At 36.9% G+C, this 121896-nt stretch overlaps 5 protein-coding genes and 1 long non-coding RNA gene across 9 annotated transcripts; 3 read left to right on the top strand and 3 right to left on the bottom strand.

Moving 5' to 3' along the window:
* Window positions 1-1446: 1446 nt before the first annotated feature.
* Window positions 1447-3727, bottom strand: LOC130648092 (uncharacterized). The gene is made up of 5 exons (XM_057454113.1): window positions 3632-3727; window positions 2795-3589; window positions 2381-2659; window positions 1810-2336; window positions 1447-1735 (listed from the first exon to the last, which is right to left on the bottom strand). The coding sequence occupies exons 1-5, from the start codon at window positions 3725-3727 to the stop codon at window positions 1447-1449; spliced, it is 1986 nt and encodes a 661-aa protein (XP_057310096.1).
* A 9565-nt stretch (window positions 3728-13292) lies between these two features.
* LOC130648091 (uncharacterized) lies at window positions 13293-14570 on the top strand. Its single transcript, XM_057454112.1, has one exon. It carries the CDS (start codon window positions 13293-13295, stop codon window positions 14568-14570), a length of 1278 nt encoding a protein of 425 aa, XP_057310095.1.
* Window positions 14571-20462: 5892 nt separating this feature from the next.
* LOC130647188 (germinal-center associated nuclear protein-like) lies at window positions 20463-82205 on the top strand. Of its 4 annotated transcripts, none has more exons than XM_057452952.1 (37): window positions 20471-20898; window positions 35139-35449; window positions 37071-37200; window positions 37371-37438; window positions 37902-37967; window positions 41712-41930; window positions 42692-42753; window positions 50264-50396; window positions 51028-51104; window positions 51177-51290; window positions 52074-52122; window positions 52212-52325; window positions 52692-52838; window positions 53345-53500; window positions 59622-59690; window positions 59777-60001; window positions 60377-60460; window positions 60973-61094; window positions 61649-61753; window positions 61859-62062; window positions 62817-62975; window positions 63055-63120; window positions 64130-64325; window positions 64471-64542; window positions 65659-65751; window positions 66553-66777; window positions 66933-67020; window positions 77813-77886; window positions 78339-78438; window positions 78611-78703; window positions 78981-79062; window positions 79139-79369; window positions 80035-80123; window positions 81341-81479; window positions 81662-81740; window positions 81818-81936; window positions 82075-82205. In XM_057452952.1, the coding sequence occupies exons 1-37, from the start codon at window positions 20550-20552 to the stop codon at window positions 82127-82129; spliced, it is 4764 nt and encodes a 1587-aa protein (XP_057308935.1). In that variant the 5' UTR covers window positions 20471-20549; the 3' UTR covers window positions 82130-82205. The 4 variants fall into 4 exon arrangements, with proteins under 4 accessions (XP_057308936.1, XP_057308937.1, XP_057308935.1 ...); XM_057452955.1 differs by lacking the exon at window positions 20471-20898 and adding an exon at window positions 26521-27392; XM_057452953.1 differs by lacking the exon at window positions 81818-81936 and having other exon boundaries at window positions 20463-20898.
* Window positions 82206-88542: 6337 nt separating this feature from the next.
* Window positions 88543-91456, bottom strand: LOC130647437 (uncharacterized). The gene is made up of 3 exons (XR_008982855.1): window positions 90901-91456; window positions 90725-90786; window positions 88543-89233 (listed from the first exon to the last, which is right to left on the bottom strand). It is a non-coding gene; the product is annotated as an uncharacterized LOC130647437 (long non-coding RNA).
* Window positions 91457-94011: 2555 nt separating this feature from the next.
* Window positions 94012-94866, bottom strand: LOC130648090 (uncharacterized). The gene has a single exon (XM_057454111.1). The coding sequence runs from the start codon at window positions 94864-94866 to the stop codon at window positions 94012-94014; it is 855 nt and encodes a 284-aa protein (XP_057310094.1).
* A 3972-nt stretch (window positions 94867-98838) lies between these two features.
* LOC130648089 (uncharacterized) lies at window positions 98839-99862 on the top strand. Its single transcript, XM_057454110.1, has 2 exons — window positions 98839-99326; window positions 99391-99862. Exons 1-2 carry the CDS (start codon window positions 98839-98841, stop codon window positions 99860-99862), a joined length of 960 nt encoding a protein of 319 aa, XP_057310093.1.
* Window positions 99863-121896: the final 22034 nt, after the last annotated feature.

Here is a 121896-nt window from a genome sequence, read left to right as displayed (position 1 = left end):
AATTCTCCCAGGTATAGCCCTCATTAAATTGGACCTTAATTAATCCTGTAGGAGAATTATTAACTCATATAGGGGTTGCATGTAAATGCGGCGTTTTCCATTGCCTTTTGATACCCTACTAAGATCAAGACAGGGGATGCGTGTTTTTGCAAATTGCCCTTTACCCTTTCACTTGAACTGGTTCAATGGTAGGGTTTTTAGACATTTATGGCACTCATTGGTCTCCTCTTCCATATTTTCTATCTCCCCTATAGGAGATAGAAACTTTACCATGTGATCTATTTCGGAGCTATGAGGGACTTCTTGTACCACCCCTGCTTGATCGCATATTCATCGAGCAGTATCGCTGCACTCATATACCCGGGTAATTTCAAACTATCCTCCAAATACATTTTAGCCCCAGGCCTGTAAACCCCAAGGCTTTTTTCCCACCCATAGCTATGAGAATTGTGTATGAGACGAGCCTGACAGACTCCCATAGGGCATCGATTATCATGGTTTCCTTCGGCCCAATGTTTTCATCATGTTTGTTTGTTGCCATTTTATTAGTATCATTTTTTTAGCAAAATTTATTGCATGCTGGGGATAGGCTGGGTATTGCTTTGGGCTCCGGATTAGCCGCGGGCTTGTTGGATACATTTTTACACCCTGCCAAACATATACCATACGCCTACCCCTACGGCAATCACAGCTATCGCTCCAACTCCATAGATGTGGACACTGCCCATTGACTTGCTGGAACCTGCCGCAGGTTCCTTATCATCCTGCGAAGGTTCTTTGCCCACGTTCTTCTTTAAGTCGGCCTTGTTCTTCCGGTTCCATTCCGCAAGTCTCTTACCAGCAGCAACACGACCCTCGTTCTTCTTGGTTATGACCCTCTCCTCTTGTTTTTGTTCCTCTTCACTCATTTTATTATAAGCCCCAAGACTTGTAATAAATTACTTCTTTTTTACATCAAGATATGGGATAGGCTCTGGTCCTCAAGGATCTTCATGGTCTCTTTTATCCCCTTGAGTATGGCTTCGGGGGTGTTTAAATCCATCTCGAAGTATCTTAAGAACTCCCTAAACGTCATGGGTTCTTTCTTTGGCGGGGCTATTCCAAGCTTTCTCTCCCTCATCAGCGCCCTAGCCTGTGCCCTTGAGCAACCCTTCCCGGGTGCTTTTTGTGTACCTCAACATTTTTTTCCACGGCCTCGGGTTGCTGTTGATTGATGATAATACTACACGCGCTGCTCATCTTTGTTATCTTTGGTTTCCTCAGCGTTCTATTTCTTTTTGTTCATATGCCGAGCCGTATGACCCACCACAAGCAGTGGGGCTAGGCACCTTCCAATGCTACAGTATACGATTATTCCCAGATCGGTCATGGAGTCCCGAATAATAGGATCATCCTCAATATCTCTCATTAACTCTTCAACACTGTCTGTATCCACAAAATTCCCTATCATGCTGGCATATAGGCTGTTAACATGGGTGGATAGGGCTTTCGCAGTCTTCTCACCCTTCTCCTGGAGTGCTGTACATACTCTGTATGTACCTTATTGATAGCCTCCTCCGGGGCCTTATCAACAAAGCCTGTACATTTTTTGGGCAAAAGATGCCCTTTACCTTTACGAAGAGACCCTTTTAAAATTTGGCGTTTATCAATGGGCTTTTCGATATTTTCATATTCTGCAGAGGCATTGTCAAAGACTTGTGCAATGTCCGACATTCCTTTTATTATACGTCGATATCTAAAAAATATGTAGGCAATTAGGGCATATGGAAGTAGTATGGCTATAATCAGACATACCATCATTTTTATTGCCCTGTAGACGCTAGGCGGTAATGACCTCTGGCAAGTGTTGTAATCTGGTCCTGTTGTATGAGCCGTTTGTCGTCTGCCCTGTTTAGTGCCAACATCAATACTTCTTTGGTATATACCCTATGGCCCTTGTTTTGGATCAAGATCTGGCTTTTGTAGATATCAATGCCCTCTTCCAGACATCGTTGATAGTCATCAAAGGTTATCGACTTCTTGGTGACACATCTCTTAACGCCCTTCGCTTTTCGATCACCGCCTTTCTTGGTAAGGCTCTTATACGCGTATGCTTTGGCCCTCAACGTAATGAACTCGGTCATGATTTTGCCACCCAGCTCATCCTTCATCAGGCCCACCACCTTCTTGTTTTTCCCCATAGGAAGGGGCCTTCCATCATCTGCATTATACGCACTTGTATCGAAGCGTGCTTCAACATCGTTGGCTATATCCTTGTAAAAGTCGTGGGTTCGAATGTGGTATACGAACAAGTCCGTGTCCATGTAACAGAGTTGGAGCTTGCTACCGTATTTGGGCTGCATGTAACCATGCTTGACATGTCCAGAATGGCCTGGCCTACATTCACCGGCTTATTCATCTTGACCTCGGTCTTGCCCATTTCAACACCTAGAAGGTGCTTGCTAAACCAATTTACACCCTTGAAATTTGGTTTCATCACAAGCTTCGTGTACTTGTCTTCATTGGTGACCAGCTGGATGTTGCAGTGGTTCCGGATATTTTCCATCGTGTTTCCAAATACACTTAAATTCATGAGTTTATAAAAGTCCTTCTCGAACTCGTTTATGGCAGCCATTCTAAACCCTGTGTTGTGATCGATGTACCCCTTCAACCATGCCTTCTGGTTAAACCGGATCACCCTATGCACCTTCTTGAGCTCAAGACCATGTTTTATAGTCGGGTGAAGAGCTCTGATGTGCACCACATATCGAAGTTTATCACTCAGATTCGGGACCAGATTCTAAACCTTATATACCATCTTGCGTTCGGGTAGGAGCGGCAACTCGTTGTGTTCATCATGTAGCTCCCTTGGGTAGTCTATATCTACCTCTAAGATGTACCCATGCCTATTATACTCAACGAGCTTCCCGATCCGCCTTTCAGTGAATGCCTCGACATTTGATATCCATTTGAAGCCGTCCGTGGGCAAGTCTTGACGCATCGCGCATCCATATAGGTTGTTTGCATCCAGATATTGCAGGTAGGAGGACTCCTCATTAGGATTATGCTGATCTCCCATATACTTGTTATTTGCTTTGGCATAACGATGCACAGCCTGGACTATACCTCCACGGATACCTTTTTCGAACATCAATAGCCTGTCGGGATCTGTGAGAAGCTCTAGCTTTATACCCGTAAATTTCAGTGCTGCATTCCATGCCAAGCCAGGTGCGCTGTAGAAGTGTGCAGGGTCAAGGCTGTAGTTGTCCAGGCAGACGCCTCGAAAGGTTTCAAAGACGTCGGCCAATAGCAGGACGTCTATGGTCAGGTATATGTCATGGTAGTCCCACATGGTGACGTTATCGCCCTCTGGGGTAATGTCATCCCATACCTCCTTTGCGTATTCATGGTCCCTGTCGCTAATGCCCTTCATATTTAATTTGCTGTGGAATGCCTCCTTTGGTGGTAGCTCCAACTCTTCGAATTTTTGCCAATTGTCCATATACTCATACGGGTACACGCCTTTTCTCAGCATTAGCCTGAAGACATCATCATTGTCGATGAACTTTGCCATGGATGGTACATTTGCCTTTACCCGGTCCCGATTAAGCTATCTGCACACTGTTGACATTTAATACCCGCGGCATTGTACCAATGGGGTTACTTGCCAACTTATCCAATGATGAGGCCATAAACCGATAAACCTGATTTCGATTGTCTTGTACATCTCACCATCGCCATATCCCATACCTTGATTTTCACGTTGAAGCTGATGTACTTCTCTGTGTTTTCGGCAATACAGCCAATATCCTGAGTATTTTATTTTTCACCCAATTCCCGTATGAAAAGATGGGCGTCAAACTCCGATAGGTTATGGAATATCACAGGGATGTGGCTAGGTATCTTGTATTGGAGATTACAGCTGTTATGCGCTACACCCCTATATAACCCGGTATAATGGCAATGGTCCCTGACCTTATGGTTCTTGCCGTCATCGAAGGGCTTTAAACAGATATGACATTTCGATGCCTCATCATGTTCCCTTCTTAGGACCTCTGTTAGGGGCAACATGTCCTGCTGTGGGTAGGTATAGTATAGTCTTTTGATTAACAAAGCGGATGACGCAATCCTTGCCGCGGTACACCGTTAGGAGATCTGGTACATCCCCATAGGCAAAGGTACTATATGTGCACCAGCCAGATGGTACGTGTTTGCTAAAAGTCTTGGTCTCTCTGGCATCCTCCTCTACCGGGATTAGTAGGCTAGGGCACCTTGAATTGTTTCTGGCCATCTCTGTAGTATAGCCATTTTTCGGCCTCCGTTGGCATTGTAATTTTAACAGCCCCGTGATCGATGAAGTACCTGTAATGCTTGTCTTTGACTCGATTGTGGGGAATGCCTGGAGGCAGTTTGGGCAAAAGTGCATTTTTGCAGTATTTTTTGAGGTATCACTACCTAGGAGCCGTGAGAGGCCTTTGAAAGCCGTATAGTGAGTCTTTTTATCATCTGTAAGGAGGAGTAGATTCACCTGCTTCTTACGTTTTTTGTGCACCGATCGACGTAGGATGTTGATCCTCTCTCCATCTATATAGAGGACGTTTACCGCAATCTCCTTGTTGTTATCCTCAAATTTGCTTATGCTTTTGGTACTTGTAGGGAACTCTATACCCTCCCAATTATAGTGGCCTACATAGGGATTAAACTGAGAAACTTTATTTGGGTTGTTCCCTATCTCCTTATGATGTAAGGATGCTATTATACTCCACTTAAAACAATCCTCGTCTTCATTCAATGGGTTAATAATGGCCTTCTTGGAGGCTATCCATTTAGGTGCCTATATATATGATGAACCCCTTGTTAGTTTCAATTTATGGAAGTCTACGTCAAGGTGTAGGATTCGACCTATCGAAAAGCCACTTTTGGGGAATGCTGGATTTTCAACATGTGTTTTAACCTGGGCAAACATCGTATCCAGCATGTCATCTACGTTGCTACCCCGGAATACTGACGCCATCCTACTATGGAAAGCCTTATTTGCCTCCTCATAGTCTTTGGTTCCCTCTATTGGCTTCCTCCAATGTATCCATAGTGACAGCTGTATCTTTGCTGACCCCATATCCTTTACCTGCGCCTCAACTAGGGTTCGCACATTGGGTCGAACCATCCCTATATACCCGTCGACGTCCGCTCCTCCTATACTGGGAATGCGGAAACTTCGGAAGGTCCTATGGCGAGCATGCTTATGTTCCTGAGGCGTGAAGTCGTTTCCCGGCTGTTCATGTAGATAAGCTTCCTCGGCCTCCTGTTCTACCTTATCATGGAGCGTAGGCCTTGTGTTGGTTGCCCTGCCATATAATCCCATAACCGTACGTTTAAGGGTCGCATATGCACCCCTGACCCCCTTTTTTATAGGGTTTGGGACGGCATCAACCAGCCAGTTGTACCATTCCCGCATCTTGGTCTCAACAATCGATCGATTTTTCGACAGCTCCTGTTTCTCAAAGACGTCCATCTCAGATGGAGGCAATACCCAGTTATGCCATTCCCTTTTTTACCCCCTATAGCTGGACGGGTCTTGGCCATCTCCTGTCTCTCGAAGACTTCCATATCCTCCGATGTTTTAGGTCTGACCGATTTCTGTGATATATTCTTCAACAAGGCAACCAATTCAGCTTTGCGTAACCTATGATACCCTTTTAATCCATGACTTTTTGCAATATCACGTAATTGTTTGGCCGTATGTGATTCCATTCTCTCTTTATTATATAGAATTTTTTCATTGTCAGAAGATTTCATAATGGTCAAAAACTAACACAGTATTTTCCTGAAGGGAAATTCCTTATCTTTACTGCGTATGCGTTAATTTTTGATGAATTTCAGGGAAATTAGGGAAATTCCCTGAGATATATGCGTTGATTTTAGGGAATTGTGTTATAATCCTGATGACGACATTACGGTGAATACTGGGTCTTATGTAGATTAATATGGGATGGGTGTTGGATGGTGTCGGATTACTAGGGACTGCGTTGTGACTTTGCTGGGGGTTGCCGTGACGTCTTGTGGGCGTTCGCGTGCGCCTGTGCCAGTCGCAGGTAGGATTTCCGTGACGTAGGGCTTACTTCGGCTAGAATTACAAGAATTTTTTGTTAATGAACATTATTTGCAAGATTACACTCAATTTTTTTTTTAATAACTGATGAAGATTTAAGGAGAAAAAACATCTCAATTTTCACCAATTAACTATATTTTATCAATCTATCAAGTCATGTTTACAAAAAATAATTCGTGATAGATGATATACATTGCGATCGTTTCTAGGTATAGGTCCACCGAGTCTTTATCCAGAAGCGTTTTTCAAACAAAGGGTTTCAAAATTGTCAAAAATTCAAATAAAGGACCATGGTCATGCAGAAAAAAAAAGAGTGGTGGTACCGTACGTTTGTACAACTTGTAAAATATATCTTAGCACATTTGGCCGGCATGGGTAGAAAACTCATTCTGTTGAACATAGGAGTGTTTTCCCACGTCGATCCATACATGGTGTCGAAGGTTTTATCCTACGGAAGTGAAAAAGTCAAGTGTTTATTTAAAAAAAGTGTATTCTGCAAACATTGCATTGGATATCAGTAAAATTTTCCATTTGTTTGTATTCCTGCACGAACTGCATCACACAAACTACAAATATTATCATTAAAGATCTAGCCATCGCTTTTCCTGATCACATCGCCATTCGTCCAAACATTTTCGAAATATGTCTGACAGCGTAGACCACGGTCCCATCCTGATTGAAAAGTTGCAGAATGTTTGTACTTAGTTGTCCTAGACCTTAAGCCACCTGGCCCAAGTTTTTAACGATCGAGATTCGAGACAAGATTCGAACTTTGAGAGACCGCTTTCGTTACCGAGCATTTAAATTTAACTTCAAGGTTATTCCCATTCCTGGCATTAAAAACCATGGTCCTGATGCCATGTTCAGACTACCCGTATCAGTTTAATCTCCAAAATCTGCTTAAGTAGCAACATTGACGACACTCTAACTGCTGCGATTTAAGTCTTCCAACTGTCGTAAATGCTCGAAGTACTGCCAACCTTCTCGACCTTGTACCCGATGTTATTCGAGAAGTTTGGTCAATACGTTTTAACTTATGTTTCAACAATAGAGGCGTCTTTGTAGCTGAAAAACGCTTATTCCAGTTTTACTGAGGAAAGAAATTTTGGAGCAGCTACATATTGGTCACCCTGTATCGTTGGCGGGCATTGAATTTCATGGTAGATAAGATGAAATTCAGTGCAATGAGATAGCACCTTCTTAAAGAGGCAAGAATAGCCATTCCTGTACGTCGTTGCCGATATATTCCACTTGGTTATCTCTAAATACTTAGTATACGCTAACCGATTCTATGGCTGGACAGAAGTCGCAGTATCGGAACAGGCATATAGCACCACGACTTGCAACATCTTACGACCTTTCCTTGCTTATTCAATTCTCACTATGTTACCGATTTCCTCAAACGATTGAGCGTAAAAATACGACATTCGTCATCGTACTACTCCTAAAATAACGGTAGAGCAGGTCAACAAGAACGCTAAAAAAAATAATTACGGTTCGATTTATTTTATTTTTTTACACAATTTATAACCTTCTTCTCAGGACCATGTATTCTTTTCGTTGTGAAGCAATCATTGGAGTCAGGTTATCAAAAGTACAGTAATCGTCGCACGGTATAAAGCACTCCTTCCCAGGCTATTTTTATTTGGCCAGTAAGAAACAGAACTTGGGAATGAGGTTAGCATTGCACATAACACTTTTCAGAGAAACGTCCCGGGAAGCACTGTCATTTTCAGAGGGATACGACTTGCAACCAATTAGCGTGTCGTTCAAAACAATTAAAAATGAAATTTTACATGTGCCAATGGCCACAAAAAACGGTAAGTAACGGTTGACACTTCTCTTTGAATGTCTTACATCTTGCTTATTTATAGGAAAAAGAATGCTGAAATTATTTATTAAGCACCCAGGATATTCAACATGAATTCGCAGTAAATGTATTTTATTAAAAAAAAATAAGCCTTAACCTTAAAATTGGGAGGCCATGCCATAAATGATTCCAATAATTACATTAAAATATAATTAAAATATTTCTAAATTTGGTCTAACCATAGAGGTTACAATATCACCAAACAACGCTGAATTCTAGTCTTCGTCCCAAATTGACGTTACTATGGCCACAAAAAAACAAAAGACGTTTGTTCAGTTGCCAGACGAAGAGCAGGAGGTGAGTGTACACGTTAGACAAATACAGCATTTCACGCGAAAGTTACCACCAGCCATCACAACTGAACCACTCTCTTTTACGCACACACTACATTAAAGGTTGCCAACAAGTTTTGGGTGATTAGTTTGACGTCTTGTTAACATCTGGAAATGCTCCAGGAATTTAAGCAACGAAACATCGTTTATCAAAAGCATGACGATACGTCAAAGTGAATTTATAACTAAGAAATACTCTTAGCAGATAAACAATCAATAATATTTACATGCAGCTTCAACTGGGTCATGTAAAGCTGTTCCACATATTTTTTTAAGCGCTGGTGTAATTAAATGTTAAGAAAACTACATTTATTTAACCGGTAGCATGCTGTGGGACCGGTTGTGCATGTGTGTTGAAAACAAAAAGATTTCAACACACATGCAGCAAAAATCACGCACCAAGTGTTTTAGGTGTGCTACATTAGTCAGCCTTTTATAAAATTTGAGAATTAGAACCAAAATGAAATTTTTGCTTGTCCGCCAGATCAAATTTCCCACGGATTTTTTTTTTTTACTTTATAAATTTAAAAAAAAAAAATGATTCTGTCAAAACATAGTTATATTTTTGTCCAATTCAAACGGAAATTAAAACGTAGCCAGTGGGTAGTGACAACGAACTTTAGCTTTTTTTACATCCGTATCCTCCTGGCTAACTTTTTATAAAAGTTTTAGGGACTTGGTCATAGACCACTACAGTCTTCTTCTTGCTCCTGCCAATTTTACTACTCTAGCTGCACCTGAGGATATACAATCACATATTTCTAGATTCCACATTATAACAGCTATAGTTCTGTATTTAATTTTACGAAAAAATGTAAATTCTTTAACGGCGAAATAATAATAATAAAGAAAGCAGTCCCTTAACGTAAAACGCCAATAATATCATATCCATTTAAAAGATGCTCCAAACATAATAATTGCAATGTCTTGTCCATTTTGAAAAACGAAACCCTTTTAACAGTTTAACTCGCCGTTCACTTTTTGAAATAATTTTAACTTCTTAGTTCTACTCCAGATATGGATGTTAAATATCCATTTAAAGAACTGTCGACATTTAGCAAAAGTGCTGAGGCTGCAGTCTACACCCATGATATCTGCGTGTAGAAAGCGGCTGGGTCCAGGGCCTTCTTCTTCGTGCCGTCCCGATATCAAAAAATCGAAAAGAGGTCCTGGGGACGCGTTTGCGTAAGGAAATATGACTGATATTTTTTCACAAAAGAGTAGGTTACTTTTTTTCTCTACTAGAACAAATAAGTTTGGACCGAACAGCTGTAATAAAAGTAAGCTAAAAACTCCAATTAGTTGGCTTTGTACCCACCTACCCTCGTCTTTCGTAACCCCCTCCTCCGTTATTTCCCGATTTTCCGTTTGCCGAAGCGAAAAACTGGTGAGTAAAATCGAGCAATCAGAAAACGGATATTGGCTAATTTCAAGCATATTTTACAGACTCAACCCAAATACATAGTAGTAATAATAGTAGTAATAGTAGTAATTAATTAGTAGTAATTTTTATGTAGGTATGTTGTTCTCATTATGTATGATTGTATTTGTCTACAAACTGATTGTAATAAGTTCTTTTTCTTAACTTTTTTTTATAGTTTATACCAAGTCCTGATAATAATCAAGCTGTAAGTGTTTAGGTCTTCCCGCTTTGCTTTTGAGCTGTAAAGCTTGTAGCTTGCTACCTTTTCGCACACTACATTAATTTGAGCATTTTGACGCGCAAAACGTGTTGTATTTATCGCTACATTAATAAGAAAATTTTATAATGCCAAATTATCAGCTTGAATTGGTATTTTAGGTGGTATTCTTTTTATGCAGTATAAGAAGAGTGAATTGTAGATGGCTAAAGGTTAGGTAAAGCTAGCCGTACCTATTAAGCCGTACTTAAGCCGTACCTTAGCAGCACGTAACTACACTTTTCTTTTTAAGGTGAGGTAATGTATTTTAATGAAAACAACTGAGCTAATCGTAGTGGTAAATTTGTTGTGTCACTGAATTTCTGTTTCTGAATCGTCAATGAACCTGCAAAATAAGAAAAATGTTACAGAAATATCTTGCTCTTATAAACACCAAACGGGGGAGAGAGCGGGAAGGTGATTCCCAAATCGAGAAATTAAGTACGGCTAGCAATAACAAGGTGGTTAGTACGGTCGGTAAACTTCAATGCCACTATAAAGTAAAGTAAAATAAAGGGGATAGGTACGGAAAAGAGAGAAAAAATATGAAAATTATAGGTCAACATTATATATCCTATCATATAAAAACAACTTCAAATGCTAAAATATGTTTAATAATAACGAAATTAAGTTAGGTACGGCTTGTTAGATTGCCGCCATATTTGTTTTTGTTTGCTAGACTCTCGGTGCCGTTTAACTAGAACGGCATTAGGACTAAAGATGGTAGAGTTAAAAGTGTAAAAGAAGAAACACGTGTTTGTTGATTATATATAGAAGAAAAACCATTTTCGTATTTGTTTATTGATGGGGATGAACGAAAATTTGAGATATGGGAAACAAAGATTTTAGGTTACATGAGAGTCAAGGAACTTAAAGACACTTTAGTTGGAACTAGTAGTATCGAAATTGATCCAGATAAAAATGAACTTGCATTTGCTGAACTTATACAATTTTTAGATGAACGTTCTTTGTCAATGGTCATTCGTGAAGCAAAAGATGATGGAAGAAAGGCGTTCAAAATACTAAGAGAATTTTATTCAGGAAGTAGAAAACCGAGAATGATTACCCTATACAACTAACTTACAACATTGTGGAAAAGTGACAATGAATCAGTAACTGATTATATGATGAGGGCAGAAAAAGCTGCAGCCACATTGAAAACAGCTGGTGAGAATGTCAGTGATGCTTTGTTAATTGCAATGGTACTCAAGGGACTCCCCGATCAGTACAAGGCTTTTGTTGCTATTATAACACAATCCGAAACTGTAGACACATTTCACAAATTCAAGCAAGCTCTGAGAAACTGCCCGATCTACAAAACCAGAAGCTAATAAAAATGAAGCTATTATGAAAGCACGAAATGAATGTTTATCTAAACAACTCATTTGTTACAGTTGTGGAGTTGCTGGACATAAAGCGAGTGAATGTCGGCGACAATGGTGTACCGTTTGTAGATCCTCATCGCACTCGAACCGTAACTGCTGAAAACAAAACCGTGACCAGGCCAAGTCGATGAGTCATAATAATCAGAGTCATTCTTTTGCATTCAAGATTATAGATGACTTCAGTATGAAAATTAATGGTAGTGAGACACTACTCGTGGACTGTGGAGCAACAACCCATATAGTGAATTCTGAAGAAAATATGATTGAAATAGCAAATCAAACAATGTTGCATTGAAAAGAGGAACGTATGTCACATACTTACGTACAGAAAGTGGAGAACTAGTTAAAGTTAACCTTAAAACCTTTAAACTTAAAACGCATTGTATGTACCAACTTACCCTCAAAATATTTTTTCTGTTCAAGCCGCAACCCGTAAAGGTGCTGTTGTCAACTTCTCCAATGATCATGCTAATCTCATTGCCCCAGATGGAACAATCTTTCCAATCGAACAACGCCAACGACTATACTATCTGTACAAAAATAATGTGAGCCAAAAACGCATAGAAGATTTGAGAACATGGCACAGAATATTAGGACACTGTAATATTGATGATGTGATAAAATTAGAATCTGTAGTTCAAGGAATGCACATCAGTGAACGAGAAAAATTTGACTGTGAGGTATGTACACTAGCAAAGCAGACCAACACTCGTAATCGTCAGCCAGACATCCGTGCCACGACTCCTTTCGAACTTGTACACACCGACCTAGCCGGACCAATAGAACCAGCGTCACTGAATGGCTTCAGATATGCTCTTGTTTTCAATGATGATTTCACAGGATGTATGTTTACTTATTTTTTAAAACAGAAATCTGATGCGTCCCGTGCATTAGAAAAATTTTTAGCAGACATAGCGCCCTACAGCAAAGTGAAAACCTTTAATTTTGACGAAGAAATTTTTCCATTTGGTGATGTAAAACGAATGCGATCGGATGGGGGTGGGGAATACATATCACAGGACTTTAAAACTATCCTGACAAAACACTGTATCAAACACGAAACCTCGGCTCCACATTCTCCTCATCAAAATGGGACTGCAGAGCGCAGCTGGCGCACCCTTTTTGAAATGGGAAGAGCATTGTTACTTGAAGCTAGCTTACCTAAACATTTATGGACATATGCTGTTATGGCTGCTACACATATTCGAAATCGTTGTTTTGTAGACCGCATCAGAGAAACACCATATGGTCTTATCACAGGACTAAAACCTGACATCTCAAGATTACATGTTTTTGGTACAATATGTTATGCATACGTCCATAATCAAAAGAAACTGGACCCAAGAAGCCGTAAAGGAATTTTTGTCGGGTATGACAAAGAGAGTCCAGCCTATCTAGTTTACTATTCCGACAGTAGGACTGTATCAAGACATAGACTTGTGAAATTTACGGAAAAATTTCATGTCGAAGAGCCGAACACAGCCATCAGCAACGACTTATTTTCAAATGAAGCCAATACTAAACCGGCTACAAAAAGTAGTTCAGAACAAAATGAGAACCCAGAGAGAAATCCGGAGGCTCGATACCCAACTAGGCAACGCAAAGCTCCACCACGATATGCTGATTATGTAGTGATTTTGCAGACACCGATTATGATTGTTGTTATCTGAATGTTCCAAACACATACAATGACGCAATTCAACAAGATGATGCAGATCAATGGATAAGCGCGATGGAAGAAGAAATCAACTCTTTGAAGCTCAACGATACGTTCACCGAAACACCACTACCCAAAAATAAGCAAGCAGTGGGGGGAAATGGGTGTACACCATCAAAGGAAATTCAAGCAACCCAATTTACACAGCGCGTTATGTAGCAAAAGGATTCAGTCAAAAAGAAGGAATAGATTACTCAGAAACCTTTTCACCAACTGCTAGAATGGAATCTATCTGTACTTTACTACAGGTAGCTGTTCAAGAAGATTGGAACATTCATCAAATGGACGTTAAAGGAGCATATTTACACGCTCCAATAGAATGTCAAGTTTATGTTCAACCAGCTCCTGGGTATGAAACAGCCAATAATGTTTGGAAGTTAAATAAATCTCTTTATGGGCTCAAACAAAGTGGACGCAATTGGCACCAATTGCTGCATGATTTTTTATGTGATATTGGTTTTGTCCAATCTCATGCCGATCCATGTGTGTTTGTTCGTAGACAATGTGGTTATACCATTAGGTTACTTGTTTGGGTGGATGACATTATTATTACATCAAGTAAGGACGAACTGCTCAACACTGTCAAGATCCAGTTGAAGAATCGATTTAATATGAAAGATCTTGGAACACTCTCATCGTTTCTTGGAATTGATTTTGAGAGGGGGATTGACTACGTCACCATGTCACAGTCCCGTTACCTTAAAAATGTCCTTATCCGATTCAGTCTCAATGATTGTAAACCGAGGAATACCCCATGCGAACAAAACCCTGCCGCATATATATTAGATGAGACCAGTGATACTGAGAAGACCGATAACGACACCAAACTATATCGTCTTATGGTGGGAAGCATTGTATATGCCATGACTTGCTCCCGACCAGATTTGAGTTATGTTGTAACTAAGCTGTCTCAACACTTGTCAAAGCCTGAAAATTCAGACTGGATTATGGTAAAACATGTATTTCGATATATAAAGAATACTGTGAGTTATACATTCACTTTTCGTAAACTAAACCATGAAGAATTTCGTCTCTATGCATTTTGTGATGCTGATTGGGCTTCTTCTTTGGATAACGGAAGAAGTATTACCGGTTATTGTATCAGCATCAATCCGAGTGGGCCACCTATCAGTTGGAGGTCAAAAAAACAAGCGTCTGTGGCACTTTCAACGTGCGAAGCTGAATTTATGGCCCTCTCACTAACAGCTCAGGAGACCGCCTACCTAACACGACTTATCAAAGATTTAACAAATTTTGACCTCAAGCCGCCTGTGATTAAAAATGACAACCAAGGTACCTTAGCGTTATTGAAAAACCCCGTAAAGCACATGAAGGCCAAACATATCGATATCCGATACCATTATATCAGAGAATGTTTTCAACAGAATCAGATAGCTGTAGAATATATACCTTCAAGTGAAAACAAAGCGGATATATTTACAAAACCCCAAAAGAAACATTTGTTGACAATGTTCAAACAATATTTATTTGGAGAGTAATTTTTAATGAGAACTTTACGTCAAGTGGGGGTGTTAGATTGCCGCCATATTTGTTTTTGTTTGCTAGACTTTCGGTGCCGTTTAACTAGAACGGCATTAGGACTAAAGATGGTAGAGTTAAAAGTGTAAAAAAAAAAACACGTGTTTGTTGATTTTATATAGAAGAAAAACCATTTTCGTATTTGTTTATTTTATTACCCCCAAGTGGCTGAAATGGCTGAAATGTTCACACGGCTAGCATTGATCAAAATTAAAGCACGGCTGCACATCTATTTAAAGTAAAATAAATTGTATAGCTGAAAATATAAAAAATATTACATAAGAAACAAAATGTTTTAACAAATACGAACACGATAATACATGATTATATTTTAATAAATATCAGTGTCAGATTGATTGCTTACATTCTCTAACGTTTCCATTTCTAGGACCAAATCTGTAACAGATCTATCTGACCTTGATGCAATATATCGAAACGCTAACAACTGTAAAAGAAAGATATCGATAAAATCAAATATTGTAAAGAGTAATTTAGCGATTGCAGGGATAGATACAGACCAGTTATATTTAAAGTCAGTATGTGTGACTCTTAGCCCAATTGCCAAACAATTCAAAAAATACTGGGTAAGAACTTGGCCAGTGCCTCCTTACTTGACGCTGCTAACGATATTCTCTGCATGTTACTTCGATATTATCGACTTCTGATGATAGTGGCGATGCTTTTACTGAAGGTTTCGTCATTGATTGTTGCACAACAGTGAGAACGTATAAAAGACGCTTCAGAACAAATAATATCCAAAACATGCTTGGATAAATTTTCAGAAAGTTGATATGAAATATCATTTTGAAAATCTCCTTCACAAAATATTTTTCGTCTGATGCAACATGGCACGAAAAATGCAAGCTGGGATGGCTGTCCAGCGTGATTAGCTTTAAATATGAGAAAAGGGACTCTAAAAAGGCTTTAATTTTCCGTAAACAACCATCTGTATTCTCCAAATCGATTGCAATCAAACATTCAGCTACAAAAAGCAATTGCCGAAACTTGTATGGATAAGTCGGGAGATTTCTCTTGTTAGGAAGACCGAATATTACATCGCAACAAATGGCATGTGTTTGATGAGATAGAGATGTTTCATTTCCCGATTTTTTCAATTTAACAATGAAAAATGTAGCTTTTAGATAGATGTCTGTCCTTTGTAAATAAAGAACGTTTGCAAAATGAACGAGTCTGGGTGGTAAAATGAATGAACTAGAAGAAGCATGCCAAGAAGTGCACTTCATCTGAGCATAAAATATTTTTTAGGTGTTGAAAATAGTTTAAAAAATAACATTGAGAGTAATGTATATTTTGCTCTCGTAATAGAAAAAGATAGTGTCTGACGAATGAAGTGATAGTGAAAATCATAACACAACGCAATATTTTTTTTGTAAAGAACGACCAAGGCTCGGATTCTCTTGGTTATTAATTTTCATCTTATTTGTTTTTACTGTCTTAACACTAACAGTTTAATTTAGTCAATTTTTAGAACACAAATCACATCAATTGATCATTTGAAAAGTTCTGTTAAGAAAAATTTCTTTAGGATTGTTGCGTTTTTGGAAAAAATCAGTAAAATTTTACCCCTGAGTATAGTTCTCCGTATTTGTCAAGAATTTTTTCCCCGTATTGTTCTTAAAAAAAAAATGTTTTTATAAAAAGCATAGGCTGAATTAAATCGGGACACAGTTACCACAATTAAAGTAAAAAATATAAACCTTATTTTAGTAGCTAGCCGCACCTAACTCAATTTCGTTTTTATTGATAATGTTTTACTTCATACAGATAACTGTTTTTTGAGTGCAATCTATGTTGTCTTATAATTTCACATTTTTCCTATCTTTTCGTTACCCATACCCAGAATATTTATTGTCAAAGTAGTCTTACGGTCGCCACCACGACAGTGCATCAAAACATCTTTAAAGACAACAGGTGTTTCATTTAATTTGCTAGATTTAAAAACAAAACTTAAAATGATTACGCCCAATAAAGTGTACTGGAAGTAATTTTGTGATAGCTAAACAAAACAAAACATTTTTAAAGTTCTACTTTGTTTACCTACTTTCGCATATTGTTAAAGGGAGGTATAAAAGGTATAAAAATGTTGTTGGACCTATATTACAGAGCTCAAAAAGTTGGTTAACGAGTCTTTTTAATTTTTTTTAAAAGCTTCTGTTCTTTAGATATTCACATTTAAAGAATTCCAGACTTAATTATGTTGCATAAATTATGATGTCATATTTAAGTAATAGCAAATTTTGACATTTTCTGTCATCAATAATTTTAGACCAGTTAAAAGATGTGCATTCAAACTTTATCAATACATCAATTGCCAAAATTACACTTGTTTGCTTGTCCTGTAATATATGTCCAACATCAATTTATACTTTAGATTTCCTTTAAATTCTTGAAAATTATATTTTTCATCATGATATTTTTCATCACTCGAACAGGAAGTGAGTAAATCTTCACAAGTCATGTTAAGCTATGTATGCTGTAGGACGTCACAAAGGAAAAAGATATGCACAAACCAAGTGAGATTTTGTTTGATAATGGTGGCGACTATTAATGTAATTACTGTTTTTGAAGGGCAAAATTATTTTGAGCATATAAGTGTGTTATGCATTATCCAATACTGCTTTTAAATTTCATTATGTTAGTAAATATAGAAAACATGTTTAAAATGCAGGTTGTAAACCCAATAAAAATATAGAGTTGCAGCAAATAGTTGAAAGTACTTGTAATATCAGGGGCGGCGCCACAATTTCCAAAGTGTGGGGGCTTAGGCATAGTGGTAGATTTTGAGATTTTAGTGACCATCAACGAGCGAAGCGAGTCGCCGAAACAACTTGGGTTCAGGGCGAGGCCTCTAGAAGCCAACGCATTTTTAGAGTCCTAAAACACGTAAAAACGGCTATACCTTACGTCACTGCATAAAAAATCGCATTATTTAGTGATATAGCCTGCATGTTCTCTGGTTGGATGACATCAATTTTCATGCAGTGATAGAGAAACTTATTTGCATAAAATAAAAAAATTATTACTTAGCAAGAAAGTGGCGCCGCCCCGGAATATTAATGTTTCTAATTATAAAAACATGTGCTTATCTTTGCAATAGGTCAGACAAACTTATGTTGTTTTTTGTTCTCTATAAAACATTTCAATCATTTCAGTGTGTTATGCCCGTAACATGGATGTATTGAAAAAATTTTTGGTTGGAAGTTTGCATGTTTAGACAAGAATGTAATCTAACTTTACATGCGACACGTGAATAAAAACAAATTAAACTTTATACGAAGTTGTCATTATTATTTTGGAAATTTTAGATGTTAAAAAACAATGATAAAGTTTGAAAGCATGTTTTTATTTGCAAAGAATGTAAATTAATTTTAAATCTATATTATAATGTTCGTATACGTCTGTCCGTCCGTCCGTCTGTCTGTCACGCAAAATGGTAGCTTAGCTGCGACGGGCGAACCCGTGGATTTTTCCACGGGCTAACGACTATGTTTTGTGTATTCTTACAATTCTTTCAAAAATGTTTGAAAGTCGTTGCACCGTTAAAACAACCTGCTAAACTCACGCGATAAAATTTGAAGAGTTCCTGAAAGTTCAGATTTTATTTTTATTATTTTCCGTGCCCGTTTTCACCTGATCTGTTTTTACGTTGTTTTACTACACAACTTTAGAATTCAGTCCTAATTGTTCTCACTTTTGAAATTTTATCAGTGGTTTGAAAAAAAATTGAAAGAAATTTTAGATTTTGGTTTGTTCTTATTTTGCTACAAAATTCAGACTTTAGTTGTTAGTTTTAAAAACAAATTTTGTTCCAGTTTATTGGCAATATATAAGGGTCGTGTCTTTACACAATTGTTCTTGCAAAAAAACGTATCATATAAGCGTGTCATATTTCCTAAAAACTTCTGAAAAATATACCGGAGCAGGTGATTTGAATCGCTCAATCAGTTGTTGTAATCTTTTGTTTTTCCGAATGTGTTACTGCTTCTCGAAATAAATTTCTAGTGTAGCAAAACTGTATTCCGTGAAAAAAAAAATTACGCTGGTGAATCAATACGCTTTTACAAAACTGTGTGTCAAATGATTCTATGTTTTTGCCCGTCCTGACTACAGCAAGGGTTACCAGCTTCAAGGCCTATATCCCTGCAAACATTCCTGCCTTTGATTCTTGAGGAACAAATTTTGCTTGCAACATGCGACAACGCTTCGCAACCTTTTTTTTAATTTCTAGTCTTTAATTTCTAATAATATTTGCTGGATGTAGTAAATTAAATACCTGGTCTGCGATTTAGCAGAATTTCCCGGTAAATGCAATAGGCTTGACACCATTGATTAATGAATTGCTTGAGTTTCATTGAAATGTAAAATCTGTAGCGTTTGCAGATGATTTAACAGGTGCAGGAGAGCTGATATAATTAAGGTTATGGTGGGACAAACTTAATCTAAATGGTCCAAAATATGGGTATTACCCTAAACCAATCAAGTCTTATCTGATTGTTAAAGAATCGGTTTTAGATAAAGTCAAGAATATATTTGAAGGAAGTAAAATTGAGATTACAACAGTTGGGGCTGCTTTAGGAGATGTAGGTTAAAAGGAAAATTATGTTAAAATGATTGTATCTTCTTGGATAACTCAACTAAAACTACTATCAAAAATTGCAGAAATTCACCCCAAGCAGCATATTCTGCTTATCAATGGCTTCCAGCACAAATTTAACTACACGCTGCGGACGATAGAGAACGTAGAAAACTATCTTGAACCAATTGAAGAGGTGTTGAGCACAGAGTTTATTCCAACAATCACTGGTGGACATGTCTTTTCGGCTTCTGAACGCAAGCTTTTATCCCTACCCTTAAGATTCGGAGGATTGGGAAAAAACATTTTAACTGAAATCTCCACAGCGGTGTATAATGACTCCAGAAAAGTTACTGCTAAACTCACTGCAAATGTCATCAACCAGTGCAGCAATTTTGTAACCAACAAGGACAATGTACGAAAAATAAAATCAGCAATTCGAATGCGCAAGGACATGTTTCACAAAACAAAGCTTAAAAACTTACAAGCTGCATTGAGTGAGGCTCAACTTAGATCCAACGAGTTGGGTTGTGAATCTGGTAGTTGTGCCTGTCAGTTAGCGAGTCAAATTATGTCTTGAATAAAGAACAATTTTGGGCCAACATTCGCTCTTAAGGTATGGTTGGGCAATTCCTGGTTGCCTGCAATGTGTGCGTGTGGTTTCACAATTTCACAATTCAACATTCAATGTCTAAAAAGGGTGGTTTTGTCAGCTTACGCCAAAATGAAGTACGGAATATCACTGCACAGTTATTAAAGGCAGTTTGTAATGATGTAGGAGTGGAACCTACACTACTGGAAATGAGTGGGGAATCGTTATCAGCTAAATCAGCTAAATGTAATAACGAAGTTCGTTTAGACGTCTCTGCTCGCAGAGACGTCTTTTCCAAAATCCTCTCGCGAGAGGATTTTGGAAAAGGGGCCAAATAGCATTTTTCGACGTAAGGGCGTCTAACCAAAGCGCCAAGAGATACTCTAACCAAAATCTTAAGCAATGTTATGCCAACAAAGAGAGAGAGAAAAAACGTCAATATAATAAACGCATAATGCAAGTAAAGGAAGTTATACGCCTTTGGTATTCACAGTTACTGGTGGGATGGGACATGAAAGGTATTCTTTTCCCGATTGCAAGGTATTCTTTTCCCGATTGGCGCAGATGATATCTCGTAAACGTAATTTACAGCAATCTGTCGTAACGAGTTGGATTCGAAAAAAAAATAATCTCGCTTTAACACGCAATATGTCGATCCGGCAAAATAACTCGATACCGTACATGTTTTAAACTCAAAACAGCCTACTCAAATACGTCCTAATTTATTTTATCTTCAACTTTTGGCGTGGTAAAATGAGTTTCCATCAAGCAAATTCTGGGAACCAATATATCGCAGACGTTTATTCTTCCCAAGCTGCGTCTATTGATAATGTTACTAAAAAAAACCCATTTCTTTCAACAAAGCTATTACCAAAAAAACAATTTCTACCTGCATCAGTTTCAACATCCACACAATTCCTGCCAACAACAGCGTCATCCTATCACCAAGGAGTTGGAGTTTTAACAAAATCTCAAGGCGAGAACCATGCCAAGAAAAGTTTTGAAAACGACCTCATTAATCCTTTTCTCTTGCAATCCTGTAATTTAAAGTTGGATTCTCCTTCTGAACCTGTCAAGACGGCATCATCCTGTGCTTCATTAGGTATATATATATATATATATATATATAGCTAGCTAGGTACCTACTACTTATAGCTAGGTATCCATCCTTATTATGTGGTGATCTAAACAAATAGGGCTTGCATCAATTATGGCAAGTCTTCTCACTACATAACTTTAATGTCATCCCTAAAGCTTGGTTCTCACTATGGGCTAACGATGAGCTAACCATAGTATAGTGCGCAAAATGTGTTAGCCAATTTCAATTTTTGAGCTGCGGGTACCTGATGTATTCGTTTTACTTTCACACAGCTGTGCATCGTCAGCTCTTTTGTGGCCAAATCTAATGCGAGAAAGAATGAAAAAGAAAGATAGAAAGAAAGTCTTAGACGACGTAGCCTGGAAAGAAAGGAATTAACAAAAAAATTACGAAAAAGGAAACGATTTTGGGTCAGAAAAGCAGGAAAAATCTTTCACCCTTAACGCCAACTCCTCTTCCTCTTTTTCAAACGTCATTTTTTTAATTTTGTCGGCCATTTTAGTTTTAAAATAACCTTTCACAACGAAAGATACTACTATTTATAAAAACATAAATCGCTTTGAGCATGATTTATGTCGGCTTCCTTTGAAGATTGCTGAAAGTGAGCTTATCTCACTGTTAGCCGAAAAAAAATATCAAAAAATTTTGATCTTAAAAAATCGGCTAACGATGAGCTAACGATGAGTTCAGCTGTGAGCTAAGCAGGTACTTTTATGTTTACACTATGGGCTAAGGTCTTAACGCGTCATGCGCACTATGGTTAGCTGACCGTTAACCCACAGTGAGAACCAAGCTTAAAGGAACTTACTAGTGTGTATTTTCAGGCATAAAAAGAAATGGCTAGAACATCCTAAAATATCCACAATTACCTTAAAAGCTGCCTTGCCTTCACCTACCCAAAAGTCTGCAGTGTTTAGCATAATTTTAGCCTACAGAAGTGTGACCTTCCCTGTAATATTTTAAGTTATGGCTAGTATCACTGGCCTAAGAATTCCTATATTTGTAATTCAACCTGGCAGAAAGTGACATTTTGCACTTTTGAAAACAAGTCTGACAATTTATGGCCAGGAGACGAGATAAGTGAAGTTTTCAATGGACCATACATACCTAAACCGTAATTAAAACTGTAATTAAGGCAGTTTTGTGTTTGATTAAAATTAGATCCCGATTCTCATAGTTACGGTATCTGTTTATCTTCTATTTTATCATTAAAATGCTTTGAATACTTGCCTCAGATGTAGCTAATGGCTGCTTCAAACATCACCAGGTTTATATATATATTTTTCATTGCTCAAAAGCACTCAATAAAAAATTTAATAAAATATTTTCCAGACTGTCTATTTCATGAAAGCAAGGTTTGTTCTGTATATTCGATGAATGATTAGAAAAATAACTAGATGGAGCAGGTGCTGGGGGAGGTCACTATTTTTCACTGCATCGAATGTCGCAAAATAGATTTTTTCCACTCCTTTAAAGTGATTCCTCCCCTGGTGAGAAAAGTACTAACCAAATTTTCTCCTCCAATAATAGTAATGTGGCACTGAAACCTTTCTTTCCACAACTAAATTCCCTCTCATCTGACTTAGCTGACCAATCTTTTAATGCTGGTGGAGTTAATTGTAAGTACTATAAATTTCATAAATTTTCCTCTTGTAATTCTTATCAAAAAGATTCTTTTTTCAACTGAATATATTGCCTTGTTATCCTTACATTATAATGAACTTAAGCTCCTTGACAGTCAACTTGGGCTTGATTTCAAGGTCATAGTTACTGAGCCTAAGTTTTTTCCCCAAATCATTTCTAGTACCTGCTCCCTACCCAATTATTTTATTGAGCATGTACCCACTTATTCTGGAAAAGTAGTTCCCTTTTATATATCTCCTCGTCATTGAGGATACTTGCATTCAAAAGTAAAGTACTTGAATTTGTCTTTGTGAAATAACTCAAAGTGGGGAGAAGAATGTGGTTTTTAGATGCATCTATAGACACCCTTGTATGTCTGTCAAGGAATTCAACATGCTATATCTCTCCCCCTGTTAGAGACTGTATGCAAAGAAAAGAAAATTTTGGTTCTTTTTAGGGATTTTAATAATAACCTTTTAAAATATGAATCTGATAGCAGTGTTAATTTCTTTTTTTGATATTATAGTTCTTTCTTTATGATCCCCCATATAACTTATCCTACAATAATAACAAATTCATCCAGTATATACCCTTTTGACAAAATTTTTTCAAACTCTTCAAACCTTGACACCATCTCTGGTAGTAATGGTACCGCAATCTCTAATTACCTTCCTTAGTTTTTGATATTCAAGAGAATCCTGTTTCTCCCCCAATTCATGTAATAACATGGTCAGGGATTGGAAAAAATTTGACCAAGAACGCTTCAAAGGTAAAAAAGAATGTTTTATTTTAATTACTTCAGCAATAATCAGAAAACATTTGCAAGGTTTGGAAAGGCATTAACTCTATATTTCTGTCAAGTCTGCAAACATTTCTCATTCTACCTTTCTTAACATGAATAGTAATAATATCTCTTATCCTCGTGTGGTCTCTAATATTTTTAATGACTATATTTCCTCTAAAGCTGACTCAATTCAATCTAAAATTCTTCCTTCACATAAACATTTTTCACAATTTTTTTTAGATAGAAATCCTGTTTACTTATCAACTCCTCTTTTTCCTCTGATGTTTTTCCATCTCAACTGAAAATTGCAAAAGGTTTTTCCTGTACACAAAAGAGGATCCAAACTTAATTGCACTAACTACAGAGCAATCTCCTTGTTATCGAATATTAGGAAAATTTATACAGACATGTGTATCAGTTTCTAACCCAGCACAAAATTCTGTATTCTCATCAGTTTGGATTCCGTAATAAACACTCCACTGCACAAACTTTTCAAAACATTTGCCAAAACATGGATGCTGTAGATACTGACCAGTTTGTTTGTGGTATTTTTATTGATCTAAAGAAGGCTTTTGATACTGTTGATTGTGAATTTTTTTTAAAAAAGCGTTTTCATTATGGTATGCGTGGAATTTCCCTTAAGGTTACTGTAACAATTTTTTTTTAGGTTTTTTGCAAAAAATTCATGACATATATATAGAAAAAAAATTCTCTTTCCAATGACATATTTTATAGTCTATGAAAATATTTGGAACATCCCTTTTTTCTGGAAAAAGCCTTCTTAGAGGTGTTATATCCTTCACACCTTTGAAAAAATATGTGCAAAATGAGTTGAGCATATTTTTTGTAAACATTATGCATAAAATGGAACTCCAGTATAAAAATATGCATAATAATATTTCTTTAGATTGTTTACTTTCACTATCGAATTAAAAAAACTCAAAGTTAAGGAATATGCATATGAGCTGTCTCTTGTAAATCTGACTTCTGTCTATTAATGATTCTGAGCGAGTGCACGCATATTCAGCATAAAGAAAGAGTTTGCACTTCTATCATCTTTCTGCATACTCAGTTCACACATTTTTATAACACCTATGAAAATCTTTAAAAACAAATATCTTGTTAGAAAATTTTCGCATACATGCCTTTACGTTTGTGGTCTCTTTTTCCGAAATTTCATTGAAATTTTCGGTAATGAAAAGCTGAATAAATTATGCACAAAAGATTCCCAGATTTTTTTGTATAAATTACTGATTAGCGAATTATGACGTCAGAAAGAAAAAAATATGCATTTTTTTGAATGATTATATATAATTACAAATAATTTCATAACGAAGTTATTAGAAAAAAAAAAACGGGGAAACTTTTTAAATTTAATTTATGCTGAATATAATGGTGCAAAAACGAGAAGTCTGCAACCACGCGTTCGAAAAAAGAAGCCATTTTAAAACGTACGGTGAAAAAAAATTGGTGTGTGTTTATTTCATTATATTTTCTTTTTGGAAAATTACCATCTCACGAAAATAACACCATCAAAAAAAGTCTTTCATCAAGCATTCAGAAACAAAAAAACATAAAAAAATAAAAAAAAATAAATAAAAAAGTATTGATAAATTATAAGGGTTTTTCTGAGACTACTTATCAAATGAGTTTTTTCCTTTACAGTAACCTTAACTTGTCACGTTCTTATCTTGGTAATATACAACCAAACTGTTGGCTATTACCGATAAATGGATTCCATTCTGGGTACAAATTTATTAAGCGTGGTGTCCCTCAAGGATCTGTGCTAGGCCCCCTTTTGTTTCTTATTATGAAATACTTCCCGGTTCATTACTTTGCTGATAATACCAACTTGGTTTGCTTTGATAAATCAAGAAAATCCCTTTCAAAGAGTACCAACATTCACCTTAAATTACTTTCACAATGGCTCAGTGCCAACAAAATATAGTTGAATGCAAGTAAAACAGAATACGTATTGTTTAAGCACAAACTTACCTTTAAACTTTTCATCAATGGCAAAAAAATTTCCACAGTGCTCGTATTAAATACCTTAGCATCCTTTTGACTATGATCTAAGTTAGAAATCTCAGATCAATAATGTTGCTGTCAAACTCAAGAGGGCTAATGGAGCAATTAGCTAAACTCTGCCACTTGATCTCTCAACATATCCTTAAGCTAGTCTATATGCAGATTTTGGCAGTTGCTTGCAATATTGCAGTGAAATCTGGGGCAAACCTGGTAATTGTTTTATAACCCGCATATTCATTCTGCAGCATTCACTATCGGACTCATGTCTTTTCAACAACATAATGCCCCCTCAAAATCTCTATTCAATAAACTTGGTATTCTGAAATTCTGTGACTTAATTCACCTTAAAAATGTGATACTTCTTTACAATTTGCTTTTATCATAAGTTTATATCTACCTAAAGTATATATAACATAACATAACTATAACACAACATCTCTCCAGCTATAAATATTAAGCTAGTTACTATATCAAAAATTGTGGATATAATGGATGCAACACAGCAATATATAATAGCTAAGCAAACAAACTTAACAAATTAGAGTAACAGAGTCACAGAGGTATATAAACACATGGCCTAAGTAGCATAGAGCACATCGGACATGCATATCAAGCCTTACTAAACAGTCCTGTTAAAACTACAGATCTAAACGATTATAGGTGCTGTTCTTATTCAGTTCGACCTTCTTCAGTTGGGCAGGTTCTGCAGCGAAGGCAACGTCCTGTGGTATACAACAGCATCTGTTATGACGGAAGGTATATCAATGTCTGTTTTAACAGATTTATTCATTATGACCGATTCAGTTGACCGATTCTTTTAGTATCAGTGCTTACATTGGTCTATGGAAGTTTATTTATTGGTGCGACATCGCAAAATGACATGTTGACTCTCTTCCATTAGATGTTGGATGTGAGCATATTGTGGGTTGGCTTCTATCAATTGCACTTCGTCGACTAATGGCTCAAACTTTGAATTTCTTCTGAAGAGTTAGAGAAAAACTGGTCCTGGACATGAGAGCCAGAAAGGAAGTGACATTGATATGAAAACATACGCTCATGAGGTGTCACATTTGTGGTGGTTGAAATTAATGATCGAACTGAATGGAGCGCATCAGGTAAACGGTGTTCCCAACATGAGATTGGTAAATTTTTGGACTTTAAAGTTAAAGTAACAGTTTTCCGAATGATTCCATTGTACCTTTCACATTGATCATTTCCCTGAGAGTTATATAGAGTAGTTCTGTTGGTGGGAACACCTTTTTCATGAAGAAACTGTTTTAGTTCTTTACTCATGAATGATGGATCTCGGTCAGAATGAATGTAAGGCGGCATTGAGAATAATATACACAGACATTTCAGACTGTTGGTGTTGTCATGTCGATACACGAAAATGCAAAAGGGAATCTTCAGAACTCAGGATGTATTTATTTTGCGAAGAACTTAGTAGTGGTCCCCTAAAATCTATATTGAGATGTTTAAATGGCTACGTGGGTTTTATAAGATGCACTTTTGTTGGTCGGAAATGTTGTGGCTTGCACTCACAACATATTCATAACAGCTATTAGTGATACACTTAACATCAACATCTGAGTAGGGGAGATTCTTGCTGCGAACGAATGCACACATTCTGGTAACTCCAGATGACATAACCAATCATGTAAGTCAGTTAAAATACTGGTATTGATAGTAGAGCAATACACAAATGTAAATGAATCTGGAATGTTATTTTCTTCTTCAGGTCGGTAGTGAATATCAAAGCTGTAGCAACCAAGCTCCAAACGCCAACGATTAATGTTGTCATTTTTGAAACAACGTTTTTTGTCAAACATGCAAGCAACACATTTTTGATTGGTTGTCAAAGTGAAATGGTGGCCAGATAGGTAGCGTTTCCAATGGCGAACAGATTCTAAAATTGCACAAGTCTTTCTCAACTGCTGGATACTTCAGTTCGGAGCCATGCATTGTTCTGAGAAAGAGCTATATTAGAAGCATCAGTTTCTAATTCGAAAGAAACGGATTCATCTACTGAGCATACTACAAAATTTGCAATATCAAGTTACAGGTTGGTAAAGGCAGTTTCAGCTTCTTTGTCTAATGGAAAAACTGTCGACCTCACCAATGGTTGTGAGTAGTATAAAACAAACTAATGATCCTATTCAGCAAACTTCATGTTAGTTGGTAGTGGGAGCTCTCCCAAAGGTTTCAAACTTTCTGGATCAGGTTTTACTTCACTGTTTTGAATTACATACCCCAGGATATTTAACGATTGAGTACAGAAAGCAGATTTATCTTCATTGAGAGTTAAATTTCCTTTACATGCTACTGCCAATAAACGATTTAGGTTAATATCATGGCCCTCTTTAGTCATGAAACATAGAGTAACATTGTCTACGTAAGCAAAGGTAGCCTGTAGTTCCTCTTCAGTGATAAAATCGTCAATCTTGTGCTGGAAACACGCAACTCCATTTGTAGCTCCAGAAGGCATTCTAGTAAACTGAAATAGTGCCTAGTCTGCTTTGAATGATGTATATGGCTTGTCAGCTTCACTGATTTGTATTTCGTGGTATGCTGAGCTAAGGAAAATAGTATTGAGAAATCTTGTTAACTGTTTCATCGATGCGCGTTAGCAGGTAAGCATCAAGCTCAGTAAATTTATTGATTGTTTGTGAATAATCAATGACTAAACGTTTCTTATGGTTTGAATTTTTAGTAACAATGACTTGAGCTCTCCACAGAGGGTTACTTGGCTCGATTATACCTTCTGCTAACAGTCGCTTTACTTCCTCACCAATGAATTTCCTATCATTGTTACTGTACTTTCTTGATTTAGTAGCTATCGGCTTAAGGTGACTGGTAAGATTGGCAAACAATGAAGATAGCAGAGTTTCCATTGCCATTAAACTAGAAAATTCCATTTCAGTAGTTTCACCATGATTAAATATAACTTGCTTGTGTTGTTTTTGAAAATCAAGTCCTAGAATCATATCAACACTCAAGTCTACTATAAGAATACTAAGTTTTTGATTGGTGTAGTGCTTATCATTCACAGCAGGATCTACAACACAAAATCCTTTGATACCACTAGATAAAGAAGTGGTGGCCATTGAGACTTGGCTGGTTTCTTCGGTAACTGGTAAAGAGTATTTTTTGGCAAACGCAGGATGAATAAAACTCTCTAGACTCCCACTGTCTATTAGAGCATGAGCTGCGAATCTGTTAACAAGAATATCACAAATTGAGCTCTGTAATCCCTTTGCAGTATTAGTCACAGCAGCTAGAGTAGGAAAAGCAGAAGCAATATTTTTTTCCAGATTATTATTATTGTCATTGTTATTGTTATTGTTATTGTTATTGTTATTGTTATTGTTATTGTTATTGTTATTGTTATTGTTATTGTTATTGTTATTGTTATTATTATTATTATTATTATTATTATTATTATTATTATTATTATTATTATTATTATTATTACTATTATTATTATTGAGATTATTTACCCAGGATAGCCTCTTCAGTTCCTATTGGTACTGCTATCAACGAGGGTCCTGCGAAGGGGTCCTAGTGCATTTAAAGCTCCCATTTGAGCTACGAAACTCGTGTAAGCACATCAATCGCTCAACTAGACAACAGCCTAAGATATCAATCCCATTCTCATGCGGAACGCTAAGCAGAAAGGATCGATTTACACTTCTATAGTCTCTGGCATGATTTGGTCGGGTTTGAACCCAAGACTTTTCGCAGTGGAATCGAACGCTCTACCAGAAGACTACCAGTCGGTAGCCTTCTGGTAGAGCGTGTGTAATGTGTGAATCTAATTTAGAAATAGCCTATACAATTAGTTGTCTTGTCTAACATACTTTGACCAAGATTGCAGGGGGTTGCCAGAAACATCTGATCCCATGGACAAGCAAAGTTATCATTTTAAAAATTAGAGTGTATGTAATCAATTAATCATCACATGTAAAGGCTCAGCAAACTTGTCTCTAGTGTTGTTATTTTTTCATTGACAGGACCTTCAATAGTTTAAATATTTTTTTATTTATTTGAAAATATTTATACAGGATGAGGACTTCAGTAATTTGCAAATATATACATAAATACAAAAAAACTGCTATCAATGTCCGTCCTGTCTGAGAATAAAAATGGAAAAAAGCAGTAAAAACAGTAAAAACGATAAAAACAAACAAAAAATTGATCAAATAGAAATGCAACAGTATGCAGACAAGGTGTGAAGTGACTTAATGTGAGAGCTAAATAAGACATAGGCATAGTTCAAAACATTAATCCCACTTAGCCAAACTTGAAGCAGACTGGACGGCATAAAAGATTTTGTAATAAAATATGCCTTTATATTTTGTAATGTAGTATGCCTTTATAAACTTATTCTATTATTCAGGTTGCTTGCCCAGTCTAAATTATTTTAACCTTGGGATTTATTGTGAGTCTTTGCGTGAGCAAGGGCGATCAATTTCACCTTATTAATAGGCCTGGTTCTCGACCAATCAGAGCATGTGGCATTCGGATTGCACAACACATAGCGCTTTACCAAGCGCTGCATATTCTTGAACTTTATTATTTCTAAGAAACAGGAAATAAGAATCCAGAAAGTGTAGAGTCTCTGGACCTTTTCTGGTGATATCTTGTGCAAAAGAATTTGAGAAAGTCATTTCCAATCTCAATTTTGTCAACACCTGGGCCCCATATTCTTGTTGATAACATCTCGCGCTGTATCAAGAAACCAATCCGTATGCTTGCAACGTGCCCCTAGCTGATATATCTGTGCTGCGTTATAAATTGGGGGACTTCAAAAACAGATAAGGAATTATATTCTGCTAGTTTTCTAAAACCATGCACTCTTTAATTTTAATAGATGTTTTCCATGAGAAATGATTATGATTTAATGTTGTAGTATCCCCAACAACATTTTACGCATCTCGTGGCTAAGTTTGTCATTTCTTGAACATGATAATTTATTAGGGATGTTTCGGGAGATCCTTCTCCCATCATTGGGTGAAGTAAAATGATGTTGAGCATCTATTTATATAATTGCAGAAGATCAAAATTCATAAAAATTAACCAATCAGGCACAAGCTGTTAATTACAGTTAATTCTGGTAATTAACATTTTTTAACCTAGATGGAGATAACTACTTCTTCTGTAGGACTGGTAACCAAATCTCAGGAAGTTGATACGAGATGTTGTTTATGTGTTTGTCACATTCTACACTGTTGATAGTTTCTTTTATCTTCCTAGCAGCTGTTGTTCTGGTTTCTCTGCCAATTATTTTCTTCTCATCCCAATAAACTGATAACTCCTGCTCCAGCTGCAGTCCACAATTTCGTTTTTTTAACATCTCCGTTTCCCACTATGCGCATGTGTTTTCGAACTCGTTGCTTGAATTTCCTTTTTTGTTTGGCCTATACATACTGCATTACAATTTTTAGACGGGATTTCGAAAGCAACATTGCTTTGTTCTTCCAGGTTAATTTTGTCTTGGTTAAGACAAAGTGCTTTGTAGGGTGTCTTTAGAGTTGAAATACATTTGATTTTGTGTTGCCTTAAAATTTGAAGAAGGATCTTGCTGGTACCTGGTATAAAGGGCTGGAATGCTGATGTAATAAATTCCTTAGATGTTTCCCTGTTGTCTCGGTTGCATCATATGTTCATTTTATTCCACTTGCTTGATGACTTTTTGACTGTATCCATTTGCGATTAATGCATTCTTTACATGTCGATTTTCTTCTTTCCTCTCCTATTTGTCACTGACTACACTGTTGGCAAGATTCAGTAATGAAGATATGACACTATCTTTGCAAGATTTTCGATGGTTTGATTCGCAGTTAAAGTACTTGTTAGTGTGTGTTGGTTTACGATAAACTGAAACTGAAATGGTACCATCTTGCGTTTGAACGAAGTGTCAAGGAAAGCGATGCTTTCATCTTGTTTAAGCTCCACAGTGAATTTAATTTGTTGATGGAGGCCATTGATTTGTTAACTCTTTTAGATGGGATCTTTTGATTATGGCAAATACGTCGAATCTTTTCCAAACCTTTAGACGAGTGTCTGATGTGACTGATGCTGTTGTCTCACCTGCTTGCATGTATAGTTCTGCAACTACTGATGATGAAGGCCTCCCATGGCAACTCTGTCTGTTTGAGGGTAGAAGTTCTTATTAAACAGGTCCCATGTTTTTGTTAAAACAAGTTAACCAAACGCACAAAATCCTGGAATCTTTGGTTTTTCACCAAATGCAACATTGTTTTCAATAAAGTCTTTTTGGGAACATTTGTGTAGAGTGATGTGACATCAAATGATACCATACATTCTTTTTCTGTTATCTGATGTATTTCGAGAATTCTTTTGAGTTCTTGCTATGGGGACTGGCTGTAAATTTGCTAAGAATAGACGAAACAAATTTTAGTAGTTTGTATATATAAGTGTTCCAGTACAAGAGACTATTGGTCGAATTAGATTTCCCTGTTTATAAATTTTTGGTAGTCCGTAAAATTGCGGTGTTGGTCCATTACAAGGTTTTAGTTGGTAATACTGCTTATCATCAATGTATATTCTTTTCTTTTTAACTCTATTAAGATGGCTTCTTGGCTGCTTGTTTGATGATTTTTGTAGGATCTTTGTTGAAAAGTTTGTTAGGCCCGATGTTGATGTCTTTGTTGCACTTGTTGATGTTGTCAGGTGTATTCATGATGTTGTTCTTCCCTTGTGAGATGGCAGGATTATGATATCTTTGTCATTCTTTAGATTCTTCAGTGACAGTCTTTCATATCTTTGTACATTGTCCTTTGGTGGTTTGCTTTTTTGTAGCGTGAGGCTTACTTTAGCTCCCACTGTGTATGCCTCTCCTTTTGGTGGATCTTTAATTGCCTTTTCCACTTTAGCAACTATTTCTTTCTTTGTGATTGAAGCTGGTGTCATACAGACATTCATTCCTTTTGATAGAACCTTGCCTTATATGTTTGCAATGAAATTTTGTACATTACTTTGTATAGGAGCTATTATAAATTTTATTACAGAGTTATTAAACACTATAATTGTTTGCCTAAATTCTTCCTGTAGTTCTTTGATTTCACAGAACTGCTTAGTGGGCTCTTTCTATGGAAGTCTGAATTTTGTGGGAAAAGTCAACAAGACACGATGAAAGTTATTATTAGCAGGACATCTAAGTACACAAGGGTCAGAAAGTTTTGAGGTCAGAAAGTTTGAAAAATTTTCAAAATTTTTCATTCGCGAAAGTTAACTCCGCAGAATTTTTTAAAATTTGTCATCTGCAGAAGTTATTTCTGTAAAATTTTTCACTTTTTTTCGCTTTTTGAATTTTTTAGGTGATATATTTCGAAACATTAGATTATAATAGCAATATCTATTTCTATAGGTACTAGGTAAAGTTTATAGGTATTATTATTAATTTTTAAACACTTTAAAATTATTGCGGTCATCTTCTGAACCCCCACCTTTTTGTTGACGAATCGTTGTCATCTCTATTGACGTAAACTCTGAAGTAAGGTGAGTGTGAAGAACTGGATTTTAATTTGACTACAGCAGTATTGGTGCAATGCCATTAAGCGTTTCAATTGCTGTTAATGCTGTAATCCCAAGCTTATTTCTTCTTTAATGCCATACATAGGCCATCCACTGCTGATGATCTTTTTCCTTTTGCTGATGTCATATTATTGTAAGTCAACAGTCCACCCTGTATGTAGTGGTTTAATTAAAGACAAGCGTAAGCATGAGGCCTTATCCAATTTCAAACTGATTTGTTCAGTGTATGAATCATTCAACTTAATCATTAAACTGTGGGTTGACGCTAACGGGTAGAAATATTATGTAATTATTATATTTTGGTCCAGCAATCATTCATTCTTCTACTATATACAACTTTTTTAGCAATTTTAAATGTTCATAAGTTAAGTTAAGTACATATACCCCTTTGACTAATTGTTCCATCGAACATCTTTTTGAGTGAGTGCTGTGAAAGCTGTGTATAGACATTTTTGTTAACAGCAACTTAATATTAATATTTTCGTTGGATGTTGGTATAATGTTCCTTATAAAGCAAAAGTGCTCGAAAATTTATTTGGCTGTTTTATGTGTTTCCCTTTTAACATTTGCTGATTGTAATATATTACCTGGTCTGCGATTTTTTCAAAAAAATAACTCAATATACCAATTTTTCCGGTATATAACCCACACATCCTATAACCCGCAGCTCAGCTTTTTTAGGGGGTTATAAACTGGATGCTATTAGATAGCTCGCACCTTTGTATAACCCGCATTGTGTTAAGAAAAAAATTCAGCACATTTTTACTTACCCTAATCATTTTGTAAACATGTGCGTGTGTTTTTTTTTGATGCTGGAGACATGTGGGGGACGTTTAAACCTGTGAACCCCAAACACGAGAACCAAGTGTCTGAACTAGCGATTCTCTCAGTCTTAACCTCCTTGTCTCCGATTGCTGAAATAATAATGAATTAAAGTTAATTTCTCAAGTACTTAATCAAACAATGCTGTTTTCTTTTTATTTGTAGACATTAGTTTCAGCCAATTAGTTTCATCCAATAATAACTCTTGCTTCCTGCGATTAAACAAGCAAACAAAAACCACGCTATCAGGTTATAAACCTAAAGTAAAATGTCTGTTTTTTATGTATATTTAAGTTTTTTGGCATCAAAATAAACAACATAGTAATAACAGCGATGTAGGGAATGTTCTTTTCTAATGTTTAAAGAATTTTGTTATCTATCTATATCTCAGCAATCACAGTGTGCATAATAAAATGAATGGCGGCAATGAGGAGGAGTTGCGTGTGTTTTAATAATTGTATTTTATATTTATTTTTGACATTTCAGTGGCCACCTCTAGCTTGAAGGTAGCGAAGATAAAAAAAGAAAATTATTATCTATACCTTAATGTTAACATTTTTCAATATTTTTAGCAGGAATTAATAATCAAGTCTTGGGCACTAGGTTGTGAAATACGTGTCAATGAATCCTAAAAATGATACCTGTTATATTGCTCTATTACCAGAAGCAAATTATTTCAATGTGCTCAATGTGATTGCAAAGATATAAATAGATTAGAATTACATTCAACACAAGAAAAATGATCTCCAGAATTGTATTTCAGAGAGAGCTCGTAATATTAGCACTGGCAATCAATAGAAAGTTAAAGCAATTTCACTGTGTGAAAAAAATTAAATCCCGTAGTTGAAGTAAGAGTATGTAGGTATAGGATCACGCATGCAGTTATATTATTGTACGCATTTTATCCTGTTGGTACTATTTTCTTCATTGAATGTATAAATTTTAAATTTCACATGACAGAAAATATAAAACTTATCACATAACCACCACATTATAACCTGCACCAACGGTGGAAGTCGTAAAACTCAACTTATAACCCGTGGGTTATATTCCGGAGAATATGGTAGTACATATTTTCAACTCACTAAATAGGCAACTTGCAAATCACAACTCACCCATTTTATGACTGCAAGATTTCCTAGACTCGCTTCCCTACACTTTAGAAATTTTCTTTTACTAAGAATATCAAATTTGTATCATACAACAATTTCAATGTAAAATACATTAAGAAACAGCTTTTGAAAATAAGTGGCCACACCTTCCTTACATAATATTAAACCATTTTTACCATTCATTTCACTATTTAATTTTTAAAAGTAAAAAAATAAACACAGAATTAGTGTTTTTTTAAAAAACACTAATTCTGTGTTACACTAGCCTTAAAGATCAATCTTGTTTTTTATTTTGATATTATAGTAATTTTTTTTAGGGCAAAAAGATGATTCATCACAAATGCCTTGCATAATTGAAGTCAGGAATATACCAAAAAAGTTTTTGGCTGAAGAATTTTTACACTCTCACTTTTCAAAGTTTGGAATAATTGTTAGAGTTGATATAAAAGTGCAAACCAACACTGCTTGCATAACTTTTTTAAACCGTGAAGGTGCTAAATCTGCTATGCAGAGTGGAAACCTATTGGAAGATGGAAATTCTGTTGAAGTTAATTTTGTAGGGTCTAAGTTAAACAAGCTACTGGAAAGGGATGCTGTTATGAAATTTTGTACGGAAAATAAAACCAAGGTGAGAAAACAACAATAGTTTTTTTATTGTATGTTGAGAAGTGAACACAACTCACTTTTTCCTACACATAACAAAACCTGACAGTTTGACAGCTCTCAACTGTCTTAAATGTTGGTGGCAAGCATGTTCCACTTAAATTTAAAATTAATTTTGATCTGTAGCTCATTTTTTTTATTCCCCTGGTCACTTGGTACAACCTTCAGGAAAAGATAAACTTTGCATTCTTAAAATATTCAGAAAAATATTTAATTGAATTGTCTGTTCTTATATTTTGGTGATCCTTGTAAAATGATTAAAGTAATAATTAATTTTACTAAAGTGCTTCTGTCACAAAAGATTCATTTGCTTCCAGTTGATCATTCACAGAAGTTAATTTGATTAAGTTGTAGTGGATTATTATTTTTGTTGTTTTTTTCTTTAGTATATAAACTTTTTAATTTTTGATTGACATACAGTGGCAATTGTTATATGCTATCAAAAAAGTTTCATGGTTGTATTGATAATAAAAATTTGTAAATTATGTGGAAATCCATAAGATTGTATATTGTAAAACTAATTTGTTAAATGGTTTGGTGCAATACATTGGGTATATTTGGTATTCAATACATTGGGCATATTTGGTATTTAAAGACCAGACAATCTTAACCTTAGATATAATCTACATCACCTGTATAACAATACGATGTATCTGTGACTAAAAGTACCGTAACAGGCCAAATTCGTCCTGTAAAAGAACATGTTTTTTTCTGCGAAAGAACCGAAAAAAATAGTCTTATTTTTAATAACCTATTTTAAACATTGTCATTACAAAGATAGTATCGTTAAAACTAGTGAAGCCATTGTTTCCATAATCAAGTGGATTTTTCCACAGCTGGTCTATTGTAAAAGTCTGTCTCAGGTTGAAAATACAGAACCAGGCAAAAAATTCCACTTTCATAAAGGATGTTTTCTTTCGTAAAGAATGTGAAAGCTTGAAAATGTTTAATCCAGGTATTTAAACAATATGTCATTACAAATATTTCCTTAATACTATTATTAATCTAAACCGACCGTTTTGTCAGGCAGTTCTATGGCAGATTCCTGATTTATTACACATGTTCTTTACGAAGGAGTGTGTATTGGTTTTGTTCTTTATATGTGTGCAAAAGAAGTATCCAATTTTAGTAAAGGTGGGTTTAACTTGAACATAAATGGTTGAAGCAATCAATGTCAGTCTACAAAAAGTAGAAAACAGTAAAAACATGCCTTAATACTTTACTTTTTTCAACAACTGGCAATGCAACAAACGAAAAAAAATTAAAAAAAAAAATATTTCAAGTTTATAAACAGTGCTTTATGAAGTCAATTTTTAATTTAGTTCTTTTTTTTTTTCAAAATTAGTTTTGGCTAGTTGTAACCCCTTATAAAGTAAAAGTGTAACCGAAACAATGTTGAAAAATTGTTATTGCAGCAATTAACTTGCTGCTGATATGTTCAAAATTGCTGTTACAAATTAAAAACATTGTAAGACAGTGCCAGTTTTATTGCTGTTTTTTTCCCCAAAAATTTTCATAGATATATACAATATAAAGGCAGAATGCAGTATAAAAACACTATGATGCAATATCTTCTTGTTTTTTAGAGACGGAATAGCTTTGATAAATTTAAAACGTTATTGGCAAATTTGGTGCAAGATTTACAATTAGTTGTTTGTTATGATTCAAAATCAAAATTTGATGTTTTGGATCAAATTGATAAAGCACTCCGGAAAGGTATATAAGTTTATTAGGCAATTTGTATTTTGACAGTCAGTCCACTATTATTTGTCAAATTAAGTAGACTGGACAAATAATTTCTAAAAATAAAGACAATACAAACCAGAAAACAATTTAATTTATGGTAATAAAAAAATGCAGTGATTTCTCTTGTGTATTTATTTAAGGTCTTAAACGTGACAGAGAAGAATACAAAGCACTTTATGGAATATGCATGGATATGTGTCCTGAGAAGGTAGAGCGTTGTTTAAGGATTAATTATTAATTACAGAAATATGGAAATAGGTCTATGGTGTATAAAATGGCAAGCAAAGTACTGGGTATAAATTATTTAAGAGTATAGCATTTTGTCTTCAGTATAATGGAAGATTTAGTAGAATGGAAGATTTGTGAAATTTATCAAAGATAAAAAATTTTATCTTTGATAAATTTTTAATATCTGATTTTTTCGTTAGCTTGAGTTTTTCATTTCGTTACATGGATTGGTTATTAATTTTCTTAGTATGGTATGCAATTTTTTCTATTTAATCTATTTATCCCAGACATACAAGATAAAAGTTAGGAAAAGTCATGTATGCTAGTAAGTCTTAAGGTAGCGAAAAATAGGTAAATTTTAGAAAGGAAGAGAAATTACGTTACCCATATTGTAATGCTTGAGTTACTTGTTTGCTAAAGGAAGTGTGTGTTATGTATTCTAGGAAAGATACATGCGAGAAGATAGAAATCAAATCAGCTACTATGAGCAAAAAAATCAAGAAGATAATGTGAGTGCATTTATTATATGAATTTTCTTTGTTTTTCTTGCATGGACTCAAACTTTGTTCTCGATTTTCAAAGTTGTGATTCCTGAAACGTGAAAAACTGTCAAAATTACTACTTGTGTTAACACAGGGTGACCACTCCTCCTTAAATTCCTTAAATAACCTTAGAAAAAGAAAATCTCCTTCAAAGTACTTAAATATACTTAGAAAATTAAAATTTTAGCTATTCTCCTTAATTTCTCCTTTTTTCTTAATTTTTCTGATCGTAACTTTTTTGGAAATGTGTTCATGGATTGTTCATCACCAGTGAAATAAGACATTTCTCTGTTACCTGAAATCCTATATTTTCTCTCTTTCAAGGCATAATTTATATGTATATTTGTATTATATGCATAATTTTCTTATCATAGAACATAGTATGTAACATTAAAGAAAGAGAACTAAAATTGGTTTTCTCCTTAATTTTCCTTATTTTTTTTATTCTTATTTACAGCAAAATATCCTTAAAAATGTCAATTTTTCTCCTTATTTCTCCTTAATATCCTTACTTCTGTTTTCATTTTATTAGTGGTCACCCTGCAACAGTGTTTAAAATTCCCTTCATGTCCCAATATTTTTTTTCACTGATTGTAGAGTGTGTTAGATCCAAACTTAAAATCCTCATTTTTTCTAAGTAACCCAACCAACTTAATTTTATCTCGATAATATCCCAGGTTAGTTCGTTGGTTTTTAGGTAGCGTGCCATCTTAAAATCAATATAGAAAGTGTTGGGGAACGTGGGACAGGGTCCCCTAGTTTCGAAAGCGAAAATTTTTGAGTGGCCGTTTATTTTGAAAGATTCCTTGAAATTTGAAAAGATTCCATGGGAAGACGAACAAGTATAACTGCCTTTTCTGAACTTTTCGGAACTGAAAAATTTTTGCAAACTTTTCTGTATACATGTTTGCCCATCTTAGCGAATTTTCTCAAAATGTTTCTGGCAAAACTTATAAAGTGAATTTTAATCCAGGGTGAGCACTTAGTACAAGTAAATAATGCCATACATCCAAATAGGTTTAATACCATTTCAAAAAAAAAAAATTAGTGTAACTTCTGTTAAATAGAAACACAGGTAACAACAGGAATTACCCCTAGGCCATCTTTAGAAATAACAAAAGCGCTCCATTGCTGTGCCTTAGATGTTGCCTCACTGAATCAGAAATTTACGGGAAAGTAACCAGATAAATTACCGGCCAACCCAGTCAAATTTAATTCTCCAAACTCAATTGTTTTTATTTAAATATTATAGCCATGCAGCAAATTATGAGGTTATGACGCACATGCCAGATGTTGAAATTATACATACTATAGCTATACTATAAGAGATTATAAGAACTTATAACCATATTTTAAACATATTTTAAGAAATTATATTGATATTATAAGGTATATTTCAGTGATATTATACAAGTGTATCAGGTTCTTAACAATATTTATAATAATTAGTACGGCCACAAGTAAAAAAAATCCATGTAATAGGCTTCTAAAAAAAGATTTACGTCAGCAATAAGGGTTGAAAGCGTTCATATTTCGCTTTTTTTGGTAAATTAGGTAATTTCGGAAAGCTTTCACAGATATAAGAATGTGATTGCCAACCTCTCACGAAACAGTCCGCATAATAACGCTATGAATACTTAGCATGCTTCTTAGCTCATTTAAACTCTTTCTGTTTTTCAAACTGGTGTTACACATGACCTAACCATTCTCCTATCATTTCTTTTTAAACGGTCAAGATCTTCCTGCTTAGCTGACCATGTCTCAATACCGTACAAACATAACGCTCCTTATATAGGCCTCATGCAACCTACCTTTCACCTCACTTGACAAGACTCTGCTAGTCAATGAAGGAAGTAAATTTAATCGTTTTCAAAGCTGAACATATCATGAAATTAACACTTTTTCAAACACCCCTTTTACTACCCAACATATCACCTAAGTAACAGGTTCTAAACTATTTCTAATGAGCTATCTATAACAAGGCTTAACTTAAAAATAGATCTGATGTCACTATTAAGACTTCATAGACTTTTGATACAGCCTCCTGTTAAAGCCAGCTAACTAGCAATAGCTATCCTTTTTATTTCTATCCTTTTAAAGTTTTTATTTAGTTTGTTATACCATCTATTTTTCATGTTGAGTTGTAGCTATAGCTGACTCTGACTAAAAAGTTGAAGTAGCCATATGCAGTTTGACTTAAATAAAATCTTATATAATAATACGAAGTGTTTGTGACGGTCATAGTGGATATCGTCATTTTCTTTTGATGTCGCCAAAATTTTCTTTGAAGTCGCCGAAAAGAGTATGTCTCAAATGTTAAATTTTATGATGTTACGGTGCAACATCAATAACGCTACTTTAACGTCAATATCCTATATCAAATTAATGAAGCCATTAAAGTGCATTTAAAACTTTAAGGCCAAATAACTTGGAAACGAGGTGGTGATGTCAATGATTTTTCACCGCGTGGGTAACTAGGAGCCACCTTGGACCAATTTGGGTAATCTTCCCAAACCTGGGTCCCTAAATCCGTTTCAGAATGGACGGGTTGATGACGTCATCAAAAATCATTTAAACCACCATATCTCTGTAACCGTTTGTCAAAAGTACATGATCCTATACATTTTCTTGATCAGCGTTTCAAGACCTATACGATGAAGGCAAGAGGTATATAAATTTCTAAAAAAGCATTTTGTGTGTTTTTGCGGGTCTTTGCTGACGCCGGCAAAATTTTTAAACCCTTATATCTCATTAACGGTGTTCATCAAAAGCACATGATCATATACATTCTCTTCATCAGCGTGTCAAGCCCTACACAATAGAGACAACGAATAAAGTGAATTTCGTCATTTTGTTTTTGCTTATGCACTGCTGATATCAGCAAAAGTCTAAAATAACCAATTTTTACATTGTCCTCCTGCCTAAGTGGATTTCTCTACATGCCTTATCGACTAGTTCTTAATTAATAATGCCTATGCAAAATGCAGTTATTCTACAAAAGAAAATTGTTTAGTGATTGTGTTAGCGAACCGGGTAACAACAGGCTTTTTCTTGTGTTTTTATGTAAACTGAAGTTGCGATAAAGTCTTTTTGGAAAAACGTATTACGCCTATATGGATGTGTGACACGGTGTACCTGTACTAAGCACCCAACTCAGTGTTAATGATGAGCTGGCTGTTTTCAGTGTTCCTAATAAACCGAACTTAGGATAAAGTTTTTTTTAGAAAAAGATATTACAACTATATAGATGTGTGACATTGTTTACCTGTACTAAGCCCCGAGCAGCATTTAATTTGAAACTTTAACCAGAAACATTCTCTAAAAAATAAAAACGATTGGCCAACTGTTTTTTTATTATGACTGGGTAATAACATTACCCTGAAAACACCATCATGCTATGTGCACGTTACTGGATTTAGGACATGTCTGTACTAAAGTGCTCTACTTCAATGTGTGACACAGTTCGCGGCTCTTCTTTCTCGCATAAGGGCGTTACAGCTCCACAGGTCGTTCATTGGTAGATCGCGCAGTTTATTCTAGCTTAACGTAATAAAAGAGAAAAATTATAATCTATAAGCACAATTGATATATAAAGTTCAGAATATTCATGAAATTTTGTTATATATCAGTTTCTTTTTATATAAAAAACATGTAATTAACTTTGTCTGCTATTTGTTAATATTAAAATTAGAGTTCGTTTTACATTAATAGGTAGCTTTTAATTCCAATAAGATAGACCACAACAGAGCAATTAAAGAATATAGTCGTTCATCTGCTGATCAAGAAGAGCCATTGCCCCATGAATTACGTCCAGCATTCATTTTAAAACAGACAATGAATTTTCTAATTCAAAATTTCATTAAAGAAGAGTTTACACAGAGGCAAGATTGGTTTGATTTCATATGGAATCGTTCAAGAGCCATAAGAAAGGCAAGTATTATTATTGTTTGATTGGTTTACTTAAGTGTAAAAATATCAATTACTGAATTAAGTTTGCTTATGTTTAACATTTTGCTACTTTAAGTACACTGTTTTAACCACCTTTGACTTACCACTGATTATTTGTAATTTTACAGTATTGCAATTTGACTAGGGAGCAAATATTACTGATTTTGATTTACCTCTATTGAAACACAATTATACCAACCTTTAATGCAGAGAAATTGGGAACAGGTAAATTTTAATCTCTATTTCAAAGCAAACATTTTTATAGGTGCAGGGATTTAAATCTGATTATTATGTTATTTTGTTTAAAAGAAAGCATTTTTTATTTTTCTAACAAATATTACTGCATGACTAATTTTTCCTCTCACATTAAGCAACTTTTACCCCACTACAGCACCATGTGGCAAACTAAACTTTTGGTGTGACCATCCATGTGTTTTTTGTGTCATTGTTAAAAGTAATTTTTTATTTTGTTTAAAAATGGTATCAGGAGGCAAAATCATTTAACACTTTCTTAACATTTTTATGTTTGTTTGCTATGCCAGATTATGTGGGGATTAAACCAGGTTTTTCTGTTAATCAAAATTTGATCAATATAGGTGTCATAATGTTAGGATTTTGAGGTCATTGTCAATTTCTGCATTGGTTGTTTGTTCCTTCTGCAGATTTTAAACATATATGATAAAAGAATTAATCGTGGATAAACCATGGTGTGATTATTGATTCTGAACATGTTTGTATTGCAGGACATCACACAACAGAATCTTCATTGCTTGAACAGCATTGAAGTAATTGAAAAATGTGCCAGGTATGGTTTCTTGCTTCATAATCGAGGTCTATACCGAACAGATTTATTGTGTAAAATTCTTGATTAGAATTAAACACAACAACAAATTATGATTTTAACTATATTTCAATATTCAACATCATTAGAGTGAATAAAATCATAACAGGGCAAGTATTAGAAACAAACTAAGCTCCTTGAAGGCCATTAATCTTGTGTTCAATTCAGATGATAATTGTTTGATATTAAGTGCCTCTTTAATTAACAAAATATTCCAATTGAGACTTTCATCTATGGCACAGACATTGTTCCACAATAAATTTATATGCGAATGGCCTAAATTGTCAGAACTTTCATCTGCATGAATGTTGACAAAGAGATCATCCTGGCAGTTACTGATGTCAATAATGTGTTTAACTCTATTGCAGTGTTATTATGCTTTCGAATTGCACTAATTTTATCATGCCAAGCGTGTTTCATTACATGTTTATGTAAGGTTCTTTTGGTTTTGCCAATGTAACTCACTTGACAGCCAAGAAAATTTGTAAACAATTGAGGACAATTCTGGGATTTTATCTTTAATATTTGTCTAAAACTCAATCTTTGTCGTGTCATTTGGGTGTTTAAAACAAAGAAATACATCTTTTTTACAGCAACATTTTAGCTTTTTCATACATGCTTTTGCAAGTTGAAACTTTTATCGCTAAGATACGGGTATCCAAACCAAATAGTGGTAACTTGTCATTTTCCTGACGCTCTTCCATAGATGGTTTCTTATTCAAAAGATGTATGATAGAGCTACTAATACATTTTGGAAAACCATTCCATGAATCAAATTGCTTAATTTTAGTAACACCAGCGGACAATTTAGACAGAGCACATATGCGTACAGCTTGATTGACAAGGCTATGTGACCAAGCGGTACGATATTGCCATGGCACATAACTCGTGAAATGAGTATATAGACCAGTGTTCATGTCTTTTCTAAAAATAGAGATACCATCAGGACGTAGTTCTAAATCTAAAAAATGTGGAACAACGTCTATAAAACAATCAACAGTGAAATTTAACCCAATGTCAAATTTATTCAATTTGTCCTGTATTACCAAATGTCCTCAGGTAACAATGTTCGTGCCATAGATAAAAGTCTCAATTGGAACATTTTGTCAATAAAAGAGGCACTTAATGTCAAACAATCATCACCTAAATTAAACACGGGATGAATGTCCTCTAAGGAGCTTAATTTGTTTTAAATAACTTGCCCTGTTATAATTTTATTCACTCTGATGATATCGTTGAATATCGAAATATTGGTTAATATTATAATTTGTTGTTGTATTTAATTCTAATCAAGAATTTTACGCAATTAATCTGTTCGGTCTTAGTTTTATTCTTTTCTTGCTTTATAATTTAACAAAAAATTAATGAAACTTACTTTGCATGCAACAATACACACTGGTCACCTTCCGAGACAGCTACCTCTCTAATTAATACACACAACTTTAAATGCTTTTAATATTTAAGTAGAATATCCATTGTTTATACACACTTAACATATGCCATATGAAAACCAGTTGATTTACTAATAAGAAAATTATTTTGATGTATTGGAATAGTAATATACTGCTCAAGGCAGCCAATGATGCAGGATTTGTACTGTGGCTGGTGTACAAAGATTCTCAAACACTGTATTTCTATTATTTCTATTGGTACTTGTTTTTGCTCAGGTTTAAAATCTCTTCACTGCCCAACATATCACTTAAAACGGAAATTTGCGACACTTACATACACACTGAATGTCAGCTCTTAACCTTCCTGCAATACCACTTCACTTCTTATGTACTTAATGTTTACAAGGCTGACAGTAAATTAAGTTTCTAACATTCTTTTACCTGCAAACTCTGCAAGGCCACTTCTCAGCTACATGGTCACACTTAGACTTTGCCACATTTACTCTCAATCTTTTCTGCTTCTTAAACTTTCTACTCCTTTTGCAATGAATCCACTATGAGAACCAAAATATCTGCATATAATAACTTCCCTGTTCTCAACTCCATCGACTTCATCAATGCTTTTAAGACTAAAACAAACAACAAACGATTAAGTACAGAACTGCCAAATCCATCACTAAGTGAATTGGTAATCTCGACACAACTTCTGCCATTGCTGTACATGCACTGTACCATCTTAACTAGCCACTTATCTACACCTAATTTTCTTATAGCTCATCAAATAACTTTTTGCACTCAATCATTTTCAATTACTTTCATTACTTGATTGATTAACTTTAACCCTCTATAATTACCTCTAGGGCATCACTGTTGCCCTTGAAACAATTGACTATTACACTTGACTCGGGATAACAATCCTTCATAATCTTTTTGGCAAGACTTGGAATAAGTTCCACTTCAGTGTATCCAGACACTCTTACCATCTCTGCAACAACACCAGATACTTCTGTACCCCTGCCAATCTTTTTCTTCCTTATACCCTCCACTACCTACATCTTGATCTACATAGCTAATGCCTTAACCACTTTATCATCAGAAAAAATATTCTCATCCCAAACAAACTCAATGTCAAGCAACTTCTGTTGTTGTTGGTAATTTATTTATTGTCAGTTAAAATATGTACAAAAAATACAATAGCTCTTTTTTACTCAGTACCTCTTTCCCAGAGTCGTTAAGATGTAAGCTGTCTTTCCGTAAGTGTTGTTCAGAAATTAGTTCGTTATTTACATATATATAATTGTAGATATATTGTAGATATATAAAGGTGCATTGTTTTCCAAAATTTTATTTATATTATCAATTCTCTCTTTATTCACACGTCTACAACATACCAAACCAGATAAAAACACCTTTTCTACACCAAATTCATTACACTTTTCAACCAAATTAATTAAACTATGGGCTTCCTCGGAAATACCAGCATTATTTGAATTCAACACATCGTTAATCCCACCATGAATCACGACAATATCAGAATGTTCATCTATAAAAGTTGGAATGGCGTGGTGGCCCAGATTTTTGACATTCGAACCTGGAAAACACCTTGTTCTTACATCATTCATTATTAGATTGTTACTCATTTCCTTTGTTCTTATTCCCTTTGGAATGCTATCACATATAATACGTACCTTTTTTTTCTTGGCAAAATGTCTGTCATTATTAGAAGTTGGACGGTATGTGTATTGTTCTCTTTCTGGGTGTTGGTTGATAACCAGATTAGGTCTTTTCGGCGACAAAACATTAAAAGGATAAACAGGGTGTGATCTAGATTCTACGTTTGTGGTATGTATTTTATTTGTATGGTTTTCAATGATGTTTTACCCTCATGGGACAAATAATTAAACCTATTTTTACTAATTAAATCATAATTTTAATGGTTCCCTTGTTGAAACCGCGATGGCCCATTGGTAACTGTTCGCCAATCATCTTTTTTACTAATTACATCATAATTTTGATGGTTCCCTTGTTGAAACCGCAATGCCCATTGGTAACTGTTCACGAATCATCTTTTTTGTCAACTACTTTTAACACATTCGCTTGATTAAAGCTACTTTCGCAAAGTTTAACCACAACATTCCTATACGCTCGAACTTCCTCCTTCAAAAACGCTTTTTCCTCTTTAAATTGTACAGCTAGATCGTCAGTAGCACTTTTTCGTATTTTTTCGATTTGATACTGAAGATACTCTTTCAGCTCTGTTATTTACATGGTCAAACTCTGGAAAGTGTCAAAGTTACAAAAACTTCTTACTTCCTTTCTCAACAAAGAATTTTTGTTCCGGTGATAGTTTTTCAATATTTTCCCCTAGTTCAACATTTTCACCTACATTCTCAATATCAACATCGACACCTTTGTCTTTGCACAAACGGTGACTATTGCCACTACCTTTATTTACAACATAAATTACTTTTTTATCGATCAAACTTTCAAGAACCAATTTGATTGTATCCGTCTCTATTTCTGGTGTATAGGTTACAATTGTGTCAGTGTTCGCTCTTTGATTTCCGCCAGCGAAGGCGGAATCTTTAAAATCGCCTGAGGAGATAGAGAGATAGAGAGATAGAGACAGCGCAGCTAGGCTGGACGCCCGAAACTTATCCAGGCTAAAGATTTTTTCTGAGAACGAGGCTAAAATGAGTTTTAAGGCAATAAGAATCCTAACTGTGCAACAGATTGTTTTATTATCCAATGAACAATACTTTATTAAAGTTTATATGCTATCGAAAGTTAAAGCTTGTGCAGTGTGGCATAATGAAGATTGTCTTATAATGCGCCATCTTTGATGTTACGTCATTTCTTTCTGCACAATTTTTCAAGCACGTAGACTAAAGCTATATTCAGCAGAACTAATTAATTATTCATGAATTTTATTTTTTATTTATTGAATTGTATTTTAACATTGCAGGTTAGTTAAGGCAGGATTCACTTGTATAATATCATTAAATATATTCTATAATACAGTTATAATTTTTCTACAATATACTTATAATTTGTTAAAATATCGTTATAATTTCATTTGATTTCATAACATCGTTGCCACAACAACGCTAGCAGATAATAGATCTATTGTCACACAAACAAAAGGCATTCGAAACCAGATCACCAACAATATTGTTAAAATCAAACTCGTTTGATTTTATTCAAATATTATAGCCATGCAGCAAATTATGAGGTTATGACGCACATGTCAGGTGTTGAAATTATACATATTATAGCTATATTATAAGAAATTATAAGAAATTATAACTCTATTTTAAACATATTTTAAGAAATTATATTGATATTATGAGTGATATTTCAGTGATATTGTACAAGTGTATCAGGCCCTTTACAATAATAATTGAGAATACTCAATGATTTATTTATCCCCTAATTCTCCTTTTTCAAGATCAACTAAAAATTTTAAAATCTTTTAGGATAATGGCGGAAATCTTCAAGCCCCTGGGCTTCTTGTTTTCTCTTCAAATGGATTTCTTTTATAGATTCTGTTATTTTCCTTTCCACATCCAAGATACAAGTATAAGCTTTATAAACTCAAAGTTTTACGAACAATTAAAAAAACCAAAAACTTTTAAATAACAACTCTCAAAACACGTCTTATCACAACCTTAGCAATTAGGTATGCAAAAAATGTTCCAAGATAGCTTTGTCTCCAACTCTTGACACCTTCATTGTTACGAATACACTTCTCACCTACAACATCTTAATTAGTCTTCATTTGCCTTGCTACCTCTTTAGGCTGGTCTTCTCTTGTTAACACATCAGCATATTTTTTTTTTTACTTCTGACTTTCCCATATATACTAATGTATAGCACTGTGCTTAGCTTCTAAGTAGATATTTTAACTACCACCTGACTTCAACTCTTTTTAAAGTTTTCTCTTTTCATTTGTACACTTGCCAACCTCACTATTCCACCACTAGGTCTAGCTGTGTACATGTAGTACACCCAGAGGTATCATTAGAAGCTTCTAGAAGACAAGTCTTTAAAATAGTCTGAGTACTTTCAATAGTTTTACTGTAAAATTGATTAATGCAAATTAAGACAATTAAGTGCAAAAGTGTTGCCAAATGTAATACTTTTGCACTTAATTGTCTTGCTACAATCTCTTTTTCCAGCTTCTTTTTGACCAAGTCTGTAATTTCCCTTGGTTTTTTTAACACTTTTCAAGGCAATGTTCCCAATTAGCAACCTATGCTGGGAACACATATAATTTTCACATTCTTCACCACCTTGTCTGACTTTCTACCCAGGAATAAATATATCTGTGCTTGATATACCTATATGTTTATCAGTCTACGTTTTCTTACTGATTGCTTTGTTGCGAACCACCATGTATGGCACCATTCCAAACTCAAGCAATCTCTCACCTTCCTTTGTTTCTGCTTACAAATCTGTAACCTCATAATCTCTCTAACCTTCAGATGACTTTCTAACATGACCATTAAAGTCACTACCAACCATGACAAGTTCATTGTCCCCAAACCTCAATATGGCTGCTTTAAACTTATCATAAAACTTATTCTTGCATCCTCATTCAGTCCACACTGTGGAGCATAAGTTGACACAAAAAGTGACGATTTTATTTCGTATCAAAAACTTAATCATTATAATACAGCTATTATCATGCATGACATCTATTACTTTGCCTACCACTTCTCTGCAACAAATATGCTAACTTCTTTATATCCATCACTATCACCAATCTTAAAAAGCTTATATCTTTCCCTCCTGAAAATAGTAATAAATTACCTTGAGTGTATTCAATTCGAGCCATCAATAAATAAATCAAATACTCAACACAACAATTTCAATACCATAAATTAGCAATAACCAACACAAATAATCAATAACAAAACAGCAATGAACACAATTTTTCTTCTGCTTGAGTGCCATGCACAACCCAATTAGAAGCTCCTTCACAGCTATTATTAGTTTCTTTCTTTCTGTCTGACTTCGCCAACCCTCCGTTTAAACAATTGTGAATATAATATCCAGGTGCTTGAATGTTCTATAATGTGACAATATAAAGTTACTGAATCAATATTGCCAATTTTTGAAATTTTTTTACTTACATTGTGTGCAAAATGGAGCACTTGTCTCAAAATTCTTATTTCGCAAGATGGCCTGGTTGTACAATTTCCATCTATCTAGGGCAGGTGATGCTCCCTTGTTTGTGAGTGTATCACTCAACTGCTTTAATATTTTTCGATCCTTTTGATGTTGATCTTATTGACTTTAATGTTGACTCTAATGGCATTTATCTCAACACTCATACAAAGGTCAGTTACCAGTGTTGACGTCCCAGTGACTTTAAAAAGTGACCAACTCTTCGTCAGACTTCATACGAATTCTCTGGCAATATTTTGTCGATGAGTTTTGGGACCATATAGGTGACATCAGTATCTTCAGTAAACACTAGCGTTTTAGTTGCTAGAGTTTATCTTGAAACATGTTTTAATTTGTTTGAACACCAGACAGATGCACATCTTTTAGATTTATCAGTCAAAAATATGATTAACCTTCTTGGCTGTGTCTATTTTCAAACTGTTAAACTACCCTCCATGTAGACTACTTTTCCTTCTTAGATTTCCAGTCCCATTTACGCAGTTTTTTTGACCACAGCTATTAATAAATAGTTCTGGCATTGTTTCAGATGGATGCCCTTCCTAACTGTTCACAGAACGAACTGACTGTTCACAGAACTAACTGAGTGTTTTTTAAACTAAGGTATAACAGAGGTTGTTCGACTTTCATTTTGTCTGCTAAAGGAACTCCCTACCCTGAACCATTCACCCAACACTCACCCTTTCCTACAAATTAAACTAACAACAAAAAATGAATAAAATGGTGTGATTTTTTGGTATACTCTATTCACTGTTGTATCAGCCTTAAAAGCTATGAATTTTGATATTTGGGAGAAAATTAACTTTGGAATGCCAGATTATTCTTGACTATATATTGTTTTTAAGAATAAAATATAGTAGTTTGTGACACATTAGAAAAAATTATTTTTTTCCTAGATTTCATATCATGTGTTCTCATCACCTCTGCGAACATGACATGCATGTGTTTGATGCAAAGATAAATTTGGAAAACCTGACAAAGTGTTTGCAGACATTGAAACATATGTATGAAGATACATCCAAAGAAAAGGTTTGCATCACATGCAAAATGAGTTTAAATTTTTCAAACATGTCTCATACAACAAGTCTTTTATTTAAACATGGTAGTCTTTCAAGTATTTCTCATACAACAGGTCTTTTTTTTAAACGCAGTAATCTGTAATTAATAAATGTTCACATTTTATATTTTATCAAAATGTTTTGATATTTGCAAATTCTTAAATTCTAGGTTTTCCTAGTTACAAACTGTTTATCAGCAAAGCAGTTGTTAAGGATAGGCCACAAATTAAGAAACATGTTGAGTAAGTCAGCCTATCTGGACTGAAGCAACTTTTAGCAGTGGTAGAACACCACATTTTCTTTAAAGAATTTTTTGAGTGTGTTGTACGAGAGCAGGGAAGTCATCAGACTTTCATATTAGCATAGTTAATGGCTATTATGTTGGAAGTGTTAACTGCATCATAGAAATAACAAGATTATGAAGATGTCAATGTAAGATGAAAGTCATAGGCCAGATAATCATGACGAATATGACAAAGAGGAGCAGCTAAGAATTCACAATGCTGTGTAATTAAAAGAAGTTTCATTGTTTTGATCACAAGGAAAGGCAATTAAAAAATTTGTATAGTTTATGCTATTACTATATTTGGATTTTATTATAGAGCATGCCATGCAAAAATGAGGCGGAATTCCGTTGTTACCAAATTTTGTTAAACTTGAATAACGGGGATATACTAAGGTAAAGGCAGTATTGATCTTTTTTTGTTACTATGGGTGTCAAGATTGTGATTTATTACTGTGTTTTTTTTAGGGAAGTTATGGCGTTCAGTCAAAATGTTCGAGATTCATATCCAGTGCAATTTGCACTGCAAGTTTTCTCTTCAGTTCAGGAGAACAACTATATAAAGTTCTTCAAATTGCTACGGTAAACAATTAGTTCTTCTCACACTACTTATTTTTAGTCACAGGCGATAGTGAAGTGACCTATGGATTAGTCTGTTTGTCTGTTTGTCACTTTTCTCTAGATCTGATTATTAGTTTTTTCAGATTTTTTAACAAATTTATCTATCAATAAATGCTAGAAAGTTGCAAATAAAACATAATGTTGACATTTTGGAAAAAAATAACGTTTGGTCTACAAAGTTTTTTATTGGAATTTCTCAACGATTTATTATTACATTTTTCTATAATTGGTGTTAGTGTTAGTACAAGTCATTATCTACAAATTTCATTTGGTCCTGTATGCAGGCTAAGTTAATGAATCTAAAACCTTTTAAAATTAGCTACTTATTTTTTTCTTCCTTATTGCATATTTATAAACGAGTATATTTGATGACTCAGCTGAAAAAGGGATACTGTCACCTTAAATGGTCTGCAATCTAAGTACAGATAATTGTCTACAAACTTCACTTGGTCTAACATGCGACAAAACTTCACATTTTCTTAAAATTTATTTGTTGCTTTTGTATAGATAAACTATAACCGGAGAAATTATGATTATTTACAAAAATTTCTGCATGCTGCTGTTTTATTGTTTATGCTCATGTTTGATATTCGCGTATGACCAATAAGATGTAAACTTAATTGTGTGCTTGATGCTTCGTTCAACAGCCACCAGAAGTAATTAATTCTAAGGCGTTGTTGTGTTAAAAAATTTAGTGGACACATCTGATTTCACTCTTGATAATTATTCTTGTTTCTCTTGTAGACAAACAAGCTATTTGAATGCATGTTTGATGCATCCATACTTCATACAAGTAAGAATCATGTCTTTGCACATGATATGTTTGTTCAATGTCAGGGTTTTCTGCAAATTTTTAATTTTATTACTATGTTGTTTTTGTAGATAAGATCAATTGCTTTGAAACTAGTGGCACGTGCATTTAGTGTACCCAAACAGGATATTGGGTATCCCCTCGAAAAAATAAAAGACATTTTGTTATTTGATGATGTCAAAAATGTAAGTTTTTTATTTGAGACTGCTATAATGTTTAAATCTCTTGTGTTGTCACTGTGAAGGGTTTATTTTTAATACCTTACTTTAGAAACTAGTTGTTATGTAATCAAAACTAATTTTATGAGTAGTGTTATCCATCTGTGCAGATATTTTGTTTATAATCTAGTTAAAATTTACTATAATTCCAGCAATTTTCATAAACTAATTCTTGACTAACCTACTGCTATCTACACAACTCAAGTTACGTATTCGGTTATGAAAAAGCTTGAAAACCAACCTCCTATCAAAATTTTCTTTTTGAAAGCTTTCGTTAAGAGTACATAACTTTTTGTATTTAAAAATTATGAAATAGTTTGACTTTGCATTTAGGCAGTTGACTTTTGTAGTCATTATGCTTTTGCAACGGACAATGCAAATGTTTATCTCAATCGAATATCGTTTATGACACCAGATGATAGCTTTCCACGTAAAAAATCTGTTGTAATATCAAACAAGTGCATGACGTCTTTGGCTGAGGTATGTGAAATGTGAATGTTTGACTTACTAATTCTGTTTTTTAATTCTAAATCCTTATTGTGTAGTCTGAGAAGTTGCTTTTTCTTAGCAGTTTAGGTATATATTTTGCTCTTACTTATAAAATGCATTTTGATGTTTGCACTATAACAACATATATGTTTAACTCATTCGTGCTTGCAAATAGAGAACTGATTAACCTTTTTTCCATTAATTTTTTTGTTTTTATAGTTTCATTTTGATAATGTGTTACTTCTCCTATCTTTTAGTTAGGTTTAATTGCCCAGAAAATATTTATTAAGAAAATATGCCGAAGTGCTACCATGGCAACTATTTTTTCAAGAATAGTAAAATCATGTAGGATTTTTGCGTCTAAAAAAATTAAGTTATTTTACAACTTTTAAAGGACTTGTTAGTATGCTGTTACATTATTTATTTGAATCACTCCGTCCCCTCTCAGCCCCAAATAGCCGAGCAAGTAGTACCAAATAGCTGTTTTTATCATGCAGGTTGTCATGGGTAGTGCTTTGCTCCCTCTACCTAGTTATACGCCAACAAATAGTTTCTCGTTGACTGGTCACTACATTGGAGTTTATCACAAGCTTGATTATGCTTCTGATATGATTGACGTACTAGATATGGAAGATGAAACAATTCTTACTAAGGTACTTACGACTGTAAACTGTAGTCACCTTTTAATAATCTTTCACACACAGTAGCCAGCACTTCTTTCTCAGTGAGACATACTTTAGTTTAGTGAAATGTTTTATATACTGTCTGTTCATCATTTAAATCGTAACAAATGTTTGTTATTGTTGTGTGGTGTGTTTGTATTGATATTTCTTGTCACCTTTGCTGTTCTACTAGAATGTCATCCAAACATGTCACCTAGAATTTTATGCAGTGATTTCTGGTCACAATTATTTTTTTTGCGTTAGCTGACTACGTTATATAAGTTGCCATCTTGTTTGAAAAAGTAACTGCTTATAGTCCAAGAGCTTATGACGAAATCGATCAACCCATAAGGTACAACCTGATGTATCAAGAGTAATTAACTGGAAATGCAAAAAATGTTTGTAAGCTTCGTTGTGTTGGCGGCGTTTGTCTGCCCAAGCCACTTGAATGGTCGCAAATTGGGCATGTTTTTGACCCATCTGGTACCTGCATCAAATCTTGCTAAAAATATTCTTATGAGCTAAGTATTCGAAATTTAGAAACACCCCAAAATTCAAGGGTAAAGTATAGGTCAGAACCCCTGTAAAAGGCCTAAAAAGGCAAAAGTTTATGATTGTGAAATAATGCGAGAATTCTAAAAATGTAAGAACTTATCATAATTTTCGGTCTTAAAGCATGTTCAGATCCCCCACCTGTGTAAATGTTACCTCACCAGGTACAAGGCACAAAAACCACCCAAAATAAATTATCAAAATTAAGATTTCAAATAGAAAATAACTTACTAATATACTTGGGTCAAAGTACAGGAAAGGCCTTAAAATACCTCAAAAAGTACATGCACAAAAATTTGTAGGTAAGTACCACTTATATAAGTATAATATAAGTTTGCAAACACAACAATAACTTATATAACTTTGCGAACACAACAATAACTTTTATAACTTTGCGAACACAACAATAACTTTTATAACTTTGCAAACTTAACAATAACTTATAAAACTTTGCAAACACAACAATAACTTATATAACTTTGCAAACACAACAATAACTATATAACTTTGCAAACACAACAATAACTTAAATAACTTTGCAAACACAACAATAACTTAAATAATTTTGCAAACACAACAATAACTTATATAACTTTGCAAACACAACAATAACTTATATAACTTTGCAAACACAACAATAACTTATATAACTTTGCAAATACAACAATAACTTAAATAACTATGTGAAAAACAACTAATAATTAAAACATCAGTGTCAGTTCTGCGTATTACTACATTATTTGCTGGTGATATTGATCTGAGTTGATTAATCATTCGCCAATCTGCCTCTTCGTGTAAACAGTATAAAAGCGTTTTTTAACATCTTGCCATCATGTACTTTTTAAGAATAGCAAATATTACCTCCATTTTCGAAAACAGTTTTTTCTTTAAGTACAGAAACAAGGTTGTTTTCCTCCTAACTTTAAACAAGATGCACTAGAGATTCTTTGCACTGGTTATTTCTTAAGGCTTGCACCCAGCTTCGAGGGCGCTTTTGTCCTGGTTTTAAAATTCTTATCCAGCATTCGTTTGTCTCTTTCACAATTTTCAATTGATGGAGATACTGTTTTATCAAAAACGAAATGCACATTTTTTTAGAAGTAATAGGGGATTTAAAATAGTATTATTGACGTAGGAAGCATTTATGGTAACAACTTCAGATTTCAAGTGTTTCATGATCAAAGCTTTTGTAGTTTTCTGCATTGATCCATCTACATGACTCAGCGATAGTAGTACTGGAGTAAGAGGAAACTTTAAAACCTTCGCCATATGAACTTTTTTTGTAGAGACAGATGGAGAATAGAACCAAAAATGTCTCGTACCATACTGTGACTACCTTTGGATTCTTATGAATCCCATCTTCTGTTGCAAATGTTTTTAACTTTTTTCTTATGATGTTTCTTTAAACCACTTTGGATTAGTTACACATTCCCTTAAAAGTTTCTTGCACAAATCAAAACCAGATTTCATTACATTTAAAAGAAAATCTGGAGTATCCTCTGCTGCACATTTTCCAGTGCCAATGCTGCATAATTTGTCTTTTCGGAGAATGGATTCATTGGATATAGTGTTTTTTAACGTCCAGTTCCTGTGCATTTACTTGCTGCATCAGCATTAATGGTTAGCTTAAGAGATAATAATAGGTTGTACAGAAAATGATTTCTCAGTTCTCTGCAAGGAAAACCAACCTTTCCTGAAATCTTCGTAGACAGTTGGATGTGTTTATTTTACTTTCAGTAAGTTATCGTGATACATTACGAGCCATCGTGCGTAATTTGGATGGTTAAAAACAAAGAAAATATCTCCAGTTATAGATAAACAATACGTATATAGTCCAAATTTTCCAATTTTACGCGTAATAATGATGAAACATGTTGATATAAATGATTCAATATTGTACTGTTTTCCCATGAGCACCTTCCTTGGTCTTTTCAAGGTATTGTTCCTACCCTTTTTATTTTGCTTGATAACATCCAATTCTAATTGAATAATACTGGTAACATCTTCAACATTTGACAGCGGTGCCATATACGACTTGAAATGTAATATCTCAAGGACTACACGGATTAGTTGTAAACCAGTTATAAAACTTTAAGAGAACCTTTGCCAAAATGTTGTTCTCCGTTAAGACATACGGACCTCCAGATTCTTCTATAAATTTATCAATTGCATGGAAAATTGCAATGAACAGATTATCGAATCTGCGTGATTCTTCTACTTGAATCTGCACTGCAACTTTTGAAATTGCAAGGTCGTAAGTTACAGCAATGCTGTCTTTATTTCCTTCTGAAGCTATGCGTTGAGCTTTCCTTTTTGTTTCAAGAACCACTGAGCTTGATGTGGGAGATTGTGTAAGTTGACGAATATACCATACTTTTGAACATTTTAATCATGTCAAAGATGTAATGAAGCAATTCAACCAATCCACATGGGTAAGCTATGTTATTTACAAGTAGATCAACCATCCAAAGGACATCTATAAGCCAAGATTGTTTGTATGAGTTGGTATATACAATCTTCTTTCATCGTTTCTTAGTAGGAATGTAGCTTTTTTCATCTTTGGTTTCTTCCAATAAGGCTCAATTTCCAAATCAACAGCTTTGAAAGTTCTTTTATTTTAATGAAGGCATTAATTCTTTGCTTTTTAGATCTCTTTTACTTTTTTCTCTATAATTTAGGTCACTGATATCATATTTTCTTTGTATTTGATAAGCCATTCCTACAGTGTCATGCAATGTGTTCTTTCCACTCATAGTTTCTATAAACCTAGGCTCGTCTTTCATATGACAAGGCATAGTATTTTCATCTTTGTTTACTTCAAACGTGAGTTTCGTCTCCAGTTCTTCGATTGTATGATAGGTCGCACAATGACCTAGACGATTTAATAATTCAATTATTTTTCTACTTCCTGAAATACTTTTCATAGCAAGGCCTAGTGTAAGATGTTTTGGAGGTTTTTGCCGTCCAAAAGTAACAGCGAAGACACTATCTTGGCTGATAGACTTAATTCTTCGTAATTTTGAAGGTAAATTTGATCGTCGGATATCTGGTCCTCCATTAAGGGTAGAAATTTTGAAATGACTTCTGGCACATTAATCTCTCCTTTCTAAAAAATTGCTGTTAATTGTCTTTTTCAGCATTACAAGGTGGCCACGGTCCTGAAATTTCTTAAAAATCCTGGAAAAATCAACTTGTCCTGGAAATTCCTGGAATTTTAAAAAAATTGAAGACGTCCTGGATTTGTGCTGAAAAGTAATCATGTTAAGAAAAATATTTGCAATTTCAAATATTAAATCTTTTTACAAACGTTACAGAAAGGATTTCTCAAGTAGTAGTTAAAAGTTAAAACTTTTAAGCTACAGCTTTTTAAACGTCTTTATTTTAAATCATTTAGCATCATTTTTAATTGATTTCCATAAATAATAAATGAGATGTCATAATGTTCGTTAAAATTCTAGAGACCCATATGTTATCTTTTAAGAAAGCTTTCAGAACTTCATTATTTTAGCTTTGCTTATTAAGAAAACATTTTGACTTTGATTTTATTCTTCTATTAAATCCAAGCTTTTCTTTTATTCCTAAAATGTCTTGAAATAACATCATGTCGTTAAAATTTTGTTGAGATTAATGAATGGTCTAAGAAATCAATGATTTTCATGTGCATATACCTGGAAATAAAGGTTGCATCGTGTAGCCACCAGCTGTAACATTTTGTTTGCATAATATTCGTTCTAAACCAATCATAATGGTTGAAAATACATGCCCACATGGTAAGTTAGTTTACAAGACCAAAATGACAGAAAAAATACTTAAGTGCAATATGATCTAGACCTAATTTGCTACATGACGATAAGGTATTTTTTCAATGAATTTTTTTCAAAGATATTAATAAAATGCTAATTGCACAAAACTTAATACCTGAGAAAAATAACCGTTCTTGGATTTTACAGGGAAAGCACATTAGTGAGAAACTCCAAGTTCATCACATGAACACTTCAGTCACTGTAACTTCATTTTTAAGAATGATTTGGCTAAATTCCCAGAACGAAAAATGACAATTTTTGCTGTTGCTTGAAACTAACATAACAAGAAAACTGCTCAACACAATCTATTGAAAAGTAGCTTCTTTTGTGTCAAAGATTTTTAAAATGTCATTCTCAAGGGGTTACATGATCTTTTATGTTTCCCAGAAACTGTTGAAGAGGCTTTAAGACACTCGAGGGCATTGTTATTTTCACTTTATCCTCTTCTTTGTATTACCATTCTGAATTACTTTAGTATTCATCACTACTTTTCTGTCCAAAGTTAATTTTATCATCGTATTCTCGCATGAAATCAATTATATGTTTCAAATGTGAAAATGAGTGACCTGCTTCGGAAATATTTGAGCAAACTTTAAATCCTGCACATCAGGGACCCACAGAACCCTTTCTGCTAGTCACGGGGGTAAATAGGTTAATTAAAAACCGAGGTTTGTATAATGCTGCAACATATTTGGCTTTTAGTGGTCACACAAGCACTTCTAGTTTGAGTTGCAAATAATTGCTTGCATCACAAAAGGTTTTTTAAGCTTGTGCTTTTTAAGGTTAACAATTTCTCCTAAAATTGTCCTATAATATCAAACAATATTGTCCTGAAATGTCGTGGAATTTACATTTTAATGTTCTGTGGTCACCATAAAAACAATCTCCCGTAATTCAAAAGCTAATGACTTAAGTTTAGTGTCAGCGCTTTTTTTTTGGGATTGCTATTTCTTTACCTCTTTCTTCAATACCAATTGAAGCACTGAAAATTCTTCTTCTTCCCTTTGAAGGCTTTTGCTATTTTGATTTTTTTCACCAAAATTTAACAGCTTACAGAGCATTAAATATTCTGTAACATTACAAATAGAAGCCATGTCCACCATCTGCTTTTTCTGAAGAGACATGTTGCTGTATTTCAGATTTCAACAACATTCTTGCAAGAATTCTGAAATATCACTGTTTCAATTGTTCATCTATTAGACTTCCATTAACTTGAAATAATTAAGGACATTTGAAAGCTTTTTCAAGTAGAGTGTTCTTATAAATAAAATGTGTAGTCAAAAAATAGAGGTTGTATATATCATTACCATTAATCTGTTTACCAGGTTGCTGTAAATTAATTTCCGTATTATCTTTATTTTCTTCCATTTGTTTTCTTTATGTGCCACATTTCTGTTTAAATTATCTTTCTACTTTCACTTTCCCACATGCTGTCCTACTAAATCACAGTTAATTCAGAACATGTTCTGTATAAATATGCTCAATAAAAACACTTAACCTATTCTGTAGCATCTTCTAATAAACTTGGAATTACTTGTTTTTCACGAATTGTGCATAATTGATAATATTTCATCTTTGTGGGGGTCTAACCAAGACTTAGGACCACAATATTTGGTAACATTTTTTTGCATTTTCAGTTAATTTCTCTTGGGTCATATTTTCTGTACCTTTGGGTTGAACGATTTCGTCACGAGCTCTTGGACTATTAAGCTAAAGGCGATTCTAAATTTGATAGTTTCCTTCGCATCTATTGTTAGGTGAAAGAGGTTGAAGCGGAAGCACCTGTTGGCTTCGCCACTGCGGCATCACAAAGTATACCTAGTGTGGTAAGTCTGCAAAAAAGTGCAAATCTTTTTACCATTAAAGAGAGAAAAGAAGAATAGTGTATATAAGTATGATTTTCTTTCTACAGATTGTTATTGAGGATAGTTCTGATAAAATACCACAAAAAGATGAGTCTGCATTTATTAGTCATAATGTTGATGCATTGGATTTGCGAGAGAAACTCAAACGGAAGCGAACACAAAATAACGATCCCGAGTTTGTTGTAACAAACGAAGACATAGAAGATGCGAATGTGAATGAAGATGAAAATCATGCTACACAGCAAGAACCTCACATAATGATTTTAAGAGAAGTAAGCACAGTATCGTACCAAGGTTGACTAGAGTGTTAATTATTTCTTCAAGAATTGACCCTTTAAAATTTAAATTTGGGCAAACTAAAAAAGACCATAATTTGTCTTTTTTAGAGTAAGCTCTACATGTACTTTTTCGACACAGACTTCAGTGGAAAATTAATGATGCATAAAAACGTGTTTCGCGGTCTGAGGGTTAGACAGGAGGGGCGTAATGTTTGTCGCATAAAACATCATGACTCATTTCTCTGGCATGTACTCATACCTTTATCACATTCCCTTAAAAATAGAGGATAGTCTGTCAACAGTTTGAGAAGAGTAAAAGACTACGCTTGTTCTAAAGCCCAACACATTAACACTCCTTTTTTTTCGTAGGACATTTTAATTTTTAGTAAAGACATTATCGATGAGGAAATATTCTTTGTCGTTCAAGATGTAATATCTGAAGTATTCACCGATGTAAGTTGTATCTTTTACACTTATTTTTAATCACTTTTACTTTAAATGAGGAATTCGCCAGAAATTTTATCACTTTCAGGTTTTTTCCTATTACGAGAAGATGTGGGAAGTTTTATTTCCATTAAAAGTTATTTTTTTTGCATACTGACGGAGTTGGTTAGAAAAATTTTGATTTTATTATAATTATTATTATTATTGAAATTATTTACCCAGGATAGGCTCGTCAGTTCCTATTGGTACTGCTATCAACGAGGGTCCTGCGAGGGGATTCTAGCGCATTAAGCTCCCATTTGAGGTACGAAAGTCATGCAAGCACAACTACACAACCGTCTAACGTACATTACACAGCCAACGAAGTAGTATTTGCATGATTGTGCTATGAAGCAATGATTTTTTAAATGAGGAGAGAAAGAGGAGAGAATAAAAGAGGAAAATCCAGTCCTCATTTGCACGATTGTTATCTAAGATGTATGTACGATAAAAAATGTCTTCTTGTTACACATCTTGTCTAGATAAAACACGAACAACTGCAATCAGAGGGTGCATGTCAGCAGTTGTTAGCAATGACCTGTATTCAAGAGGCTCGTGCTACTGTCATGGAAGTTATAGAAGAAGAGTGGTCGAAAAACAAAAAGTGAGTGACACTTATTTATTCATATTCGCATGTTTGCCAGAGTGCAATAAAAAAAACGGTAAAAAAAGTAAAAATTAAGTTTACGCACAACTCTACGCTCTTTGTGTCTGAAATTAAACAAAGTGCAACTGTTCGGTTAGGTGTTTTGTTACCTTACTATTTCTTACATTTGATAATTGACAAACCTCGTGTTTACAATTTTTTGTCCCTGATTTTGTTTTTTACCAATCTCAACAAAAGCGGACTATATAACATATAAGCCAAATGTCAACTAGACGAAAATAAAAGTTTTTTCGTCAGAAATCCTTGAGCCACGAAATGTAGAATCGTCTTGTCCTTTTGACTCAACGTTAATTGTGTTAGTTAGCTTCTAAACTTCTTGCTATCAATATTAATAGTTACATGTTGGTCGCTTTTGCTAAAATTTCGAAGACATTAATCTTCTGAATTTTAAAACTTATAGTTGCACTAGACAGTAAAATATAAAGTTTCTTAGTTGTTCGCAAATAATATGCCTAAGCAAAATGACGTCAACGATTGTCTTTTGCTTACAGAAAGCAGGCCAAACTCTTCGAAGAAGAAATTATTACTGCATGCACCGAACTCATCGCTGGTCACGTAGAAACAATGTTAAAAGGATACTGTCAAGAAGTATACAGGTGTGTAAAAAATGTTTCCTGGTTTCTCTAATTCGGTATATTATGTAAGAGTATTTAGAATTAAGATTTTTTGTTTTTAAAACTTTTGAGTTGTCATTGTTGTAGATATCAAATCGAACATATAGACAACTCTGTGGAACAGGTTACAACGAATGCGTTTGTTGAGAACACCATAACGTTAGTGGTTAATCGAGAAGTTCGTTCCGCCGCTGCAAATGCTTTGGAAGCGACAATGGCTGAACGAAAAGAAAACTTATTAATGTTGAAACAGCAATTTACAAATGCAAAGATAAGGAAATTGTTTCATCAGTAAGTGAATACGGTTATTCTGCTAGTAATAAAAGCTGTCATTTTCGAGTCGGGCGGTGCAGTGGTAAGGATAAAAATGCATGCTTGTTTAGTTTTTATTCTGCAAAGCAAGGTATTGGTGTTTGGCAGCAAAATTTTGACTTGCTATTTCTTACTCGTGATGAATGGCCAAACGCATGAAATTGCAAAAAAATGTAAGGTAGATTTTAATTAAAACAGATGTGACCACGGAGAGGCAGTTAATCAAGGCACGAATATAATGGACGAAACATTTTTAAACAAAGTATTAAATGAGACTATATAACGTCTAAAAGATGTGTCTTTACTAGGCAACTTTCTTTGTCTTAACGTTACTAGTGTGTTGGGTAAGTTTTAGAAACAATGCGACTGTTAAAGCTACTAAGTTTTCTTGTTTTGTTTGACAAAACTTTTAATAGTTCTTTTTATTTTACATTCAAATAATGGCACTCAACTGAAACATGAAAATCAGGACGCGTTTTCTTAAAACGCTTTTCTAATTCACGTCAGCACTCGGGAATTGCCAACGCGAATGCTGACATGTTAACAAAGCAAGCAGGCAAATAACATACCACGTCAGCAACTTTTGCCGACATGAGCAAATTTGCAATGAAAGGCTGTTAAATGTTTACATGTTCTCGAATGAACGTGTACAGGGTCTTTCTGACTGTGTCTGTAAATTGGAGCAAGAACATTTTTGTGATTAGAAGTGAAAGATCAACAACTTGTTTTTCAGATGGATGAGAGCTTTCAAATACCATACTTTAATTCTATCCACACTACAAGAGTTTCCTCCGTTGGCGCCATTTAATTCGACCACGGATGTGTTACGCTTGCTTGATCCCAACATGTGGAAACATCGAAATAACCGTCTCTCCTTTGCAGAAGTCACAAAGTACAATTTTTATGTGTTTTTTTAATAAATCATAATAAATCGTGATGGTTCTTTTTTTGACATTTGCGTTTCTTTGCAGGATGGAGAGCGAGCAAAGTTATAAAGGTGCTCTACGTTCTTACCAACTTCATAATGAAAAAATACGGTGAGTATAAATACGTGTAGCAACAAAATTTTCCTTGCTAATCTTTCATGTTTCAATTGTTTCAGAAGTCCGTAACACACATAGTCAAATTATGCCACCGCAGTAACAAATATTTGAATACCCTAAAATAAACTCCTTTACAGTGTATATTGTCTGGAAGTTGCAGAAATAAAAAATGTTTTAAACTTATCTTAACCATATTCGGTACAACCCAACTTTGTTTTATCAAGTAGAATCCTTCTGCATGTTGTGGACTCAGGATTATTATGATTTTTCGGATTTTTCCGGAAAATCGAAGACAACGGATTTTCGGGCAATGTTTTGCATCTTTGTAGGCAAACTATGTAAAAACAGAAAATATGTTAAATAACTGTTATTTACTTTTCAAAAACAAATTGAGCTTTCGATGACGTCATACAAAGTGTGCTGACATAAGCAAAAATTTATTGCTGCTCTTTTGTTCCTTTTGCGACATTCTAGTGTGAAAGTGTGCAAAACTTAATTCATTTACACAAGCCTATGAAAAGTTTTTAAAGGAGAGGGTGGTCATAATTGTTTAATAAACCCCAGATTAAATTTTATTTGCTTTTACATTATTCGAATTTCTCGGCAATTTTAACTTTTATACCTAAAATCATCTTTTGCTGTTCTTAATTTATACTTCTTTATTTATCCGTAGTTTGTTAAAAAACTTGTGGGACGTTGTCCATTTTTAAGTTTAAGATCTTCTGATTAAAAACTTTGACTCGGTTGCTTGACACTGCTGTTGTTAAGGTTAACGCTTTCTGTATTTACAATGTTGAGATAACGAGCAGCATTCTAATTATAAGGGTCTTTCCCGGCAGAGTAGTTAAGAAAAGTCCAGTGATAATGTTACTTATACTTGTTTATGGACTCAAGGACTTTTGGAACTTTTCCCGAATATCAAATTCTACAAACCTGAATAAATTAGTACGATATTATATTTTACTGTATATTCTTCCATCCTTTTTGACATAATTTCATTTAGTGACATCCTGTTAAAACCGATTTTGCTTGAGTCACTCTTCGAAGACTTTTTACGGAATGCTAGTCTCGACCGACGGTTTGCAAAAAAAGATGCTTATTGGAGACTTGTTATAAATAGTTCGGCTAGTTACGACGGGCCAGACACAACTTTATCTCCAGGTTTAATTATGAAAAAACTTCGTAATATACCTGAAAAGGTAAATAATTTATTTAATACATCTTTCGTAAAGTGATTCTTTTTTATTTCATTCTATTTGCCTCCATGCTTTAAATTTGTGTTACCTGTTGCACTTTCAGTCACAGTAACTACTTTACATGTGCATTCTGCAATTTGTGTTTTAGACTTCAAGAAATAAGATCTTCAATGCTGTTATTAAAAAAAATGGAGAATCTTCAGGTTATTTATCAATCACGGTAAAGTTATGTTTTTATAGTTATTCTCTTTGTAAAATTTTAAAACTTAGCGACTCTTAAGTCGATGACTTCTTTAAGTACTGTGTTTTTAGTCGTCGAAAAATTGCGTTTTCCTCGGAACGAGACTGCATGTTTTTTATTTCCGTGATGAAAACATGCTTTAAAAACTACCTCGTACTCTGCTTTCGGAAAGCCTTTTACGAGAATCAATAACCAAAAATGCCTATTTTGTAGCGATGAGCTTTAAAAATTTTAAAAATGCTAGTCGTCAACTCGAAATTTGCATACACTCATGGAGAGTACGTCTCGCTGTTCTATTTCTTCATTGGAGCGGTATTCAGTATTCGGTATTCAGTATTCTATTTTTATGATCACTCAGTCACTGTTTCTTTACGGGCAATCTTCATTGAATTCTAAAGATGCAGTTGCATAAATATTTTGAATAGAGAGCAGGATGTTTTTTTTTTCACGAAAGATTGTGTTGAAAAGTTTTATTGTAAAAAAAGCTTGGTGAGAAACTTTTCATCGTTTTGTCCGTATGGAAAATCATAGTCATAAGTCATTTTCTTTTGACTATGGAAAAATGTACTTACTTTTTTGTTGCACTTTAATTCTAACACAATTCAATCTATTGAAGATACAAAATGGAAATCACTTCAGTCATGATTATAAATATGAAAGACTTTATATTTGGCGAAATTATTTCTACCTTTCATTATTACTATCTCGCCTGCGAGGATAGTATTGCTTTCCAACTCCTAACTGACGAGCGCAATGTTTTGAACTAAAATATTGCGCTAGCTACACTAGTTGAAAATTCGTTTTCAAAAAACGAACTAAATCAAAACTAGATGTTTTTATTGATTTTATGTTTCATAAAAGAAGCAATTTTTACGAGCCTTTTTTTTTTCGTTCGTTGCTTTGCCCTTCGTTGAAAATAATTATTAATAACATAAACACATTTTGTGCACAAATGGGGAACTAAACTAATACCCCTTTGTAACGGCCGAGTTTACTATATCAACCGTAGATATCCGTTTTAGAAGTTCCTGCGAAATTGCTAATTTATTCTTTACCATTCTTGTTATCTACAGCACTCTTCTATTTTTTCTTCAGAATATACCTCCACGCGTGAAACATGGAATAGAGTGGTTGTATGGAAACTCAGGCTTAATGTTTATTGTTAATGTTCCCCACAATCCCTCCATGGTATGTATGTTTTGTGCTCGTTTTTTGTTCTTTTCGGTATGTAAACGTTGTCGCATGTTAACCACTGACCTTGAAAAATGACTTGGAAATTCTTGGAAATTTTACAAAACATTGAAAATGTCCTTAAATCATCCCTGAAAGTAATTATGTTGAGTTAAGTAAATCGAGATAAAGCTTACAGAATTACTCCAGTACAAAAAATTATTCCAAAACTTACAAAACCAGCAAACTAATGTGTTTGAAAGTCCTGGATTTCCTGGAAATTTAGCATGGTTAGCAATTTTTGTACCAAAACTGCTGTAGAATAAGGAAAAGGTCCTAGGTTTTAGATTTAAATTTTCTTTGTTCACCACGTGTCATCGTTGTGTTTGTGGTCGCGATGGTTGTTGTTGCTTTCGTCGTTGTCGTGGGTGTTGTGAGGTCGTCGTCGTGGTTTTTTTTCTTTGTCGTGGTTGTTATTGACGTCGTCGTCGTGGTTGTTGTTCTAGTCGTCGTGTTTGTTGTTGACGTCGTCGTCGTGTTTGTTGTTGACGTCGTCGTCGTAGTTGTTGTTCTAGTCGCCATGGTTGTTGTTGACGTCTTCATGGTTTTTATCAATGTGTTTGCTGTTGGCGTAAACGTCGTCGTTGTTGTTATTGTTGTTGCCATTGCCGTTGTCGTGGTTATTATTGTTGTTTTGCAACTACTGTTTATTACGTCGGCATTCATATTGTTTTTGTTTGATTTTTCTTAATAATCATAAAATCTGTTTTTGCTGCTGTAATTGTATTTTTAATTATACATTTTTTAAATCTAAACTAGGAGTTTTGGACAAGGAATGCAGCAGCAATAACACTTTTGTTGAGATCGAGGGAAACAGATGCCGACATTCCACTTGCTGTGATTGTACTTACCATGCATTATGTCACAACATCACAAGCTATCGATAACCTGAAATTACGGCATGTGTTGGAGGGTGGAGACACAATGCTTAAATGTGTGGTATTTAACAAGAATGTAGTCGACGCGATAGATTTTAATAAAAGAGTAAGTGCGATAATGTACTTTCATCTCTTTGTTGAGCAGATAGAACATAATTTATGAGCATTTTATACAGCCCTGCCATGTAATTTTATCTCCACAAATCATAAATCATAAATGACGCGCTTTCAATTATAAACATATGAGTTTGCTTGTTTTAGTTGCAGTCTGTTTTTGCGTGGCTACTTCAAAAATCGTGCCCATACCTTCCTATGACTTCTAAAACGATTCTTGCTTTTGTCGAAGAAGGTAAGTAGTTAAATTAGCCTATTTTAATTTCTATTTCATTTCTCAAAACACACAGTCAAAATATACATGCTAACATAAAAACGTTTAAACTTTAAGCAAATGTCGAAAGAAGTCTTTATACTGAACGTAAAAACCTGAAACAAACCTTACATTTGGTTCCTAAATACTTCAGAACAACGCACATAACACCTCATGTAATTTTGGTGTTGGTATAACACAAAAATTATATGATATATTATATATAATATTTATCATATATTATATGATAATATGATAAATATTCACCTATGTATACACACCATCCGGATAAACTATCTGAGATCATTACTAACATATTACCGCACGTAGTGTAGTGGGTTCGTCTGTGGCTCCGAGTTCTGGGGACCGCGGATCCAATCCCGCTCACTGCCAGGCAGTATGTTAGTGATGAACAAAGTAGCTCTTCGTCAATAAGCTATACTTCCTGACTTTCAGAATACAGGTCTTTTAACAAAAGGCAATAAATTTCTTTACAAAAGAAATTATGACAAATCGTAATTTTTTGAAAAAACAATTTTTTTAAAGCTAAATTCTCAAAAAATTATATACCAAACGGACCAAACATTATTTTTTTAAGCCACGCGTTGTTTCAATTTATTTTCCGAGAGGGAGGGGCTCATAGTCGAAGCGTGAGATTTTAACGTCATGGTATGGCAGAACAGAACTTGCAGTTGATTTTGATTTCCATATCTCCTTATTCAAAACATAAATATGAGTGTATATCATAGCTGTTTGGTATCAGCCTATGAAAGTTTTGCTCTTTACTTCTTTAAAGAACCAAAAATTTTCAAGCACTTTTTAATGTTGTGAGCCACATATAGATGCAGTGTAAGTTATTAAAGATATGCATCTCATAGCTCATTTTTACGCAATAATCTTGCTCTGGCTAGCTACACCTTTTTTTTGTCAGGTCTGGCATATTTATATGTTGTGTAATGTTGACTACTTTAATGGGATAAATTTTCGCGGGGATTATATTTCGCGATTAAGCTCACCCGCGAAATTTTAGCATTTGGCGGGGACTTATTTTCGCGAATGAGGGATGTTCTAATTTTTCACGGATGAGGTCATAATAGGAATTTTTAAAGAAAGTAAAATAAGTTGTCAAAAAAGGTTCGGTGCCGAATGGCACTATCTCATCGACCCTCGTTACACCGGTCATTTCTACACCGACCGAGACAAATTGTAGTTTTGCATTTTAGTTCAAAGGTCTTTCAAAACAACTATAACGTCAGGTAGAATAAACACAACTAGATAAGAAACAAAACGAAATTCTAATTGAATTAAAAAAACCCTGATTCTTCATCTGTTACATCCACTACTACTATTTCACTTCGTGGGGAGTAAGGAGAACTCAAATTCGGTTGATCATCTGCGTTAGAAGCTGGGAGCAAAGGATCGATTCCTTGAAAGGGTCAACTGATTCGAGACCATTGTCAGTTTTCCCTTATCTGTTTATCTTCAGTACTCGGCTGAAAAAGGAAGCCTCAGACTTTGAAAACAAAGAAAAACAAAAATTTAAATCTTCGCGGATTGAGCAATTTTTCAAAATTTTTGCGGCGACAAATTTTCTCAGATGGCTTGTTTCCAAATTTTCGAAGGGAATAATTTTCGCGGATAGGACCCAAATCCGCAAAATGCGCGAAATTTAATCCCCGCGAAAATTTATCCCATTAAAGTAGGATTAGACTCCCCAGCAGCAAAAACTTGAATTTTGAATTTGCCATGTTTGCCGTGTACATAAAGTTCCTGGCTCTATTTATCATATAAATGTACACCAATTCACTTCTTATGGATTCTGGCTAGTTGAATGTCGTAATCAACAAAACAAAAACTAACTATATAAAATAGGGATTTTATATAGTTAGTATGAAGCTTCAGATCACTTTACAAAACTTTATGTAATAATAAATATAGATAACTTTAGTTAGTTTTGGCTAAATAAACCAGGCCCAATTAAATAATATATTCGTTAAAAATAACCGTTTTTCTGCACCTCTGAACCAGTAATTATTCTCACAACATTAAAAGTGTACGCTAGTTTAGACTGGTACCACTCGGTAGATTCGCTAGTTTCATCAAAAAATACGGCGACAAAAAATCCCATTTAAAAGTTCTGCTGGCTAAAGCCGCAGAACAATAATGAATAAAAGCAGATAAATCAATGTTCAAATATGGGGCGACAGTTGTTCGTAAGCCGCAAAGATCTTGGATAAGCAAAAATCGTGGATTGTTTTTTTAAAGAATCAGGCGTCGCGAATAGTATTCTACGCGCGAGCGGCCAAAACAAAGTCGGTAAAGATATCGCATTTGGTATTGGTGCGCATTTTAAAAATTTCGTGTTTCCGTTCCGGGACACGGCTTTCGTGGACACAGACAAAATACGGCTATTATTAAAGAGACTAGCCGTTAGCCCGTGGAAAAATCCACGGGTTCTCCCGTCCTGTAAATTTACCCGTGGCAACAAAGTGGATAAAAATATATTGCATTTGATATTCGTGTTTCCGTAGCACGATTTTCTAACTCAGCGGGGGGTCCGCGCAGAGACAGACAAAATACGGCTATTATTAAAGAGACTAGCTGGGAAACCCGGCGTCGAAACGCCGGGTTAAGCGATCAGGAAGTATGTAGAATAAAAAAAACTTACCTTACATAAAACAGGCCTTTAATGTCTCAGGTAGTAACTCATTTTTGATGTTATCTACAAAAAAAAAAAGGAACAGATCAACACTTATGCAAATACAAAATTGATAGGTTCAGGCTTGCTGGTCCCCCGAACATTTATGATGTTCGTATTAGCTGCTTCCCACAGGGGTATCAGTTTAGCCAAAAGGTTATCCAAAGAATAAAGTATTGGATAATCTTTAACCTCATTGTAGCCAGCTTTGAACCAAAATATTAAGAATTTAACATTACAACTGTACAATTTTAGAGAGAACGGTAATCATGAAGCAATTTAATGGTTAAATGAAGCTATGTGCAAACATATACAAAGGTACTCATGTAAAGGGGGCAAAATGAAGAATACAATGGCTGGCTAATAGTAAATAAATAAAAAACTCTCTATATTATGAAAAAAGCGAACTAAAATAACTATAACCGTACTATAACTGTACTATAATAACAACTTAACGGTATAAAAAAAAAAAATACGCTAATAGGCAGCAAACAGAGTTTCTTAATTTTTGACAAAAGTTTTTTTAAGTATCAATTTTTAAATAAATTATAAATATTAAAAATATCGATACTAACTATGCATCAGGACTATATACAAACACTATTACTTTATCTGCAAAATATTGATGATAGTGGCATATTAATGACTAAAACTAAATACTGAGAAAATTGACTTTAATGCAAAACTAAGAAAAAGCAGGCAAAACTGGGAAAATTATGGAACTATAAATGGAACTATAAATGGAACTATAAAATAATCAAAGACAATTAAAATTGAAACGCGAGTAATATCGACCACTGACACACAGGGGAGTGAAATATTTGAAAATCAATTAAAGGATTTAAAGTATATATCAAAGTGGGTACCGATTAACGGTATTCCACCTTGATGGAACACACCCCCTGTTGTATCAGGATCGATTTCGCCCCTTCTTCGTGAGTAGGTTGCCCAGGCCGCTCCCGCCAGCGGAAGCCCTCGCGGTCCCTGCCCCCGAGGCGACGCCACACAAGGTATGACGCCCTTGACCTGGGCCCTGGGTTTCTTCTACGATACCGTAGGTATGCTTTGTAAGAAAGAACCTAAAATACGGAAAAGAATATACTATATAAAACTCAACATAAATATAAAAATATAAGACTCAATTTTTTCAATGCAACAATGTGATGAGAATATGTAAGAGAATTGAACTTATAGACGATGGTAATAAAAGTGGACCTTACATTACTAAGGTTTTCTTGACTTGATGCAGCTGTTGTTGTCGTTGTTGCTGTTGTTGTTGTTGTTGCAAATGTTGCTGTTGTAACTGCTGTTGCTAGTGATTCTGTTACTGATGTTGTACTTGCTGTTGTTGTTGTTGTTGATTCGCCTGCAGACGATACTCCTGCTGAAGCAGCAGTGTTTTCACTTAAAAACTTTTCAAATCGTGACATTTTTAGTTTGCCTAAAAATAAATTACTATTTAAATAAAGTTGCATAAATATAAGGAAGATGTAATTTGCACAACTGAATATACATGTACAGTTACATAAATATTGATTGCCTTAAGTAAAGGGAGACAATATACAAAAAAAATACCCATAAAGGGGGATTTTCACGAAGCGAATTGAACGACGAATTGTATCTGAGCATGCGCAGTTTTGATTTTGCATCGAAATATTCGCTTCGCTGAAAAGTAGAAACAGTTCCTACTTTTTCGCGGCTAAAGGTTTCGCTGCTAGTTTTTGACCAATCAGAACGCGGTTAACTAATGTAAACAATGAATTTGGCCCCTAATTTATTTTGTTGTGAAAATTAAAAAGCGAATTCGCCATTCAATTCGCTTCGTGAAAATCCCCCTTAAGGCAACCCTGGCTTTCAGTTTGCGAACTTTAACTGGACTTTAAAAAAGTGAATTTAGTAGAATAAAGTTCTTTAAGTTAGAAAGGGCTACAAAGTTTTAATTTTATTCACCCTTGAATTAAATTATGTTTATATAATTGTGAGCTCGAAAAATTTGTTTATTTATAAATCCAGCTAAAATTGACGTAACGGGGTGCACCTCGAGAAGGTAAGCCATTGGATTTCGCACTCCACCTATGAGAGAAGAAAAACATACATTTGCACAATAAAATATGACGCAAACTCTCACAGGCAGTGGACAACAATATTTTACAGTGTAGGAGATAGACGTTCTTTTAAAAGGATATACAATTTAGTTTAGCAACACCGCGTGCGACAACTGTGTGCCACAAAGATCAAGTAGACGCGGCACTTGTTCAGGCGTAAACACACACTTTAATCATTGAAGTTGAGAAACTATCTCCGATTAAAGCTAGAGACAGAACATGCTAACACTGTCAACACACCTATTAAGGCATGAGAACACCTGAAACCCATCATATAATGGTCACGTAGGCAATACACAACTTTGATAAGCACTAAATCAAAATTGTAAGTTGCTTATTAAAATTATGTGATTGCAGGGTTAATGTTACAGGCAACATAACACTAACCAATACTTGAAATCTTAGTGTTGCATAAAAGCGAAACATGAAAAATTATAATACTTGTGGAAAAACAATATTTTTTGTAAAACACCTATCTCCTACATAACCTTGCTTAAAAGTATTAACAACCTGTACTTTAACTGCTTGAAATGACCGAGCACGTGAAAATGCAACATAAAGTTGGCCATGACTAAAGCAAGGTCTACGTAAAAATATACCAACTTTCTCAAAAGCTTGGCCTTGACTTTTATTTATAGTCAATGCGTAAGACAATCTTAAAGGAAACTGGGTGCGTTTAATTTGAAAGGGTAGATTTGTATCATTTGGACAGAGGGACACTCTCGGAATTAACACACGATCACCTCTACGAATACCGGTAAGAATTTCACAATCGATAACATTTGCACGCAGATTACGAACCATTAACCTTGTACCATTACAAAGACCGTCCTTAAGGGACAGATTTCTCAACAACATTACAACAGATCCAACTTTGACATTTAATTGGTGTGGTGGCATACCACTTGGAGTTAAGGAATTAATAAACTCCATGGGATATAAATCAATTTCTTCTTGATCATCCGAAACAACAGAGTCGATACTGTAATATGTACGGGTATCACCAGGAATTTGATTCAAAATTTGTTCATTTATTTCCAACGCTTCTTCGTTTGTTGGGGTTAAGATGACACAACGTGAAAATTCCACATCATCTAATTCACTAAAGATAGAAGTAACGATATTTTCATTAGGTTGCAGAACACATTCATGGGGAATTTCAATACAACCTTGATTTGGATCATCTAGTTTTTGTGGCACCCGACCAATACCAAGGTTTAAAAGAAATTCAGCAAAGACTTGCTCTCCTTCTCCAGCTCTCATGTTCGTGTGGAGGTGGAAAATTCGAGTCAAGTGCCAGAGTTCTGAGCTTTTCAAACAAACTTCTACAATTTGTGCAGGTCCGGCTCTTCTGACAACAGGGAGTACTTGACGGAAATCTCCTCCCAGAAGAATAACTTTACCTGCGAAGGGAATTTCACTATTACATATATCCCTAAACATTCTGTCAATAGCTTCCAAAGCATATTTAGGTATCATGCTGGCTTCATCAAATATAATGATGACCTGTCTTCTTAAAAATGCTGCATGATCACTATTGGGTTTGATATTACATGTACAGCCATCTAAAACAGGGACTGGTAACTTGAAAAGAGAGTGGACAGTCTTACCATTCTGCAATAATGTGGCAGCAATACCTGTCCAGGCACAAGTAGCAACACACAGATTTCTCGCAATAACTTCCTTAATAATATAATTATATGTAAAAGTTTTACCTGTGCCACCTGGCCCATCTAGGAAGAAAATATTGGCAACATTAATGTTACTATTGGTGACGGCATTTATAATAGAATCAGCTACATGAACCTGCTCAGCATTTAACAAAGGCCTGATATTTACAGCCTCCTGCCTCATTCCTTCAGCATTTGGCAAATCATCAAGCAAAGCTTCCTGTAAAGCAGGAAGACCAAAATCAGTAAGACGCTTACCAAATTGCTGAATAACCCCTTTAATTTTACCTAGCACCATTTGTTCTGCCTGTACTTCAGGGTGGTGGCGTAAGTAATCCTCCATCATAGCAGCACGAAAGGTTTCCCACAATTCATGTGGGTTATTCGGTTCACCGTGAATCAATATAAAAGAAAACGCTTTTCTCATTTTAGATGGAGAAGCATATTCCACTAACTCGTTCATGGTGCGAATCCAAAGATTATCATCAGCTAACAATCCTCGTGCTAAGCATGCATCCCTAAAAGAAGCATAAATATTTTCTTCGAAATGTCTTAAGTCGTCAAAAGACGTAGCACCAGGGACATGCAATAGAAGGACGCGCAAAAAATACTTTTCACCTTCGCGGATACTGGCATTATACATTCTACTTACTATCTTTTCAGCACCGCGTTGCCTAACTACCCACCGTTTTTGTTGTTGTGTATTCCGAAAAACAAAGTGGTAAGGTATTTCAGTGTAAAAAAGTCGTTGCGCATGCTGGTCCTGCTGATTTAATTGAAACCAGGCTGTTAACATCGTCTTAGAATTTTCAGCCCTGTCAGCAGCAACAGCCTCGTTGCCTTCCCTAAAAAACACTTGTTGGTGATTTGGAAGGTGAACAGGAAGTCTTATGATGGAATGACTCTGAGTATGCATAGGAAATTCACAGAGACGCCAAGTTGCTTCAGGTGCAGACACATATCTGGCATCTAAGAATGTTGTTACTTCATCATGATCGATCCGCTCATTGATTTCTATGTGTGCAGTATCATAACCTTTGTAAATATATTTATACAAATACTTAACACTTTTAATTGACACACACGCTTCCAAGTTTATATGTGCCATATATTTTTTACATAGGAAAGGGTTATAAGGCACAACCCACCTATTATTAACATCTAAGTTTCGAATTCTTACCGTTCTTCCATTATCAGGGCGATGGTACATGGGATAACCATCAACATTTATAACAGTTCCGTCATTAAACTGCTTAGGAAAATGCTTAGTACACTCACCCTCTTTCATGCACGGAGATGTATTATTAAGGTGGCCACATGGCCCATGGATCATACATGACTTTCTTATATCATGCAATTCAGCATCTTGGTTTTGATCCGGAATCTGTGCACAAATTAATGAGTCAATATCATCAGCATTTCGTAATTTAAACTCATTGTGTAGATGTAAAAGCATATGAACATGCGGTAAACCTCTTTTCTGAAATTCAATAACATCTACATGTGCACACAGAACACCCAATACACCGTCTTTTAAATCTTTTTTCAAAGCTAGTAATTTTAATTTAAAAACCCTTGCAACCAAATCCGGTCTATCAGAAGCAGATTGACCAGGTAACAAATTAGTAACAATTTCTGGCCATTTTAGATTGCAAGTAAAAGTCAAGAACAAATCTGGCTTACCCTTCTTTGAAACCAATGCCATTGCATCAAGGTACAACTGATGCATGTTACGGGGTGAGCCAGAAAAGGTGGAAGGCAAGACAACAACATTACCTGCTTGTAAGTTACGTTGATCTGCAGCATTTTGGAGGTAATCCAGAAGTCCTTGGTAGGACTCTGCTCGAAGCTGGTTTTAATTTCGGCGAATAAATGCAAGCCGTTGGCCTTCAACTTTAACATATGCATCTACTAAAAATTGCTGAAACAATTTGCCTGCTAGATGAAGGGCAGAAAATTCTCGCCTAATAGCAATGCGGTAAATATAATATTCCAACTGGGTTAGCCTATTTCTAACTCCAGTTGCATGCTCCCTGACATGGGCCATATTTGGGTCCCAACCCGGCTCACCACGTGGAAATAAAATGGGATACATCATAGGATCAATATTGCATGATATATGAGGGATTTGCCGCAAAGGTTGATTACGTGGATAAACAACAATATCTCTTGCAGCAGGAGGTGCTCCATCATTACCAACAAAGATGGCAGCAACTTCCTGATGCAAGGGTGCATTATACCTTCTGCGATCATTACCCTCGCGCATTACCATACTTACAATGGAAGGCTGTCTGTTTTCTGCTGCTGCTCTGGCTGTTTCTTCACGTTCCACTTCAGCCGTTTTTTCATAAGCTGCAGCATATGGAGAATCCCTGTTAAGAACATCTTGAATTATCTGCATTGTTTCACGATTACAATGAGCATGTGTCGGATTCTCAATACGCATGTTTAAGGCAGCTGCAGCCTCTACAATATACAATTGGCTAAAATTAGGTACTTCATTCTGAGCAGGTAATAAAGCACCATACCTGTGAAATAATTGACCACATATTCTAAAACAGGGGGGTCCATGACCTGGTGGTGGTCGAATGTTTGCTGACAAAGAAGCAAAACTAAATGCATTATTGTATACTCTGATATACTTACGAAACTGTTTAGCTTGGGCAGAGTCGTTGCTTAACAATTCACGTATTTCAGCAGGAAATTGTAATATAGCAGGCAGGGCCACTTTGCCATTGTGACAACACTTAAAATGATTTTCATTATTAAATTTAATAGCTCGACAATGCTCACACACAATAGTAAACTCACCTGCAGAATGTGTGGGAGGTAAAACATTGTTAATCCTAGCTAAATTTAGTAAACGCGGAGCCCTAACTCGATGACGCAAAACATCCGCTCTACGCCTTACTGCAGCTTGTTGGGGTAATTCATTTTCTCTATTCACACGATGACGTTGTACATCTACCTGTTGGCGAGCGTTTGCGTCTTCTACATTTTCTGCTGCTCGTCTTGCATTTTGGCGTAGAGCATTTGCCGCTCTACGCTGTTGGGCCTGTTCTAAAGTTTCATTGGCCCTTTGTTCCCTGTGACGTTCAACATCAAGACTTCTGCGCGCGTCAACAACATCCAAATCATTATGTAGGCGGGGAATTGCATAATTATGATCAACATTCACAACAGCGTTTTCATGGGGAACATTATTTGCATAGTTACGTTCCAATAAAATAAATTGATTCTCTGTGGGAACATTCATGTTAACCCTGGCAACTTAAAACGAAATAATAAAAATTTATGTGGCAAAGAAATTCTCCTCCTAGCTGGCTAGCTAGCCAGCTAAGGTAATGTAATAGAAATGCAAAGTAACAAAAACAGGGCCGAAAAGTATATCCTAAGAATACAAAAAGTTTTCCCAGAGGTACAAAAAAGCAAGAAACGATGCAAATTATAGTAAAGAAACTTTCCTTGACACCTTGCTCAGTCTTCTTGCTATCTTCGGTCCGTTGAATTCTCTTTCGCCAGAGCGCGATATGTTCCCAACGTTGCAAACGGACAGAAACCCGGGGCAAAGCTCAAGGGAACAATAACGTCTGTGAAATAAGGCTCGTTGATTGGTTTGTTTTGAAACTGTATAATACGCCAATAGCGGGAAAATAATATGGAGTCTTCTCCACAGTGCGGAACAGCGCGTATTTTTCGTGCGCATTTTAAAAATTTCGTGTTTCCGTTACGGCACGTGGCTTTCGCGGACACACAGACAGAATACGGCTATTATTAAAGAGATAATAATTAATGGATTGAACAGTTTGACGTAATGTGTGACATGTGACAAAAACATTTTTAGATTTAGATTCATCTCAGAGGAATGAGAAAAAGGTTCATGCTAGCTAGCTAACCGATAATAAAACTGCCATAAATACACACTTAATATCAATAAATATATCCAATGTTTGTCACGCTACCACTACTAATATCCTCTATATAATTGTATTTACTACGATTCGTCCAATGTACCGGTTGAAAATATATAAAACCAACAATTGTGGATGCCTAAGGTTAAAACAGCAAGTCAACAACTTGACGTCCTGAATTTTATCTAAACCAACCTCGTTTTTATGTAAGGTTTTAATTTCGCGCTTTCATAGCTAATCGGCAAAATGTGAAAATGCGAAAATGAAAAGGCTTATCTCACAAAAACGAGACTTTAAGCAATAAAAACGAGGCTTGGAAGATGGCAACTAGCCAATACTTTGTATTTCTTTCCTAGCTGTTGAGTTCTTACTTACATTTCTATTTTTCAGTTATGGGTTCAATGTTTTTCAAACTATTCCACGAGTACTGTCTACATTGTAGAAGCATGGTCTTGCCTTCCCCTGTAAGTGGCCACACAATATTCTATATAAGCGCGTTTATTTATGTTTATTTCCTATGTTTGTAACGACGTACTCAAGTATCCTGCTTTTTCTATTTTTTAGAACTATAAGTAAAATTTTTAGACAACAAACGGCCTATTTCGAAATATATTTCCTCTGAAAGTCGCGGAAAACATTGCCCTACAAATGTACAATGCCTAATTTATAGTACCAAGATTACATTGGAAAAGACTGCACATAAGAAATTACAGCTTTGTTCTGATTTTTATATGCTGCACTCCAGCCTTTTTTCAAGAAAACACTCAATGAAATTATTGTATTTTTTTGCCGACGAACACCTAAAAACAAAAAGGAAATGCCGTAAAAACTCATTAAAAAACTAAATTGTAGAACCGAAAACTTGCATATCACCGACTTTGCTTTTCTTCACTAAACGTCATATTTTGCGGTTTAGAAGCCCAACGACATTTTGGCATTATACAATAACGTTTTACAAGAAATAGCTTTTTTTGTTGAGCGAAGTGAACCTCGAAATCCTGAACTAGATGAAGAAGGTACGTATCAACACATATCTTTCCAAAATCATTTGAATGCATCCCCAACAATATATTTTTGATATAATATATATAAATACATATATTATATAAAAATTTCGTCGCTTTTCTTACATTTGTAGCTTTGCTTACTTGCTGCCATTTTACTTGCACAAAAGATATATTTATTTAGATGATATTTTTTGGAGCGACAGTAGTGTTTTGCAGAAAGCCCGTGATTTGATACTGCGGTTAACTCTTCCTTCGTTGCCAAATTGCGATGAGTGTAAGTTGACGTTATCAGTGTTGTTGTTTTGTTTTTCTTGTATTCGAGGATTGAGTTTGTGAAGAAACAGCTTTGGAAGCTAAGAGTACATTATGGTTGTAGACAATTTTATTCTCCCTTTACTAACGGCTGTCAACACGTAAAACTGGGAATGGTGTAATGCTACTGTACAAGTAAAATTTTGTGTGGAAATTCTGTGATGAACTAATGTCGTAAATGTCGTAGCGAAAGTTTCTCGTCTATGCTTACTTTTTTAAAAGACGTATACTCCACATAGGTGACTGGGATGCATCATACGAAACCTGTCTGCAATATGTCCATCACGTCTTTTCCAACACAACGTCAGTATTAACCAACAGGTACGAGGACAATTTTCACAGTAGCGAATGACATTTTTTTAACGTAGATATAAAAACTGTTATTTTTTTTGCTTAGAATCGACTCTCTATTGAGACAAAAGAACCAGCGTCTTTTCCCCTGGTCAGACGTTCTTGAATTGTGCATCATCAAAAAATTGAGTTCAATGTATCCAACTGCTGCAGAAGAAAATAGTTTTAGCAACATCGTACATTATTATGAAGATGATGTAAAACAACTGCGCGTAAATAACCCTCTTAAGTTACACATAAAAGATTTTAGTATGTCAAGATTGTCAGCCGAAAATAGGTGTGTAGATATGTTATAAAAAATATGTATGTGAAGTTGTGATAACAATAGCAGGGTCGGATTTAGCTAAAAGCCTACATTGAGAAGGGGCCATTAAAGGCATTTTAAGGGCTTTAAATGCGTTAGCTTCTAGAACTGGGAAGCTCACAACGCCCCTCAAACCCCCAATTGTTCTAGATTTGGCACGTTACGGCGCAATACAACGCCCTGTTTGGGAGTTGTAAATTCACTAATTAAGAATTTTTTTACTTAAGTCTAAGTTTAAAAAAACTCGGGATCCGACCCTGAATAGCGATATAAGCCCATTACGCAATTCTTGTCAAAAAATTTTTTTCAGAGCCCCAAAGATTCTTAAGATTATTACATTTTCAGTTTAGAATACTGATTCTTTAGTGATTCCAAATTAATTGTTTGTCCAAGCCCTTTAAAACATGGTAATTTTGGACGTTTTAGTAAAGTGGGCAGTCAAATGACATTGAACTAAAAAAGGCGACATTGATTGCAGAATCTGTTATAACACTGATAACATAAAATATAAGAATAAGCATGTTTCTTTCTTAAAATTTTTCAGTAATTCTTCTTACCTATTTTCAGTGTGTAACTCGATACGTTACGGATAGTTGATTTGTCGTAAATTATTGCAATTGTTTTCTTTCTTCACCTAGTAACATTTTAAAGAAGAGAAAATACTCACGCGAACATTTGTTGAGAGATTCCATCGAAAACATTAATGCAGAATTGGAAGAATTAAACGGTGCAGCATATTTACTTTGTTCATTATTTTTATATTTTGTCCCAACCCTTTTGAGTAAGTGCGACCTTTTTTCATATGATTTTTTTCCACCTGGAAAATCAAATACACAATTTTCATATACTAGGTCAATCAATTACCGTAATTTTGTCAAAATTACCTAAGTACGTAAACGCTGCTTTATGGAACTTATTTTTCTACTAGGGAGGTCAAAGAATCATTTTTCCAAAACAGTTTTTTTGCTTTTGAAAAATGGTATGCAAAATTTCAAACTATTTTTTACCACCTCTTATACCGAAAATAAATCCAGATTTAATTTTTGCGCCGCCATGTTACGAGAAAGAACCGTCCTATTTTGCATTCTGAATATAATTTTTAAAAATAAAAAGTGCGGTCTCATGTAGAATAACAAACGCGTGAAACTTGCAAAAGTTTTAATCAGCTCGCATAGCCGGGCATTTAAAAAGTCGTTTTGTCATTTTCGGTATGCTTGTGTTTTCTATCTCGTAATTTCATTGTCTGAATATCTAAAAAAGTAGAAGTTATTAAATTTAATAATTTAATTTTTAAACATGGAGAAACAGATACTTGGCAGCTATGTTTTCCACTTACTTCTACCGAGGGCGAACAAACTCAAGAGTAAAAAGATAATAACAGAAAAAGTGAAATATTGTCTGAGTCAAAACCAAATCAGTTTGTACTTGATACTATTTAAGCCATCGCTTTAACAAAAATCAAGGCGTAAACTTTATAACTTTCGGTTTGGTTCTCTAGAAGAAAAAATTCAGCGTCTTTTTTGTTTCTTCTTCCCAATCAACAGAACTTGTTTAATATATTTTTGAGGTAGAACAAGATAACGTGTAACAAGTTTGCACCAATTGGGTGTTTTTCAGATCTTTCTGCATTTAAAAAGCTTTAGAATATTGTTAAAAGTTTTTGGGAAAAGAAAACTGTTAACTCTGTATGTACTTCTATTATTTTCTTCAAAATGTTTTTAAGTTTTCTCTAATAAATTATATCTGTGCCTGTTTCGTGTTTTCTGATGCGAAGAATAAGCGGAGATAAAAACAATTGTGACTAAAAGTACAAAAAAACCTCTGTTGGCTTTTTGTTAATAATGAAAACTATTTGCTGTGTTTAATGAGTCAGTTTAGACACCCATCTTTTTTATCAAGAAAACCAAAAAACAAACATTATCTCTGTTTTGTGTTGAATTTAAGAGAGCTTCAAGCGAAAACGAAAATCACCGTCTCGATTATCCAACAGTTATGCAGCAACGGCACAAGTCCAAGATTTATTAAACGAGACTGTTTCTTTGTGTCGAAATGCGAAAAAGGAAAAAGAATTTAATAAGTGTCGGTTAGTGCGTTTCTATTTAGTTGAATTTTTATTTTAACATCTTAATAGTTTCAGATTGTTACAATGAAAATGAGAACAATAAATGTCTAGTTTAATTTTCTTCAAGTCAAATCTTAAGAAGCGAAGTTACGTGTTTTTTTATTCGTGTTTTTTAATCGATCTTGTTTACCGTTGCTGTTTAGAAATTCAGCCAGGCTAAGTTTTTTTCGTGACGCGTGCTACACAACATCAGAAAGAGAGGAAACTTCTAGAAGTAGATCTGTGAGTTCTTTTGTTGGGTTTCGCTTTGTGCATTATTTGTATTGTTGGTTATTTTCTCATTTCTTTTATTCACACAGTTTTCACCGAGTTACGATAAATCTCCGTACAATGTCATACCTTTTTCAAAAAGAAGATTCTTCAAATCATCTTTAGAAAACTCTGTAATGGACTGTTTAGAGCTAATCGACAATACGAAGTATGACTAACTTTAGTTTTCACTAACCTTAATCGCCATACAGTATGATGAAGGATTTTGTTAATGTTTTATGATTCATTAAAAACCATCAAAAATGTAAAATATTTTCCCAGCAATATTTTTCAATTTTTTATTTAGGACTCGAGTTCAATCCAATTTAGAATACTGGCAGAAAATCGTTGATGAGAGATGAAAATGGACATTTTTAAACAATTTTTTGCACTTTTGTAAATATGATTTTTGTGAGCACAAAGAGTTTTCGTTCTGAACTTCTGGCTTAATTCTAAATCCTAAAAATACATTTACATTCCTTCCAAAGCTCATTAAAATTGGCGTATTGTTGAAAAAGGGCTTGATTTTTTGCGATGACCATTTAAACGACTGCAATGAAAATAAAAGTTTACGGCTAAACGTCATGCGATGACAATTTTCTTTTACTTTTTTTTCAGTATTTTTTTCATTGGAAAATACTTTCAATATTTGTTTTATCATCCTCACAAGAAAAGAAAAGAATAAAAAGATTACTTGGAGATTTTTTAGGAATAATTGAATTGTTTTGCTACTGAGTAGAAAGATGAAGGAGTGTCAAATACTGATTCTCGTCCCTATACCTCTGCGATTAAGACATTTTAAAGAGCTCTGGGGACGAAAATGAAATATTATTGAAATCGTACCAGTGCAAAGGTTTCTTATTTTAATTCAGAGACAAGACCATCCGAATATTACCTTAAGGGAAGAAATTATTTACGGAAGAAATTTGTGCGGAACTTTTTTTTGCGGAATTAATTTTTGCGGATTTTACCCAAATCCGCAAAAATTTTGGTGATCCGCAAAAACAAATTTCGCAATTTTTTCAAAATACTTTATGCGTAAAGAATCGATCGGTTAACTTACTGATCTGTTGACTTACTGACCAAATATCGTCACCGAAATTTTCAGTGACGATATTTGATTTCTTTTGATTTTTTTGGGAAAAATTAAAGGGATGATATTCCACAAATCGGATGTTTTTTCATACACTTGGTACTAAATTAGGTTTTTCCTGACTTTCCATTTACCAAATTTCTTGCATTTTCAAAAATTTATTATGCAATATCTTTTTTGAGGTCGCTATCCGCAAAAATTTATTCCGCAAAATATGCCATTTTTGGGTCACTCATCCGCAAAAATAAATTCCGTACAAATTTCTTCTGCAAATAATTTCTTTCCTTAAGGTACCTAGAAATGTGAATTCCATAATTCAAAAAAAAAAATAAATAAAAAAATCACGATATTATACACTATTAAACAGCTTGGCTCAGTTATAGGTTATCTTATAGGAACTATCCAAGCTCTCTTTTTTTCCACTATAAAGTACTTAAGCAATTCAAAATTATCAGTTTGAAGGTAGCAAAATAAATTTTTAATTATCTCATCGCCTTAGTTAATATATTCAAAACGGAATTAAACTGGCAATAAAATGAATTGCATAAGAAACAGCCTATCTACTTTCAAAACTATACACCATAATCTATATTGATGCTTTTGAGTTCGGTTGGGATGCGTACAAAGGGGAATTTTTAAAGAGAAACAATCCCATATTATTGTCTTGGTTCCATCATATTACCCAAAAGCACAACTATGGAAGTGAAAAATTCGATGAGAGATTCAGTGGATTCTTCGACGGGACTTCGGCTAGTCTATATAATAATACGCCAGTTCCGTGTCTCTGTGACAAGCAAAGTGGATGTCTTCCTTTTCCTTTGTTGTTGCCGAAAAATGTATGTCTAATATGGTAATTATTCAGACGTTAGGACGCGACGAAAATAACACTACTTTAACGTCAATATCATATATTAAATTAATGAAGCCATTACAGTGCACCTAAAATTTTGAGGCTAAATAACTTGGAAACGAGGTGGTGACGTCAATGATTTTTCACCGCGTCGGTAACTAGGGACCACCTAGGACCAATTTGGGTTATTTTCCCAAACCTGGGTCCCCAAAGTCGTTTCGGAATGACGTCATCAAAGCTAGTTTTGAGCAAGATGAAATCCTCCGACAAAATAAAATCCATATAATAAAGAATGAACACACACTGTGAAAGAATTACGCAATATCGCAAAAAGCCGTGGGTTAACCGGTTACTACAGGCTCCGTAAAGCCGAATTAGTGGATACTAGTCGATAAAGCCCGTGAAAAAATCCACTGAGGCAGATTAAATATGAAAAATAAGCGTTATTCGAATTTTGATGACGTCAGCAACCCATTCACAAAATAAAAGAACCTTGTTTTCACGTTGACTATATTGTGTAGAGCTTAAACTACTGATCAAGAAATGTATATGATCATGTGCTATTGACGAATGGTTAAGAAGATATAAAGTTTTAAAAATTTTGCTGACGTCAGCAATGGCCCGTCAAGACCTTAAAATTTTTTTTACAAATTTGTATACCTGTTGCCTTCATCGTATAGATCTTGCAGAGATATTAGGGTTTAAAGGTTTTTGATGACGTCATTCCGAAACGACTTTGGGGACCCAGGTTTGGGAAAATAACCCAAATTGGTCCTAGGTGGTCCCTAGTTACCGACGCAGTGAAAAATCATTGACGTCACCACCTCGTTTCCAAGTTATTTAGCCTCAAAGTTTTAGGTGCACTGTAATGGCTTCATTACTTTAATATATGATACTAGTCGATAAAGCCCGTGGAAAAATCCACTGAGGCAGAATAAAAATTTTGATGACGTCAGCAACCCATCCACAAAAAAAAGTAGAACTGTGTTTCCACGTTGCCTCTATTGTGTAGAGCTTAAACTGCTGATCAAGAAAATGTATATGATCATGTGCTTTTGATGAGCGGTTAATGAGATATAAGGGTTTTAAAATTTTGCTGACGTCAGCAATGGCCAGTCAAACCCCCAAAACTTTTTTTTAGAAATTTGTATACCTGTTGCCTTCATCGTATAGACCATGAAACGCTGATCAAGAAAATGTATACTATCCTATGTTTTTGACAAACGCCTAAGGAGATTTAAGGGCTTTAAAATTCTGCTGACGTCAGCAAAGTCCCTATCAAAAGTTCCAAAAAAAATTTCTTCACAAATTCGTACACCCGTTGCATTCATCGTATAGATCTTGAAATGCTGATCAAGAAAATGTATAGGAACGTGCACTTTTGACAAACGGTTGCAGAAATATTGGGATTTGAAGGTTTTGTGATGACGTCATCAACCCGTCCATTCCGAAACGGATTCGGGGATCCAGGTTTGGGAAACTTACCCAAATTGGTCCCAGGTGGTCCCTAGTTACCCACGCAGTGAAAAATCATTGACGTCACCACCTCGTTTCCAAGTTATTTGGCCTCAAAGTTTTAAGTGCACTGTAACGGCTTCATTAATTTAATATAGGATATTGACGTTAAAGTGGTGTTATTGACGTCGCGCCGTACCGTCAGAAAATTTAGCATATTAGACATGCATTTTTCGGTTACTTCAAAGAAAATTTCGGTAAGATTAAAGGAAAATGAACATATCCACTTTGCCTGTTACAGACACACGGAACTGGCGTATTATTATATAGATTGACGTTAAAGTAGTGTTATTTTCGTCGCGCCGTAACGTCTGAATAATTAGTATATTAGACATACATTTTTCGGCAACATCAAAGGAAAATGAAGACATCCACTTTGCTTGTCACAGAGACACGGAACTGGCGTATTATTATATAGACTAGCCGAAGTCCCGTGGAAGGATCCACTGAATTTCTCATCGAGTCCATATGATGGGTGCAAAATAATAACATAGAACACAGTAATCTTAATTTTTAAAAGTCACAATTTGCATTATACTATATATCTATAACCGCTGAAACAAAACGTCCAAAAAATGAGCATGTGCGGGCAATAAAAAAAATAAAAATAAAAGAGAAAAAAGCCCTGGAATTGAGGTTCCTTACAATCTCCATTATTATATTTATACCCACGGAAACAAATCGTGTAAAATATAAGCAGGTTCAACAACAAAATAAAAGTAAATTAAAATAAAAAAGCACCAGGGAGAATAGTATACCAGACATTAGGAAAAATCGTTAAGTCACACAAAAAAGGTTATTGCAAAATTTTCATAACGTACAGTTTATAATGCATCATACCAAATTAGCTATTTAGTCTATTGCAACCCTCTCATTGCGCAAGCGTGCCGTGCATGATAACAATGCAGCGTTTTCGACTTTAAGAATGGAGTAATGTAACAGAGGTAAACATTGATTTAACTTTGTTTACATTAGGGTTTTTTATACCGACATCAACCACGTCGTAGCGTTAAAAACAGTAACAACGGAAAAATTACTTTTTACATTTTATATAAATTCTTCTCTACGATATGCACGCTGTATTATATAAGAATAATAGTCCTGCAAGGTTTGCAATTATGTAAACAATAGCAAACATTAAAGTTACCAAGTGTTTTTTTTTTCATTTCAGCCTTCATGTTCCTAATTTTCCCTGGTGTACTTGCCCATTGCTTTGGAGAGAAAAAGGTTCAGTTTGTGAGATATATACGCAATAAAAAAGTAAACTTTTAATTAAATTTGTGCATCATACAAATTTTTATAAATTGTTATGGCTATTGGCAATGAATATAAAATTTAGAACAAACAATTAAGATTAGACAATTTCTTAGAATATTCTGAACTTCTGACCCATTGTTTAAAGTATATATAGTCTTACAAAAAATGTTCTTAACTTTCTTGACAAACACTATCCTCGTTATTCTTAATTATATTCTTAGCATGTCTATGTCCTGAAAATATATAATGCCTTAATAAAATAAGGCTTGGTATAAGTTGCTATAGGTATTGGCAAATTCTTTTATATTTATTTAAAACAATCGAAGTTGGACATATCTTAAGATATCTTTAACTGACCCTGAGTATAATCTTAAAAAAAAAAAATATGTTCAGGCTGAAGACAAAGCATATTTCACTTCATATTTAAGGGAAAGTTTAGCTGGAAGCGTGTAAACAACTTAACGTTATTCACCTAAACTTATTTCCCTACCAGATAATCTAAACAACACACCTGGTTTTCTTTCGCTTTCTCAGTAGCAGCTAACGTTCTCTGGATAAAAGTCCAATCAGTTTTTTACTTCTATTACTAAACTTCGCTTCATACCAAAGAAAACAAATTTAAAATGTATAGCGAGCTACAATTGTCTGATACATTTCCAATCTGTTCTCTTTTTAACGTTATATCATCGTACGTTTTTCTTCTTTATACAAGTATTTCTGGCAACAACAAAAATTTTTTTTATTCTCGCTTGACATCAACAGTCGCTCCACAACAACGGTTTTGTTCTTTACATCTTAGATTCGAATTATCATTCGAATTCGATAGTTTTTTTAAAAAAGAAAGCAACCTCGGTCCCAGAACACAAAAATGATAACCTCATGATGAGTAAACATTGTTTGAAATAACTTCTTTCAGGATTATTTTGAAAAAGAGACAACTTTTTTCGCTTCGGTTTTCATTTCTAAGTTGATAAACTTTGTTTCCCTGAGATACGGCGCACACATGGTAAACCGGGGGTAAAATTAAATTATTCTATCTATAACGCCCAGCAGGGCTTTTACAACAAAAAAACAAATAAAAACATTTGAAAATAAATAAAAATTAGCTTTAATAAAATAAGGAAAAAGAGTATTATTTTTTAAAGAAATGAGAAAGGAGAATTAAATATTTACATAGTAACCCCCTGATTTGCGTTTTTTTAACTTCGTAATTTTTAGCGTAACGCCGCGTCGTAAGAAAGTGACCCATGATTTGTGTGACATGGCCTCACCGTGCGCACACACACACAAGGCATATTAATATATAGACTAGCTGAATACCCGTGGGGGAATCCACTGAATCTCTCATTAAACCGATGTAAGGGATACCAAACAAAAACATACAACACAGTAATATGGATTTTTAAAAGTCACAATTTGTATTATTCTAGTTTATAACCACTAGAACAAAACGTCCAAAAAAATAAATATGTGCAGCAATAAAAAATAACAATAAAAGAGAAAAAAAACCTGGGATTGAAGTTGCTCACAATCTGCGTTATATTTGTACCCGCTGAAACAGAACGCTTAAAAATATAAGTATGTCCAGCAACAAATAAAAATGCAAAAAGTTTAACAAAATCGAAGGTGGCTAACAAATCTGTTAAAACTATATACTTGCTTTGCCATACCCGAAATATAAAAGGGAAAATGGTATACCAGACATTAGAAAAAATCGATAAGTCACACAAATAAGGTTATTGCAAAGTTTCCACAACGTACAGCTTCTAATGCATCATACCAAATTAGCTATTTAGTCTATTGCATATAGCAATCCTTCCCAATGCGCAAACGTGCAGTGCATGATAACAATGCAGTGTTTTCGAATTGAAGAATCGAATATTATTTTAAACGGTAACGTAACAGATGTAAACATTGATTTAACTTTGTTTACATTAAGGCTTATTATAACGACATCAACCACTTCGTAGCGTTAAAAACAGTAACAACGAAAAAATACTTTCTACATTTTATATAAACTCTTCTCTATTATATACACGCTGTATTTTATAAGAATAGTTTTTTTTTTTGTTTCGGCCTTTATGTTCTTAGCTTTCCCTGGTGTACTTGCCCATTGTTTTGGAGAGAAAAAGGTTCAGTCATACAAATTTTTATATTAAAAGAAACAACCAAGCTTAGACATATTCTTAGGATATTCTGACCCATTGTTTAGAGTATATTCTTACAAAAAATGTTAAATATGTTCAGGCTAAAGACAAAACATATTTAACTTCATATTAAAGGGAAAGTTTAGCTGGAAGCGTGTAAACGGCTTAAAAACGTCGCTTTACATTTTAGATTCTTATAAAAATTGTGTCAAAAGAAAACGCATTTAAGCTCAAGACTCAACAAGGAACTAAAAATGTAAAGGAAAAGCTGAGCTCTGAAAGTTAAAACGGTTAAAAAAAACGTTACCCACCTAAACTTATCTCTTTACCAGATAAACTAAACAACACAACTGCCTTTCTTTGGCATTCTCAGTTAGCTAGCGTCTCTGGATAAAAGACCAATCAGTTTTTTACTTCGATTATTAAACTTCGCTTCATCCCAAAGAAAACAAATTTAAAATGTATAGCTAGCTACAATTGTCTGATACATTTCCAATCAGTTCTCTTTTTGACGTTATATTATCGTACGTTTTTCTTCTTTATAACAAATATTTCTGGCAACAACATAAACTTTTTTTATTCTCGCTCGACATCAACAGTCGCTCTACAATGACAACAGTTTTGTTCTTTACTTCTTAGATTCGAATTATCATTCGAATTCGATAGTTTTTTTAAAAGAAAGCAACTTCGGTCCCAGAACACAAAAAAGATAGAAGAAACAAATAAGCTTTAATCTAACCTCGTGATGAGTAAACCTTGTTTGAAATAACTTTTTTCAGGATTACTTTGAAAAAGAGACAACTTTCTTCGCTTCGGTTTTCATTTTTCAGTTAATAAACTTTGTATCCGTGAGATACGGCGCGCACATGGTAAACCGGGGGTAAAATTTAATTATTCTATCTTAAACGACCAGCGGGGCTTTTACAACAAAAAAACAAATAAAACCATTTGAAATTAAAATAAAAATTAGTTTTAATGAGTAAGGAAAAAGAGTTTTATTTTAAAAAAAAATAAGAAAAGAGAATTAAATATTTATATAGTAACCCCCTGATTTGCGTTTTTTTTAACTTGGTAAATTTTAGCGTAACACCACGTCGTAAGAAAGTGACCTGTGATTTGTGTGACGTGGCCTCACCGTGCGCACACACACACAAGGCGTATTAATATATAGACTAGTCGATAAAGCCCGTGGAAAAATCCACTGAGGCAGGATAAAATTGAAAAATAAGCGTCATATGAATTTTGATGACGTCAGCAACCCATCTGCAAAAAAATTAGAACCTTGTTTTTACGTTGCCTCTATTGTGTGGAGTTTAAAGCGCTGATCAAGAATATGTATGTAATCACGTGCTTTTGATAAATGATTAATAAGATATAAAGGTTTAAAAAATTTGCTGACGTCAGCACTGACCCGTCTACACCCCTCAAATTTTTTTTTTTAGAAATTAGTATACCTGTTGCCTTCATCGTATAGATCTTGAAACGCTGATCAAGAAAATGTATAGGATCATGTACTTTTGACAAACGGTTGCAGAGATATTAAGGTTTGAAGGTTGTTTGATGACGTCATCAACCCGTGCATTCCGAAACGAATTCTGGGACATAGGTTTGGAAAAATCACCCAAATTGGTCCTAGGTGGTCCCTAGTTACCCACGCGGTGAAAAATCATTGACGTCACCACCTCGTTTCCCAGTTATTTGGCCTCAAAGTTTTGAGTGCATTGTAATGACTTCACTAATCTTAATTAACTTTCCTTTGACGTCAATACTATTTTATCGGTAAAGTTTGGTAAATTACAGAACAATTTTATAGGCGATGTTTTATAGAATTTGTTAAAGAAAATTTTGAAGAATATAATCCACTTTGCAAAAGTGACAGACAGACACACCTAGCGTATTATTATATAAGACTAGTCGATTAGGCCCGTGGAAAAATCCACTCAGGCAGAAGAACAATGAAAAATTAGAAGATTTTAGGAATTTTGATGACGTCAGCAGTGTCCTGTTTATCTACGTAAAAATTGAATGCGTTTTTGATAGTTGTAAAGGCCTGTGGAAAAATGACAAAAAAGCAGTAAAAATAAGGATAACTTACGTAAACGATAATGTTACAAAAAAGAAAACTTGGGATTTTGTTTTCCATAAACCTCCATAAACCTAAAAAATAATAAATTATGATGATAATATTTTAATATTTTTGTTTCCTGTAAAAAGATAATTCAATGGTTACATACAGACCGTATAATATTAATATATTGATAAGTAAGTTACCTGCAGTTGATGCTTCTTGAGTCTTTTCAATACCAAAAATATGTGATGCAATTTTAACATGGCATGCCCTGACTTTTAGTTCATGAATTATCTCCTTAAAAAGAAAATAATCCACCTAACGAAGCGTGCCACGGGAAGGCAAGTCATGGGGCTTTGCGCTTCAACCTAAAAAAGAAAAAGAAAAGTACGTAGTGTGCTTTTGTACTAAAGAGAGTTAATAAGGTAAGTTTTGGGCAATATGACCAATTCCAGTAGCTTGTGAGCCCCCAATACCAGTGAATGTTGAAGTGAACTAAATGTATTTTAATGTTTGACTACATAATATAGATAACATTAACAGTTTTTATAAGAACAAAATGTTTGAACATATGGCTTCAAAGGCCCAAAAGTTTAGAACATGTTAAGAACATTTAAGTCTTTGACAATATCACGAAGTACGGAAATGCTCCTTTACACTTACACAAAAAATGACAAAATCAGAGGAAAATTACGACCAATTTAAGAACAATTTGAAAAGTTGAAAGGCCTTCTTTAAGTGTTCTTATAAAAAAAGATGTACCATAAAACATTGGTTGAATTAATCTTTTTTTTGTTATCAAAATAACTATTATAAATAACTATTATAATTACTATATTAAAAATAAATTATCATTAAAATAAACCACTCAACAGACAAACAAAAAAACGAACCTCTGAGGTATCGATTACAAAAAAACTGATTAATAGCACATGCATGAAATTGATAAAAGTAGAGTATACAATGATCAATAATTATCGTACAGGGTGAAATAATGGAATAATTGAATAAACATTTTTTACAAAGTCAGTGTTTGTAAACATTGCTTAGATATAAATAATAATGCCAAATAGAATAACTAATTGCCGTTGTGGTATTATTAGATACCTCAGAGTAAAAAAACTAAACACATACACGAACATAAAATCTAATAATTTAAAATAATAATAATTTAAAAACTTAATAATAATAATTGTTGTTTGTAATGGTGCAGTTGTTGTACTGAGTTTGAACAGTGTATGTGTGTTGATGTTTGTGCTTTTGTCTTAGGTGTTTTTTTTTCCACGAAAAATTGGGTAAATCCTGACCCCCATGTGCTCTCCACCACTTAAATGACTTATTGGACAGGGGGCCAGGATTTTGCTTTCTATAAGCCACGTAAGCTGTATACGTCAAAACTAAAAAAAGATAAAACAAAATGGAATATGTTATAAAAATAATAAAAATAGACACTATTTATTATGAACATATCCGTACCTTCTTTCTTTTTTTCTACTTGTTTTTCTGTGTCATCTAAAATATTTCTGTTATAATAATCTGGAAGGAAAAAATATATTAAAAATTGAAGGCGGAGGTGACAAAATAGGACAACAAAACATACCGTGTACACTTTCAACTTCACCTTCTAAAAAATTTAAGAACAATAAAAAATATTAATCCCATTATTTCACTTATGCTGTAGCCTGGAGTTTAAGAAAATATTAAAATGTAAAAAATAAGAATACCCTGCATTTCTGCAACTCGTCCACTACTCTCTAAAAAACAAAAATTTACGACAATAAGAACTATTAATCACAATGTTTTCCTCATGCTGTACGAAATATTAAGATGTCAAAAAGTAAGAATACCCTGTCTGTTTTCAACTTGTCCACCTTTAAAAAAAAAAGGAAAAACTATTACTAATCACAATAAAAAATGGATACTTCCTTTGTGTTTGTGTGATCATGGATGTGTAAGTATATGAAATGTTTGTGCTGGCTGTTATTATGCTCTAAATAATAATGATGTGTATAAAAATAAGGGCGATAACAAAATTAAGTTTGGTTAAATAAGGCTATGCCAAATACCTGATTTATCCTTCTCTGGAGTTTTTAACAATTTTTTCTTTAGAATTAGGATTCAGATGTCCACATGGTCCATGAATCATACACGATCGTACAATTTCAAACAGCTCAGGGTGTTCCTGTTGATTAGGAATTTCTGCTGAAATAACACTGTCTATGTCATCTGCATCCCTAAGTTTGTCATTGGGATCTAAATGAATTAACAAATGACAATGAGGCAAACCCCTCTTTTGAAATTCTATAACATACACATGTGCTATAGTCTTACCTAGAACTCCCATTTCAGTAACATCTTTAAGGAGTTCATTTAGTTTCAATTTAAAAACTCGAGAAACTAAATCAGGCCGATCGTGTGCACGTTGGCCTGCAAACAAATTTTCTGTAATTTCACGCCATTTTGGATTGCACGTAAAAGTCAGAAAAAAATCAGGTTTTCCAAACTTACCAATAACTGCCATAGCATCTTGATAGTTTTGAGCCATGGCACGTGGACTTCCTTGAAAACTCGAAGGAAGAACAACAATACGACCTGGTTGAAGGCCTCGCTCTTCAGCTCGTGCATTCAAATGGTCAGCTAAACCTTCATAACTATCAACACGAAGGTTGGTTTGATTTGCTCGAATGTAATTTAAATTATTACCTTCAACTTTAACATAAGAATCAACACAATACTAATGAAACAATTTTTTACCATAATGAATCGGGCTGAAATATTCCCGAGCAGCTAAACGGTAAGTATAATACTGCAACATTGTAGTAGTGTTGCGAGTACGGGTTGCACGTACAGCAACATGAGGTATCCTATTATGCCAACCTGGTTCACCCCTTGGAAAAAAAAGAGGATACACCATTGGATTTTAAGTTTGCAGACATTGTGGAAATATTCTGTAAATCACCTCCACGCGGATAGATAACAACATCCCTGTTTCCAGGAGGTGCTCCATCTTGGCCAACAAATACTGCCGCAACTTCATCATGATGTGGCAAGTTGTAGCGCTTTCGGTCATTGCCAACTCTCATGTACATACGCACTTCAGATGGAGCACGGTTTTGTGCTGCTGCCTGATTCAATTCTCCAGCTTCAACTTCAGCCATGTACCTATAGGCAGCAGCAAACGGGCTTACTCTGTCCATAACATCTTGAACAGTTCGCATCACGTCTTCACGACAGCCATTATTTTCTTGGCGTGCCATTCTTTCGTTGAGAGCCCTACCTGCTTCATAAATATAAAGTTGGTTAAAAACAGGGGTTTATCCTTCAGGAGGGTGAAGACCCCCAACACGATGCCATATTTGACCACAGATACGAAAGCATGGTGGTCCACGGCCAGGTGGGGGGCGAAGGTTTGCTCCAAAAGAAGCAAAGGCAACGGCACTATTATACTTACGTATATTTGACTGAAAGTTTTTTGCCTGAACAGTATCTGTATTTGTTAATAATTCCCCAAGCTGCTGAGGGTAAGGAGACAAATTATCTAATGCAACTTTACCAGTGTGACAACATTTAAAACAATTTTCATTTTCAAACTTTAAAGCTTGACAATAATCACATTTTTTGTCCATAGCACCTAAAAAATATAAATTAGGCAATACATTTTGACGTGCAATATTATAATACGGCGCATTATGCATTTCTCGAGCCATGGCTTGTCTATGAGCATTTTCAGCACGTCTATTGGCAGCCTGCTCATTAGATTCTAATTGTCTAGCAACAACGTGCCGTTGAGCATCCATAACTTGTCTGTTGCGAGTTTGCTGAGCTGATTCTGCATTGCGCCTAGCCGCATGTCTAACAGCATCATTATGCCGCCTATTATTGGCCTGATCAGTCGATTCCAATCGACGTAAAGAGGCAACACATTGAGCATTTTGCCTGCGTCTAGCTAAGGAAACATCATCATTATCTGATAAACGTGGTACTACATTTCTTTGCATTTCTTGTGGCAATTCAAAATTTTGGGAAATATGTGGTCTTTGCCTCAAGATGGCACCTACCAAACCTTGATTATTGTCATGCTGTTGCAACACAAACCTACCTAAATTATTAAACAGCCTAAAACCACGAACAGTATTACTGCTGTCATTAATTCCAGACTCATTTGACATTATATATATATATCCTGATTAAAACTAAATGAAACAAATTATAGGTATATACCACAATTCCTAAAATGAGAAAAGAAAATGATTTATATATATGTATAATTATTAATGAAGCTAACTTGTTCAAATTTAAGAACTATAGAATTTCTTACTCGCAGTTTCTATGTTCCAAGTTATATAGATTCTGATAACCTTTGTTTTGGTCTTGTATCTATACTAAAAACCATAATAGAAAGAGAAACTCTTTTAACTTAGGTAGCTAGTCTTAAAAACATATACATAAAAACACAACCTGCCTTTAATACAAAAGGCTAGCTGTATATATAGGATACTTTAGCTAGACAGGCTTCTTTTCACACATTTGTAACAGTCTTGTGGCAGGCAAACAGATAAGGATGACGTGAGTAGTGATGTAAAGAAGCTAGTTAGACTGCTAAAAAATGTAGATAAACTGATATTTTGCTGTCTTTATCTACAACTATGGCTACAACTATGGCTACTTCTTTCCTTTCTTTTTCTTAACTAACTAACTATGACTGAAATCTTTAGCTTTTAACTAAACTTTTTATACAACACTGTAAACAACGATCCATGTGCTCAACACATTTGTGTAGCATTTTAAATAATTAAACATGCAGATTAGTTACGCACCTGGGGATACAATTATGCTAGCTTTGTTGTTATAAACAAATCAGAAAACGAAAGTATAAGAAACATTTCCCTTCTCTTTTTATTTCACTTTGATTTATGCGCACCTACATTTTCGCCTGAATAGGATATTTCTTAACGTAGTAAAAGTAAAACTCATAGTTAACTTGAAAGCTAGCTGATGTGCTGTAGCTATATTTGTTAAAATGTGATTTGTTCTCTGTATTTTAAAAAATACCATCAACATTTTTATATTTTTATATTTGAAAACAAAGATGTATTAGCTACCCTATTTATTAACACAACAGTGAAAGAGGAGAGAGTATTTAAAACTTTACCTGTAAATCCCCTTTACACTTCTCATTAACTGTATTATTTGTTGTTCTTTTTATTTTCTCACGGTTTTTTTTTGTTAATTCGCCTTTTTCTTTCTCTTCTAAATTTTTTAAGTTTTTTAAGTTCGTCTTTTGTCGCGAGAACTTTAAAAACAATTTTTTTGTTTGTTTGTTTTTACGCCAAGGAAACTTTCTATTCGAATGCCGTCCCGTTCGAAAGTACGTATTTGAACGAATCATACTGCTTATTTTCTATCACGTGGTTTCTAACGGCTGCGAGACAAATGTAAACAAAACAAAAAAACTCGAAAAACTCGCGCATTCGGGTGGTAAAAAATATCGTGTTTGCAAAAGTGACAGACAGACACACTTAGCGTATTATTATAAGAGATGTTGGAGAATGTACAACGAAAGCCAGTTAAGCCGGTGGTAAAACATCCAACACCAGAGGCCATGGACATTATTGAGAGGCATGAGATGCTAAAGACCTGTCCAACTATAGGGGGTAAAATCCGCGAATGGTATGATTGGATTTTGCTAAAATCTGAAATGGACACCTTTGAAAAGGAGGAACTGAGAAAAAATCGTTCGATCGTGAAAACAAAGATGAGTGGATGGTACAACTGGTTAGTGGATGCTGTTCCCAAGCCCCTAAAGGAGGGGGTCAAGAGAACCTATGCGTCCTTCAAACGTAAGGTTATAAATCTCTATCATAGTGGGACTAACATCATCGCGAGACCTTCGCTTCATGATGAGGTGGAAAACGAGGCTGAGGAAGACTACCTCGAAAATAATAAAAATCTATATGATCAGCCGGGGCAAGATATTACACCTCAGGAACATAAGCACGCGTTGCACAAAACATTTAAAAGTTTCCGCATCCTTGGTATAGGGGGAGCCGACGTCGACGGGTATATAACAATGGTGCGGCCCAACATGAAAACCTTGATCGAGGACCAGGTAGGGGAAATGGGATCAGCAAAGGTACAGATGTCCCTATGGATCATGCGGAAGAAAAAAATAATAACAAACTCGGAGGAGGTTAACGCTGAGTACATCGAGGTGAAAAAAATCTTTAACAGCAAGATGACAGAAATCTTCCAAGGTAGCGACGTAGACGACGTACTGGATAGGATGTTTGCTAATATCAAGACACACTTGGAACATCCGGCACTTCCACAGAGTGGCTTCACGATTAGTCGAATTCTATACCTTGATGTAGACTTTCATAAACTTTTGTTAACAAAGGGTTCATCATATATAGAACTACCTAAATGGATAGCGTCAAAGAAGGCCATCATTAACCCAGTGAATGAAGATGAGGAATGTTTAAAGTAGAGTGTCATAGCATCCCTACACCATGCAGAGATCGGAAGGAACTCGAATCGAATATATCAGATGCAGCGCTATATAGATCTCTATAATTGGGAGTTCCCGACAACTATCAAGGATATATCCAAGTTTGAGAAGAACAACACGGACATCGCAGTAAACGTGTTGTATGTCATGGGTAAGAAGATCAACATCCTGCGACGATCTGAACACAAAATTAAGCGTAACAAGCAGGTGAACCTGCTGCTTATCATGGATGGTCAAAAGGCCCACTACACAGCTGTCAAAAGCCTATCGCGATTATTGGGGAAGGAGAATAACTGCCTGCAGGCATTTAACACGGTTGAATCGAGACGTAAGCATTATGGATACTACAAGGATCACGAGGCGGTGAAAATCACAATGCCAAAAGAGGCTGAGAAATGGTTGCAATATAGGGATGATCATCAACAATTCAAGGTACTTTTTGCAATATATGCGGACTTTAAAAGTTTACTCATCCCAATGAAAAAACTGAACAAGCATGTACCGTCTGGTTGGTGTACCTATAGTACATTTGCATACGTCTTCATACCAGATCCCTGATAGTCTACAGGGGTGAGGATTGTGTCACGAGGTTCGTGAACAACCTGGAAGATGAGGTGAAGCGGTTATATAAGACATTCCCGCAAAAACCAATGTTAGAACTGACAGAGGTGTTAAAAAGGGAACATAACGAGGCCTCGGAATGCCATATATGTTTAAAACCCTTTAATCACGAGAATAATCGCAAAGTTTGGGACCACTGTCATTATACAGGCTTGTATAGAAGCGCCGCGCATAACAGCTGTAACCTCAAATACAAGATACCTAATCGCATACCCGTCATCTCCCACAACCTAAGCGGCTACGACGCGCACCTGTTTATTAGGGAACATGGAGAAAAATATAACATACAGGATATTGGTTGCATAGCAGAGAATACTGAAAAATATATCAGCTTCAATGTTAAAATCAAGGTACCACTTGCAGGTATGGGTGATGGTGAGGTGTACAAGAAGATAGAGATTAGGTTCATCGACAGCTGCCGGTCCATGCCGTCAAGTCTGGACAAACTAGCAAGCAACCTCACTGACGAACAGTGTAAAAATCTTCGCTGGTTTTTCAACAAGGATGTATACCCGGCGTATACCCGTACGAGTACATGGATGATTGGCAACGATTTGAAGAGTTGGAGCTACCTCCTAGGGATGCCTTTTATAGCAAGCTAAACATGAATGGGATTAGTGATGAAGACTATCAATATGCAAAAAAGGTATGGAATTGTATGGATCTTACTAACATGATGTGTATCTTAAAACAGACGTCCTCCTACCGGCAGACATTTTTGAAACATTTCGAGACGTATGCTTGACAAATTACCAGCTTGATCCTACCCATTTCTACTCCGCACCTGGCTTGGCATGAAAGGCAGCACTTAAGTATACCATGATTAGGTTAGGGCTCCTTACGGATCCCATATATGTTCCTGATGTTTGAAAAAGGTATCCGTGGAGGTATAACCCAGGCGGTACACAGGTTTGCGAGGGCTAATAATAAGTATATGGGAGACCAGTATAACCAGGATGTTGAGTCATCATACCTGCAGTATTTGGATGCGAACAACCTGTACGGATAGGCAATGTGTCAAGATCTCCCAACGGATGGCTTCAAGTGGATCTCAAACGTTGACGAATTTAGCGAAAAGAGAATTGCGAAGCTTGTCGAAAAAAACAAGTATGGATACTTGCTCGAGGTTGACATAGACTATCCTGAGAGGCTACACGACAAGCATAACGGGTTACCGTTTTCACCTGAACGCATGACGATTAACAAGGTTGAAAAACTGGTACCAAATTTAAAAAACAAGCGTGGATATGTGGTACATATCAGAGCTCTAAATGAGGCTATAAAGCACTGGCTTGAATTGAAAAAAGTACATAGGGTCATTCAATTTAATCAGGAACCATGGCTTAAAGGGTATATAAATCACAATATGAGGCTAAGAACTGCTGCCAAAAATGACTTTGAGAAGTATTTCTACAAGTTAATGAACCTCTCGGTGCTCAACAAGACCATGGAGAATATTAGAAATCATCGGAACATTCAGCTGGTTACCAACGAGGACAAGTATATAAAACTCGTGATGAAACCAAATTTCAAGGTTGGAAGCCGTTTCAGTAAAACCTCTTAGGTGTAGAGATGGGGAAGACGGAGGTCAAAGTGAGCAAAGCCGGTGTATATATGCCAGGCAATCCTGGACCTGTCAAATCATGTATAAATTTCACTATGACTTTATGCACCCAAAATATGGTAGCAAATTGCAGCTCTGTTACATGGACACGGACTCCTTGTGTAACATAAGAACAGAAGATTTTTATCGTGACATTGCGCAGGATGTTGAGGACCGTTTCGATACGAATGCTTATAATTTAGATGATGGGAGACCTCTTCCTCTGGGGAACAAAAAAGGCCTCATGAAGGATGAATTAGGTGGAAAAAGTATGACCGAGTTCATCACCCTGAGAGCAAAGTTATATGCTTATGAGAGTCTTACAAAAGAGGACGGTAACAGGAAAGCGAAGGGCGTAAAAAGATGTGTTACCAAGAAGTCTATCACTTTTAACGACTATAGACGATGCTTGGAAGAGGGCATTGATATATAGAAAAGTTAGGTTTCAATTCAAAACAAGAATCATCAAGTATATACCCAAGAGGTTAACAAATTAGCACTTAACAGGGTAGATGACAAAAGGCTTGTACAGCATGACCAGGTTAGCACGCTAGCCCGTGGCCACTGCCGTCGGTCCGGCACCAGAGAATAACTAAATGGAAGTGTGTTTCTATATCGCTATACTTTTACCGTATTGGCGATAGGAGTAGGCATCTGGTACAAATTTGGTAGAGGCAAAAATGAATTTCACAAGCCAGCGACTCATCCAGAGCCTCAACAAGGCAAAGCCCAGCCTCAGATTGACATCTTCAAGATGCATTTTTTCGGTAAAAAATTACATTAAATAAATGACTACAAGCAAAGCTCACATGGATAGCAACGTAACTCCCAAGAAAAAAGAAATTTTAGATATGTTGTACGAGACTGTCGTAAATATCTTTCACATTTGCCTATGCACTGGCAGGTAAGAAATTTCTGGGTATAACAAGACCATCTGCCAAAATGGATACCAACGATGATCTCAAAATGGTGGCCTACTTTGCTACAGGGAGAGCAAGTCGCGAAATGGCTGTGAAGAAAGGGTGGATTCCCGCGAGTATCGTGCCAAAACCTAAACAAGCGTCTAGTAAAATTTCTGTTTGTTGTAGAGAGACAAACAGAAATCAACATGGAGGGGGCTAAGAAATGTTCCAAATGTAAACATTTTTTATCTATGAACAATTTCAAGATTAAACGTAATGATCGGCCGGGACAACAGTGCATCAAATGCCTTGATGCTAACAAGATGTCAAAGGAGCGCACAAGGTGCCCGAATCAAAGACAAAGATACAAATGTAAAAAAGTGGCGGTGGTGATATCGCTTGCGTTGCAAGACCCCGCAAGGCTCTACATAAAAACAAGGAACTCATAGCTACGCTGAGGGCCCATATTGTAACTCAGTTTCTGAGGGAATGACCTGGGACAATTATAAATTTTTGCACATTGATCACAATATTCAAGTATCAAGAAAATGGCAATGCTCCGAGGCTTGCTGAGGTTGCTAGGATATTACACCAACACGCAATCCATGTAGGCGAGTCTCGGAATAGGCGGGGCCTTTAAAACAAATATGGACCTAGACCCCATCAGAATAGATAGAGAAATTAAAGGTACCCAACAGGATGAGAATTATCTACGTCTTTACACCCTGTTCACATACGACATCGTACCTCGGTACATTGAGCTGTTGAAAACACCGATCAAAATACCTTTTTTTAACCTCGCACCCTGCTCTGTCAGCCAGGAGAAGGCACGGCTCGTTAAGAGATATCGCAAGGTACTGCGGTACCTAGATGGTAAACTATCGTTTAACCCACTACCTCCCGAATACCATACTCGAAAGACCAAGTTCTTCCCTGCCTGCCGGGGGTCTCTTGTTAGTAACCATGAGGGCGTATGGATTTGTTCTACTTGCGCTGCGACGTACTAAAAAGTCCATTCCAAAAAATGGTCCCACTAATAAAATGATGCTAGACGTTGTGAAGGAACATCACGCGGCAATCTTTACGGACCCGACGTCTTGCAGGAAAACGCAACGTGTCCTGGACCTGTTGGAAAATGAATACAGACACCATTTTTACAATATCATCATCCTATGCCCTACTATATGATGGAATACCACCTATTTAGAAAGAGCCTTGCTCTGGAGGGACGAATATGTGTTCCTGATCGATCCTAAAGATCAACTGTTGGAATGGATAGGGAAATTATCATCGTTACTGGCAGGTGAAGAGACGTTGTTCATTGTGGATGACTGTATAGCCGACTAGAGCCTCGATAAAAAAGGCAGCCCTTGCTGTCAGTGGTAGGTATAGGAAGCATAGTCTTGGCTATTAACGCAGTCGTATACTGCTTTTCCAAAAAAATTGAGACGACAGAAAAAAGCCTTGTTTTTGTGGTACCCGCATGAGAGGAGTGACATGAAAATGATAGACGAGGAAACCAACCTTATTTCCGATTGGGGGGACATCAAAGCTGAGCTGAAAAATCCAAGCATGCGTGCTTATACGTGAGATTAGAACATCCAAGAACTTGGAAAATCCTCGAATGAAATCTTCTGGCTGGCTTCCTTATATTAGAAATGTCTTCGCAACTTTCTCTCTTCAACGCATCACCTGCAGGAGCCATTGAGACTTTGTTTGATGAGCAAAATCAGCCTCTATTCAAAAGTGTAATTTTTAATATTTGACCGAGGAAGTCAAAACAAGGCAAGAAATTGTGGGGTGGAAGGGGAACGGTGCCACCGTCCCCCTTGCAAGAGGGAAAAACTCATACGATGTCGTCATTACATTAAACGGCGCCCTAGAGATTGCTGTCAAGTCAAGAAAGCCCAAGGCCGTAGCTTTGACAAAATGGTTGGCCGGAAGGGGGTGGAAAAATTACATGAGACCATCAAGGATAGGAATATGGCCCTGGCATTTCTCGGGGATGAGATTGAGGATAGGGATAACCTGCTCGTGTTGTTGGGGGATGAACGTGCAGCACAGACTCAGAAAAATGCAAGGTTTCGGGAAAGACATGTACCACATACCCAAGATCCAGGTAAAGACAACGTCATCATAATTCATCGCAAGTACAGCGCACAGGACGACGACGACTACCATCATCTTCCCTATTATTGCACGCGTGTTCAGAGGCGCAATATTAGCAAGAAGAGATTGTGGTTCAAGGACAACTTTCCAGGCGCGGAGGAGATTGTAGTTATAGACTTTAATAGGTTTGAAGAGGAGGAGCATGTGGAGCGTTACAGAAACCATTTCGGGCTTATTGATCTTACTCGAGATGATTTGTACGATTTAGGTGTTCCGGCATTAGATGACTAGGCAGACGCTAATTTTTACTACTTACAAGAGTAGTAAAAATTATGCTCACACATTATGTATTGATTTCAAACCAACCCCTAAAAGAAGACCAAAATTGGTATGATGCCTTCGTCGCAACTACCAAGCTTTAACATCCTCTGGAGGTACCTGAACGTCCTCCAGAACCAGCATCAATTCCTTTGACACGAAGCTTCTTTCAGGGCCGTCCTTCAGATAGTACAAAAGACGACTACCCAATACTATTTTGTCCAACCTATACATTTTCCTGCTCCAAAAGGCGTCAGTTGCTCGTCTCTTTTGATCACCATGCTCTTCCCCAGGCTGCAAAAGGTAGAGGTACAAACCATCCTCAGGTAGGGGCTTTTCTTCCGGGTATTGTTGACTTTTCGCAAGCATTACTTCATCCAGCTTGATTTCCCTGCTAGGTTTTATGCCAATCATGGTAGTCTTGGTATTGTTGAGACTTTTGACGATAGCATACAAGTGTTTCACCCAAATACTACTAGTATCCTCAGAAACCAGCTCCTGTGCATCCTGAGGCTTGAAGAGCCTTTCAGTAAGTACCTTGTTATAAGACTGTACAAAAACCGTGAACGTATGGTGTTACTTAGTGGTGGCCCTCTTTATCTCTACCCGCTTATCCTATAATACCTTCGTTACATTTGATTTGAATTCAGAACCATTTGAATGTCCCTAATCATGTCCGCGACTTCGCTGGCCTTTTTGGTACGCAGAGGTCTCGCGACCTTATACCTCGAAGCCACATCCATCCCTGTCAATATATACTTGTAGGTGTTACCATACAACTTATCGTGGGGCATATACAGTAGATCAAACTGATGCATCTCATTGGGCCTCGTAATGGTAAAATGGGGGTAATCGATAAGTTTCGGGCCTTCAATATGCTTGAGAAACAACACTTGCCTAGACAACCAGTGGGTGACCTTCTTTTTTGAGAGACCAGCTTCTGAGGGAGGCAACTTGATAGCCTTGCGTCCAGTCCAGAGATGTTCTGGCATGTAGTAAATTTGACTTAGCTTTTCCGCCTCTTCTTCGGTAACGATATGTGGTTTTGACATGTTTTATTATACCTGTCAAAAAACATTCTACAAGTACTTGTATGCTACAAATCCTAGAAGAGACAAGGATCCAACAATGAATGTGAGTTCCCCATCTTTTTGCTGGAGAGAAGGCGTTTAGTAATCCGACAATTTCGGGACCTTGGATGCGATGCAATAGTTGTACATATCGTCGTCCAGCTCCCTCAGGCTCTTCCAAGCCCTTAGTTGTAATTGCCGTTTTTTATTAGGTTTAATAAAAAACGGCAATTACGACTAAGGTCGATCTTAGCCTGTCGGTCTTGTACCCGCTGTGCTTGAGCATTTTGCAATTTTTCCATCGCTTCGTCGTGTCCTTTCCGTTCCGCCTCGCCGTGTCCTGAGAGTTTGCTAAATAGGAAGTTAGTGCCACTGAATGCTAGGGCGTTAATCACAGCACCTGCAACAAGAACAGCGATAGTTGCCATTTTATTCAGTATTCCACAGAGTGGAAGCACCCGACTAGTATGTTTAATTGAGCATCCTGCAGCAAGTACACGTAACACCTGGAATCCCCGGTGCCGTCGGCTTTCTTGGTCATGTACAACGTAATCCCATCGCTCAGACGTTAAAAAGGCCTACCGGACCCATGTAGGGTATCATCAGGAGAGGCTTGCAAATCGATAAACAACGGATATCTCTCGTTGAAGAATTGGCCAATCGTCACATTCAATGTGTGACTGCCGGAGAGGTTAACGACCTGTTCCAGGTGGTCTTTGGGGAGCATCGCATGACTATACAATTCGTTGAGTTCACCTTCCACCGTGACGCTTATCTTCTCGATCTTTGGGTTATAGAAGACTTCGTTGGCGCCAATAGGCCTTCACTTTTGAGGGGTCTACAAAGAGTAGTAAGACGCCTTTCAAACTCTTTGCAGGGGTATCGATTTGAAGGTTGTAGCTGGTGTCAGCCTTTTTCATGGTGACCACCTTACTACGGAGTATCCTTTCGTAGGCAACGATAGTCTTGCATACCTTGACATCGTGGCACTAGCGAGACCTTCATGAGTGATCTTGTCGAGTTCTAGCTTGATATTTGTGATCTTATATGTGGCATCTGCAGCCTTGACTGCCGCGCTTCCAGAGGCTGCTGTCCCTGCATCCTTTATGACGTCGCCGTACAATGCAAAATGTAGGACAAACTATAGCCTTTCATGGATCCCTGCCTGGTAAAACGCCAGGTCTCTCGTCAGCTCAGACATCTTGCCTAAAGGAATACAGAAAGTGTTACCATAGGCCGCAGCGATGACTTTGTCCTCATCTGTCCCTACATACAATACTCCACAGAATGAAACCGCATTTATTCCGGTTGTTTGCCCTTCTTGCAGTCTTTGCAGCAAGCCATCTGCTTTCCAAGAGGCATATTTGACTGCCTTTACAGTCCTTACAATAGGCCCTCCTTTTTTCATGCCGGCATATATCTCTACCACCGCATTCTTTACATTGGGATCTCCGCCTACAATGAGGGCATATTTGGCTGCCCTTGCACTCTTTGCAATAGGCCCTCACCCTACCATGGGGGCACCTATTGCGTTCCCGTGACGCCTTCTTTTTATCCAGGCAATATAAACAACTTGTTTCCATCCTTTCATTTTTCAACACCCTAAACTCATCTAGGGCCGACACTTTCTTACACTTCGGGCAGCTCTTGGTTCCATCCAAGTTTTTACTCTTCTTGGATTCCTTGCAGCGATACCTAAATTTCTCATGAGGACAAATCTGACTGCCTTTGCATTCTTTACAGCAAGCTCTCCTTTTTTCATGCTAATAAATTTGACTACCCTTGCACTCTTTACACTGGGATCTTATCCTTTCATGCTTACAAAACTGACTACCCTTGCAGTCCTTGCAGCAAGCCCTCTGTCTCTCATGGGGACAAATCTGACTCCCCCACTAAGCAGCTGGATGAAATGAATTGCCTGCTTAAGGGGATGAAACCCAGCATCCTCGCCATACTTCCGGTGAAGGAGTTAACTGCTTGGGGAGACATCCTTACGTAGAGTTTCGATAACCCCACGTACCTCCCCTTAATGGTTTCAATCGACAAGCTGGAGTTCATGTTGACGGACGAGTATCACAAGGATAAGAACGTTTCATTCGTGGGAATAACGATGTACTTGCTGATAAAATAAATGACAGACATTGCTAAGCTTTACCCGAGTTTACCTTCTGCACCTCCGGAGGGTACGGAGGATACTTCACAAGTCTACAGGCTCAAGTCTGATGCTTTCCACTGACGATAGGCTTCGATTTTTCGAGGATCAGTACTGCTACTATACATGTCCGGGTCACGAACCAATCCGGAACAAACTTGAGCACCGTAGGATCATCTTGAACTACCATAGTGCACATTTCCCGGGTCTTAAGCTGGTCTGGAACAAACTCGAGTAGCGTAGGATCCCATTCAACGGCTTCCGTGCACATTTCCTGAGTCTTGAAATGGTCTGGAACACATTTGAGCATCCAGGGGGGGATGCTCAAATATGACGCGAGAAATGTGCCACAGTGCACATTATGTATGGGAAGTACCCTGAGGGATGATATCCTGTGCGTAGGAATTGTCGGAATTGCTAGAATTAGGGAATTTCCCTAATCTCGATGATATCGTGTGCGTGCGTGTGCGCTTGCGCTTCAAGCCCCCATTTAAATCTCTCCCGGCGTGCCAAAAAACTGCCCCCATGGTAGGCGGGGGGAGCAGTATAAAGACTGTGGAGGAAATCAAATATGCCACCATGAAAGGGTGAGGGCCTAATCTGTCATAGTCGCCCTTTGTAAACTTTACCTTGTTATCGAAGGCCCATCCCATGATGTCCTGCAGTGGTTGATCGATTATCACATCGTACCCCTCGTTAACCCTAACCCGACAAAATCCGTTTCTGAGTACAAAGAACTTGATCCTATCCCCTGCTTGAATGTTGACTATGGCCGCGAGATCCTCGATTCGATATAAACACCCCTTGATCGTGATGCGGACGTCCGGGTCCCCGACTTGGACGCCGCCTTATAGATGTTGATCTGACTCTTAGTGAAAAGATTCAGCCGCGTGGGTCGAATGCTGATTGACATCAGAGCGTTACTCCTGCCCTTCTCTAGGCGAGGGTTGAATGTCGTGGGGTTCTCTATATCCGTGACGTAGAGTTGTCTCATGTTTATTTGAAGAAACATGAGCACTCACTCGTACAACCCGAAGGCAAAGTACGTACCCAGCCATGGGCGCTATTTGAAGGGAGATGACCTTTCAACGTAGGACATCGTTATTGACGCGAAGAGGCCCTTGTTCATGGTGAAATTTCCACGAATTCCACTCAGGTACAGCAGTGAAGGAGTGAAGCAGCCACCCTTGCAGTATTTGGTCCACTCAGCTCAATTTTGCCGTCTTTTGCGCAACATCCGCTTGCGGTATTTCCATGCAGCATCTGACTGCTTCTTTGCCCCTTGTTTGTGCTGTTTACCGATTCCACGTCTACTTCCAGATCCGCAAAGTTCTATCGGAACTCAACCTCTCTCTGCCGGGCTCCGATAGATTTCGACGTCTCAACAACCCCTTCAACAAGCAAAAATTCCGGCAGCTGGTTCGTGAATTTGGAGTAAGCAACAGCGAGAGTGCATGCAGGAACGAAACCCTCTTTAGTAGCTGGCAAAGTCATCGCTCGGACTATCCTGGTGCAGGCCCCAGCTGTCTTGACGAGGACTCGTGGAGTCGGTGGATCCCGGAAAAATCCCAGAGCCTCACTCGTATTGGTCTCGAGCGGCTCTCCCAAAGTGTGCGGTTCTATGCCTACGTGATCCTGGAGAGTCAAGCAAACGCGAGATATGGCATCCTTGGCAACCAAGGAAACGCTATCGACGCTGAACGCTTGTACTTGACGACCTTCGAAGAGCTGATCATTAGACCTAGCGACACAGGTAAGAAGAATGCCTAGTTCCAAAATGTGCTCAAGTACGCGCGGTCCAAGATCGATTTGAGCGTTGCTCATGGTGTCTATTTGATTCCGAGTGACATGAGCCTTCATTTCGGGAATGTCGTGAATTTCACGAACAAAATCCCCATCAGTAAAGAGTACTTCGATATTGGGGTTAACCCTAAAATTAAGGCTGCCAGACCACAGATTTTCAAGCATTAAGTACCAATAGCGCAGGGTCTGCCACACCCCCTGCAACAACGCGGGACACAGTCCCAGAGTCGCTAGCGGTCGATGCAGCAACAGAGTCGCGGGCTGCGCTAGCACACGATGATACCAAGGCTACCATTATCACAGTGGGAGTAGGGCTAATCCTCACTTACATTTGGTTGAAGTAAAGGTCTAATTTATTGATCAACAAATCAGACTCAACGATCTTTTACCACCCCTCTTGCTCCTGTTCCCCATATAAGCCACAACAATACCCACAACACCAACAGCAGCCAGGTACAGATACTGAGCCGCGTACTCTACAAACTTGGCAGCTACCCGAAAACGAACGACACTACACTGCCAATAATGCCAGGAAGAGCTGAACCTGCTTTGCCTGCTAGATACTTCAAAAATCTCCCTAGTCTCTCTAGTTGTTTCCGTACAAAACCTATGCCTCCTCCTCCAGCACTGCCTCCTGCTACGGCACCTGTACTTCCTGCCGTAACGGATAGTACAATGGTGGAAACCAAAAGGCCAATGGCCGAGACGATACTTGCTATGGTCATACCCTGTTCCCCGAAGAGAGTTTTGAGCTTCTCCAGCGAAGGCATGTCATCCCCTGCAATTTTCATCAACGCGGCCTTGATGTTTTCCAGATGCTTAAAAATCTTGGAGGAAAGTAGACCGTGCCTATCCAGTACAACATTCCTATCCTTCTTCAATTTATCAATATCCTTCTCAAGATCGGCGATGTCCTAAATCCTTCGCATCCCAGCTTTCTGCTTTTTGAGTTCTTTCAGATTGCCCTCCTTTTTGTTGATTTCACTACCATATTTAATAATCTCATCCTTCACTTCCTTGATATTATTCTGTAAGGTTTCAATTTCGGATTTTAATCCCCCTATAGTAATGTCCTCGACGTCATCGTCGATACCAGCAAACGAAGTATCGACAAAAACCTCTGCATCATGTGCAAAATTTTGAATAGCCTCTATTGTTTCTATCTGAACAATCTCACCCCTCCTCCTCTTTACCCGAAGCCTTCTCCTCACCCCTATTCCATACAACAATATCAACCTTATTCGCGAGGTACTGGGCCTTCGCCCTGCTACCTTTGTTGGGTGTAACATAGTCGACAAAACCTAAGGTCTTCAACGCGTAGGTCCCAAGTCCGTCTCTATAGCTGTAATAGCTCTTAACTCACCGGTCTTAGTCGTAAACCCTATTTCCTTATAGGGTCTACCCCCCAGCGTTATCTCCCTAAAAACAAGCTTTTTACCCTCATCGGCCCTAAAATAATGATACTTTTTATCCTTTGGCGTCAATTCTAAATGCTCGCTAAGTTTAGCATAAAGATTGTCGACGGTTTCCTCTAAATCCTGTTCACCCAGCTCCACATCCAATCGCCTGCGCGCACCTCCCTACTGTTGTCCTGGCGTTAAGCTGGCATCAGTTTGAATGTCCTCGGGCCGAAGGATCTCGCTCTCGCTACTAAAGTCCTCGTCCCCGTGGTCAATATCTTCCTCCAACGTAAAGTCATCTCCTTCATATCCTGAATAAACGACATTTATTCAACGAAAAGCAACTACTAATGAAACCATGAGTTTTGGAACTAAGCTTGATCCGCACAAGGAGATCAAGACTATGCGGGCAATGAAAGGAAAGAAGCAGCGTGTCAAAGTTTCGCATATCCCCAGTACGATCAACCAGAACCAGGACCTGTACATCGACGTACCAAAAATGGGACAGAACGACGTAATTTTCCCTGGTTCTTTCAGGCTCCTATTCGACCTCGAACTCACTGGCACGAACACCAAGCGCACCATCGTCAGCAACATAGGCAAGGCCCAGGTTCAAAACCTTCGCATCTCTTTGAACGGCCACGAAGTGCATAACATCTCCGACTACAACGTGCTCGCAGTCTACCGGGATCTCTGGCTTGGCTAATTTGAGCGTCACAACAACCTGATTCTTGAGAGCATCAACCCCAATGACGGCACCATAAGAGCCCTGCAAGTCAAAGCCAGCGATCATGTAGGCAATGACGAGGAAAAGGCGATCGTGGCAGCCTATGGCAATACTTTGCTATCTCCCTCGGCAAGAAGTTCGAGTTGACAGCAGACCTGCCATTCTATCAAGCTGGATTATACGATAGGTTACAGTTCGTACTGCACTTCGCACAGCACAGCGATGTCATCAAAGATGGAGGCACGGCAGCCTCAGGGTCTACCGCAGCTAAACCAGCCGACAGTGCGTACAAGATCACCAACATCGTGCTCGAATTCGACAAAGTGAACAACGAGGGTCTCGCGAGTGCTATGATGTCACGATACTCGATATTAGCTCTGCCTTATGAGCGTGTACTCCGCAGCAAAGTTTTCACGATGAAAAAAGCCGACATTTCCTATAATCTTCAGATCGACACCCCAGCGTAGAGCTTGAAAGGTATCCTACTGTTGTTCGTGGATCCCGGGAAAGTGAAGGCTTACGCTGGTGCTAACGAGGTCTTCTACAACCCCAAGATCAAGAAAATCTCGATCACTGTCGAGGGTGAGCCTAATGAATTCTACTCGCATGCGATGCTACCCAAGGACCATCTCGAGCAAGTCGTTGAACTCTTCGGTAGCCATGACTCGGTGGTGACCAATGGGCAGTTCTTCACAGAAAGATACGCGCTCTTCATCGACTTCCGTGCGCCAACCGATCACAGCTTCTACGGTAGTCGAAGACCCCTGCAACGCTTGTCAGACGTTATAACCCAGAGGACGAAGAAAGCTGACGGAACTGGGGATATACGCTGCTATGTATACTAGCTCCAGGACGCTCAGCTTAACATTCTTGATGGGCGTTTCCACTCTGTGGAGTATTGAAATAAACATGGCAACAATCGGTGTTCTGGTGGCTGGTGCGGCTATCAACGCACTGGCATTCAGCTGTTCAAATTTCGTTTTCAGCAAACTCTCGGGGAATGGTGAAGCAAAGCGGAAGCGGCACAATAAAGCGATTAAACAGCTCCAAGAAGCCCAAGCTCAGTGTAGCTGTATGGAAACACGTATAAGTATATACTCACGGGCATCGATGTAGCCTCAAGGTACAAAGTAGCAAGACCATTGAGAACGAAAAAAGCCAGCGCAGTCGCGGACATGATCAGGGACATATACAAAACCGGACCTTTACGATACCCTAGGATTTTCCAGTGCGACAACGGCTCCGAGTTCAAGTCTGCCGTGAACAAGCTGCTAGAGGGCAAAGGGGTCGAAATTAAGCCCGCAACTACCAAGTATCGCCACACTTTCACGGCTTTTGTCGATTCCTACAACAAGGTGATGCTCAGGAGTTGGTTTCTGACGAACAAAGTAACACTTGGGTCAAACACTTGTACACTATGGTCAGGGGGTTGACAACACCAAGACCGCGATGATCGGTATGAAACCCTCGAAAGCGATCAAACTCGACGAAGTTTCACTAGCAAAAAGCGAGGAATATCCCGATGAAAAGCCGTTACCCGACGAAGGCCTCTACCTTTACCTGCTGCGGCCTGGCGAGGAGCATGGTGATCAAAAAAGACGCCCTGGTGGAGCAAGAAAACGTATAGACTGGACCGTATCGTGACAGGCAGTAGGTTGTTGTACTATCTCGACAGTGGGCCCGAGCGTAGTTTTGTCTCGGAAGAACTCATGCTAGTACCAGAGGATGTTGAAGTACCTCCGGAGCATGTAAAACAATGGTAAGATTCTCGAGTCCGAAGGCCAGTTTAGCAAGTCCCCCGCTTCGGTGGACTTGTTCAGTTGATATTGTAAAAGCGTAGTTAATGTGAACCTGTGACTCACATTAATACTTACCAACAAGTCATCCTCGGAGTTAATCGGATGAAGGCACGTATAATCATAAGGATAGAGGGTATAGAATGGATAGCCATAGACGATCCCCTTGATAACATTTGGCTCATTCTCCAACGCAATATCGACCAAACGTCTATCTGCTATTGGAAATCTGAGTATGTCGCCAATTTTTGTGATGTCGGCCAAATCCGATAGTTTCAGATCCTTATCCTTGATAACCTCGTAGCAGAGCATACCTCACTTGTTCACCTCAGCGGAAACAATATGCAGACCCAGGTGTTCAATATCAGCCTCAAGCTCCTCATCTTCATCCTCACATGGAATTGTTGCCCACGGCTTTTCACCCGAATATACTCTGTCTAGAAGCTCGTCATCATCTGGATATTCACACCCCTCGTAGCATGGCCTATTTCGAAATCTAAAATTTTCCAAACACTGTGAACAATAACCGGTAGTAGACCCCGCCCTGATGCAGCATCTCGGCACGGGTACCTGAATGTCGTAAAGATTTCTAAGTTGTCGGCTTTGTACATAGGCGTCCATCTTGTTGGCATTTGACTACTTTTTAACATACGGTTGAAGGGGTCAAACAGCATTATTAGGCGTGTTTTTGATAACCACAAAAAGTTGTGCGCGCCTACTCCATATCAATATCAAACAGCTCTTCGAACAGCTCACGCGTCTCATCCTCAGGTAGGGTGAAATGGTTTCGGTAGAAGTCCTCAATACCAAGAGTATTCTCCTTAAGCCGGTTTTACGCATGCACAGCGTTAGGGTTGTCGCATCTTCCAATCACGGTCATCCCAGGGTACATTGCCCCGACAGTGCTTATTCTTGCATTAAGTTGCTTGCGCTGACATCTTATCATGTAGTACCTATGTTTTGCAGGATCATTCTTGCTAACAACGCAGAGCATATTGTCGTAAGGATATCCCTGGGGGACATGTCTTTGTTGTAGTTGAACGATTTCTTCGTCCATTTCCTAGAGGTCGTCCTCTAGGTTAGAGATGGCCACGTCCCTTTGCTTGACCTCATCTTGTAATTTTTCAACACCTTTTTTCGCAAGCCACTTCATAACTTCAACGGCTTTATGCTTTCTAGGACGGTGCACAATCTCCATGGCGTCATCTAATGTCACAAAAGCATCGTCCCCATGGACTTCCTTGGGGCATGCGTCGGACGCATGTCCCGTGATATCACTGCGAGGTGTGGTATTTACGTCTCTGTATATTGCCCTTATATCAGAGATCCCCAGAAACCTCTCCAGGTCGGCTCTTCTGAACTAGGGCTGACCCTGGTTGTCTAACAGGATCTCGATGGCTCTAGCAGACACGGCGTTAAGCAGGGTAAGAGAAGACATTTGCTTATAAACTTTGGAGCTCAATGAGCGATAGCGCCAGCCGGACTCTGCGTCATGTCTACCGCCCCTCAGGAGGAAGCAGTAAAGGCCTGTTCCGTCAGTAAAACCGTGTCTGGTTGGGTGTGGACAATTTGTCCACCCCTTGAAGATCAGTAATAGCATGAGTTCTCCGCCTATGCGTGCCTGATCACTGTATAAGTACTACTTACACACTGATGTCTGCGTCACTCCAAAATCCTCCAATTTCGTTCCCCAGTCATCTATTTGGTTCGTCTCTTCATCTATCATCCTCATGTCCAAACGCTCTGAAGGGTACCACACGAACAACTGTTTCTTCTGTCGGCGGAAATTCTTTGGCAAAGACTGTGTTAACAGCCAGAGACTGTGCCCTCGATACCTCCCCAAGATAGCAAGCTCGAGCAAGGTTTGTTGCTTTTTATCCAGACTTTCGTCGCTTATCATGTCGTCAACTATGAACAACGTTTTCTCACCCGCTAGGAGCTCTGACAATTTTCCTATCTACTCGAACAACTGGTCTTTGGGATCTATCAGAAAGACATAATCGTCCTGCCAAAGCGAGGACCTTTCGAAGTAGGTTTTGTTCCAGCGGAGGGTATGGCAGAGGATTATTATGTTGTGGAAGTGTGCTTTGTACTCGTTCTCGAGCAAGTCCAGCACTCGCTGGGTTTTACCGCACGAGGTAGGTCCAGTGAAGATGCTCGTTCACGGATCTTTTACAATGTCTAGGGTCATATTTATTCTGCCTGCCGGTAGCAGATAGAACCTCGCGCTTATTCCGAGGTATATCGGTTGCCCTTAGTTTGATTTTCCCTTACCCACAGAGGGTGCATAATTGTGTAGTGGAGCCTCGCAATTTGCACCTCCTCACTGGGATATTCTTTATTCTCCCTATATTTAACCGGGATTTTGTGGTTACACTGCCACTGCCCTCGGTTTCCCCAAGTCAACCCCTCTCTGAATTGGGCCTAGATGTGCTTCTTCAAGGTGACAATATCTAACCCTAAGTACTCAGTGGAGCTAAGCTCCCTCTCATACCTTAGAGACTTGTGCATCCTATCTAGAATAAGTTCTTACATATACCCGGGGAAATCGCATATGGGGCAACGCCGTCTCCGCCTTTCATGAAGGCATTTGGTGCGTTCCAGACATACTTTCATATTATCGAGGCATTTGATGCACCATTTTGTTCGTTTACCATTCTTCATCACCTTGAAGGAATCTGGCGAACTGATCATTTGACATTTTGTGCATTTTTTAACCCCCTCCTCCATATTAACTCGAGTTTGCTCCAGTAGGTATACGGCACCTGAACTTGCTCCAGAACTTACACCAGAACTAGTTTTGACCGTACCTTCTTGTTGTTTCATTTTTTCCTTTTCTCTTTATTCTGTGCCGCTAACCTATGTCCCTGAGCAACTCTTCCTGGGTGCTTTGGTCTTGTGACCACTCTCTCTTCTTGTCTCTGTTCTCCGCTCATTTCTTGTAAGTCGTGAGACTTACAAAACATCATTCCAAACCTCTGAACTTGATCATTCCTTCAAAGAATATCGATGAACATCTGGGAGGCGTTCAAACCGTCCCTGCCAGCATACCTTATCTTGTTCATATGTGGAGTCACCACTAACTCACATGCCTGTGGCGGAAATCGATCAGCTGCTGGTGTCAGGGTTTCCAAAGCGTGTGAGTGGGAGTCACCGTAAATACCGCACCAATCTGTGTACCGCGCCTTTACCCTGCTCTTGCATAGGTTTGCTACATTGTTCCCCTGTTCATACACTTCATAATTGTCAAGATCTATCTTTGAAAGGCTATTTTCCATCCTTTTCTTCCCCTTCATCATTCCAGACATACTTTCATATTATCGAGGCATTTGATGCACCATTTTGTTCGTTTACCATTCTTCATCACCTTGAAGGAATCTGGCGAACTGATCATTTGACATTTTGTGCATTTTTTAACCCCCTCCTCCATATTAACTCGAGTTTGCTCCAGTAGGTATACGGCACCTGAACTTGCTCCAGAACTTACACCAGAACTAGTTTTGACCGTACCTTCTTGTTGTTTCATTTTTTCCTTTTCTCTTTATTCTGTGCCGCTAACCTATGTCCCTGAGCAACTCTTCCTGGGTGCTTTGGTCTTGTGACCACTCTCTCTTCTTGTCTCTGTTCTCCGCTCATTTCTTGTAAGTCGTGAGACTTACAAAACATCATTCCAAACCTCTGAACTTGATCATTCCTTCAAAGAATATCGATGAACATCTGGGAGGCGTTCAAACCGTCCCTGCCAGCATACCTTATCTTGTTCATATGTGGAGTCACCACTAACTCACATGCCTGTGGCGGAAATCGATCAGCTGCTGGTGTCAGGGTTTCCAAAGCGTGTGAGTGGGAGTCACCGTAAATACCGCACCAATCTGTGTACCGCGCCTTTACCCTGCTCTTGCATAGGTTTGCTACATTGTTCCCCTGTTCATACACTTCATAATTGTCAAGATCTATCTTTGAAAGGCTATTTTCCATCCTTTTCTTCCCCTTCATCATCCTCCTCCGAACCCTCCCTGGACACCTTGAGCAGAGTGTGATTAATCGTATGCGCGGCAATAAGCAGAGGTGCTAGAAATTTCCCGAAGGCTGAGTACACGAGTATGCCCAAATCTGTCATAGAGTCCTTGATAATTGGGTCTTCCTTGAGGTCTTGGCGGAGCCCCTCGACACTATCGATTGAGGCCACATTACTTACACTATGTACCCTCTAGCAAACGTGTTAATCCCATCTTCCGCGATAATCCGCTTGTCGTCGTCTCTGTTAGTGCTACTTTGCTTTTGTTGACCGTATAGATCTCGTGCTTCTTATGCTCAAGTAGGACCTGCTCTCTATACATCGTTTTGCCACCGAGCAAGGTCTCCTTGTAGTCCTCGAAGCTTATACCCCCTTTTACCACGCACTTCTTGGTGCCTTTGCAGCGTTTCTCCTTACCCTCATCCAGATTGCGATAGGCGTACATCTTCGCCCGAAGCGGAATGAACTCGGTTATGATCTTGCAGTCAAGCTCGTTTTTCATAAGACCTATGACTTTGTTGTTCTTACCCAGAGGTAGCGGCCGTTGTTCAACATACCCGCTAGTATCAAACCTTGCCTCTACATCTCCCGCGATATCCTTATGGAAGTCTTGAGTCTTGAGCTCATACACGAGGGAGTCGGTGTCCATATAGCACAGCTGGGCTCTCTCTCCGTACTTCGGCTTCATGTAGTCGTAGTGGAACTGATATATCACGAGCTTGCTCATGTCCATTATGGCTTGCCCAAGATACACAGGCTTGTTCATGGTGATCTTGAGTTTCCCCATCTCCACGCCGATCAAGTTCTTGCTGAATCGTACACTATCTTTGAAGTTGGGTTTTTGGGCGTACTTCTTGTACTGCTGCTCATCGGTAATCAGCTTCATGTCTCGGTGATTCCGCAAATTCTCCATGGTTTTGCCAAAAACACTGTTGTTCATCAACTTGAAAAAATCCTGCTCGGAGTTAGTCTTCGCTTTGGTACGGAACTGGGTATTCTTGTCTATATACGGCTTCAACCACGCCTCTTGTTCAAACTTGATCGTGCGGTGTACTTTCGTCAACATCAAGCCATGTTTCAGCGCCTGGTTCAAGGTTCTGATATGCACCACATACCTTTGCTTGTTATATAAGCTAGTTACTAAGGTATCGCGGAATGTTTCAAACACATCGGCTAGCAGCAGGACATCAGTGTTCAAGTACATGTCGTGGTAATCACCAAGAATCACACCTCCAATTGCATTCCATACCCTTTGTGCATGTTTATAGTCCTCATCGCTATTGCTCTTCATGTTCAATTTACTGTAGAATGCCTCCTTGGGAAATATATCCGTCTCCTCGAATCGTCGCCAGCTATCAACGTACTCGTAGGGGTAAACACCCTTCCGGCGCACGAGCTTGAATAGCGCATCATTGTCCTCAACACTGCGTCTGAGATGTTTACATTGCTCATCTGTTAAGCTACATGCTAGGGCATCCAGGCTATATCCCATGAAGCGGTAGCTGTAGATAAACCGGAGCTCCACCATTTTCTCCACAGGTTTTCCATTCTTATTAGTCAGACCTGCCATCGTGACTGGGATTGATACACTGAAAGAGATATACTTCTCTTAGTTCTCGGCAATAACACTGATATTATCTTTGTTGAATTTACGCCCGAGTTCTCTGATAAACAAGTGCGCGTCGTATCCGCTTAAATTGTGAATGGCTACCGGTACAAAGCTCGGGATCTTGTACTTCAAGTTGCAGAGATCGAGTGCAGCACCTTGCGGTTCTCGGGACCACCAAACGATTTCATGCAGATGTGACAGCGAGCCCATACAGCCTCCTTACGTCCTTCTCCAATGTGTCCACAAACTTCTCCACCCAGTCTTTCCCGCGGTAAAGCCTCAGTGGATCGGGTACTTCCCCGTATGCAAACGTACTATATAAGCACCAGCCACATGTTACGTGATGTGCAAGCTTCTCCGTGTATGGACCCTCACCCTTCTCGGCCTTTGGTTGCTCTGGTTGAACTACGGGGACTAGAAGGCTTTCAAAGTCCGCATAGAGCATAAAGGGTACCTTGAACTGGCATTGACCATCCTTGTACTGCAACCATTTTCCTTCTCGGTAGGCATCTTGACATTGACTTCACCGTGACTAGCGCAATGGTCGTAGTGAATGTCTCTTGCGCTCTCTGTGTGGAAGCCGTTCAAACAGTTTACGCAAAAGTGACTTTAGCATTCTGGATAGAGATTTCACCGCTGTTCTCTCCATCGGTAATCATCAGAAGGTTGTTTCGCTTATCACGCTTGCTATTGAAGTCAGACCTGCGGCCAATGTAGATACTCTTCTCCGAGACGAAGAGAACTTTCACTGCGACCTCGGGTTTTAGCTCTTCAAACTTGCCGATATTGTTCATGGCCATGGGAAACTCAAGTCCCTCGCAGTTATAACGCTCTGCAAATGGTCGTAGCTTACTGATGCGTTGCGGGTCTTTCTCAACCTCCTCGTGATGCAGCGCTGCTATCACAGTCCACTTGAAACACTCTTCATCCTTGTTCTTTGGATTAATCACAGCCTTTTTCAAACCAATCCAAGTAGGCAAATCAATGTATGAAGAACTGCGCGTCAGCTGTAGCTTGTGAAAGTCGACGTCCAGGTGCGTAATCTGATCGATGGTAAAACCAGACTTGGGTAACGCATGGTGCTCCACTTGAGCCTTGAGGTGTGCGAAAAAAGCCTGTAGCAGTTCTTCGATGTCGCTGTCTTTAAACACTTCTACCATTTTGCTGTTTGAATGTTTTCTCCACCAGTACATCATGAGTAGCTCTGGCATCATCCTCGCCGTCTAACGTTAGCACCACTTCTTCTTGCTTCTTCCACATTACCCATAAATGCAGCTGAATTTTAGTGGCATTTAACGTACCTACCTGCTCTTCAACAGGTTTCCCCACATGTGCTCTCACAAGATCGATGTAGCTGTCAATATCCGTCTTGCCACGCCCGTCCAATCGAAAGCTCTTGTAGGCTCCGTTCATTGCCTCGTTGTGTTCAACGGGTTCAGTGCTTTCGGTAGGCTTCTCAGTACCATACCCTTCTCGCGCCTCTTGTTCAACCTCATCGCGAAGCGTCGTACCTGGTCTTGTTGTAGAGACCAATCACATTACGTTTAAACGTTGCATATGTGCTATTGACTCCCTCCTTTATAGGTTTGGGAACAGCGTCCATTAGCCAGTTGTACCACCCCTTGTTTCCCTCCATGATAGGAGAGCGATTCTTTGACATTTCCTGTCTCTTGAAGACGTTCATGGCCTCTGTTGTTGGCATGTAGCGCATTACCGTTGAATGCTCTGAAGTCAATGAAGAGCGCGTACCGCTCGTTAAAGAATTGGCCAATCGAAAAATGTTTGAGGTGATCCTTGGGGAGCATGGCATGAGAGTACAACTCATTAGGCTCTACCTCAACGGTGACGCTAATCTTCTCAAGTTTTGGATTGTAAAAGACCTCGTTAGCACCAGTGTAAGCCTTCACTTTTCCTGGGTCTATGAAGAGTAGCAGGACACCCTTGAAGGACTTCGCGGGGGTATCAATCTGTAAATTGTATGAGGTATCTGCTTTTTCATAGTGACAACCTTGCTTCTTAGTATGCGCTCATATGGCAAAGCGAGTCTTGCATACCTTGACATCATGGCGCTGGCTAGACCTTCATGAGTGATCTTGTCAAACTCCAGCCTAATGTTGGTTATTTTGTACGCATCATCAGCTGCTTTGGCTGCCGTAGACTTCAAGGCTGCTGTCCCTGCATCCTTAATCACGTCACCGTAGAACGCGAAATGTATTACGAATTGTAGGCGGTCATATAAACCTGCCGCATAAAAGGGTAAATCTCTCGTCAGCTCAAACATTTTGCCCAATGGAATGCAGAAGGTGTTCCCATACGCCGCAACAATCGCCTTTTCCTCATCGGTACCTACATGCTCGGTTGCACTGACCTGTAAGGCCCTGATTTTTCTATCGTTGGGATTGATACAAAGTTGAGGTTGTTGTCCCTGTCAAATTTTGGCAGCCACAAGTCCCTATAGACCGCCAGGGTATTGTAATCCGATATATTCTGTACCTCGTTACCGTTCAGGGTAATACGTTGATTTTTCACCAGGCTTTTGTCAATGTTACTGACAATGGTACGTTTTGTTTTGGTCCCCGTCAGCATCAGGTCAAATAAGAGCTTTAGACTACCCGGAAAGATGACATCATTCTGCGGCATGTTTGGGATATCCACAAACAGATCTTCATTTTGGTGATGGTTGAAGGTATGTGACTTATCTGAACCCCCTGTTTTCGGTCCTTGATACTGAAAAGCTGCTTCATCTCCGCCTATGTGTCTAGCGTCGTTCCAAATGCACTCATGTTTATTATATATAGGGAAATCTTTAAGTAAAGATGCCAACTAATCCAGTATTTGTACCTGACATTGATATTGATGATGACGAGGATGATGAGGGCCATCCAGATAAACCTGATGATACTACGTCAAAACGCCCCGAACGCCAAAACTCCCTGGATCGTCGGGGCCTTCAACAGAAAAACAGCAGGGGCGACGCGCTTTCGGGCAGAGGCAAGAGCTACTAAAATCAAAGATCAACGGCCTTTACGATCGTCTTACGGAGAAGTTGGGGTTACAGCCTAATGCGAGATATTATGATGCCTTTAGGGATGATAAAGAAAATCAACTAATTGTTAAGGAGATAGTGAAAGGTAAAAAAACCTGCAAGGAAATAGTGGTTACGAATCAAGATGGTAGCCTAAAAACCGTTGGTCAGATACAAACGTTGCTAGGTAGTAATCGCCTGCAAGCCCTGGGTTTTGCCGACTATGTTACACCCAACAAGGGGGTAAAATTAGGGCTCAGAATCTCTTGAAAAGGTATAATAAAATAGAGAAGGAGGTCGAGGCTGAAAATATTGAGATGGAATCATTAGAAGAGATCGATGAATTTGTAAATGCCACGGAAAGCCTTATACTATTGATAAGCACCATTGTACTCTCCGTTACAGGTGGAAGCTCCGGGGGTACTGCAGGAGAAAGTGCCGCAGCGGGTGGTGAAAAAGGTTTTGTAGAGAAGCAGCTGGAAAGGCTTGGAAACTTTCTCAAATACCTAGCAGGCAAGGCAGGTGTTGCGTTACCCGGGATCATCGGTACAGTAGTCTCGTTCTTTCTGAGGATAGCGTCAACCATCGTGAAATATGCGGCAAAACATCTGTACATGGCCATAGCGGCAGCTGCCGAGTTTGTCGTGCTCTCTATGAGATAAGCCTATTTTCTAAGCTATATATAGGCGATGATGAGGCCGACCCCCGTCGTTATTAATGCAGCCTTGGTATCCTCGTGTTGATTTTGTGGGGGTTGTTCAGGTATGGTATGTTTTGGAGGTGGTATAGCCGGTATGGTATGATTGGGAGGTATAGTATGATCAGGAGTATGTATAGGAGGTGTAGCATGCTTATGAGGTATGGGAGGTGTAGTATGTATGGGTGGTTTGATAGTATGCTTGGGTGTCGTGGTATGCTTTGGAGGTAGGGTATGCATGGGGGTCGTAGCATGCCCCATAATAGGCTTGTTGTTCAAGTCAAGCAGAACACCAATGATTGCATTGGCAGGCGCTATTAAAATGTTGTTGTTATACCCTACGATTTTTCCTATACGCAAGTTTGATATCGGAAGGTAGCATGTATACACCATGCATGACCGCAAAATTTACAGGAGTTCTGGCATATTGCAGTACTTTTTGGAACTCCGTAATGTCGTGGCTTACGTTCTCCTTACGTTGGACTATGGCCTCAAATTTTTGCAATAGGATTTGTCTTGCAGTATAGTTGTCAGCACCGGACCTTAGGAGGGATGCCATGGCCCCTGCTTGCGATCTCAGCAATAAGACCACGCAAACCCTGATACTCTCGCTTAGCTTGGTCAGACCTTCAGATGTCAAATCCTGACTTGTTGGCATGTTAAATTTTGACCAATTCCCATCAACCTGGAGCCACCATCTACCATTTGTCAATGACGACATGACGGCCTTGAATTTGTAGAGAATATTGGGGTTGGCACCATGCTCACGGCATACCTGCGCATATCCGGTGGTTGAGTAGGGATTTTTATATTGAGAAAACCATATGGTAGTACAAGTGGA

The sequence above is a fragment of the Hydractinia symbiolongicarpus genome, chromosome 6, assembly GCF_029227915.1.
Source record: "Hydractinia symbiolongicarpus strain clone_291-10 chromosome 6, HSymV2.1, whole genome shotgun sequence".
Lineage (NCBI taxonomy): Eukaryota > Metazoa > Cnidaria > Hydrozoa > Anthoathecata > Hydractiniidae > Hydractinia > Hydractinia symbiolongicarpus.
The sequence above is the reverse complement of the archived record's forward strand: the minus strand, read 5'-3'. Positions and strand labels throughout refer to the sequence as shown.

Bases quoted from the DNA above. Each gene is read 5' to 3' on its own strand.
- LOC130648092 (XM_057454113.1), bottom strand. From the start codon at position 3,727: ATGGGATATGGCGATGGTGAGATGTACAAGACAATCGAAATCAGGTTT. The intron at 2,337-2,380 runs GTAGGCCAGGCC...GGTTACATGCAG, and splicing joins AGATGAATAAGCCGGTGAAT to CCCAAATACGGTAGCAAGCT. The intron at 1,736-1,809 runs GCAATAAAAATG...CATATTTTTTAG, and splicing joins TACCGCCTAGCGTCTACAGG to ATATCGACGTATAATAAAAG.
- LOC130648091 (XM_057454112.1), top strand. From the start codon at position 13,293: ATGGAATCTATCTGTACTTTACTACAGGTAGCTGTTCAAGAAGATTGG.
- LOC130647188 (XM_057452952.1), top strand. From the start codon at position 20,550: ATGAGTTTCCATCAAGCAAATTCTGGGAACCAATATATCGCAGACGTT. The intron at 35,450-37,070 runs GTGAGAAAACAA...CTTGTTTTTTAG, and splicing joins GTACGGAAAATAAAACCAAG to AGACGGAATAGCTTTGATAA. The intron at 81,741-81,817 runs GTGAGTTCTTTT...TTATTCACACAG, and splicing joins AAACTTCTAGAAGTAGATCT to TTTTCACCGAGTTACGATAA.
- LOC130648090 (XM_057454111.1), bottom strand. From the start codon at position 94,866: ATGTCAAATGAGTCTGGAATTAATGACAGCAGTAATACTGTTCGTGGT.
- LOC130648089 (XM_057454110.1), top strand. From the start codon at position 98,839: ATGTGTCAAGATCTCCCAACGGATGGCTTCAAGTGGATCTCAAACGTT. The intron at 99,327-99,390 runs GTATATAAAACT...AAAACCTCTTAG, and splicing joins CTGGTTACCAACGAGGACAA to GTGTAGAGATGGGGAAGACG.